We start from the raw sequence: 122,181 nt of genomic DNA on the forward strand, positions 1-122,181 counted from the left end.
TGCATTAATTGCTGAGAGTTATTTTCCTTCCTGTGGCTGACTGGCTGCATCTCTTCTCGTGCTGCAGGAGAGACAGTGAGGGAAAGAGCACAGCACCAACCTGGTGTCCTGTCCCACAAGGAGGATTCTACATGATGTGCCAGTGCAGTCAGGGGCTGCTGCAATGGTGCACAGAACCTCTGGAACAGCTGGATTTAGGATTACTAATGCTTTATAAAGGTGTCCCAGACTCCATCTAGCAATTAGCTGGAGACACCGGCTGCCCTTTGGGGCTTGCTGACTGCTTTCTATTTTCCTCTCATTACTGGTTTCACGCTCATCTGGGTCGACAGCATTTTGAGCTAGGGGAAGGGACTTTCTTGGCCGGGAATTGGAGGGTGCTGCGTGGAAAGTGCAGGTGTGAGCTCTGGAGGGAACTGCAGTCTGACCGGCCATGGCTCAAGCAGCTAAGCAGCTGAAGAAAATCAAAGATATTGAGGCTCAGGCTCTGCAGGAGCAGAAGGAGAAGGAAGAATCTAACCGCAAGCGCAGGAACCGCTCTCGGGACCGCAAGAAAAAGGTCAGTGGCACTGGGGCAAGCAGCCCTATATCCAGATGCCTGTGCTCGTGGCAGTGAGTGCTATTTGTGTTTGGGGAGGGGGGAGATGGCAGAGGGGCAGTCTGGTCCCCGTACAAATCTATGCGCAGTCAGCACGAGAAACAGCCTGCCAAACAGAGGACAACTTTCGGGGCCAGGAATCTGCTGTTTGCCCTGATGGCTTAGGGAGGGGAGGTAAAAAAAAGCCGGGTGAAGGGAGAAAGGAGGCGAGGGGTTTGTCAAGGCAGCTAAAGAGACTCGCTCAGCTGAGTAACAGATTTGATCTCCAAGATAAAATTGCTGGCTTCTAGCTTCATGCAGTTTCCCAGAGTTGCTCCGTGTCTGCAGAGCAAAGGGTCGAGAGACCCCCAGCCCTTTCTCTAGTGAAGGAGCAGTTTTGATGTCCGCTCCGTGCCCTGCTTGATCTCTGCCAGAACACTGCAACCAGGGTACAGCAGGAGCAGACCACTAACCGAGAAAGCGGTTTTGTGCAGGGGACGGTGAGCTCTGCTGCTGCTTAGGGCAGGCTGTATTTGGGAGCGGGACACAGGTCATCCCTCCCACCAAAGGCATGTTACTTGCTGGCAGCAAGTGAGTGGGGGGTCAGAAGCAAGAAGAAGTGTCTTTCCCCTCTGCCGACACCAACATGCTGGAGCCTTGGGTCTGCCAGCTGAGCCAAGCCGTAGCTCCTCTCTGGAAAGTCACTGCCAGTTTTTTTCTTGCCGCCACTCCAGGAGCAGGCATGTTTCTAAGATAGCTTTGCTGCCCCTTGAAGACCTCTTGAACTGAATGTTCTTCTCACAGCAGGGCCTGAGGGTGTATGTGCTATGCACCAATGCAGAGAGGCGGTGAGGAGAGAGGTGAAACCAAGGGTAATCAAGGATATACGTGAGGGGAAGTTGCAATACAGGGAAGTCTTAGGTGGGCTTCTCCTCTGCCTTTAGCAAAAGTCTTGGAGGCTTCTGCGTGCCCCCTCTGAGCAACAGCCTCACAGCAGAGCTCTACTGCTTGGAGCATCCCAATAGCTGCGCCCTGAGAGTCCTGAGAAGAGTCTTGTGAGATGCTGGGGACAGGCACCGCCAACCAGCCCTCGAGCTTTTGTTGTTCCTGCCACGCTGCTGGACAACTGCCGGTTCAGGCTGTCTAGGCTAGTCCTGAACACTGGAATTCCTAGATTTCATTCATCCCTGTTTCTGGTGAAGGCTTACTGCGTGAGTCTTTGAGAAAACCATCCTCTTCCCTTCTGCCCCCCTGCCCTGCCCAAAGCACAGTGTACACGGGTCTTGGGGAGGGCTCGGGAGATCCAAAGATACCTGCAAAGTGTCTGGACTTCCTCACGTGGAAGGTACTAGAGAGGGCACCTTCTCGCCAGCTCCTTGTGAGAGGCCCGAGTTGCACTTGCTGCCAAGACACGCTGTGACGCAGGCGAGGGAGCTGGAGAAGCGCGCTGGAAGGGGTCTGCTTCCCTGGGATGGGATCTGCTTCCCATACAGCGACCAAGGAGCCTTTTGTAGCACACCGTTTGGGGCTGTCACAGCGCGGGGGGCGCTGAGCAAGGGCTCCTTGCAGAAATCGGCAGGGCTCTGGCGTGCTGAGGAGGAGTTCATCTTCAGCTATCCCTTCCCGAGCGGTGAATCCAGAGAAGGCGCTGGCAAGGGAGGCTTGCCTGCCTCTCCGCTCGGTGACTGCGGTCAGGGTGGGCACAGCCCCTGCTCACCCTCCTGTTCCTCTTGGGACGAAAGCTGGGTGTAAGGATATTTGCTTTTCTTAATGCCAGGGCAGCCCAGGAGGGGTCTGCGCCTGCAGAGAGCAGCTAATTAGGGGACGATCGGTGGACACGCTTAGGACAGATGTGAAGTCTGCAGACGGCAGCTAGGAAGTTGGCTGTGGGGTCTTTCGGCTGCCGCACTGCCGTGTCAGATGCTGCCTTCTTCAACGATAACGGCTAACTGTGTGCAGGCCCAAGGCTTTTCCCTGCAGAGCCTCTTTTACTCGAGGCTGACGGAGCAGCTTGTCTCTTAGGTTGCCAGAAGGCTCTAAAGGGGTTCTGGTGTGAAGAACCACCAAACCAAGAGATTTTGCTCTTGGGCGAGCTCTCTCTTCTTATCCCCTGCCCCCAAAGCCTGAGGGTCTCTAGTGGTAGTGGTTTACCGCACAAGTCTCCTTGGGGCCAAGCTGAGGGCTACCAGAATGCGTTGGGAGTTTCTCCTTCTGTTTCGCTGCAGCAGTTGTGGGGGTTTAATCCGTGTTAGCCTGGGTGTCTGTTAGCACGCTGTGTGCATGGGACTCGTGTCATGTCTATGCAAAAGTCCCCTCTTACGAAAGGCTCCTGCACTGGCCACCGAAATGGACTGAACCCACCGTTGTGTCACCGGGTCCTTCTGCTCCTCCACCTGGGCTTGCCTGTTGTCTCTTGCTTCATATACAGATCCAGGCTCTTTCGGGCAGAGGCTGTTTATTTGCTCTGCCTTTGTACCGTGCAGTGGATCAGTGTCTTGATTTATGACTGAGCCCACCATGCACTGCTGCAATGCAAGTTGTTAGTAGAGGGGTAACCTATGATCCAAGGAAGCGCTAGCGTGGCTCGAAGCAGCGGAGATGGCCAGAGGAAGGAGGTGACAGCCCCAGAACAAGTTTCCTCTCATCCCATGCAAGCTGATGTTATGTCTTGGGGCGTGAGAGCTTTGTATCCGTTAGTCTTTCTAGCTGTTTTTGTGTGGTTGTGCGTGTGCCGTGAAATGCACGGTTGAATCCTGTGAAAACTTTGTGTCCTGTGATACCTGGAGGCAGTGAGTTGTGCTAATTAACGCTGTGTTGCCCAAAACCCTTCTCCTTGGACTGTGATTATATTTGTTGTTTTTTAGTTTCCATGACAATTTCTTGGCTTTTGTATTAACTGCATGTAACTAGCACCTGATTGACCTTGTACTGGCTGTTTTTGTGTTGCGTGCCTCTCATTTGTCTCTCAGCACAGGGACAGTCCAGGTGTATAACCTCGTTGCTCCTCCAGTATTTCCTGCTCCCAACCTTTGTAACTCAGCCGATGAGAGCCGATGTTTCGTTTGACAGGGGCTGCATCAAGGATTTAAGGAGTGGGGTCTTGTCACTCTCCCTTGCTCTCCGTGCAGCCTAGCCACACTTGTGTTTTGGGCCGAGCTGTCCATTAAACAGCCAGACGTGTCCTGAAGATTGCTCCTGCTCCGTGGGCTCTGCAGCATGGCTGGAGGTTGCCTCAGTCTGAGGATGACCCCAGGGAGCAAGGTTTCAATAGTCATGCCCGTTCCCACGTTTCGTGTAAGTCCTGAGTTGTGAGGAATTATGAGGTCTAGCATAATGTGTTGGTGACTTTTCAGGGTGCCGTGCAGACAGGCAGGTGTGACAGAGAGCAGCCCTTGAGCAAAGGAGAGTGTGAATTGAATAAGAGAAGTTCACTGCCATTAGAGAATTTGCCAAGCGTCATCTGGGTTGGCTTCCTGCTATTCCTGCCGCAGTATCCTAGCCTCAAATCTCTCATTTTTGCTTAGACGGCCAGTTCACAGGGGACCAGAGCCACTCAGTTACAGCTGCTGGGCTGCATGTGGAGTGTCTGATGTGGCCAGCTGCCCTGACAGGCAAGTGGTGACGGACAGTAGCAATAGCTGTGCTTTGGATGCAGCTATCTGTCTTTTTTTTTTTTTTTTTTTTTTTTTTTGTGTGGTTCTGGGAAGTAATGATAGTCAGGAATGCTTCCTTCCTTTCACTGCAGGTGTGCTGTGGTCAGGCTACCTCGAGAGGCAGAAAGCCCTCCCTTGGAAGTCACGCACTTGAAAGACACATTCCTGCCTTCTGCAGGATTAGTGGGGAGCAGCACAACACATTGTGAGAATGTGACGTTTTGATGCAATCGGTGAGGCAGGTCTGTAACTCGTTATGTGAACACACTGTTATCGAGTCCTTTTAGAGTCGCATGTGGCTTGTTGTTGTGGTTATATATGAAAGGTAGAAAATGGACCAAATCCCTTTCTGGGAATTCTGAAAGCATCAGCAGAGTTCACCAAGCAGGTTGTTAGAAAGGGCCCAAAATGTCTAACCCCCAAACTGGGGCCCAGAATACTTGGCTCGCCCTTTGTTTCAAACACGTATCTACAAGCAACTTGCATCTGTATCAAGTGCCCCCAAGACAGGTTGCTATAGGTGCCTGCAGTGCCTTGCAGCCTGACAAGCTTTGACTGAGACTAATAAATAAAAAGTTAATACTTTTATGAAAATCATCCTTCCTATTGAAGTATACTTATTCTGGTACCAAATATCCTGCCAAACATGAAGAGGGGCAGAGACCTTCATCTGAGGAGTACGAAGAGGCAGATACCAGCTGCGCTCCTCATTTGGCAGGTGGGCATGTGGGATTCATGGAGCAGGAAGCTGGAACTTCTAAAACATCTATGACAAGAGTGCTATGCAGCAAATAAGACCAACAGCACTTCAGTAACAGCAGCAATGCTAATAATGTCCAAAGAACTCCTCAAGTGCACATGTGAGAGCATGTGCAGTCTGTCTGCAGCATAACTGTGGCCACTGGATTAAATAACAATCTAACCAAAAGCTCAGAAGGAAATTCGTATGATAATTGCTGTCAATGTTTAAATGACAAATTATTAGCATGAAAGATGTGATACATCCTCTCAGTAAATTCAGAGTAAGTTTTGCTTGGACATCTAAGGAATAGAGGACAAGGCTGACTGAATTTACCACTTTTTTTTCTTTTTTTTCTTCTTTTTTTTTGGGGAGGGGGGTGGTAATGAGGAACAGACTGCTCTTCTCTTTCTACTCCTGTCTAGTTTCTTTGTCTTGCAAGTGTCCAAGGGTAAGACAGTCTCTTGTTATGGATTTGCAGAGCATCTCACACAGTGCAGTCTTGAATGGTAAAAGAAAATGATTCCTAGTAAGAAACTCTCTGCATAAAACTCCTTGCCTTTTTTCTAGTTGTCCATTTCCTGGAAACAGCACACAGACCAGTTTGAGGGTTCATGACTCTCCCCGGTATAGGCTGGCACCCATGCTTGGTGCAGCATTTCTTCTGCACACTGCAGCAAGAAATATTTTAGTGCTCGCTATTACACACCGAAATACATCCCAGCGGGAGTGTCTGGGAGGGTGCTTCAGAGAAGGGAGACAAGGAATTTTTGAGAAAGGGTTTGAAATAGGTGGGAAAGAGAGAGAGAGAGGTGTTTCTGTTTGGCAGGAACTGTGGCAGAGAAAGCTCTTCCACCAGCTAGAATGAAATGGTGGGAAAGGGCAAAGGGAGCACAGAGGATTGAATGACCCCATTTGTATTCTCAAGCGTGGATAAGGAATAAATGCGAACATAACTGGCTGACATCAACTGTCAGAAGAAACTCCAAGCTGATGTGTGTGAGGTGATTTGGGAGAGGGGCTAGATCCCGGATGGGCAGCTCTGAGAAGATTAAGGCGATGTGGAGGATGCTAATGAGAATGCTTTTGCATGAAAGAAATTGTGCATGCTTAGGAAGCTAGGGAAATGTGGGAAGTAGAACAAGTCAAGTAGGGTTTGGAACAACAGCCACAAGCTCAATCAGACAGAGGAGCAATTAGAGGTGATCCCTTAGTAGGACAATCGAACGGTCACATCAGGTGACCATGCTTCTGCTTGTTGCGTGACAAGCAAAAGTGCTCACTCACCTGCTGTTCACTGGTGAGCTGTATCAGGGTGGAACTGAAGTCCAGGCTTAGGATCCCTGAGATGGAAAATCCAGACGCCTCTGTCAGAATTATGCAATAAGGACGCGAGAAACCGGGGTGAGAAATCACTGGTGGAGTGCTGCCAAGGAGAAGCCACTGGGGCTAAGTGGCTTTCGTCCCTTCCAAGGGCTGTCACTAAGCAGCAGCCTTCAGCTTGCAGTGGGTTTAGAGGGGCTGCGGAGAAGAGAGTGATGGACAGAAGGAGGGCAAAGGATTTCAGCAGACCTGGGCTGCAGGTGGCTCAGAACCTCCCCATGATAACTGGACTTCCGAGCCCTGTTATGTATTCCTCCCATGGATATCTGGCTTGGTACAGTTGCTGGATTGGGCTACCTGGATTCTTGCATTCAGTGGCAGAAGATCTGCCAAAGATGTGACATGGCTGTCAGCCACCCAGGGCTTCGCTGGCTGCTGGGAGCTGTGTTGGTATCTAACCTGCAAGCCGGAGCTCATCAGCAAGAGAAAGGACCATGCCACATGCAGAATCCCAGAGCACAAAGCTGCCTTGCCTCCTTTCTCTGCCTGCTCCTAGAGCAACAGTTCCAGCTGCAGCTTCTGTTGTCTCCCACTGCAAGTTTTGTCGGTTCCACCGGCCAAAACTCCTCCTGCGTCTCCTTGCATTGCGACAGCAATGACTATGTAGGCACCTTCCCTGAGAAGTTAACCAGCTTGTGGTGTGGCACAGCGTTGAAGAAGGCACCCTTAGGACCACGTGAGATCAGCACTAGGTGACACCGTGAGGACACCGGGTGCTCCAGCTATTGGCAGCAGCTCTTTGCAGCCAGGATTGGGTGTCTGGACTCCAGTACTCTGTCTGAGGCACTTTTTCTGCAAAGGAATTGGTATCTGCTGCCTGGAAGGTGATGGCACTGTGCAGTGGCAGCGAGAAGGGGCATGGGATATCAGGACAGCCAAAGCCTTTGAGGCTCAAGGAAGCCCTGGCTTTTACCACTCTGAACGTAACCAGAGGGACAGCGTAGACAAAGAATTAAACTGTGTGATTAGGAATGGGCTCAATCGTTAGCTATCTAGCTATTATGCAGGCTTTCAAAAGGATTTTGCAAATCAAAGGGCCATCCTAAATCTTTCTGTGCATTGTGTGTGTGTTAGATTCAAAGCAGCAGTACGGAGTTGAATCTTTCCTGCTGTAAATGCCCAGTGTGTAAAGCTGGGAAGGTGTTTTGTATACACAGCTGCTGGTAAATTGGGGCAAAGCATGAGCTCCTTTACAGGTGATCCAGTGCACTCAGGAATGGAGCAATTGCAGAGGATTTGCACCCCACCTCTGCCCAGTGTGCCAGCGTGGAACCGCTTTGTGTGACTACAAGGTAACTGTGACCCTCCAAGCTCTGTCAAGGTTGTTGGGGAAGCAAGTCCCATCAGGATTTGGGGAGGATTACGTCAGCTGGCTGCACTGTCAGGAGATTCAGACCTCTGATTCATAGAAGCTTAATAAATATTTAGTTCTTGCTTTAGGCTGGGTTGGGAAGTACAGGGGCTGTGTGTGATGATGACTTCCTCCGATGCTGTTTATCTGACCTGCCACTGGAGTCCTGTACAAATGGAAATGCAGTCAGGATTAAAAAAAAATAAAAATCAGTGCCATGCTATATTGTACTGCTCTGCTGTCTGAGGCCTGTAAGGGGGCATTTTTCTCACAACCCACTAAGGTTTCCATTCCATCTCTCTCTGTGTCTCTCTGGTATGCAGTCAGCAGGAAGAAGAAGCTGTTTCAAACTTACCTTTGACTAAACTCTGTCCAATTTCATTCACCGCTGCTCACAATCACCCTCTAGCATTTTTCTATTAGGTTGCAATGCAGCATGCACTGGTTATAATGGGAGCATCTGTGCTCCCAGCATTTGCATTTTCTTTCCAGTGTTTGCATTAAGTATGGGGGAGGGATGGCAGAGGACAGTGCACGGCGTATCTGTGTGCAGGAAAGAAAATGGCAGCGCAGAAATTACACTGATCTCAACGTTCCTTCGCCGTGGGGAGGTAACAGGAGTTTCTGGACGAGCACGGTTTGTTGCAATGGGCACAGACCAAGAGCTCTCTCAGATGGCCCAATTAGAAAAATCAGAACATTTATATGGTAGCAGTTCCTCTCTGGTGTTTACCTTTTTCTGCTTTCACTGTCTGCCTTGCCCTTTGCAGGATGTGGTGCCAAGAGAGCCGAGTCTCTCCGATGATGTGAGCTAATATATAATGAACCGTGTTTGACTTGGGAAGTCCATCCCTTTCCCGGTAAATAGTTGTCCACAAATACTAAAGTCAGCTGTAAGTGAAGAACAGCGTGTACGGTACTTCGCTAAGCAAGGCATTTTCGAGCCTGTGCCTGTGTCCTTTCCTGACATTTCCAGGCGGGAGGGAAATGCAGCGCCGTGATGGGAGGAGGAGTGGCTGGCGGGTAGAACATGAGCAGAATACAGGCATCTGGATGCGAGGGATGTCAGGTCAGAGCCGACCCCGCTGCTGCAGGGACTCGCTGATGAGGGAAGAGGCACTGAGGGGAAGCTGGTGCCATTCTGCACTGCTGCTCTGCAGGCTTTTCAATTATTTAGCTAATAACGGCATCCATGTGTGTTCGGTAAGCCCACCGGTTATCAAGGTACTGGAATGAGGCGAGCAACGTTTGAAGCCTTGTGGCACTCAGAAATCTGTTTCGGAAGCAAGTTCTCTCAAACCGTGCCCTATCCTCAGCGCCTCGTCCCTCGGCCGAGGTGTCTGCCCAAGCAGGGGACTTGCTGTGTACTGGGAGCGAGCCCTGTTTAGAGCAAGCGCCTTCAGGAGGATAAGAAGCAGAGGACAGTGCCCTGTGTGAAAGTCCCGTGGCTGATAGCCTCTGGGGCTCGGTTTCTTCATGGTAGGAAGGCGCCTGTAGTGTGCCGAAGCTGAGGTGCAGCAAGCTAGATCTGAGCTCAAAGGAAAGCAGCTTTACAGAGTGCTAAAATTAGAAGTTTAGTCTGAATTATGCTAATTTGTTTTAATTGTCTAAGTATGTCAAGGTTCTTCGGAAATGTACCCTCTGCGCTGGTCTGGAAAGGTGCGGCATCACTGGGGGCGTAATGGAAGGATGGGTCAAGGATTGCAGAGATTTCTGGGTCCCCTGCCCTACTTATATCTGTTTAGCAGTCCTCACCTCCAACTCTCAAAATGCCATGAGGGTACGTTCTGAAAATGTTAGCCCTGGATTGGATAGACCAGCCTTGTTGAAATCTTAGATCAGTAGAGAGAAGCCTCCTGGGTGCAGGGAAGTTCCTGACACCTCTCTATAAGGGGACCGCTCAGTACGGCAAAACCATCCGAAAATTCACATTTCCTTTCACAGCTGAACTATGTCATGTTTTGAGCCACAACGCTGCAAACAGCAGCAAAATTCAAGCTCTCTTCCTATTTGCAAACCAAATCTTGCTGACTGGGTGAAACATTAAGCCAGAGCCATACATTTCTGGGTAGGGGCTGCAAATGTAGGGGACTATGTTAAATCTACGGCTTCAAAATGTTGCAGCCTCAGTGAAAAATCTACAGCAGAAACAAAGCAGCAGGTATTCACCGAAGTGTCTTGGGAGGCGGAGGGAGAGAATGCAGCAGCAGGAGAGCATTTAGAAAACAGACGAGGTTTCTATATTTATACAGAGATGAGGAAAGATGGAGAGAGGGTGCGCACGCGCGTGTGTTTGTGTGTGTGTGTGTGTGTGTGCGCGCGCCTATGTGCCCAGGCCACTGAGAAGACTCCTGTTTAAGCAAAAAGGTACTGCAGCAAGACAACAAGCAGAAATGAAGGCTATGGTCCTTCACCGCACTGTGGTGACAGGACTTTTCAGGGCTTGTAGGGTGCATTCATGTGCATATGTTGGACCATTTTAAATGGGAAATGCAGATAAGAGAGCGCTGAAATCCTTTGCAGAGTATAAACTGTGTTAGATTTTTAACCATCTGATGGTCTCTGCAAAGGTAAAATAAATATTTTCATGTTTTTACAGTGTCATTTGTCTAGAAAACTAAGCCTTCCAGATAATCTGCAGGAAACGCATAGTGTACTCAGAGTCCATTTAGTTCTGTCATGATGCCATGCCTGGAATGGGGAGCATTGTGTCTTTCCCAGGACTTGCTGATTACAGCACATAGCAAAGAGTAAGATAAATGCTATGAGAATGTGCTGTTTTGGTGGGTGAGACAGACAGGTGTGGGGTGAGCTAAGGACAGTTTCAGCTTTAACAGTGTATTTCCCGACTTGCCCAGAGCATCTCTGAAGACAGGAAAAATGCTTCCCCTTTCTGTGTATGCCCCCGTGAGCACTGGGCAGATATCCGACTGCTTGTCACAGGCAGCAAAGACCCTGACCTATCAGTGTGATTGCTCCATCTAGATCTCAGTCCAGTTCTACCCCCACGTCATCTGGCACTTTCACGGACCTTGAGGCAGTACAGACAGACGCCTGGCACCCTCATGCACTGGATGGGATGTGCTCTGAGGGTCTGTCATCTATTTTAAGGGACATACTGGCAAAGAGAAGAGGGTAGTGACTGTGCTGTCACCTTCCAGGGACTAAGCTGTCCGCTCAGCTCTCTGATCAACTGAACCAGCCTGTGGTCACACAGGGTCTCAGAGCCTTGCCTTGGGCGAGTGTTGTGGGAAACGCTGTGCTAGGCTTTCCAAGCGTTTGACCCTTCCACCTCCAAACGCGCTGCTGTTAAACTCAGTGTCTTCTCAGATACTTCAGCAGCTTGCTCCCTTTCCTCCGTCCCCAGCTGCAGGCACTGCCTGTCAGACCTGAGACCTGTGTCCTAGCACGCACACGTCGCTGTGCTCGGAGAAACTGTTCTGCTGAGCAGCAGATGCTACTTTCTTCCATAGCCCAGCTGTAAGTTGTCGTTTACAGGTTCGCTGTTGTGAACGGCACTCAGGGACTTTTAAATCTCTTGTGCAAACACGGAGGGTCCTGGGCAATTTCATAAGGCATGTATCATCAACCTGCTAGCTCCTCTCATCTAGCAGCCTTCTGGGTAACGTGCTGGTGAGGTTCTTGGGGTGAGATTGTCGTGCTGTTTCCTGGAGTATGCCCTGGCCATCCTGCTGAAGCTACTGTAGTCTGCTTTGCCGCGTGCCTGGTCTCTCTGACTTAGGAGTTTGCAAAGAAAGAGATTCTTGCGCTGGTGCTTTGGATGGACATTGAACATGACTGGCTTTGCTGTTGGAACTGGAGAGTCCGAAACAAGCCAGTCCCTTTTTCTCCATTGTTCTCTATAATCTTTTAAAACCCAAGTTAAGCTGGTGTTACCAGCATGTGGAAAGATTCGGAAACTACCAGCCTTTTTTAACACCACGTATTAGTTGGCTGGGAGAAGCAAAATCTTAACATGTGACATACCGAAACTGTGAAAATATATTGCAACACAAGGCAAATTCTTACAAGTCAGTTGTCCCTCTTTTCGCAGGTGTCACGCAAGCTGTAGTGATGGAGCAGAGAAATGGCTGCTTTGGGCTGTACCTTGCTTCTACTGGATAGCATCTGTCAGAGCTATAGGCAGAGATGGCAACCAAGCTCTTTCTTCCTTTCATCTGAATGGGGAGGGGAGAGAGTAAAAGGGATCTTCCTTTGGTCTGCCTGGGAATCAGCTGTACTCTGTTGATGACTGAAGTGTGAGCTTTTAGTGTGTGCTGTAATCATATGTGTGTGTAATCAGCACACCTCTTCCTTTTCTAGGTTCTTACTCTGCTATTTGAATCAATGGTGTTCTATAGTAAATTATGGCCATGGATTTGGTTATAGGAGTAAATAGTGTGTTCTTCAATAAGGTGCTAAACTTCAATAATCCAGTGTTCTTGACTTGTGAATCTCTGCATGGAGTCTCTCTTGTTTTGGGGTATTGGGGTTTTTGTCTTTCTTTCCTTCTTTCCCTTTTCCCTTTTCCCTTTTCCCTTTCCCTTTCCCCTTCCCCTTTCCCTTTCTCTTTTCTTTTTTCCCTTTTCCCTTTCCTTTTTCCCTTTTCCCTTTTCCCTTTTCCCTTTCCTTTTTCCCTTTCCCTTTCCCTTTCCCTTCCTTCCCCCTTCCTTCCGCCCCTCCATTTGCCTGGTGGATGAAAGTACTCAAGCTGGCAGTGGACATGGTGAGTGGATTGTGGGGTGGTGGTGTGCTAGAGAGTTCTCGGAAAGGGAAAACTTACCTAATTGGCTTTTACTGCTTTGGGAAGCGTTATGGTTCTACTTCCCACCTTTGATGCTGAAACAGAAATTATATCTGTGGGCCACTGTCTTTGGCATGGGGATATTTCAGCTCTAGGAGATGCCTGCATGGGGTCTGTATTTGGCCTGCAGGCTCTAATTTTCTAAGCTTTTTCATTCTTCAGCTCTTTTCCTGGCAAAATCATCTCAGCCCACAGTGACAGTAGATTCGGTCCAAGCAAGAATTGCTCAGCGGAGCATGGCATGGCAGCTCTCTTTACACGCAGCTTGGACGTGCCACCGCACTGATGCATAGCAATGTGCTCCTGTTAAAGAGCAACACGATGGTCAGCAGGCTGACCCCCTTTCTGTAAGCGCTTGGGAAAACGCTCCCTGTCAAGCCCACTGTCAAATGGCTGCGGAGCTGAGATTGCAGTAAGAGGAGCTGCAGTATCATAGGACAAAAGTGTAAAATATCTGCTGCCCACCAGTACCGTATCAGCAAAACTGCTTCTCAAAACTTGTGAACTCACCCCCACCAACGGTGAGATACGCCTCTCGGACCTGCCAGAGGAGTTCTCTGAGGCCAGCAGCGGCTCAATAAGGCATAGACAAGATCACCCTCTCTCCTTCCAAAATGCCAGGCAGCAGCATTCAGTGTCTCCTGACACCGTTTCAGCAGGGATCAGCAGCACCTCCTCATGGGGCCTCTCAACACCCTACGTGGCACCTCCGTCAGCAGCAGCAGAGGGGTCACGAGAGGGACGTTTATTCTGCCTTTCTTGTACTGCCACAGACACCGTGGGTAAATTGCAGATATTTGGGCAGAGGAGCTGGCATCTTTCACTAATTCACTTTGCTTTAATGTCGTGCTTTAGAGCTAAGAGTACTGTGAGGACACCTGGAGCAAGCTGATCCAGAGGCTCTGCTCACAGCTGCAGTAGAGAAGCAACTCTCCTATGAAGCTTGGAGATAAGGTCCATGCACTGGGAAGGGGCATTGCGTATCGGGAGTTTTAGTCTGAACAGACTTTGTCTCTGCAGAGGTGGTGCGTTTGGTCCATTTTGCTGGAAATAAATGTAGCATTGCACACAGAGGAGCAGAATGGAGGGTGCCCAGTAATAACATATGAACCTGTAGTTTTTTCTTGACAGAAAGAGTCTGTTGTAACATACTGGGAGAAAAAAAAGAGCTCAGCAAAGGAGGAAGCGTCAGAGTTTCCTTTATTGTTCTTGTGAGGTTTCTGGAAAAAAACCAAGCAAAGCAGGTAACGTGCTTTTTATCCTCCTTCTGGAGCTGCAGCCACTGCAGTTGCCTCCCCCCTGCCCCAAGCTGTCTGCTGTTTACTGCCAAGCTTTGCCAGCAGGTTACTGGGATAATGTTAGGCTTGTTTAATGATGAAAAGTGCCTGGAAAATATGCATATATGATTTTTATGTTTAAATTAAAAAAGGTAACTGACATGCCAGTGATTTGATTGGGAGCTGCCAGGAAACAACAGAGTCTCAAGGAATCTCTTTGGGTGCCCAACCATGAAAACAAAGATTTAATTTTGGCTTTGTTTTTGAAGACCAGCATGAACAAACATGCTGTTTGGAGGATGTTGTGCCTCTGAAGAGGCACTAAAGGTTGCAGAGAGGTAGGACAACAGGCTACAATGCTGGAGGCTTCCAGCAGGCCCCCATTCCAAAAACATGGTCAGCAGGTAATGCAGCAAAGCAGCTGTAATGAAACTGGTGTGCTCTCATGTCTCTGCCACAGTGGGCATCCTGGCCAAAACATGCTTCTTAACCTCTGCCTGCTGGCAGGTGGAAATGGGTCGTCTTTTCTTTTGAAAAGATCTTGAGGAAGCCAAAAGAGGAAATAATGAATAGGATTTTCTTTACTGTTTAATTCCATTCACGGGCATGCACAGCCGGAGTATTCACTGTAAAGCGGGAATTTAGACTCCCCCTATACTCCAAGAAGTTAAAAGGAGGAAATCTAAAGGTTTTAGGTAGAACTGCCTTTGTAAGCCTGGCATCCAGCATCCTCTATAATTGCTGTCAAAGATCCTGTGACGCTTTTCCCAAGAAAATGTGTGTGCATGTACACATGTGCACGTGTGTGGACTGACTCCTCTGTTCAGCCAAAATCTTTCTCAGGTAATGGCATTCTGCTTCCTTCAAATCCTTTGTTTCTCCAGCTCCTGGAGTTCTCTGTAGCATTTCTGTGACCTGCTGAAGGCTGCCTCCTCTTACTCTGGGTGTGGGGAACACTAGTTTAGTAAGACAGCGAATGGAACTTTGCAATTGTGGAGTAGGCTGAGTCTTGAAATGGAAGTGGTGAGAATGACAGAGTGCTGGACATAGATGCTCTCTCTGTAGAAGACTACTTCAGGTTTCTGTGCTTCGTATTGTAAAGCAAATTCTCTCCGAAGCCTAGCATAGCCCCCCTCAAAAGTTTCAAATCTTCCTCTGTGCCTTCCCATGTCGGCGCTTCTTGGGTTGTCCTGAACCACCCTAACCTGGTAGCTCAGTCAGGGCACGTAGTACGCAGGGGTCAGCGTCTAGCATTTCCTGGCACTGACAGCGTTGGGTTTTTTGCAATTTCCCCTCAGGGAATCCTAGTGCTAAATGCTACAAGAGTAGTCATCTTTGAAGGTAAGCAATTGTGCAGTCCTTCCGAGCTTGGAGGTGTCCTTGCGATGCAGGGGATCTCTGTGAGCTGCTGGAGAGGGGATCGAACAGCCTGCTCTGCTGTGGTGTGCACAGCCTGTTTGTCATTTGGAATTGCTTCCTCCTCTTCCGCCTGCGACGCAGGGGGAGATGGGGACAGCGTTATGCTGCGTGCTTTCTGTAGCTTGTAATGGCCCTTCCCGATTTCCCCATTAACTGCTCTGTGGCTAGCACTCTTGTGGTACTCGGCTTCCAGCACTCGCTACTGGCACTGATAACCTGGAGTAACAGCATCTTATTTTTGAATCATTGGGGGGGAGGAGGCTTTTTTTGTTAATAACCGCAATTACCCCGTGAAACAGCAGCTTGCCTGATGTTAAATATTAAAACTCCACTAAGTGGGTGAGCCGGAGCACAGAAACAACAGCAGGTTGGTGATGACTCGCTGTGGCAGGAGATGGCAGCGGTGCCTGCCAGTGTGCATTAATCCTTGCTCCTTGGAGAGTCTTCCATCATCAGGGCAGTCAGGTGCTCCTCCAGGCAGCTCCCCAGCTTCCGAATAGCATTTTGCATGCTTTAAACAGATCAGCACATCAAAGGCTGGTGGATCCTCTCTCTGGCGTTGCCATGGCAGCAGCAGCTGAGAGGATTTGGATGTTTCTGGGATGGGATTGTGTCACTGGGTGTGTTGGGGCAGAGCAGGGATGCTCTCCACACACCAGCATCCAGTCTCATCGTGGACCGGAGCATGGCCTGGTGCTGCCAGCGGCATGTGGATCTCCTCCAGTGTAACGGGACAGCCTGCCCCAATTTAGGGGTGCTGCGATGCAGACTTCTGCATCCGAACCGCTCACCTCGGCTCCCTCCAGTCTGGGAGAGAAGGAGGGAGTCCTTCCCATGCTGCACCGCACGTGGAAGTAGGTCAGCTGAATTATACCCTTCGAAATGCTTGTTTCTCTCCCCTGGCTCTCAAGGGAGCCGAGATAGCAAGCCCTGCTTTAAGTGTTGACTCTGTAGGTGCCTAACACTGTTCCACAGTGAGCCTGCCCTGGGGATGTCTGCCTCGGGTGCCTCTTCTGTCCCCTGCAGCTGGATTTCCAGGAGTCAACATAAAGCTGAGCTTTAAACACGGTGAAAATATGACATCGCTCTGGCTGGGCAGCATGCTACAGCAGCGTGATCGAGGGGTCTGCTGCTGGCCCTCACTATCAGTCTGGCAAGCTGTGTTTCCTTGGCAAAATGCCCCATCCTCCTTACTGCGTGCTGTGAAATTGCCCCCAGGAATTCAGTGCTGGTTTTGTGGGGATTTCTCTTTTAGGTGATGCTGGCATCTCCAGCCAATGTCTGCCGCGGGGACAGGCTCACGTGTGACTTATTCGCACACGCACATGGGAAACGTCCTTCGGGTGTGTGGTGGTGGGCACTCGGGAGCAGCTGGGTGGTTTCATGAAGGAAAACAGGTAATTTTGAGCATCCCGTCTGCTCCTTGTGCTGCCACAGCATGGACAACCAACTGTCGGTCTTGTGGCCTCAGCGCTGTTGGCCACTGGAGACTAAAGGAGCTGATGAGGTGGTAGTCATATGCTGTACCATGGTTTGTGGTGAGTGTGGCAAACTGTCAAGTTTCTGTGCAATCACCTGAATTACAAACTCATCTGCAACAAAAGGTGCTTTCTTGTTTTCATTGCCTCCATGTACACAATATTAAATTCTCTGCTTCCCCAAGGCTAGGCTAGACTCCCCAACGGGGCTGGGGAGCCAGTGCTTCTACAGGCAGGGGCATTCCAAGAGAAGTATCTATTTTCTTTGTAATATCTCTGAAATTAGGCTCTTGAAGTGAAAGGTATCCCTGCCCATGGCAGGGGGGTTGGAACTAGATCTTTAAGGTCCGTTCCAACCCAAACCATTCTATGATTCTATGATAAGTTCAAAAGAAGTGCACTTCTCTTCTCCATCTCTGAGAATCAGATAAAGTTCCTGTCTCCAAAGGGCTTCCCTAGCACTAGCTGTGGCCTATAAAACAGGCTTGTCTTAGGGCATAATTGGGCTTTTTCAATAGCAATTTCCTGCAGAAGGTCTCACTGAGGATCTGGGGTATGTCTCGTCGGGGGGGTGGGGGGGGTCCACTCTCCGGAGCTCCTTATTGCAGCATGTCACCGTATTTTCCCAGACTGTATTTACATTGTGGCAGTTCTGACCTGTGCCTGCAGGTGCAAGACAAAGGAGCTGGGGTGCACATCAGAGAAGTAGGACGGCAGGCAAAAGGATGCTGTTGACAGGAGTGGAGCAAAGGCCATGAAAGTCATTATAATAAATTCAATTTCCTCTTTGTGCGTTTACCCTGAAGTAACTCTGAGCTGATTTTGCTGCCAGGCTGCAGGAGACCTGTGGGAGAACGAAACCCGATTTGTTCTGTAGCATGGATTCATTGGGGCACTTTGGGGTTCTCCACTGCTGCCGGGGTGGTGACTTGCCAGTGCCTATTCCCTAAACTCTGCCTGGTCCTGCTCTGCAATGCAGAATTGAATGCTGGACTGAGAGCAAGAACTGTCATCCACTGCTGACATGCACAAGTTTTCCAGAGTTTAGATCAGGGTAAGCTGATCCAGGAACCGCTACTCTCTGGTCCCATTTTTGCTCCCTTTCACTTCTACCTCTGCTTTAGTTGCCTGTCTCTAAAATCATGGAATCATGGAATCACAGACTGGTTTGGGTTGGAAGGAACCTTTAGAGATCATCTAGTCCAACCCCCCTGCCGTGGATAGGGACATCTTTCACTAGATCGGGTCCCTCAAAGCCCTGTCCAACCTGACCTGGAACACTTCCAATGATGGAGCATCCACAACTTCTCTGGGCAAAATGGGGGTAGCTGGGTGAATATGTTCAGTCTGTACTACTCTACCGGCTCAGGAGCAGATTAAAATGTGAGACAGTGTGTGATGTCCTTCCTCGCCACCCTCCGTTGAGGCTTCCTTCATTTACAGGTAGTGCTGGGGTGGTTCTCAGCGAGGGTTTACAAGCTGACGCTGGGCCAGTGGGTTTCAGCCCGTTCTGGAAAGATGGGCAAAGCACAGGGACCAGCTCCTGCCAGCCCTGAGAGCAGCCTGCTCCCCATGGCTGTGCTGGCAACATCTCACAACTGGGAGAGCAGTGAAGGGGAATGAACAGATGTCTTCAGGCTACCTCCTGTGCTGCTGCTGTGTCCTTGCTGCTATCCTGCATCCTCCTGGGTAGGCAAGCCTAAAGCTGGAGCAGTTGGAGGGGCCTCGGCACGGCAGTACTGATACTCCAAGAAGCTGGCTTAGCCTGTGTAGATGCTGAATTAGACTCACTGAACGTCTCAGCTGGAGGAAATTTCAAGCAAGCCTGACTCCGAGAGCCAAACCTGCTGTCCTGAACTCCCCACAGCAAGGGCACTTCAGGACATGTCCTGGTCTGTCTGATGCATGATCTCTCTGCAATAAACTGCAAAAGGTCTGAATCCTGCCTGGGGTAGCAAGGGTGTGGCCAAAGGCAGTGTCCCCAGAAATCTGAAAGCTTGCTTCTGTCTCTGTATGTGTACTTTTATAGGCACGTTAGCCAGCAGGCCAAGCGTGAACATCATGCAGGCTGCCTTCGGAAAGGCCACAGAGGGGCTAGCTTTGCAGGGGCCTGTTTGCCTCCTTGGTTAAGAAGGGTTATGTGAGTTTGTGCGTGGTGCCTAAGTACGCATGTCATTGGGATGACTCCATCTTTTCTCACCGCTGTTGTGCCTTCCTCTGAACTTGGTGCCTGGCCTCTTTTGGAGGTCAGATATGCAGTCCCTGTACCACGAGGTCCTCGCCGTTATCAGGCTCATAGCATCCCTCAGAGAGCCCGTTCCTGGCCATGGTGATCCCTGATCTCTTGCTCTGAAGTAAAACACGGAATTTCTTCTCTGTTTCATGTTGCTGCCTGGGCTGAGCTTCCAAATGGCCCCACTATCCTGCTGGTGAGTTCAAAAGCATTTGCCTGATGTTGCAGGAAAAAGGCTGCTGTTCCAGGAGCCCAGAGCTTGTTTTCCAGCATTGCATGACTTTCAAGAAGAGGAACAGTGAATTAGTTGCTAAGCAAGTTATGGGAAGAGTTTCCCCTATTTTCTTTGGCCTTAGTGCAGTGTCCTAAGTGCTACACGCTGCGGAGCTGCGTTTTTATAGTACGTGTTGGGGCAAGAACGGTGGGGACCGGGTTAGGGAAACAGTGGTAAGAGAAACTGTTTGGGAGCTCTATGACTTCTAAACAAGAGTTGCCTAAGTGAGGCTCATAGGGTGGGTTTGTAGGAGAGATTTTGGAAAAGCCCTCTGTGGCATGGCGGGGTTAGCGCTGGTGTAGGTACCTAAGTGCTGCAGCACAGAGATCCAGCCTTCCTGGCGTAGTGTCCTATGTTATCCTAAGAAGCAGGTAGATGAGCCATTGTGAAGCTGTTGCAAATATACCAGGGCTGGTTCGTGGCTGCTATGTTGCAGAGCGCCCAGTTGATATGTCCAGTGATGGGCCAGTTTTGTCTGCACCTGTGCTGTAGTGATGGTGACTGCTAGAAGCTTTGTCCTGCTGGGAGATTTCAAGTTGCAGGTGTGTGGTGGGCACCTTTAAGAGCAGAGCTGGAGAGAGTATGATTTGTTCAGATCCTATTCTCCGGAGAAAGATTCATCTAGGCTGCGAAGAGGAGCAGTTGCACTGGTGTTTTGCAGGTGGCAAGGGAAGTTCACTTCCAGCAGTAAACACCCCCACATTTCCCGTATGGTAGCTGACAGAGCTTTGAGGGGCAGGATCCAGAGAGGCTTTGTTCCCAGATTTTTACTGCTGAGGCCAGGGAAAAGTGCTGATACTGTGATTCAGTGATTCGGTGATTCAGTGAAAAAGGTCCACCGGGAGAAATAAAATAGTTGATCTCCTTCAATTTTAGAACAATAGTGAGACTCCCATTAGCTCTGCTAGGTCAGTGGAGCTCTATCCTCACTCCTATTCTGCAAAATTGCTCACTTTTCAAAGTAGTGTATGAGTGAGTATTTCTGGGACTGTGCTTTTCTCGTCCAGAGGCATCTTATGTAATTGAATTAGACCTTAGGAAAAGCTACCGTGCAATGAAATCATCCTTAAACGCTGATCAGCGAGAGCAGGGCTGTGGGCATACAACAAATGTGCACATCTTTTCTGAATCGTTCATTAATTACCCTTAAATGGAACTCATGGATTTCAAGATTTCAAGTGGATTTTCTGCAGATCTGCCAAACTATTCTTCAGAGCTTTGCAGTAACTGGAGAAAGGTGCGGGCTGTTGTACTGTGAGCAGGATGCAGCGGTGTGGGCTGTTGTTCTTGCTGTAATGTTCGTATCAGGTTGTCCAGGCATGCCAAGAGTGCTCAAGAAATAAATGAATCAATGGTATCTGGAAGAGCTAATCATGACGAAAAGTTGCGTGTAGTCATCAGAACACGGATGGATATGCACCCAAGAAAGCATTTGGCTCCTTTGCTTGCTCAGCAAGGTGATGAACAAAAGGCACAGGCTTCCAAGCTCTTAGATCTCTGTACAGGATTAGACTCTGGGAAGGCGTAGGAATGTGCAATTGCACCCCAGCCCTCGGGGCATTAATTTTTCAGTTCAGAAGGCTTGGATTAAGCCTTCAGGAAGAGCAAGGACAGCAGGATTGAGAGGCTGGAAACACGTTGCAAAGCTGCTCTCTGCAAACAATTGCATCTTTTGAGCCTGCTAATATTGCAGCATTTGTTGTGCTGGTCAGTGTGCCTTGCTGCCATGTCACGCACAGTCACCCAGGAGCTGGATTACCGCTCTGAGGGAATTTCTGGGTGGAGAGACGATGCTGCTCAGAGTCAGCTGCTCCACCCTTGCAGAAACTACTTTTCTCTGAGCCAAGCACTGCAGGTAGACAAGCCGTATGTGTGCTTTGCCCACTGAGACACAGCTGACACCTACTCCTGCTGCTTGCAAGGTGTGTAATCAGTAGGTGTGTGAGGCTGAGCATGAAAATGTCTCTGACTGCTTCCTTCATTTGCAGCTTCTGTGGTGGTTCAAAACACGGCCTTGAGCTCAGATGGTCACATATGAAGTGCTTCAATTATCGTCTGGGAAACAGTAAAACCCCAATGTTTTTCCACCTTCAGCCCTCTCAAAAGTCTCATTAAATTGGACTTCATTCTGTTCGAGTATTAATTGCCTCTGGGTAAAAACAACCACACATGGCACATGCTTCTGCTAAATAGTAAAGCACCAAAACAGCACTGGAAGGAAGGTAATGGGAAATGGGGACCCTGTCCCCGACTTCTGTCTTGTAGGGCCAAGACAAAATCTGCAACCTTTACTTTCTGTATCTGTGGCTGTGAAGGGCCTCTCCCTGGCACTCTGTCTCTTCCACAAGCAGAAGCAGTTTTCAGCTCTGATTACTGCTCAGGGCCCAATTTCCACTCCATGAAAATCTTCCCTGGCACCACCTCAGCCCAGACAACGGCGGTCTCTCTTGGAAGTCTCTTCTCAGCTGGGTTTAGTTAAGCGGGCCCTTATGCACAGGGGCAGCTCTATACACATTGTAAGCTGGTTACTGGGGCAGGCGATTGCTTATGTAGGGCAGCTCTGTACCAGTATGAGTGTACTAACCTTATCACGATCCCTTTAGATATCACCTCTAGAAGCGAGAGAGGAGTGACCTTGTGAGTGTGGCGTTTGCTTTTGGTGGAACCTGAAGCTCTGAGCTCCTGGGAGAAGAGTTAGTGCTTTATTGTTTTGGTTTGTTTTGGTTTGGTTTGGGTTTTTTTCTTTGGTTGGTTGGTTGGGGTTGTTTTTTTCTGTTTGGGTGTGGGTGTGTGTTTCAGTTTTGGTGGGGTTTTTGCATGGGAGCCAGAAGAGCAGGGACAAGTCCTGCTCTGTGAGCTGCTGTGGTATGAATATTTCATCACAGTCTCAATGACTCTCTCTGAACAATCCCCAGGAGCAAATATCAGTGACAAACAGGTTTTGCTAGCACTTTATAGTTTTCACACATATTCTTTGCAATGCCTCTTATGGACTTTGCTGTTGATGGCGTAATCCCGTTGTTGTTGCTTATCCAGCTCCCAGGACGGGGGAGTCTAAAGACCCAGATCAATTAGAGATATACAGAGAATGGAGACTTCCCATGACTTGTTTTCCTTTGATTGTACCGTGACTCTGTGGCCACAAATTCACAGTAACCTGCAGCACAGCACTGTCACAGATGTTGCCTACAAATGGCTGGGCTGCACTTATAATTCCACCAAGCTTCTTGCTGATCCTCCTCATTTTGTTAATTCTGCCCAGCTTCATGCCGGGTCTGTCCAGAGGAAAAAAAGCTGAACGAGTTGCAGCCAACAGTGGTGTGAACATTGACTGGAATTAGTTTCATTTTTGGTGCAAACCTTCCTGCCTTCTTATTGATACCTGAGCCCTTCATCAGACTCCAGAGAATGTCTGTGTCAAATCACAGGTGTACAGCTAGTTTTGTTTCTTGCTGTGAATATTAAAATAGAGACTTTCTCCTCTCTGTGAGCTCCATGCAGAGCTCTGGGAACCTGGCAGGTCTGCTGGAGAAGCAGGATTGCACACCTCACAGAGTGCCTGGAGGTTGAAGGCTTTTCTTGCTGGTCCAAGCCCAGAAGAAAATATTTTGACAAATCTGAAGAGGAGAGGTTTACAGAAATGGTTTCTAAGTTCTTGTCAAACTGCCTGCACTAACATGACCGAGCAAGAAGATCTCGGTGCAGACCATGGCATCTAGGTACATTGCAGACCTCAGAAACCAGGTGACGACTGAGAATAAAGGTACATTGAAAGTGTGGGGTGAGATCTGAATTCTTGCTTTCCTGCTCAATGCTCAGCAGCAGAGCAGAAGATTTATTTCCAAGAGCAGAGTGCAGCCTGCCGGGTGGGGACTATGCATTCATCTGCTCTCGCAGGAGGTCAGTCTGCACTGCCTCCAGGCATGCACTACAGCCAAGTGCTGGATATTTCTCTGTCTTGAGATTCCCAAATAGGCATAACGTTTAGGCATCTCAGTGGATCTGTAATCTTGCAGTTACAGCAGGACCAGTGGATCCAACAGGATCAATAGCTGGGGTGGGTTAACTGCAGCCCGCTAAGGGTCTTGTTACATCTTTCAGATTGGTACCTGCCTGAGTGAAAGCAGAAATCTGCACCGTAAGCAGTAATTAAGAAGTGATTTGCCCTTGGCCTGTATTGTCGGCATAATGCCAAACTCCGTGTTCCCAGAACTGGGATTTTTCAGATTTGGGCTGAGTTAGGTGATGCTTTTTGCTCTCAGAACTATCTGGTCTCTAACACGGAAAAACAGTGGATGTTAGTCCTGTGGGCAAGATGTCTTCTGGTCCACTGGACGGGAGAGCTGGATGCAGAGGTTGCTGAACACTTTCTATCTGTGCAGAAATCTTCTTTGCAGCCAGGATAGCACAGAACTAAGCCGTAGCATAAAGAATGGGCCATGAATATTCCTTTCCTTTGGGAGCTCTGCAACTCTTTCACGTCTTCATTCTGTGAATCTGACTTCCTGAGGTTTTGTGCCTGAATGAGTTTGAATAAGTTGGTGTGATGAAATTTTCAGTTGCATTGCCTGGCTCATCCAAATGATGAGCAAAAAGAACGCCTAATGACTCATGTCATAAGATGCCAGAGATGCACATGCTATGAAGCTGCCTGTCCGCTCAGTACGCGTGCAGGGAGGGGCAAAGGGCTGCCTAAACATCCTGATTTTGGGCTCAGGCTGCTTCCTCTCCAGGAACTAAACTGTGGTTATGCTGGCACAAGGCAGCTGTCTCTTGCAGTAAGAGAGCAGGCTGCTTCATCTCCAAAATTATGCCTTTGGAGGCAACGGTGCACAGTTCAAGAAACACAACCTGAAGAACACCTGTTCAATTTGTATTTCTGGATTTCTTTGGGGAATCTCACAGCTCAAATAGTTCTGAACTGATGGATGACTGTGAAACGGTTTCTTGGATCAGGGGTATGATGGGGAGAGATTTCTTATGCGTATTAGCTGCTGAACTTTGCAAACCCGGTCCCTTGGATTTTTTGTAAGTTTTCATTTGCCCTGTGTTTCTGGGCGCTGGTTTTTAGACTGCTTTGGGGAAAAGTACTTGTAAATTGGCTTCTGCCCCCCCCAATAAAGGAGATGGAGGGGCAACTAGGGATAGAGCAAGGGCTGGAAAATCTGTGCATAGCAAATCTTTGCCCCCCTCCCACCACATAACGTTGCATAGCTCCTTGTCCGACAGAAAGCTGAAGAGCAGGTGTTAGTGTGAGCCTTTCACATGCTTCCTCCGTTGCTCATGACTGATGATTCCAGCACTTTAGAAACTGAGCGATTAGCCATCCGAGAGGTGAGGCACCGGCAGCTCCTACGGACTTCGTGTGAAATTATGGATCCATGCCAAAAACCACAAAAGGAAAGCAAGCCTCGGCCTTGCTATATGCTCAGAGGACTGCCCGCCCTGAGCAGCAGTGTCTACTTCAGCACTGCAGAGCATTGTTATCTGCTTATTTATGCCTACATCACTGTTGTTCTCTTTTAACAGGAGGAAGCAGCCTGGCAGTGGCACTGTTTTTCATCCCAGCTCCCTCCTTGCATGAATCTGAGTACCTTCCGTTATCCATGGCTGGGCAGCAGTAGCAGAATTGCTAAGGATCTAAATTATTCAGCTTCTGTTGCTGGCTCAGCTTTAAAACTGCATTCACGTTTCCTGAGATAACAGCTTGTTGACCAGAACCGGGGAGCCTGGCTGCTCCTCGGAGCCTCGGCAGGTGACAAGGAGCACGGGGAAGTGTTTTCCTCTGTAAGCAGAAAGGGGACATGCTGGAGTAAGGTGAACCCCAGGGTACTCTTGCCCTTACACCAGGAGGGCACAGCGAGCACTGGGAGAGGAGCAGCTCTCCTCCAGTGACTCCAGCCCCGGACCCGTCCTGGCATCGTTTCTTCGGGGTGAGCAGCAGGAAGGGCTGCACTTCATTCCCTGAGCAAAAGCATACGCAGCTTCCTCAAAATATTGAAGCCCGCCGTTAAAGAAAGTTGTTTACTCTTCTCCAAGGTAATGTGTTAAAGGTTCTCCGCTGTGTGTGCCACACTCCCCGTTCCCTTAAATGAAAGGAAAAGAACAGCTGAGGACAGATTAGCAGCAGCCAGCAAAGTGTCTGGTGCTGGTGCTGGGAGATCACTTCTCTAGTTACATGGAAGATAACAACACAGAGGAAGGAGCCTTGCATTCCTTCACGGCTACATCATAGTGCAGTTGAAGAGTTTCTCCAAAGGTCAGAGGCAGAACTTGCTATCTTGAAAAAACAAAACACTTTGTAGCCGAAGGAGTAGTTTTCTTTAGAGACCTCCTCTTCCTTCTAAATTTCTGACAGAGCTTCTCTCCGCCCCACCAACTCTGTCTGCAGTTGCTGCTGGAATTCTACGTTTTTATCTCAGACGTAAACCTGGAATGCAGCGGTACTCAGGGCTGCTGAGCCTCATCCCAGGAGCCACCTCAGGACAGCAGAGGGAGAAATTATTTTTCCTGTGGGTATCATGGATATTATAGCATCCAGGGAACAGCACTTAAGACATTACTGGAACCCTGGCTCGCAAAAATCCCCTGAAGCCCACGGGGGTGCACACTGGCCTAAGTGGGAGCTGACAGCTGTTATTCGCTGTAACTCTCGACCACTTTTTCTCAACCTGAGTTTGCTCTTTCTTGGAGAGTATTCCTGTTGTGTCCATTGTAAATAATTTCCCTTTGCAGAGCTCCAGTTTAACTCTGTGTTAGCTTTTGTGGGTGCAACATGACACTGACCTGTACAACCTCAGAGGCCTTTAAGGGTATACGTGCTCAGATGTCACTGAGGAGAGGACACAGTATAAAATCTTAGGGAATGAGCAACGCAGCCAGTCTCAGTTCAGGGTCTGGAAACAAGTAGGTGTTAAGGAACTGCCTGAGACCTTAGTCTTTTGAGGTGTTTTCATGGAAGTGGAAAGAGCTCTTGGGATTAAGAGCTATTAATTTATTAGAGCTGTATTTGTTATTTTTCAAGCTGTCCCAGGCTCTGGTTCCTCAGACAGGATTGTGCCCATACTGTTGGTTTCTCCAGAACTGCAAGCTCTGGCAAAGATGTTAGTTAGGTATAACAGGCAAGATAACGGTGACAAACTGCTAGCAAAGCAAATTGCTCTAGGGTATTAGTTTTCAGCACTGATACATGCAACTCGCATCAACTCACCTGCCTGCAGTTAGATAGGGGGAACTTCAGAGATGCCTCAGGTGAGGTGGTAAGGAGTGAATGAGACCTAGTAGAGGGTTCTGTGGGAAGTGTTCAGAAAAATAAGATTAACAAGGGACAGCAATTAATGTAGCAAAGAGAACACGTCCCTTAGAGACAGAGCCTCCACCAGCTCCACAAACAGCCAAGGAAAGAAATGGTTATTAGTGTATTACATACTTTAAGGCCAAGTGCTCTGTGCTCCCCCTTCTCCAGGGAAGGGAGGAAGCAGGCACGTACCTGCCACCTCCCAGGACCCTGTTTGCTCATGCTCCTGCAATCGCCTTCTCTTCTAGAGCTGTAGAAACGTGACTGATAGTAGAGTTAACTCTGTGAGCTCCGTACAGTTGCCTCAAGACAGGTATCTGGTGCCCTGTGATATGACCGTCTGCCTCAGCTGCTGATCCACGGCTCGGCTACAGACCGGTACCTGCCAGCCCATGTGGATGTCGCTGATAGCCTGGGGTACCTCAGTGGCCCGAGCTCTTGCTGCCTCCAAGCACCTCCTCCGAGGTACGAAGAAGTCGCTGGAAGGCTGTTTGCAGGCAAAACTCCAGGTTTCGGTGGGGGAGCAAAGGCTTCGTGGCTTGGTCAGGCTTGCCAGGACCATGCCTGGTAGTAATGTTTCTCTGTCCCTCGGAGGAGCTCTGACCTGCCAACATCCCTGCCAGGGGTTCTTGAATTTAGGTGCTTTTCTTATTTCTTATGGCTGCAGAAAAGCTCTGCCTCAGTGGTGGGCACTTGGGGCAATTCCTTCTTACCACCCACCGTGTGGCCTGTAGCCATGTGCCAAAGCACCCCGCGGTTGCCATTACAGTACCCCACAGGAACCACAGGTATTTTCTGCTCTGCACACAGTCGCAGGGTTTCCCTCCCTCAGCCGTGCTGTGGGTCTGTGATGTGCGTGGGGGAATCCTGGGCTGGAGCCAAAAGGTAAGCACCACGTCCCGTCCTGCACCGTGCAGGGCTCACCTCTCCACCCTCGTGGGGAGGATGCGGCATCACTGGGTAGCTAGAAATCTGTAGGACTGAGCCAGTCTGAGACCCCTCATCCCTTGCAGCTGAAGGGTTTGCCACCCCAGAGATTATCCTATCCCTGATTTTGCCTGTAACGGGTTTGTGAAAGTCGCCGCTGCTGGTGCTCACTGGTGCCAGAGGCTGCAGAAATCAAAGCTAAACCCTAGTCCCTGCCTGAGAGAGCTCTTGCAATAGAAGTGGGGGGGCACCCGTTCAGCAGACAGGTGGGGCAATCTCACAGGCACTTTTAGACTGCTTTTTCCTGAGGTGTGGTAGGAGGTAACCCCTCCAAATGGATTGGAGGGCACAGGTCTTGTTTCTAGGGCTTTGTCAAGTGTGTATGTTGTCCTGGTGGCTGCAGGACCTGGGGAAAGTTTGCATTATTCTGAGGCAGCAACTTTGAAGAGGCTCATAAGCTCTGGCTGCTAAGGTCCTGTCTTCAGGGTGCAGAGGACTCATATTTGCATTCATGACATGCAGTTATGCAGGGAGGGGGGGGAAAAAAAGCAGAATCTGAGACGTTGATGATGTTGCTCTGTAGGTTCAGAGCAGCAACAGTTTTTACAGCAAATGTGTGCCAGCCAGCAGTTGCGGTGCCCATCCTTTTGACAATTAACATTTGGGCTCTACCTGAACTGGAGGTGGAGTCTATTATAGCTCAAATACCAGAGGGATCCCAGCCTTCCAGGGAAGTGCTGAATTGCACTGGACGATGGGAAGGTGTTTTCCTTAGACTGAGGTAAGGACTCCGCTTTGCTCTAATACTTCAATGTGGCCTTTGCTCAGTATAAAAAAAAATATCTCAATTTCTGTGTAATGCAAAGCATTTTTCCACCCTAACAGGTTGTCTTGATCTACTTTTCCTGCCTCTCAGCTGATAGACGCTTTCCCAGTGGCGGGCTGGGCTGTTTCACAGGAATTCCCTAGGGAGATACAGCTGGCAGAACGATTGGTTTTTTCTCTCTGAAGCTGCAACTGTCACAAGCCGTATTTATCTGTATGCTGCCCAGGCCCTTCCAGGTGTGACCACCTCATGGCCTTGCGTTCCCTGGTTTGGCCCCAGTGCCTGGAGGAAGTGCCTTGGCCTTCTCGAACCTGTAATTGGCAAAAAAGGGCCAGGCGAACGGTAGCTAGAAATAGAAACCAAGCCACGCAGCTCCCCTGCAGTCCCCCAGCGCTTTGTCAAGACGGCCCCAGTTTCGCATCTGGATCCAAGATGGGGTTAGCGAAAGGATGCCTCCTGCCAGGCAGGAGAGCCGGGTGAGCATCGCTCTGCGGTGCGTCACCCCGAGCCTGAGCAGGAGGAGCGGGTGGGACGGGAGAGGTCTCCAGGAGGTCTGTTCCTTTTGAACAATTGGTGTGACTCCCTTGCGTGTCTTTCAGAGAGGGCATGCACCAACCACTGTGGACCCCTTGCCTTCTTGCTGCAAGCAAGGATCTCCTGAAGGGATGCTGGAGCAGGAGTCTGCTGTGCAGGTAGAAGGGGGGAAGGGGCGCGTTCATTATATTGCAGAAGGCTCCAGGCCCTGCAAAGGGCCTGGAGCTGCTGTCGCTAGACCTCATTTGCCACGTCAGTTCCATCTCGGTGTCCTTCATTTGGGACTGTGCCCAGCCAAGGTCTGCAGAGACCAGTGAACAATCTGGGGTCTTCTGCTGACTGCCTCTGGCCCAGCCTGCTTTGTGCAGCACAAAACCAAGAGACAGCGTGGTTCTGGCCACAGAGCTCTTTCATTTGGCTTTGTGTTTCTGAAGTTTTGCCTTCCCTCGTACTGTTTGAAGAGCAGGCTTCACGCACGTGGGCTCCTCCCCGTTCACAGTTCACAAATATGTTTACGAAGTGTGCCTCAGGCACAATACTAAATGCATCGTGTCCAGCCTGGTGGCCCTCTCCAAGCCCCTGGGGGGGGTGTGACAGTTTTAATCTCCAGAATCCAGGCAGGACGCTCGCAGTTACGACGACATGCAGGTTGTATGTAGGGTGCAGTCCTGCTGATAAACCTCTTCCAGACCGGCCGCTCACACTTGGTTTGGCTGTAGCCTTCCAGCGTAAGTGGTTGTCCAAGGGTGAGCTGACTTTCTCCTGCAGTGATGACATGCCTGCGTTACTTGAGGGTGAGTATTTGGGCATGGTAAGGGGCTGGCTGGGCAGCACTAGGGAAAGAGGAATCAGGTCAGTTCTCAGGGTGTTTGGTTTGCACGTGGGAGTTAAGGTATATCCTGGCCAGTAACGAGGACTCAAGCGTTGTCTAGAGAAAACAGCCCTTGTCCCCAAAAGGTTGCAGCAAAATGGACCGTGGAATGGCAGGAAGGGTTTGCTGCCTTTCTTAGGTTGCTGGGAACTTGCCTAAGATGGTGCTGGGAGCCAGTGGCAGAGCCTGGCATTGAATCCAGAATGGCTAGGTCCCCCTGGTGCTGTACTCGCTTCGTCCTTCTCGCCACCGCTTTGTTGGCAGAAGGGAGGTTCCCGCAAGTGTTGTTTTTTTCGCGCTATTGTAAAGGTAAAGGTTGATTTCTGTGTTAGCATCTTTCTCATTTTACCCACCCGAAGCTCTGGGACAGGTGCAGAGGATGACGTTTCTTTCTAGGCACAGTGCTGCACTAGCTCTGCTGAGGAGCAGGTGGCTGTGCTGTTACGGCTTTGCTCGCATGTCCTCACCAGGGATCAGCTGGCAGAGATATATTGCCAGGCTTGTGCTTCAAGTGCTTTCCTGTCAATGCTTTCTTCCCTGCATGGCTTCCGGAGGCTGCACCCCGAGCGCTGGCCGGACCAGCCTGGCTGAAGGCTGCTAGCAGTAAATCCATCGCAGCCATGGCGCAGGGACTGTACTGCGGCTCCTCACAGCGTCCAAATCCTAGGAGAAAACCCCCTTCTCGGTGTCCAAATCCTAGGAGAAAGCCCCCTTCTCGGCGCTTTTCGCTCGTGCAGGCAGGCACGTGCAGGCAGGTGCGGACTAGCCCTGCCGAAGCAGAGGTAGAGAACGGGTCAGAGCAGACCGCAGAAATTCGGAGCGGTTTATGAGCATCGCTAGAAAAGAGAAGGAAGTTTCTCCTCAAGGCACTGGGGCAGATCCTGATGGCACGGTCTGGGCTCCAGCACGTGTCCTGAGTGCAAGGGCACTGCCCAGAGCCCGGGGCAGGCTGGAGGCTGGTCTGCAAGTTGTGCTTTAGTCTCTGCCTTGCATCAGGCAGGCTCAGAGCACGTCTCTGCTTTCGCCCTTGCACTGGCAACCTGCTAGAGCCCTCTCAGCTCCCCACCGTTCATTGCGTACGCCTGCCTGAGACATGTCATGGTCCAAGGAAGGAAGTGTATTAGGAAAGGAGGAAATAAAAAGCAGTTACGGGGCTGCTGCATCTCTCTCAGCAGCTGTAAACCCTGTTATGTTGTTAGAAGAGGTGTAGTGCCTGAGCAAAAAGCTCTCGTGTATTGTCTTCAGTCACAGTCTGTGTATTTTCTGGTGAGGTAAAAATAGCTTTTCTTTTTCAGGATATCGCAGAGAGCAGAGGCTCCTGCTAACATCAAAGGAGAGTGACAGCTTTTCCCTGGGTGCGCGTGGCCTCAGCTGGCAGGAGCAGTAGCTGTGTTAATTCTTGCCTTGCTTTGGCTCTGTGTGAAAGGAACAATGTCCTGGTCTCCAGCTCCCTGTTCAGACCTCTGGATCAGCCCCTGTTCCTCTCTCCGCTCACTGCCGCTGGACCCAGCACCGTACTTCACTGGGGAGGTGATGGTTTGCAAATGACAGAACAAGATCTTGATGCTACTACTTAGAAAATCCATTAGTAGCAGGTAGGAACTGACAGAGGCAAGCTTTCATAGGGCTGTAGGCTGTAGCCCAAGGCATCATTATCAGAATGGGCAGCTGTGTAGATGCAACTCCCAAGTTGCATCTGTATTTTTGCTAAATACAGATTAAGCTGCTTCTGATACGCACTATCCTCACCGTCCTGAACCTATTCCAGCTTCAGCAATTAGCAAAGAGGACCTATGAGGGGGGGAAGGAGGGAGCCAAATGGCAACACAGATGCTGTCTGTGTCTGAATATGCTCAGCAGGGACCGAGTTAACCTTGGCCCTGAACTGTACTACCGGTGACAGTCCAGAACTACCTCTCCTGTTAAGAGTGCATAAAAAAGGGCTTTCCAAAAGCTAGTTACTCGTGATTATGTAATGATGGAGGATTGTGCATGATGGAGGGGCCAGACTGGTGCCTGCGCCTGAAAGCTTCCCCCCTCTTCAGTACTTTCAAAATGCTAATTGACAAGTTGCCTCCCTTCCCACAAAACCTGCCAGGGGCCCTCCCCTCTTTTGCTTTGGGATTTCTCCTCTGCCAGTTGTGCTGAGTTCTCTTCTAGCTCTAACAGCTCCTTGCCGCAGGAACGTGAGCAGATCTTTCCTTTCCTGCATGCTCTGATTCGCCTGCTGCAAGATGGTTGGGCTCTCCCTTGCTTTCTGGTCTGGGGATCTCTGCCGGGCATATAAGCCATCGGCCTCTGTGGTACCTGCCTTGGGGAGGCCTGGGGCTATCACAAAATTTCCACTCAGCAGAAAGGAGCATGGACAAAGGGTTTACTCAGGCTGGTTCATGAAATGAGAACAAACTCACTTGGCAGATGCCTCCCAGAGATTACCTCTTGTGCCTTGACTCTTATCAGTCCTATTAAGATCTGCAGACCTGTCCTAAATCATGTGGGCAGAGGTGAGGATGATTAGAGAATAGAACTTGGGCATACAGATTTATCTGTCTTAAATCATGTGGGCAGGGATGAGGATGATGAGAGAATAGAATTTGGGCATACGGACTTATCCTTTTATCTGACTAATTTTCCCGATGCTTTTGCTCTTCTCTTTCATCTGGGCTTGCAGTATGTGCCTGGTAGCCTGTTCTCTGTGCTCTGCTGGCTGCCTGCCTGAGGCTTTGCTACTATGGCCTCTCTGGAGATGCTGTGCTCTGCTGGATGCTGCCTTCTACTCAGAAAGCAGAAACCTGCCAGTAGGTTTTGTTTCCACTGCAGGGCCCACCGAGAGTGTCCCGTTTCTGTCAATGCAGATAGGAGAGAATGTTCCTGTAAGGTGGAGAGTGTGATTTCTGTTTCTGGGCATTTTGAGTTGAATCTCCGATTCAATTTTCCTAATCTTCCCCGACCATCTTAGAGAGACCCTAAGTGCCATCTTTAACTGCTTTTTATCTTAGCAGCTGTTTTAGTGTGTTCCCAGGACTGACATATTCTTCTCATCTGATGAGAAAGGATCCAGGTTGTCACCTACAGACTTGGGCACTTGATGTCTGCAAGGCAGGGAGGTCCAAATGAGCTCTGGCTCCAGAGAAATCCCTAGGTTGGGCAATTGCTGAAAAGTAAACCACTACACTGATGTAAGGTTTTGCTGTCTTTGCTGGAAATAATGCCTCAAAGGCGAGGATCATGCCCGCTACTGGACACAAGCCCACGTGAGCAGAGAAATGTCAAAGCAAACGTCAAGGGCTGTTGCAAGGTTTATTGTGCTACCTCCCCAGCTGGCAGCGCCAACCTAGGTTCCAGCACCCTGTCGCTAGCAACTGGAAATGACTGGATGGCCTCCTAGATGCGAGTTGGACCTTTCCACACCGTCTAGGTAGGGTACCCACAGCGATACATGGCTTTGGTGCCAGGATTCAGGTTTGCACGTCGCTGCCGGTCCTGGGGCTCTTTGGTTGTTGGGGTGACTGTGTGCTGCCCAGCCTGCCGGGTGTTTCCTTGCTGGACCTCCTCTGTTTTCTGCTCCATGAGCCCATGTCAGTCTGGCTCTGTTTCTGCCTGTTCACTGGCAGACTGGCCACATACAGGAGGAATTGTGTCTGCTCGGCAGGGCTGAAAGCCACTGCTGCCTCCCCCAGGTAGGCCAATGGTAAAACTGTGCCTTCCCCTGAGCAGCAGCACACGAATCTCAGAAGGGATTGTGGCCCTCCTGTTGCTGTTTCTCTGCTGTTCACGCGGTTTGCACATCCCAGTTTGCAAGATGCCTCAGCTGACCTTGCTCCTAATGTTTGCCAGAGGAAGGGTGGCACGTTGCTCCTGATAAAGGGTCAGGAGCTGCTAAGCTCCTTGCTGGAAGGAGCACGTGGCTTCCAAAGAATACAAAAGAGATTGAAGATGCGGAGTTATCATTCGTGGCAAAACTCAGGAGACGGCAAGAAACCTGTGTAGTGGTGTACTGGGCGTAACTGCTTTCAAGGTCTTTGCTGTAGAACAGCCATAGGAAGTTTTTCATGCAGCAAAGCCTGCTGCTCCTCACTGGCAATGTTTTCCAGTAGGTAGGCCTGGAAGAAACAAAACTGAACGAGTGCCAGTGCTGGCGGGAGGGTGCCTGCCCCAACGATGCTGTACATGGGCCTGGTCTGCATCCTTCTGCCTCTGGCATGCAGGGACTAAGGGAAAACCGCCACACAGCCAGCTTTCCTCTCTTCCCATGCAGGCATCAGCTGTGTGGCTCAGCAGACCCAAACTTCCCGGCCACCGGGTCTGACTGCCATTTGGCAGAAAGCATTTTGCTCCCCAAGGTATGGGAAGTAACTCGTTACTTGAAAATCTGCATTGCAATTCCTTTCCTCTGGTGTAAGAGCAGCACTGTTCTCCAGTGAGACCAGAGACTCTGAAGATACGTGGCAGAGACCAGGGAAGGGGAAAGGTAGGGGCTGAATGATGTGACTGAGAATTGAGACTCTGGGAATTCCCTGTAGCACTGCACGTTTCAATTGCAGGGCAGCTCTGGCTGTGCGATACCTCTGGGTAGAGCGTGAAGAAAATACAGCCCATTTCAAAAAAGCTCGCAGTGACCGCAAGCTCCCCCACTCTTCCCTCTCTGTAACTAGTCCTTGCAGCTCTTCCAACAGAGCAGGGAATCAGCTGGTTTCAAGCATCAAAGCACTTTGTTTCTGCAGGCAGTGAGAAGGTCTAAGGGATGTTAGCGGCTTCTGACGGGGTGTGCTGCCCCTCGCCTGCCCGTACCGTGGCCCGCTGGTTGTACAGCACGGGCAGGACTGCTCTCCAGGACTGCTGGAGTCAGAGACTTTTAGGAAAGGGCACCCAGACCCTTTCTTTTGGCACCTTTGGCCCTGGCCGTAGCAGGACATGTTCCCAGGCAGTCCCACAGACCTGTGTGAGCATCCTTGCAGTGAAGGGGTCCCACCTCCTCTGGAGCTTCTCAGCAAGAAGCCAGCTAAGCCCTTCCTCATGTCAGGTGCTATATAAATAATAGAAGGACTTGCTCAGGCTGCCTCATCGCTCCAGCAGAAGACCTGCAGATAGAAGAGACAAGTGGGCAGATAGGGTAAAGAGGGCAGAGTAGCAGGATGCATGTGTGCCTTTTGCCTGTCTGGAACAGTGTGGCGACTTGCTTCTTGCCTGTCTTTGTGTCCCAGAAAACACTGTGAGATCAGCACAAGTCCCTGAGCTCATTTGCACTTGGGAATCATCTACTCGCAGCATTTAGCAGCTTGTACAGAGTGGGCTGCTGCTGCCAAATGTGGCCACCTTTCACAGAAGGAGGCAACGGTGAGACCCTCCCTTCCTTATCAGCGATGTGCAGATGGAGCTGGAGAGACCTCCTCCCTGGGTGGGAGTCAGATAAAAGCACTGCCAGAATTGATTAGAGCAGGACTCCTGTCACAGCCAGGAGACAGAGCAGGATTACTGAACCTCTGACTGTAGCCCTTGAAATCCAGCCTGAGCCTCTGGTTTGGCAGAGCTTCCCCTTCGCTTATTGCCTTAGCCACGGTTACAATGCTTGGTCAGGTCCAGGCTTCTCACGTTGGGGTGAAGGGGCTACGACATGCATCCAGCGGCAGTAACGCTTTGTGAGAGCAGAAAGACACCTGTGAATAGGAACAGCAGAAGCCACTAATCAGGCCCAGGAGAGGGAAAGGGAAAGACTTAGATTGTCAGCCGACGAGGGGAGCTTTTTCCTGAAAGAAAGGGAAGGAGAATAGAAGCACACTCCGATGTGCTGTGCTATGTTTTTTTTCCTTTAGAAGGTCTTGGAGCGCTTTGCAAAGTCCAGTTCTGAGGTTTCTCCCTCAGGGAATTGCTGGCAACAGCCTCCTGACACTTCACAGCTTGAACGTCCACAAGTCTGTGGAGCACAACACCTGTATGTAGTATTTAGCAGTAAGAGTGCACGAGGTACACGACGGCAAGCGTGGCAGTTTATTTTCTCCCCCGGAATAGCTCCTTCCTGGAAAATTGCTAGGAAGGCAAAGGAGAAGGGAAACACACGCTACAAACTCCAACGAAAGGAAAACCAGTAGAGGCAGTCTCTGCATCTGGGAGCAGTTGCTGTATATCCTGGGGCACGTGGATAGCAAGTGACTGCATGTGCGTGTGTGTACAAATACCCGGGGGGTGCATGTAGCATGCCCATGCTACGCTTTGTGCTTATTAGTGGATGGTAACTGTGCAAAGTGTGTGTGTGTGTCTGTATTTAGGTACATCGGTGTCGCGCTGACTGGGATGTGTGTGTGTATCTTTTCAATACGCACAGCTCCTTGCATCCGTAGGATCTCTGCATTTCTTGCTGTCACCGCTCCCTTTTGCTGAAATTCAGGAGATGGCAGTGACCCAATCCACACTTCATTTCCCTGGCTAATCTAGCCTTGTCTCGATCACCCCAAAGTAAAGCGAGCTGTTGTGAACGAATGCCCCCTGAGCGATAGGTAGGCAGTCCCAACATGCACGCTGATATCAGAAGGGCGATGTGACTGCAGATCTATTTCCCCTGCTTTTACCGTTTGAGCTGCGCTATCGCTTCTTCTCTGGCTGCATGTTTTTTCTGACTGCTGGCGTCTGATGTCCTGCATCATCTTGGAAAAGTGCATGCTGAGCATGGGGAGCAGAAGGGCAGCGCCTCTGAAGCACTCAAGCCTCAGCACATTCTCCAAGGCCCTGGCCCCAGCATTTAGAGGGTCAGGAGGGAACCGCGACCCCTCTCCTCCGTGGCAGGTGTTACCTGTGAAATGCCAGGCTCCTGGGCATGTCTGTGGGGCTGCTTTTTCTCTGCCGTTCCCGAGGTGGTACCTGCAGCTCTGACCCACTCCCTGCACTTGGCAGCAGTCATCCGCTTTCCGGAGGCGGCTCGGTATTAAATATCCTGTCTGACACAATAATGGAGAGAAAATGAACAAATTCCATTAGCGGCTGGCGATCCCTTCAGGGTCTGTGTTGGAGCGAGGAGGGAGCCTGTATTTTTAGATAGAATGCAATGTAACTTACTGGCGCTCTCAAAGCTGGGGAGTAGATAACCAAGGAGGGAGAGAGGGGACACCAGGCTCAGGTTTCAGCTGAAGTGCTGGACTATGGCAGCGCGAAAGGGCAGGTCCGGTCCAGACGTGGCTGTGAGTATACAACGCACTTCTCCTTCGTGCCCACAGAGACCTCCGCTTTGCTTTTCTGCTTGCTTTCTGCCTGTAGTCTCTGCTGCTGGGCGTGCTGGGGCTTTGGGAGCCCCTTTGCTGCTGGAGCCTGTAGAGTTTTACCATTTTAATCTTCGCAGCTCCATGTGCGTCCCGTGGGTGGGAGAGCCTGGCTGAGCTGTGCTTTGACTTTCCAAGGGGTTCGCTGGCGAAGGTCTGTGCTGTGGCTGGCATGCCGGCAGCATAGCTGAGGTGCTGCCCTGTCATTGATCCTGACCTGAGACGCAGAGGCTTCTAGCAGGGTCTGGAGTTGGAAAAGCCCTTCGCGTTCAACCTGTCGCTTGTAGCCGTCGGTGTTTCCTTGCTAGACCCCAGGCAGCGCGCAGGGGCTCAGAGCACAAGCGTGCACCTCTAAGCACGGCGCTGGTGCTGCCTTCTGCCTCTTACAGTAGATCGTCCTGTACGAGCGGAGCGCGGAGGTGCCACGTCGTGTCTCCTCTCTGCTCACAGCCCTCCGCAAAGCCGACAGCTCTGCTGAGGATCTGGGGGCTCTTTCCAGATGGGCAGGGCTCTCCTCTGCGGTGGTAGCAAGTGGAGCCAAGCTGGCGCAGGAGCTCAGGAGACCGGCACGTGTTTCCCCCCGCACGCGGAGGCTGCGCACCGGTATGGGGCATGGTGCTCCTGCCCTCCGCCACGTGTCCCTCTGACCCCGTGGGCTGCCCCAGAAGGGGGCCATGGCACCCGGCTGCTGCTGCAGGAGCCTGGGCTGAGGTCTGCAGGGTATATGCCTGGCACAGCTGGGGGCCAGGACACCCTCCTGTCTGCGAGCCTTCCTTCTGCAGGGGGTAGCAGGGTGGTGGGCCCAGGGCATGGCTAAGTTTCTCTGGGGTGGAAGGGTCGGGCAGAAAGGATGGGCTGGGGGAGACAGATGGGAGAGAGCAGAAGGCGGCTGAGTTGTGCTGCTCCAAAGTCCGACGGCCGAGGCGGCAAAGAGGAGGGAAGAGAGGAGCCCTGAACCCATGTGGTGCATCATCCTGCCTAGGTCTGCCTCCAGAGCCGTCCTCTGCGGCCATGCTGCTTCCAGCTCCCGTCCAGGAGCTTCCTAATCCTGGGTGCTGCTCCACAGTCCCAGGCCCTACAGGATGGCCTGGGACGGCAGGCTGTAGGCTCTCCTAGCACTGGAGGTCTCTTGGTGGGTCCCAATGTGAGTGGTACAGGAGGGGTTCTGATTTTCTACTGGAGCTGAAGGCAGAGGAGCATGTCCTGCACCCTTGCCATGGATGTCTCACGGCTTTTTGCTGCAGAGACCCCTTTGGGCTGGACCTAGCAGGCAGGCACCAGCTCATAGTCACTGGTCCAAGGTCCCAGCCTCACAGAGCCACACCGCTGCCTTGTTCCACCCTGTTGTTCTCCAGCTTCTGGTGAGCCATCCCATGGTCTTCATTTGCTGCCGCCCAATGCTAAATAGTCTCGCTCGGAGTATTGCTGTGCCTTGCCCGGGGTGGCTGTGATTTAGTGGTTCAGGGAGGCACTGCCTTTGTGCTCAGCCAGGGTCTTTATCCCTGGTGCCGGTCCTCAAACTCACCGCCGCGGCTACCCAGTGGGTTCTGGAGGGCAGCAGGGTGGGCTCACCACCGCCGCAGTTTAGACCTCGTCCACCGCTGCGGTCTCTCAGCCAGGACACGGAGGCGTTTCCCGGGCCAAGGGAAGCCACCATCGTTGCAGGAGTCCCCTTAGAGCTTCCTCCCTGCCCTGCCCACAGTGCTGGGACCTCGCGTGGCTCTCCTGCCCCGTCATCTGGATGCTCTTCACTCTTGAGTCCAAGTCCCAGCCCTGCTTCTCCCTGTCCGGTTTGGGGCACCTCAGGCCGTCCCAGCCGTGGCACCTTGACCTGCCCAGTCTCTGCCTTTCCTGCCTGGTCTCTGCCATCATGTTCTCTGTGACCGAGTGAAGAGCTGGCCCTGTGCTGGTGATAGGGGAGAACAGGGGGACACCGAGTCTCATGCTTTTTCTTTTCTTCCCCTAAGGCCGATGCTGCAACCAGTTTCTTGAGAGCTGCAAGATCCGGGAATCTGGACAAAGCCTTGGATCACCTCAGGAATGGGGTAGATATTAACACCTGTAACCAGGTAGGTGAAACCCACAGGGCTTCTGGTACCATCTGGAGTTCATGTGAAATTGTGCCGCGCGGTGGCTCCCCCAGGCCCAGTGATGGTCACTGCACCCCTTCCTTACGCTGCTCCCGTAGGATGGAGACACGGAGGTTCCCAAAGCCACTCGCTTGCTCTGCTGTGCCTAGCTGATTGGGAGCGCCTGCCCTGATCCCACAGTCCTACCTGCCATGGAACAGGGTCTAAGTGGGCTGGTAATAAGTTGCCTGGCAGAGGAAATTTAAAAACTTTGTGGCAGAGGAAGTTTAAAAACTTTGTGGCAGAGGAAGTTTAAAAACTTTATGGCAGAGGCTGCCTGTCCTGACCAGAATTGAGCTCAGGGGTGAGGCCACGCAGGGCAGGCTGCAGCACGAAAGCGGTCCCTTGCTGGGAAGGCTTCCACAGCTGAGCTGGGTGGAAATGGGTCCTATGCTGGGGAGAAAAATGGGTGACCAGAAGGCAGATCTGGACCGGTTGTCTTTGGGGCAGGGAGGGCAGTAATAGCTATAAAGACCTGGGGAGCCTGGCAGTACTGGCTGGAGAATAGCAAAGGGTGTTAACAGGTAAGCAGAGAGGGAGATCTGAGGCTCCTTTAGGGTGACAAGCAACTGGGACAGCTGGAAGGGGCTCAGCTGCTTATGAGAGGGCAGAGCAGGTAGCTGTGAAGAGTGTAGCACAGTGGCTGGGATGTTGCAGGAATCGCTCTCGAGGATACTCCCCTTGCCTGCAATGCTCGGGCTTTCCGATTCCCAGAAGCTGCAGCTTAACACAAGCAGGGGATGTTTGCAAAATGCCAGTCTCGGGGGCCTGGGAGGTGTTGGGCAGGTGGAGCCCCTCCTAGCACAGAGCAGAGACGGGTCTGCCCCAGGAAAGGAGAGCCGCAGGCACAGAGGAATTGTTTGCACATAATCAATGGAACATTTCATATCTGTGTAGCTGCCAAATGCAAATGGCTTAGCCTGAATTGGGGTAGGTGCTGTAGGGAGAGACTCAGGGGGCTTGGGCTGAGCAGGGGGGACAGAGAGGCTGCGCTGTCGGCTGCTTTCCAGAGCAACAGTGATGCTGGGGAGGCTGACTCAGCAGGTAGCACGAATGTGTATTCACCTGCTTCAGTATCAAGTCCCCAAACCAAGCATCGTTCAGACCTACTGATTTGTGCACTGCAGTGGCCAGTGCAGTTACTGCAGACATGTTCCCCCAGGAAATGTCACCGTCTCCTTTTCTTTTCTGACTGATGGAAGCACGCAGGGATGCTGGGCTTCTGCAGGCCCCTGGGGCACACTGCAGCTTGCGTTCTCCTCTCCGGGACACTAGATGAGGTTTGGGGAAAGCTCAGGAGATGCTTGTTTTGTTTATCACTGTTTTATCTGGATTATTAGTTCATAATCAGCATCTGGATACTCTCAAAGATTTCTATCCTAGGGCTGTGTGGGAACACATGGGATTTAGATCAGAGGGGTCTTGTAGGGAGAAAAGGTAGAAAATATTCAGTTTCAGAGTCCTTTGAAGATGAGCTTTCCATGGGGCCCTGTTGGTGGGTTAGAGGCTCTGACCCCATAACCATTTTGGAGATGTACAGGGTTTGAAAAGAGGAGAGGCCATGTGACACAGTCTTAGCACTGGGCTGCAGGACTTGGCTTGCGCTCAGCACTGAGCAGATCGCGTGCTTGCACCTGGCAGGATATTCCAAGTCGCTGTGCTTAATTTCAGAATTTGGCCCAGTCAATAAACCCAACTGCTGCTCCCTTAGTCTTTCTTGGGGGAGTAGGAGCCCCTGTAATTGAGCCACAGCAGCAGGCCAGTTGCTGGAAGCAGTCACACTGCTCCTGCTTCCAAATGCGTAGTTACAAATGAGCAGAGACTAATGGGTCTCCCTTCCAGACCTCTGGGAAAGCAAGTCACGAGGAGCCGGGAGGTCCTGCTGCTGAAGTCTCTGCCGCTCTCCTCTCCAGAAAGGGCTGGGGACGCTGCCACGTGTGGCACGTTCGTGTATGCCCTGTTCGTGCAGATGCTGGGGCAGAGCCTAGCAGGGAAAATCATCTTACTTTGCCTGTTCACAAGTGGCTTGGAGAATTCCCTCCTGCCAGTTTCTGTGGGTGTCTGGAGGAGAGGGGCAAAAATCAGTGGGGGCTGTGTTGGCCACGCTGGCCCATGCCTTCTGAGATGGGAGACTCCACAAGCGGAACGCGCCACGGATCTTCCCTCATTGCCGATAAGAAGCCTAAAAGCAGAGGGAGGATTTCTACGTCTGCTGCTCCCGTACCGCTCTAGTGCAGAGGAATATGTGGTTCTGGAGAGGGCTCTGCAGAGAATTAAACAGGGAGGGCCAGCCACAAGCTAAAGACAATGGCTTTGAACTTCTTCCTCACCCAGAAAGACGGGTCAGTCACGAGCTGTCTCCACTGACCGGCTGCGAGTCCTGTTTCCAGGCAGATTTCTGGTGCTGGTGAGGGGATTTAACACCTTGATGGGGAGGCACGTGGCTACAACAGTATGAGGCACTTCTTTCTGTGACGTCTTTGCACTGGTTCCTGCCATCTCCCTGAGGTTAGATGGCACTTTGGGGTTTCCTTCTGAGGAATATCAGACCTGTGGGAAAGGTCCAACCTCACATGTCCTGTATAGAATAAAGAGGGATGTATGTGGTCAGACCTATCCCACAGGCCCTGTATTCTTACTCGAGTGCAGAGACCTTGACATGCCATCTGATCGTCATCCCGCCGACCTCATCCCCTTCATTGCCGCCATCTGCATCAGTGTCTTCATCGTCCACCTCTCTCGTGTTTCGAATTCCTGCATGCTCCCATCTCATCCATGAGGAGCTGGAGGCCTGAGGATGAGCGCACCTTGCTGCCAGGACCCTCACCAGCAGGGAAGAGTGCTGTGCTAGCACACGGGTGCCAGGAGATAGTATTTTTTGGGGTGGACAGTCACAGTCCTGATGGCCAGTCCAGGGCAGGGTCCTGCTTTGGTACAGGCTAAGTGCAAAGTCCCACCTCTTGTGTTTTCCTGTAGGGCTGGGTTTGTCGCATCGACAGCCAGCAACTAGGATTTCTGGGAAGCTTTTGCGGCACTTAGTGAGGGGAATACAGCACCTTTCAAATTAAGCACATCCTGTGGCGCTTTTGGGTCAGATGAGCTGTCAAGCCAAAGCAAATATGCAAAACAGCCTGTATTGTTCCTGGAGCAGAAATATCGATGGGCCGCTGGGAAACAATCTTCTGCAAACATTGCACTTATTGCTGTAAGGCCAGATGTCGTGGTTTAACCCCAGCCAGCAACTAAGCACCGCACAGCCGCTCACTCGCTTCCCCCCTACCCCATGGGATGAGGGAGAGAATCGGAAGGAAAAAGGTAAAACTCATGCGTTGAGATAAGAACAGTTTAACAGAACAGAAAGGAAGAAAATAATAATGATAATAACAACAATAATAAAATAAAAATTCTACTAAAAGGATTGGAATATACAAAACAATTGATGCACAATGCAATTGCTCACCACTTGCCAACCAATTAGTAGTTAGTTCCTGAGCAGTGATCACCCCTCCGGCCAACTCCCCCCAGTTTATATACTGGGCATGACATCACATGGTATGGAATACCCCTTTGGCCAGTTTGGGCCAGCTGTCCTGGCTGTGTCCCCTCCCAACTCCTTGTCCCCCTCCAGCCTTCTTGCTGGCTGGGCATGAGGAGCTGAAAAATCCTTGACTTAGTCTGAACACTACTTAGCAACAACTGAAAACATCAGTGTGTTATCAGCATTCTTCTCATACTGAATCCATAACACTATACCAGCTCCTAGAAAGAAAATTTACTCTGTCCCAGCCGAAAACAGGACACCAGAGAATAATGATCCCTCACAGGTTTTCAGCATTCAAAAGTTTATTTATGAATCCCTTGCATAAAAGGGCTTATGTGCTGGGGAGAGCAACCAAGCATCTGTGGTCTTGCACTCCAGGCGTGTGTTGCGTGAGTGTAACGGAGAAAAAGCGTGTGTGTGTGGCCACATATCCAACTTGTGAGCTCGTGAAGGTAAGGGTGTCAGTGACCCTCTGTATGGGGTTGTGTGCGTGTGTCTTACTCAAAGAAGCTGGGCCTGACCCAGGCAATGAGCTCAGTGTAGCCAAGCCGGGGTGGAGAGCGTTTCCTTTTGGTGGCTCTGTTCTGTGGCTGTTGCAGCATTCCCACTTCATTTTCCCTTGGAAGCAGGCCTTTTGTGCTTGAGGCTCCAGGGGACTTTGGAGTTGGTGTGCTGAGGAAGCCTGTGGATTTTTAGGTTTTTGCTCTTTGTGCTGTAATCGGAGTTAAGCAAAAGAATCTGTGGCTCTTTGACTACAATCCTGGATAGCCGGTGCTTTGAGGGAGAGGGGTTGGAAAACCTTTTTCCAGTATGGTAACACTCTTGAAGCTGTTCTAAGTTTAACTGGAGTGTTGAGGGCTGGAACTGGAGCCTCCCTGGGCATTTTCTGTTCCCCTACCTATATTCAGGTGGGGATGAAGCAAATCTGTGAAGTGACCTTCCAGTACTCTACAGAAGCTGGAACAGATGGTTGGGAGGTGGAGTACTTGGGCAGGACTGTGTGCTCCCGGGGAGCTGGTGTCTCTCTGCCATGTGACAGCTTTGCGTAGGGGGGAATAAACATAGTGCGTCCACCTGGGAGAAGTGAGGGACAAGGGAAGATTGCCTTATGGGGAAAAAGTGGCATCTGAAATTGCCTGCAAGTATTTAGCCTCTTTGCCAGCAAATATCACAGCCCGGTCGTTCACATCTGGGAAGTGGAAGAGGGAGTCAGAAATAACGGAGCAGAAGCCGCCCTAGCAGCCTCTAGGGTGCTGACTGGCCTGACACCTCCTTCTGACAGCCCAAGGTTGCTAAAAGGGCACTGGCCAGCCCTTTGCTCCTAGTGCTCAGGTTCCACGTGTAGAAAAAAAGCGAGGTAAACTGGGGAGAAGTCACTTCAGCTGTTTGGGAGCTTCCTGGAACTGGTAGAGCTTGGCAGTGGCACAGCCAACGCTTTCTCCACACCCTTTGCTGCAGCTGAACTCTGAGGGAGAAAAGCCAACCCTCTGCTGAGCACGGGCTGCAGGATGGGGCTGTTGGTAGGCAGTCTGCAAAGCCAGAAAGAAGCCAGCTGCTGGACTGGAAGCTCCTGAACCGTTGTGAATTAAATTTGGCTGCTGCTTGATAAAATCGTTGTCCCAGGAAGACCTTCTCGCTGCACTTCTGTCTGTGTTAAAGTTTAAGGTTTGTACGTGCACTTACACAGCGGCTCTGGTGTATCCTCACTCTGGGCCATACCCAAAGCTCAGCTCAGTGCTATAGGTTGGAAAAGCCTGACTTTGTAGGCAGCAAATCGCAGGGAGGGGCACCCCAGGGAAAGTCACCTGAGCAAAGACAGGAGTTGACATCAGGGATGTGTCACGAGAAGGGAGGATTGAAAGAGCCCCCGTGGCACCGAACGCACACACGCTGCGCTGCGGTGCCACCCATCCGAAGGAAATTGTCTGTGGGTGCTGCGTGTTTTGCTGATGGAGAAACCTCCAGCATTAGTCAGCAACTCAGCATTCGGCTGCGTGTAGTTGCCCTGGCACCGTGGAGGTAACCATGGCTGCCGTGCTGGATGCCACTGCAGGGCTCGAAGGCAAAGCACCGGCTCCTGCTCCCACCAGCCTGGACCTTCTCCAGCACGGGCCAAGTGTCCACAGTCGTGGCTGCACAGGAGCTCAGAGTAGGGGGTTCCCCGGAGGCCCCCAGCCCCAGCAAGTGACTAATGCCCCTCTCCCACCTTTGCTCCCTCCAGAATGGGCTGAACGCCTTGCACCTGGCCTCCAAGGAGGGCCACGTGAAAATGGTGGTGGAGCTGCTGCACAAGGAGATCGTTTTGGAGACAACGACCAAGGTGAGGACAAGGGAGTCTGGTCACATTAGTCATGACTCGGCACCCTGCCATTGCTGCCAGACGCACCAGCAGTAGTTGAGCAGTGAATCATGCTGTTTGCTTTCAGCCCCTGGGAAGGCTGTGCTGGTGACAGTGCTGCTGGGCTGGGGCTTGGGGACCAGGCTCTGATTTCAGCACGGTCAAAGCCATGCTGGGCACCTCCAGGCGGGTGGGATGTTCCTCTCCACCCATGCCTCTCTCCCGTGGGGGCCACGGGGGCCACTGTTGAGCTCAAGAGGGGAGTAAGAGAAGTCACAACATGTGCTAGTGCTGTCTTTGCTCACATCTCCTCCCAGCACTGGCTGCCAGCTCAGGTCAGCCCTCGCTGCCCCAGGGCAGCACCTGCATGCTGCAACACCGCGATGGCCTCGGTACCGTTGTTGCAAGCCTGGAGAGCTCTGGTGCGCCGTAAATAATGTACCGTTCTCTCCTTGCATCATCATGGCGGGGTGTGGTTCTTGCTGGGTGACAAGCCAGAAAACGGCGCAAGCAAGCAGGGCTGACAAATGAGCAGCCTCCAGCACCATCTGAAGGGCTGTGAGAGCAGGAGGGAGCCCGGCTTGCCACCTCCCCGGTGCTCTGGCAGGGCTTGGGGCGCAGAGCGGAGTCTGGCGTTCTGCCACACCACCCAAAGGCACAAGTCGGAAGAGCCTGTGTCTGCATTTTCCAGCCCGCTCATCATCCCTTAGCTCTGCTGGGATGTCTTGGCTACCAGGTTGCACGCTGCAGTTTTGCCTGAAGACTGCCAGCTCAGCTCCCCCGTCCTCCCCCCGCCTCATCTCTCGGTGCTGGAGATACACAGAGCCTGACAATGGATCCAGCTTTTGCTGCCAGTAACTTCATGGGAAAGATGAAATCACTGTCTTCCCTGGCCAGCAAACGTGAAGGGTAGCTGCCTGGTCTACAGCAGGGATGGGGCATGGAGCAAGGGCTGCACGGCCCCACAGGCTTCCCCTGGCCAGCTGCTGTGTTTGCATGTGTGTTAGCACGTGTGAGGCCCATCTTTCCCCAGCATCCCGAGCTACTCCAGCCCCTGAGTGCTGCCCTGTGGTGTCTTTCAGAAAGGAAACACAGCCCTGCACATTGCTGCCCTGGCTGGACAACAGGACGTGGTCCGGGAACTGGTGAACTACGGGGCCAACGTCAATGCGCAGTCACAGGTAGAGGGATCTGGGCTGGGGTGGGAAAAGCACCCAGTATGCATGATGGTGGTATCCTCATGGTGGGAACTGTACCCAGTACGGGCACTTCAGCACCCCTTTATAGTTTCTCTCTAGTCCTCTCAGGGCTAAGGACTGCTCTGCCAGAAAGAAGACGAGTGTGCGAGTGGTGGGGAGGGAGTCTTGAGGGATATGGGGAGACGAGCATGATCTCTCTGCTGAGGGACTCCATGGCAGATGCACAAACACGTCAAACTCATCCTGGGAGGACTCATGCCCAATGCTTCCCTGGCACAGCCATGAGGTCTCCAGCAACCCCTGCAGCTCTGCACACTGTGCTTCCTTCATTCTCTTTTTCTTGGGCCTGGCGGGGCTGCAAGCTCTTCAGCTTTTGCCTGATGGGAGAAAAACATCCCTGAAGCAAGGGAGAGCAGTGGTAGTGAGTGGAAGGCAGTGTCTCCTGGGTTGACTGTTGTGAGGCATCCCCTGGTTCTTTCTGGATGTGGGGAGCCTTGAGCTCCAGCTCTCTATGATTGCCTCACCGTTGCCAGTTTTTTCCTTCTTCCCACCCACACCATTTATGCTTTTGCCCCAGTTCAGTGAGCTGGGGGTGTGGGTGTTGATGAGGTGTAGGTCTGCAAGGAGCTTGAGCAAGAGTTGTGTTGATGCGCATGGCCCTGTGTTTGCAGAAAGGCTTCACACCCCTCTACATGGCAGCACAGGAAAACCACCTGGAAGTTGTCAAGTTCTTGCTGGAAAATGGAGCCAACCAGAATGTAGCCACAGAGGTAAGATCCTTGAGGAGCCCCGCTTGTTGGGGCTGCTGTTGGATGTGCCAGGCGCTGCCACGGCTCCCCGGTTCTCCCCCTCTCACCCACCTCTCCTTGGCAGGACGGCTTCACTCCACTAGCTGTGGCTCTGCAGCAAGGGCATGAGAACGTGGTTGCTCACCTTATCAACTATGGGACAAAGGGTAAGGTCCGCCTGCCCGCCCTGCACATTGCAGCCCGCAACGATGACACTCGCACAGCTGCTGTGCTGCTGCAGAATGACCCCAATGCTGACGTCCTCTCCAAGGTGTGTGGCTTTCCCATCCTGTCTCTGGGAGCTTTCCCACATCCCCAGGGAGAACAGCAGCTTGGTATGCTGTATTTATCCATCCTTTCAGCAGGGAGCATGTGTCTGGCTGGGCTGATCCCTCCTTCTTTCCCCTAGACTGGATTTACCCCCTTGCACATTGCAGCCCACTACGAGAATCTCAGTGTGGCCCAATTACTGCTGAACCGTGGAGCCAGCGTCAACTTCACACCCCAGGTGAGTGCAAAGTGGGAAGACTGCTGGGACTGGGACTGGGACTGGGACTGGGACTGGGACTGGTCCAGCACCAGAGGAGGATGCTGTGCCTCCTTTCCATGTAGGTGCAGCCACAGCTGCCAGGGTACACTGGTGAGGTGGGACCACGCAGAAGGTAGCACACTGGTGCATGTCTGGGGAGTTGCCATTAATAATCAGCGTGGGCCTTTTCTACTGTGTCTCCCCTCTGTCGGATGCGGCCATGCATCCCTGGAAGCTCTTGGGACCTTCTTGTCCAGGCTGCGGGAAAGCTGGTGCTCTCGCTGCAAGGCAGAGCTTATAGCCCCTGCAGTTGGTGTGCCTCTTCCAGTCCCATGGGCGCAGCCAAATCCATGAGCCGGTGCTTTCCTGCAAGATCTGCGTAGCTTGTGTCCACAGCCCTTTAGCTGCAGGCGGGAGCAGGTGCTCACCCTCTCTCCCAGCCCTGTGAAACAAGCCGGTCCCCTGCGCTGTCCGTGGGCAAGGATTTAGCTCTCTCCTGTCCTTCGTTTGCCCCATGCCTCCTTGCAGCCCCACGGGGGAAAAAGAAGGGGTTGCTCCCTCTAACAGACTGCCTTTCCTTCTGTCAGAATGGGATCACTCCCCTGCACATAGCCTCCCGCCGGGGCAACATCATCATGGTACGGCTGCTGCTGGACCGTGGGGCCCAGATAGAGACAAGGACCAAGGTGAGCCCACTTCTGAATCACCAGCAAGTACACGGGCCATCTCCCTCCCCAAGCTCCTTGCATCCAGGGGGCACTGCCACGCTGCACTGCCCAGCGCGTACCCTGTGAACATCTTGCTGGGTGCGTGAGGGAAGGTTTCTGGTGCGCTAAGGGGATGGACCAGGTTTTTTGCGGGTGCATGTAGAGGTGAGAGGAGGCTGCATGGCTACAGTGGATGTGCCCTGGGGGCTGAGGGCAGGCTCGGTTTTGCCTTATTTTGCAAACATGTCCAAAGTCCCTGTTACCTTCCTGCCCTTCCTTGCCCATGCTGAGCCCTTGAACCTTCCTCTCTCCCCAGGATGAGCTGACCCCTCTCCACTGTGCAGCTCGCAATGGACATGTGCGAATCGCAGAGATCCTGCTGGACCATGGGGCTCCCATTCAAGCCAAAACCAAGGTATCCACGGGATTCTGTGGGGTTGTGCTTGGTGTCAGGTCCCAGGGCAGCACAAGGAGGGGTAACAAGCTGTGCACCATTGCTGGATGCCATCCGTGGCTGGGCTGGGGCTGAGTTTTGGCCTGCCAAGGGATGAGGAGCTTCCTGACCTCCTCCTTGGCCCTTGCTTCAGCCCTTTGCCCTTTGCCTGAGGGCTTCAAAGGGACCAGCCCTGAGAAGGGGATGCCCTGGGGACAGCCTGCCCCATGGCAGCAGCTCTTCAGGCCCTGCCCTCTGCTCAGCATTGCTCCCCCATAAGTCTCGGTGAAGGATTTCGGGTCTCCGTTCTGGTAGCACCCTGGGGAACATGCCATCTCTTGTGCCCCGGAGCTGTGGCCAGGGGAGCGAGGCAGGGGCTGGGTGGGATGCCTGGTCCCCCCTCCCAGCCCAACCCTGAGACCTCGCTCCGCGGTCGCAGAACGGCTTGTCGCCGATCCACATGGCAGCGCAGGGCGACCACCTGGACTGCGTGCGCCTGCTCCTGCAGTACAGCGCCGAGATCGACGACATCACCCTGGACCACCTAACCCCGCTGCACGTGGCCGCCCACTGTGGGCACCACCGGGTGGCCAAGCTGCTGGTGGAGAAGGGGGCCAAGCCCAACTCCCGAGCCCTGGTGAGTGAGGAGGGGGCAGGCAGGGCTGGGGCAGGGGAGAGGGAGAGCCTTCTTGCAAACGACCATCCATCTGTCCATCTGCAGAACGGCTTCACGCCCCTCCATATCGCCTGCAAGAAGAACCACATCCGGGTGATGGAGCTGCTGCTGAAGACGGGTGCCTCCATCGATGCCGTCACAGAGGTAGGTGGGATGCAGCCCAGCCAGGCTCTCCTCCTGGTGCCCGTGCAGAGCAGGCAGCGCTGCAGGGGACGATGGCCCTGTTGCCTCTGCTGGTCCTCAGGCACTTTCTTCGTCATGGATCGGAGCTCTTTGCAGCTCGGTTGACCCTGGCAGCATCTCCCCGCAGCCCGCTCCCTACAGGGCAGGGGGCTGCAGGGGAGGTGGTAGCTCTCCGTCTTCCCCTCGGCTCAGCTGCCAGGCTGCTGGGGCCAGGCTGTGGACCCAAAGTTTGCCTCTGTGCTGGAGCGTGCCCCAGGGAGGGGGACGAGGGGGGCAAGGAAGAGATGTTGGCAAGGTCCTCAGCACCCATCTTGGCTCCTGGCCCCTTTCTCTCCGCAGTCCGGCCTGACCCCCCTGCATGTGGCCGCCTTCATGGGGCACCTGCCCATCGTCAAGACCCTGCTGCAGCGTGGAGCCTCTCCGAATGTGTCCAATGTGGTGAGTCCCACCCTGGCCGGGGCTGTGGGAGCTCAGCGTGGTGGGATCCAGGAGGAGGTGGGGGTTCCCCGAGTCCCGGTTGCTCTCCTCTCCTGAGCAAGCCCTGGTGCCCCCCGCTTTGTGCTGTCAGGAGGAACCGGTAGGGGCCCGAAAAGGCTGTGGGCACTGCTCTCCTGTGCTCAGACCAGAGGAATGACTGCAGGAAGGCATACCCTCTCCTGTGGCCTCACCGCTTTATCCTGTCCTTGGTGCAGAAAGTGGAGACCCCCCTACACATGGCAGCCAGAGCTGGGCACACGGATGTGGCAAAGTACCTGCTGCAGAACAAAGCCAAAGCCAACGCCAAGGCCAAGGTAGGTACAGAGAACCTGTCTGATAGTCCAGCTCTGGGAACAGCCGGTCCTGGTTTCTTCCCTCTCGCCTGCCCAGAGCTCGGCCCGCCAGGGGCTGCGCAACAGCAGGACCAGGACCCCTTCGGCAAGACAAGCAAGGGTCTGGTCCGAATCTGCCAAAACAGCTTCTCTGCCTCCCTCGCAGGATGACCAGACTCCTCTGCACTGTGCCGCACGCATCGGCCACACTGGCATGGTCAAACTCCTGCTGGAGAACAACGCCAACCCCAACCTGGCCACGACAGCGGGGCACACGCCCCTGCACATCACTGCCAGAGAGGGGCACGTGGACACGGCCCTGGCCCTGCTGGAGAAAGGGGCCTCGCAGACCTGCATGACCAAGGTAGGCTGCTGCGGCCACCACCACCAAAAGAGTGACCCGGCTGGGCCAAAGGCTGGGCCGGCTGGTGGCACAGTGTCCCTGTCACGGGAGGGACAGCCTCCTCCTGTGGGACAGCACGTGCCAGCGCTCTCCTCCTCCTCACCCCTGTGCACCCTGTGATGGGCTGCCTTTCTCCTCAGAAAGGATTTACCCCTCTCCACGTTGCAGCCAAGTACGGGAAGGTGGATGTGGCAGAGCTGCTGCTGGCACGTGACGCTCACCCCAATGCAGCAGGGAAGGTGAGTGCCGCTCCTGTGGCAGCGGGAGGAGTGGTGTGGTACGGGGAGAGGCTCCGTCTCACCTGTCTGTGCTCTCTCCCCCTCCCCAGAATGGCCTGACCCCGCTGCATGTGGCTGTGCACCACAACAACCTGGAGATCGTCAAGCTGCTGCTTCCTAAGGGGAGCTCCCCGCACAGCTCAGCCTGGGTAAGGTTGGACTGGGTGTCCCTGGGGATGTGGGGATGTGTCCATGTGTCCAGCGCCCGTCAGCCTTGCCCCTCCACCCTGACACTGGGACCAGTCACCACCTGCTGCTCACGCCTGTCCCTCGCACCAGTCCGTGGGGCAGGCAGGGGTGCCGGGCGGTCGTCCTGTTCCAGCAGACAGGCTGTGTCAGGGATAGTCCCTGCTGGCAGCGTTGTGGCTGTTGCTTGGGGACGTGTTTCCATGGCAAGCCCCGTGGAGCAGTGCTGCAGTCTAGCAGTTTGGAAAACCACACATGAATATTTGAGTGCAGCTATGAAGGAGTGAGTCAGAAAACCCACCAGCTCGTGAGACTCACCCCGCTTTGCCTGAGCATGGGGAACATCTCCCCAAAAAGCAGACCAGCAGCCTCGGTTTCCGCAATGTTTGCAGGCGCTGGATCCTCAGAACGGACAAGTGGCCGCCGGTGCCCGGCCCTCCCCATCTGGCATTCCCCTCTCCCCCTGCACGGGCTGCCGGTAGTCTTGCTGGGCAGGCATCGGCAGCAGCTGGTACCGGTGCCAATCCCCCGTCAGTCTGCGTCACTTGACAGCCTGCACGTCACCCCAAGCAGAGGGTGTCTGCCAGCTGCTTTGCTCCTGCAGCGCGGCAGCGAAGGCAGCGCTCAAGGCCCTGCGGTCTCTGCCTGAATACTAATCCTGCATATTGTGAGTTTTGCTCCACACCTCAGGCAGACACATGCTAGGGGGTGTCTGCCTGCCCTGGCCTCTCACAGCTCCGGGTGGCTGAATACTGCTGTAAAAATTCACCTGTGGGGAAACTCCAGGACAGGCGATACCAGTCGAACCTGAAGCAGGTGGTCTTTGAAACCCCTGTGCTGGCTTGGCTGGAAAAGCAGGATTTGGCCTCAGCGTCAGGGCTAGTTGCTGTCAGGGAGATGGTTGGGGTGTGAGCGTGCATCCCTGAGTTTTGGAGGCGACTAGGAAGGGCAGACCTGGCCTGGAGAGGCAAGGTGGCACCTTCTGTCCCTGCTGGTCTGCTTGGCAGGGGCTGAGCACTGCAATGAGCCTCTGTCTCTCTCTGCAGAATGGGTACACCCCCCTGCACATTGCTGCCAAGCAGAACCAGATGGAGGTGGCCAGCAGCTTGCTGCAGTACGGGGCTTCTGCAAACGCGGAGTCTGTGCAGGGAGTCACCCCCCTCCACCTGGCTTCCCAGGAGGGGCATGCGGACATGGTGGCACTGCTTTTCTCCAAACAAGCCAACGGTGACCTAGGAAACAAGGTAAGTTGTCCCGGCGCATCCCACCGGGCTGGAGGCGAACACCCCAGGGGGGAATAGCAGACAGGGTGGTGGTCCTAGGCCCCGGTGCCTCCCTGAATTCAGGCAACAGCACGGTGTCGGTCAATTTGCCAGGTTGGAGACCTGTCTTAGAGTCTCTGCTGGTATTGCTGCAGTGATGGCATCGCCACTGTGCTGAGACCTCCTTTGTTTGCAGAGTGGCCTGACTCCTCTCCATCTTGTGGCCCAAGAGGGGCATGTGCTGGTCGCTGATGTTCTGGTGAAACACAGAGTCACGGTGGATGCAACGACCAGGGTAAAGTAGCGCACTGGCCATGGCTGTGGTGAAAAACGTGTGGGAGAACTACCTCTAGGCCTGCTCCAGGAGCATTGCTTTTCTTTTTCTTTGTGCAAGAGTCTCCCCTCCTGTCTTACCTTCTTGTCTGTGTCTTGGGGACTCTTCCTCCTCTTCCCCCCTCTCCCTGGAGGGATGATTCTTGCCTGTTCCCAAAGCTCACCCCTGTACCCTCAGGCACAATGTGGTGTGGTCTGCAGTGTGCCCTCTGCCCTGGTCCTGGGCTCTCAGACAGCACCCACACATGTGCCCCATCCTTCATCTCTGGGGCTTGTCCCATGGGATGAGCATGCCCAAGCCACAAGGGTAGGAAACACCACGGAGGGCAGTCTGAGACCTGATCTCATCTTTCAGATGGGCTATACCCCGCTGCATGTGGCCAGCCACTATGGGAACATCAAGCTGGTGAAGTTTTTGCTGCAGCACCAGGCTGATGTCAACGCCAAGACTAAGGTACGGAAACGTCCTGTGCTCCAAGGAGCCTTCTGCCCTGGGCGACAGGTTGATGGAGAAAGGCTTAGCCTCCCTCCCTGCTTCCACTGCTTCCCCCCTGCGTTGCTTCAAGCCCTCCTGTCTCCATGGCTGGAAGCTGCTGTAGTCTAGCTACAGCCCTGGGCAAGAGCTGGGTTCTGCAGAGCCCTTTGCTTACCTCGGAAAGGAGGGAGCTGCCCTCATGCCCCAGGCATGAAGCCCAGCATGAGGTGCAAGGGCATTTCTGGGGCAGCAGACTCCCAGAAACTGATGGCAGCACCCTCTGTCCTCCTCTGCAGCTGGGCTACACCCCTCTGCACCAAGCAGCGCAGCAGGGCCACACGGATGTTGTGACACTGCTGCTGAAGCACGGTGCCTCTCCCAACGAGATCAGCACGGTGAGTATGGCGCTGACCCGCACCTCCTCACCCCACGGCAAGTTCGGGCACCCCCCTGGGCTTCCCTGTGGCTGTCACTGACCCCCAGTCCTTCCTCCTTGCCCAGAACGGCACCACTCCCCTGGCCATCGCAAAGCGGCTCGGCTACATTTCCGTCACAGACGTGCTCAAGATCGTCACAGAGGAAACGGACATCCCGGTGAGCCCCTGGGGACTGGGACCAGGACCCTGTGGAGGAGGGCTGGGGCTGGGAGCAGCCATGCAAAGGTCTGCCGAGCTGGGTGGCTAGCCCGGGTGTGGGGATGGGGCCGCAGGTAGCCGCGCAGCGAAGGGCTGGCCTCCACTGACTCTGCTCTACTCCCGCAGTCAGTCAGTGACAAGCACCGCATGAGCTTCCCGGAGACCGTAGACGAGATTCTGGATGTGTCAGAGGATGAAGGTGAGGGACCAGAGCTGGGTCGCTCCATCCCAGATATCCGCTGGCTGGGCCAGCGTGGCAGGCGGCAGCCCTGGGGATGGGCACTGGTGTTCCTGCCGGCCGGGGTGGGGGAGCTGTGTGGCCCCACAGTGGTCTTGCAGAGAGGACGAGGGGAGCCCACCAGACTCCTGGGGTGGCACCTCCTGGCTCGGGTGCTTCCCTGCGCTATGCAGGAGGGATACGCCTGGACCACTCCACGGTCCCACGCCCCAGGGAGAGTGTGCAGAGAGCCCTTGGGCATGCAGAGCCCCCCACCGTGCCCTGCTCCGCGGGGTAGTACCAGCTCCCAGCTCGGCTGTAGCTGGTCTGCTCCTCCTCCCTCCCACCGAGACCTCACCTTTGCCTCTTCTTACTTTGCAGGCACTGCTCATGTCACAGTAATGGGTATGAAATGTGTCCCCCTGCCCCCAGCTCAATGGCCCATTTCACCCCATGGCCACTAACCATCCGCACGCCACATCCATCTGCTGAGCCTTGCTGCTGGGCTGGTGCTATCCAGCATTGGCCCTGCCATCCCGCCCTGCCCATCTGTGTCCGTGCTGCTTGCTGTGGTGTGACTGCATGAATGGGGCTGTCCCCCCCCGCTGCGGGGGATCCCTAACTCCCTGTCGGCCCCAGGTCCTGTCCCCGGTAGGCAGAAGAGCCCGGTTCTGAGACAAACTCTGATGCCCCACCACAACCGCCCCATGCCATCCTGGCCGGGGCAGGGATGAACTTGAGTGCTCGAGGGTCTCTGTGCTGCTGCGGTCCCCTCCCCATCACTAGGGCTCCGTCCCTGCGTTGGGAGATGCTGGACTCGCTCCCACAGGGCACTGGCAAGACCTGAACCCCAAAGAACTCCTTAGCAGGCATTAATCAGGCCAGCAGGCAATGCTGGCTGGGCTTGTGCCTCCAAGGGGTGTGTGCGGATGCTCTTGGCAGCGTTAGGGCATCCTTCCCACGTCCCCAGCCCTGCCTACACTCCTGTTCCCAGCATCCGACGGCAGGGTGTCCCTGGGAGGCTCTGCTCTGTGCTTGGTGCTGGAGGAAAGGGGTCAGCTAACAGCCGAGGCTCCTGACAGCTACCACGGCTCCTGTCCCACCGACCCGCAGCACACGGGGCTTGCCCCTGCCAGCGGACCCCATCTGGCAGAGGGCAAAGCTACCCCGTGGCTGGCTGAGACCCCAGGGGATGAGTGTGTGTGGCCAGCAGTGGGAGAAGAGATGGGCCCTGGCTCCAGCCCTATGGAGGGATGAGGGCAAGGGCTGGATGTCTGTGCTCCCTTGTCCCTCTGCCTCTGCTTGCTGAGCCAGCTCTCGGTTTCAGAGGAGGAGCTGATCGCACCAACGCCCAGGACACCCGATCCCAGGGACCAGGACGGCAAGAGGGAGACGCTGGAGTTTATGACCACGACGACACTGGAGCAAACGTAAGAGGCACTGGATGGTGGGGAGGGAGTGGGTACGGGGCACGGGGCCAGCCCGGTGCTGGGCTGGGATGCCAATGCGGCAGGGACAGCTCTGGGCAAGGAGTGGATCACTGAGCCCCCACGGGCTAGCATAGCAGGCAAAGCTCGTTGGTGTTGTTCCTGCACCAGGACATGAGTCCGCTTCTGAGTTTGCCTTCATCCAGCGGCCCCGGGGACTCCCTGGGGACGGGCAGGGGCTGAGGAGCCCTGGCTTGCCCCTTCAGTGGCTGTCACTGCCCTCTCCTACCAGGGTGGAGTCTCCAGCTGTCCTGCAGGTCCCCTGCGTCCCACCTGAGACTGTGGTGACCAGAGCGGAGGAGACTGAGCAGGTAGGACCTGTGGAGACAGAATCTGAGCAAGTCAGCCTGCTGCATGCACCCTCAGTGTCCCCACAGGAGGTGAGCATGAGACACAGCCCGCCACGGCCCCCCCCAGGCACTCCCTACCGGGGGGTATCCCCCCGTCACCACAGACCCGAAACATGGGATGGGTGGTAGGGATGGGCCCGGCGGTACGGGACTGCCCAGGGAGGGTTGTGAGACTGCGGACGAGTGGGCGAGCTCAGCACCCCGAGATAGGATCCTGTGCCCATGGGGGCTCTTCCCTGCCTTACACAGCCCTCCAAGGAGTTCGATGAGGACTCCCTGATCCCCAGCAGCCCCGCCACCGAGACCTCAGATAACATCAGCCCAGTGGCCAGCCCCGTGCACACAGGGTGAGTGCCCAGCCCATGCGGCACAATGCATGCTCTGCACATGAGCCGGCTGCAAGATGCCCACATGCCCACGCCTCTGCCCGCTCCAGGTTCCTGGTGAGCTTCATGGTGGATGCCCGCGGCGGCTCCATGCGGGGCAGCCGGCACCACGGACTGCGCGTGGTCATCCCGCCCCGCGCCTGCGCCGCGCCGACCCGCATCACCTGCCGCCTGGTGAAGCCCCAAAAGCTGCCTGCACCCCCGACGCTGGCTGAGGAGGAGGGTCTGGCCAGCCGGATCATCGCCCTGGGGCCCGCTGGCGCCCAGTTCCTCAGGTGAGCACGGCTGGGAACAGAGCGGATGGGGCTGCCCACACCGGGGCCATCCCTCAGGACTGGGGACCGATCCAGGCTCCTCTGGAGCCTCTGCCAGCTGGGGCAAGACCTCTGCCTGTCTCTGCTTCTGCGGGTCTGGTGCAGAAGAGATCCCACTTCCAGCCAGGCGCGGCATGTTTCTGGGGTGGGTCATTCCAGCGTAACGGAGCAGTGGCTATGCTGTGGTAGAAAAAGACCTGACCGGCACGGTCCGGCTCGGCGCAGAGCCCCGTTTCCCAGACAGCGGGGTGCGAGCAGTCCTGCCTGCCTCCTCCGGCGGCTGTACAGCATAGGGCAGGTGCTCTGCCCAGGGCCACCTTGCTGCCTGCGCGTCCCAGCGGCGGCACGTGGGTGCAAGCGCCCTTCCTCTGCTTGTCTGCAGCCCCGTCATTGTGGAGATCCCACACTTTGCCTCGTGCGGGCGCGGAGACCGCGAGCTGGTGGTGTTGCGCAACGAGAACGGCTCCGTCTGGAAGGAGCACCGCAACCGCTATGAGGACAGCTACATGGATCAGCTGCTCAACGGCATGGATGAGGGTGAGCATGCCATGCAGGCGGGGGTTCGGCACCGTGCGGCTCCCCGCAGGCAGGGCTGCAGCTGGCCCGGGTGGTGGGATGGGGCTGAGCCCGGCGTGGTTGGTGCAGCTCGCAGGGGGTGGTGGGTGACAGCCGCAGGCTTGGTGGGTCAGCGTTGATGGCTGCGCTGCTTTTGCAGAGCTGGAGAGCCTGGAGGAGCTGGAGAAGAAGAGGGTCTGCCGCATCATCACCACCGACTTCCCTCTCTACTTCGTGGTCATGTCCCGGATTTGCCAGGACTGCGATCTGATCGGCCCTGAGGGAGGGTGTTTGAAAAGCACACTGGTGCCCATGGTACAGGCCACCTTCCCAGACACCGCTGTCACCAAGAAAGTGAGGCTGGCCCTGCAGGTGAGCACCGGAGAGCTCGGCCCGGGCTCCAGCTGGGCTCCTGCGGGCAGGGGTAGGCAGCAGGCTCGGGCTGCGCCCCAATCCGAGGGAAACTGGCGCTGATGCCAGCACTCGTGCTGCCCACAGGCGCAGCCCGTGCCCGATGAGCTGGTGACTAAGCTGCTGGGGAACCAGGCAACCTTCAGCCCCATCGTCACAGTGGAACCGCGCCGGAGAAAGTTCCACCGTCCCATCGGCCTCCGCATCCCACTGCCGCCGTCCTGGAAGGACAATCCCCGTGACAGCGGCGAGGGTGACACCACCAGCCTGCGCCTGCTCTGCAGCGTGATCGGTGAGGCTACCAACCCCTGCCGCGCAGGCGAGTGTGCTCTCCGGTCGGGATGGGCTGGGCTGCCTCGGTGGGATGCGGCTCCTGGGAGCGAAGGACAGGTCACTGCGGTGGAAAGAGCAATTGCCTGGGGGATGCAGACCCCAGGCTTGTGGAAAAGCAGCGTGCTCACCCTTGTTTTCTGCTGCAGGAGGGACAGCCCAAGCCCAGTGGGAAGACATAACAGGCACCACGAAGCTGGTCTATGAGAATGAGTGTGCTAACTTTACCACCAATGTGTCTGCCAGGTGAGTCGTGGGCAAGCATGTGCTCACCTGGGGACGTCTGCTGTTCCTCAGGCCCTCTTGGGGTGCAGCCTGTGCCAGGAGGAGCCTCCCACCCCTGTGCTCCTTGGGGTGCTGCCCCATTCCCACATCTCAAGGCAGCCTTGAGACCCCCACGCTGCCTCGGCGTGCGTCAGGAAACATTCACAACCGGGTGTGCAGAGGGAAGGGACCGTTCTTTGTGCTTGGGTGGGTCCCCTTCACGGATGGGGCTGCTCCTGTACCGGGAGCTCTTGGGGCACCCTCCGCGATGCACTTTGCTGTTGGCGGCGGCGGGGGGGGGGGCAGCTGTCCCGGTGCCGGTGGGCAATTTGCCCGGCAGCGCCCCGACCCAGCCCTCCCACAGGTTCTGGCTGGCCGACTGCCCACGCACGGCTGAGGCCGTGCACTTTGCCACAATGCTGTACAAGGAGCTGACGGCCGTGCCCTACATGGCCAAATTCGTGGTGTTTGCCAAGATGAATGATGCACGGGAAGGCCGGCTGCGCTGCTACTGCATGACTGACGACAAGGTTGACAAGACTTTAGAGCAGCATGAAAACTTCACTGAGGTGGCCCGCAGCAGGGACATTGAGGTTTGTCCCCAGAAATGTGCGTGGGGGGCAGCAGGGAGAGGGCTGCCCGAGTGAGGGGAGACTGATGCCAGTGGAGGGGCCTGGCTCTGGCCCACGGAGGAGAGTTGGGGTTACCTGCCGTGTCCAGGGGCAGGAGAAACGTTTCTGCACAGGGTCTGAGCCCGTTTTCTGCTCCCTGCCAGGTGGTAGAGGGGATGCCTTTGCACGTCGAGCTCTCAGGGAACCTGGTGCCTGTCAAGAAGGCCACTCAGCCCCGCACCTTCCTCTTCCAGTCCTTCCGGGAGAATCGTCTCGCCATCCCCATCAAGGTAACGGCAGGGTGCAGGGCTGGGCTGCAGCTGGGACCCCTGCGCCTGCCTTGTGCCAGACCACCTAACCAGGCTCTCGGTGCTCAGGTTCGGGACAGCAGCCGGGAAGCCAGCGGCTCCCTGTCTTTCTTGCGCAAGGCCATGAAATATGAGGACCTCCAGCATGTGCTCTGCCACCTGAACATCAGCATACCGCCCTGTACCAAGGTCAGTGCTGGGTCTCTGACACCTCTGGAAGGGGGCAGCGGGGGCCCATCCCTCCCCCAGTTGCAGGAGACAGCCCTCGCTGTCAGCTTTTCTTCCTCAGCTGCTCATTGTGGCCGTGCCGTGCTGCTCTGAGGCTGCAGGAGAAGCAGCGGTGCCAGGGCAGAGCTGCTGCCCTCTTTTCAAGCTGGTGACCCCTCGGTTTGTCCCCACTCTCACAGGGAAGCGGCAGCGAGGAGCGGAGGAGGACACTGACGCCGTTGTCTCTGCGGGAGCGATACAGCATCCTAAGCGAGACCAGTTTCGGTACGCAGCCCGCTGGGACTGTCCGAGCCCGCTTACCGCCTGCGCTTGGGGTGCCCAAGCCCGGTGGAAAGGCTGGGCTGACCCTGTCGTACTCACGTTCGTGGCAGCTTCCCCTTCCCTGAGGGTTTCCTTGGTCCTGCCTGCAGGGCAGTGCCGTGCCTAAGGGGCTGCAAGACCCCCCCCAGCCAGCACCCCTTCCCCGTCCCCACCGCAGTGCAGGGCCCTGCGCAGCTGAAACTGTGGGTCCCTCTTCTCCTCCAGGCTCTCTGAGCAGCACGGACAAGGCAGACCAGAAGATGGTTGACATAGCAGAACAGCTGGGCCTCAGCTGGGCTGGTGAGTCCATACCTGATGGCTCTGAGGATGCACAACACTCCTCGGAAAGCTGACGCTTAGGAAGGCTGGAAACATGTTGCAGGATGGAGTGAATGCATGCATTCACATGCACGTGCACAGATACCAGGCTAGGGTTTTTGTTCTGAGCCATACGTATTGCTGCTGTTTGTGGAGGTCCAGCACTGTTGTTGCGGCCGCGCATCCAACGGCAGTATCCGTGCTTCTCCTTAGCATGAGACGCTGCTACGCTGGTCACAGCCGGCCTGGGCAGAGGGGCTTCAACCTCTGCCCCCTCCCATGGTCCTGCATGTTCTGCTGTGCTCAGTTGTATGTGACAAGGGGGAGTCTGTGCTGGGTCTGGCCGAGCCCTTCACAACGTCCCCAGCCTTTTTTTGGTTTGGGAGCTGGTGGTGGACACCGGAGGGTGTGGTGCTGAGATGTTGTGTCTCCCCCAGAGCTGGCCCGTGAGCTGCAGTTTGGGGTCGATGACATCAACAGGATACGTGTGGAGAACCCCAACTCCCTGCTGGAGCAGAGCATAGCCTTGCTCAACCTCTGGGTCAGCCGCGAGGGCAAGAGTGTCAAGAGTGAGTATCTGCGGTGCCCTGTTACGGGTGCGGAGGCGGTGGGGCTGGCTGCGCGGAGCAGCCTGAGCGTGTTCAGGGGTCACCGGCTGGTTTTATTCTCCTGGTTCATGTACACCTGCCCGCCCGGAGGGTGTCTGGGCCATGGCTGTGATCCCAGCGACCAGTTTGCTGACAGCGGCTTCCCCCCGCAGTGGAGAATCTGTACACGGCACTGAGGAACATCGACCGCAGCGAGATTGTCAACACACTGGAGGGCTCTGGCCGGCAGAGCCGTAGCCTGAAGGGCAGCTGGCGCTACACGGACAGAGACTATTCCCTCTCGCCGTCCCAGATGAATGGTGAGTCTCGGCTTCTGGCAGGGACCGCAGGAGGGCCCCGGGGGCAGAGCCTGGGCAGACAGATCGGGGCTGATACCTTGCCTGCCGTACCGCTGTTTTCAAAGCTCTCCAGGTAGGGTGGACAGACATTCCTTATCCCGACACGCCAGCGAGAGGTGCCTCTGGCTGTGCGAGCTGAACGGCGGCCAGGGAGCTCCCGGAGCCCTGGCTGTCCGGTCCCAGGCAGAGGGTGTCCGGGTGCGGGGACAACGCCGGGGTGAGCGGCAGCAGGGACCGGGCTGCGTGCGGCGGCTGCAGGCCGGCGCTGCGGAGCTCTCGGTGCAGCGCTGGCTCGTCGCTCTCTCCCTCTCCGTCTCCCCTTGGTCCGCTCTCTCAAACGTGCCACCTAGCGCCGTCGGGTGCGGGTCACTTCTTGTCACCGCTCTCCTCTGAGCTCATCCTGGCCTCTCCTTCTCTCATCTTCCTCCGCTGCCTGGCTCCACTGTCTCCACCTCAGCTGAGCCCTCCGGGAGCCACATCCTGCTCCAGCAACTGCATGTCACCAGGGACTGCCCCTCTCGTGGCTGTCGTGCTTGCAGGCGGCCAGCCCAGACCTTCTCCTCCTGCACTGCCCTGCGCTCCTTCCCTCGCTGGCCCTGCACTGCTTGCCCCCCGGCCAGGCACTCGCACGGGGGAGAGGTGCTCTTTCTGTGCTGGGGGTCCCAGCTGTCCCCCAAGCCTCGGCTGTGGTTAGCAACCCATGGCTGCCTGGAGAGCAGAATAGGTTCTCTGCTGATCTCCAGGGATGGAAAAGGGGCTAGTGGAGGCTGGAAAAGGCTCAGGCTGGAAAAGGCTGAGCAAAGCCACCTGCGTGGGTGGGAGTGCCTGGCTTGGCTGTAGTCCGTATCGGTGTGCCTGGGCTTTGCACGTGGCCCGGGATGGATGAGGACATGACAACTGCTTGTAGCCCCAGAGACGCCAACAAGGTTGTAGGGCCGTGGCTGCATCCCTCAGGGCTTCGGGGTTGCAAGACACATACCAGGGCCATCCTCCCCTGCTCGTGGTGCTACTTCCAGCCTGCTCCTCTGTGCTGCGGAGAGGGGTTGACTTTGGGAGTCAGTGCCTGCCAGACTTGGCCACCTGAACTCCAGGCTGACCGTCAGCCAGCTGGTGCTGGATGGGGACTGTGGGCAGGGACCAGGGGGCTGAGGGAGCAGGGTAGCGAAGAGGGCACTGTGTCCTGCAGCGTGGATGGTCCCGTGGACCCCAAGCCAGTCCTTGCAGGGAGCGGGCAGCCTCAGGGCCTGCCCAAACCAGCCCCGGGACTCGAAGGGAGGCACGGCGGCACTTTGCAGGGATCATCACGCAAAGGCAGCAGCTGGCTGTGAGCGCAGCCCCGCTCAGCCCCAGCCACTGGGGTCTGTGGCACGACCATGGCTGTCCTCGGGGCAGGCACCCTCCCAGAGGCTGTTTCCCTTCTCGCCCCACCGTGCTTGTGCGTGCGCGAGACGGCTGCTGGAGATGTTGCCTCTGTCTGCCCATATAGGTTACGCTTCGCTGCAGGACGAGCTGCTGTCCCCCGCCTCCCTGCATTACACGCTGCCATCCCCGCTGCGTGCCGACCAGTACTGGAATGAGGTGGCCATCATGGATGCTATCCCCATGGCTGCCACCGAGCAGGATGCCCTGATGGAGATGTCCGACATACAGGTGTGGTCCTCGGGGCTCACCCCCTCGCTGGTGACTGCTGAGGACTCCTCTCTGGAGTGCAGCAAGGCCGAGGACTCGGATGCCACAAGCGAAGGCCGGTTCCCGGGGCAGCTTCTAGCAGACGCGCATGGCCCAGACCACATGGGCTCTATGGACCTGGTTGAGGATGACACAGTGGACTCAGATGCCATGAACGGCCTGATTGACCTTCTAGAGCAGGAGGAGGGGCAGAGGCCAGAGGGGAAGATGCCCGCCGGTGATCGCCAGCCAGGGACCGGGGCGCAGGACCCAGAGAGTGAAGTCTCTTTTGTTTCAGTTCAGCAGAAGGTGCAAGCCAGGATCACGGCATCGCCTACCGTTAGCCACGTGGTGGAGAAGAGCGCGGACAGGTATTGCGGCCTGGGGCACCGGCTTGGCCGCGGGAGGGGAGCAGAACCGCTTCGCCAGCTATTGCCCTGCGCTGGGCCAGCTGCAATAATCTCCCAGCTTTGCTTGCTTCTCCGCTGGTCTCCGGCTCTGGAGCCCGGGCATCCCCGGCAAGACAGAGCAGCGGCTTGGGCCGAGTGCCTCGCACCTCTCTGGAGATGCTCTGGAGGGCTCCTTGCAGAGCACCTGGGAGGGACCCCAGGCAGACAGCCAGGCCCCCCCCCCGCATGTAGGTTGTGCTTACCAGAGCCATCTCAGCCTGCCCTGCGTCCTCCCACGTTGCCGGCGGCGCAGGTCCCGTGAGGTCCCTGGCAGAGCCCCGCCATTCTCCGCAGCGTTGCCTTAGACCCTCGCCGCGGGGTGGGCAGGGAGCGTGGCAGGGAAGAGACCCGTGCCCTTTTGTGCATCTGCGTTTTGCGCTGCTTGTGCCGGGCGCCTGGCAGTTGCCGTGAGCCGGGGAAACCCAGCGCCTGGCGGGGTGCAGGCTGCGCCGGTGTGCCTGCCGGAGGTAGGCTGGTGCTCAGGGTGCAGCACTCCATGGCAAAGCTGACTGCCTCTCTCTCTCTGTCTCTCTCTCCCTGTTCCCTGTCCCTCTCCGGTGCCCAGGCTGAGGGACTGGAATGCAGAAGGCTCCTTTATCTCCTGCCTACAGGACCTGACAGCGGGCTCCTGGCAGGAGGGGGTCACCCGAAGGCTGCTCCTGACGCACACCACGGCCTCCGGGGCACAGGGCCAGGAGCGAGAGCAGGTCCTGGTGCCGGCCGTGGAGCTGATGCGGGTCAGCTCCGCAGAGGACAGCGACTGGCAGCCCCAGCACCCCATGGGCGGCTGGCAGGAGGAGGCAGACAGCGGCTTCTTTGGGCAGGTGAGGGTAAGAGCAGGGGGACCTGGCCCCACAGGAGGTGGAGAACCTGCGGACCACCCTTTGCCGATCCTGCCGCGAGGCCAGCCGAGCAGGCTAGGTGCTGGTGGAGGCACAAGTCTCCTGGCACGCTTTCTGCCCCCTGCCCCCGGGGGTGCCTCTCAGCCCTGTGCCGTGCTTGATACCCGAGCTCTTGCTCTCCATTTATAACCCAGCCGGCCTCCCTGCCTGCTTCCTTACTGAGGATCTGCCCTGGCCGCCAGCCCAACAGCCTGCCGGAGCCAGAAATAGAGCTGGTCTGGGGGCCGGGCTGGGTGGTGGGCATCCCAACCGTGGCCACGTGGAGCCGGCGGGTACAAGGTTGAGGGCAAGCACCTTTCCCTGGTCCGGGCACGCACGGCCACGCTTGGAGGTGGTTGTTGAGCTCTGCCGTGCGTGTCTCCCCAGTCACGTGCGATTCCACTGACACTCCGAAGCCCTGGCTCCTGCCCGGGACTTCATTTGTCCCTGCCCTCCCACCACAGCCGGGGACGACAGGTTGTTGGCAAGCCAACAGCTGACGGAGAAGCGGGGGACAGGGCTGTCCCCGTTAACTGCCTGGCTGGGGACGGGGGGGTGCTGTCACAGTCCTGGCCCCGTGACTTTGACAAACTGTGAGCCCAAAGGACAACCCCACCTGCCCGCTCCCTTCTCGCCGCCCACAGCCAGCTGAGCTGCAGCAGCTAGGGTTACAGCAGTCCTCCTGCAGAGCCAGGGCACCGAGCAGGGCAGGCTGCAGACCCACAGGGTTGCTCCTGCCCCAGGGGGGCTTTGCCCCTTCCAGGCGGATAGCATGGCCTGGCTCTGAGCGGCGGGCTCAGACCCGCCGGGCACGCGTGCAGCCGCGCAGGCTGAGGAAGGATGTGGGCTTTCCTGGCCCAGTTGCTGATCGCGCTGGTGCTGCTGGCCTTCTTTCTGGTCAGCTGCCAGAACGTCATGCACATCGTCAGGGGCTCTGTTCGCTTTCTGCTCAAACACGCCCACCGCGAGCTGGACAAGGAGCTCGGGGAGAGCCAGGGGCTGGCGGATGACGAGGAGGCTCTCTCCACCAGGGTCGTCCGCCGGCGCGTCCTTGTGAAGGTAACGAGCAGGGAGCTGAGAGACCAACCCCCGGGGCAGAGGCAGAGGAGAGCAGCGAGGGGACAGGGCAGGGTGGGAGGCAGAGGCCGTGGGGTGCGTGGTTAGCTGTACTGTTCCGCTTGTGACGGGGCTCCGCTCACCCCGCTGAAATGCCCTGATGTCCCTCCTGTCACCGCAGGGGAACGAAGTCCTTCATCTCCCGGGACAGCAGGTGACTGAGGAGCAGTTCACAGATGATCAAGGCAATATCATCACCAAGAAGGTGAGTGAGCAAAGGCATGCCGCAGCCTTCGTCCTCTCCCCTCCGCCCGGCTGCCCTCCTCCTCCCCGCAGCCCGGGCACCCGCGTCCCGCCGTCTTCGGTTACGGTCACAACGCTTCTCCGGCCAGACCCTGCGCGCGGGAACAGAGGCTGCACGTCGTGTGGGATTCGGGGCCAAACTGGGCGAGGAGGGAGGCGTGGTGCCCCGGGGCTAGCTGTGATGCCCAGCTGCGCGGGTCTCCGCAGGTCATCCGGAAAGTGGTGCATCAGCTGGGTCCCGGTGATGCAGATGACAGGCAGGAGCAGGAGGAGCTGATGCTGGAGGGCTCCCTGCAGGAGCCCCAAGACCTGGAGGCTGAGGACGATCACTTCATGAAATACTCCATCCTGCACCGAGACGGTCTGGGGGCCAAGGTACAGTGTGGCTCAGAGCCCTGCCTTGCAGGCACCCTGCCCAGGGCCAGCACCACCTCCGCGGGACTCGCAGGCTCTGGGGCTCCGCCACCCTCCGTCCTTTCTTCTGCCCTGTTCTCCTCTCCTGTTTCCCCCACTAAGGCTTCCAGGGGCAGCTCTTGCCCACTGCACCAGTCTTCTTGCTCGGTGTCTTCTGCCAACTGACTCTGCCTTTCCCTCTCCTGTCCTTTTCTGTATGTCTGTCTGTTCACCTGGGTGATGTCCTGCTTCCTGCCCCTGCGGCTTCCTCAGGAGGAGGTGCGAGTGCGTGTCCCGAAACCAGAGGTCTCCGGGGGCAGGATGGGGGCTCAGATAGTGAAACGAGCCAGCCTGAAAAGGGGGAAGCAGTGACCCCTCAAATGGCCTCTTTTGAGGTAACCCCACCTTTGCTCTTCCTTCTATCCCAGCTCCCCGTGCTGCTGCCTGCACTGAGCTGCTGGTCATACCCATCCTCCCGGGGAAAAGTGTAACAGGGCTGTGCCCAGCTCTCAGCCTGCAGAGAGGGGTTGCTGCTCTGCCACAAAATGCTGAGGGTGGGCAGCGGCGTGCCCCTGCCGCTAACCCGCTCCCGGGCGCGGGGTGCCCGCTCCGCTGTGGCCACAGTGCCAGGGGCTGCTACTGCAGTCACAGCACCCTGGGTACTCGGGGTAAGGGTCCCCAGTGACAGGGTCACGGGATTGTTATTCCTGGTTATGCTGGGCTACAGCAGAGGGATGAACTTTAACCAAAACCACTCCAGGGAGCGGATAGCGTTTGCGTGGGGTCTGAGCAGAGCTGTCCCCTTCGTGCACTGAGCACTAACCGTGCAGCCTTGTGGTGCCCCTTCCTTCCCTTCCCACGGGGTGCAGCCGGGCACCGGCAGAGCTGTGAGCCAGATGAGGGAGGGGTGTCACAGTTTTCCTGGGCCATGGCCTGCTGCCTCCGCTCACAGCACTGCTGCTGGGAGATGCAAGATGCTGCCACTGCCAGCCACGCATCGTGGCACGAGAGGGCGGCAGTGAGGTCTGCTGAAGCTCCCGTGACCAGGAAAGGGGGTGCAGGCCACGGCAGGATGCTGCTGGTGGACATCAGGGATGCAGGAGTGGCAGGGTGTAGGATCATGATGCTCGTAGGGGTTGAGGGCAGGGGACCCGTCTTTGGCCCAGGACGTTTCTTCCATTGAGCCCCAGCCTGAGCACTGGATCATCCCTTGAGTCTCGCGCATTCCCTGCTTCCCCCCCCCCCCCCCCTCCGCCTTCCCTGTTGAGTGGGATTTAGACCAGGCTCCGGGCAGGGTGCTCAGCACAGCACACTTGGACCCAGCTGCATCGTTGTTTTCTGCACCCTCGCTGCTGAGCTGGCAGCGCAGCACTAGGGGGAAGGGGCTGCACGCAGGCTCCCCCGCTGCCAGGCGCTGCCTGAGCCGGGGAGGAGGCTGCCAAGCAGCGGCGGGCGGTTGGTCCTCTGGCCTCTGCTGTACATGCATGGCTGCGTCTGTCCGTCTCTCCTCCCTCTCCCTCCTCTCTCCGCCGTGTTCGTCGGCTCTCTGCGGGTGCACGGCAGTCAAGAGGCTTGTGCTTGTGGACACGTGTTCATGCAGACCGTGTCCCCGCACCTACCGCCTGCTTCGGTCCCCAGACGGTCCTTGCGTCGGCCTCTCTCTGGGGCAGAGCTCCTACTGCTTTGCTCTTGCTGTTCTCCGGAGCGCGTGAAAGTGTGTGAAAGGGTGCGCGATGGGAATGTACGGGGTCTTCCCCGCTGCTGTGAGAGTGCGGTGCAGTCGGTTACCCCAGCTGGATGGGGGCTCAGGGCTGGCCTTTTCTATCCCAGAGCCTACAGCAGCCCTGCCAGCGCCTTCCCAGTGCCACACTGCCTTTGGTGCAGCTCAGCTTCTGCTTGATGCTGCTCTCTGTGAGCTGGGACAGCACCACTAATACCATCTATGCCTTTGCTGCTGGTTGTAGGCAGGCACTCGTAGATGCTCTGTCAGTGTCTCTCCCCAAAACTCACCTTGCGGTAGCTGGGCAGGATGGGTGCATGTGGGACAAGCACAGGGTGCAGAAGGGGCTGGGACTGCCACGCGCCTGGCTGGCCCCGGCCTTTCTCCCCGCTGTGCCACCATGAATGCCTGGTAACCCCATCTCTGTCTCTCCCTGTGTCTCTCCAGGATCTCACCTCAACACCAAACCACTGAACTCCACACATGTTCTGACACATACCTGAGAAGAGAGGAGAGGAAAGCAGAGACTGGAGGGGAGCAGGGCTGGCTGTACATGTTTCTATAGGCTAATGGCATGATTTCTGTATGAGACATACTTACCGTCCTATCCGCATGACTGACTGACTGCAAGACGCATGAGCTACAGTACTTAAAACTGACGGAGGGGCCTCCGTCCCTGCCCCACTGCTGCCGGGAGCCCAGAGACAGCAGCACGCACCGGGGGCATCCTCTCACCTCCTCTGGGAGGCAAGAGCTGGACTGGCAGAGGGAAGGAGACTCTACCCTCGCACGTTCGTGTGTGTAAACGCATCCCCACGCCCGTCCTCCAGCTGCAAGAGGGAAGTCTGGGGCGGCACGGCGCTGCTCACCAAGGAAGGAGAGGGGCTTGACTCCCCCCCCCACCCCCCCCAACCCATCACCCGTGCTGCCTCTGCTGGACTCGCTTCTCATCCCTCTCAGTGAGTGTTGGGTTATGGGGAGGGCGGCAGTTGCCAGGGGGGTGTGCGAGAGGAGGGTCGCAGGGAGCACATCTGCCCTGGGCAGAGGGGCTGGCGCAGGGCTGCCCTTCCTCTCCCCAGCACGTTGCAACGTCTCCCGCCAGGGCAGGGCTCTGGGCTGAGCACTGAGCTCGTTGCTTGTGTCGAAAGTGTAAACTGTACAGCAATCAGCCTTGTGTATATGAACCAATAAATACTATGCAAACCCCTAGGGACACTCTTAGCAGTATGTACAAAGCACTAACAGCTCTGCTCCCAAATACCTCTTCAGGCTGCAGGACGGGCAAAAACCTTTAGAGTACGTGAGCAGCTCTGGTGAATGGAGCTGGGAGGCTACGGGAGTAAGAGGGCAGCAGACTGCCCCTGCCCTGTGCCCCCCCTCCGGCTGAGCCTGATCCCTGCCTGGCCTGAGGAGGGGGGCCCACAGGTGCAGTCCCATAGGCCTGTCCACGGTGCGAGCCCCAATTTGTGTTGGCTCCAGCCGGCGTGAAGCCGTAAGCCTGCGCTGAGGTGCTTGGGGCCCGGGGAGGCTGGGTAGCGAGACAGAGCACGGGATGCTTTGTGCCACACACGGGGTCGCGCCTAGCTCTACTCAGCACAATATCTGCTCGGGAGATGAGCCAGGAGCTGGCAGGAGCCAGCAGCCCTGCACCGCACGCCCCGTGCAAGGGCTTTGCGGGGTCCCCTGGCCTCCCCGCAAGGGCACAAATGAGGAGAGCTGGGTGACCCCGTGGATGCTGACCCTCGCAGGACCAATCCCGGAGATGTGGAGGGAGGGCTGCTCCCCTGGTGGCAGTGCTTTGGCCAGGTGAAACCCCCTGCTGCAGCAGCCTGCCCCCCCCCCCCCCCCCCCCCCCCCGGGGGCCAGCTGCTCTAGCAGGAGGGCAGAGACGGGCAGAGCTGCCCAGGCAACTCTGAGGCGTGCGGGAGGTTGAATCCGCTACAGCGGTCGACCCCGGGAGGGCAAGACGCAGGTAGTGGCAGCAGGTGCCGTGTCCCCGACTCTGTCCTTTACCTAACCGACACGGGGGGCCTGGCCTTTGTAGCACAGTGGTGTGGGGGACCCCCCTGCTCTTTCCCCTGGAGGTGGCCACGGACCTGTTCCGCGGGGCCCGAGTTTGCTGTTTGCGGCCGCGTGCAGAACGAGCCCACCTCCAGGTTCTGGCCATGGGATGGCGGCCCTGGCGGGGCAGCCCCTGTCTCGCGGCGGGCACGACTGCCGGGAAAGCCCCTGGCTCCCCTGCAGTCGGGAAAAAGCCTAGCTGCAGCAAAGCAAACGACCCAGCTTAGCCTCGGAGAGCAAAGCAACCCCTTCCCCACCCCAAAGTTGAGCCATATAGGCACAGACTCTCCATCCATCCCCCTCGCTGTGTACGATAACCTCCCCAGACCCACCGCGACAGCAGACTCCGTAGCATCACCGTAGAGTTGTGTGTGGGTCCTGTGCTTTGGCCTTGTATACGCCTTAGAGAATGTGCTGTGCTGCAACCGTGCCAGGCACCTGCAGTGACATTGCTTTGCGCTCAGATTGCTCGTAGGGCTGGTAGGGGGAGGCTGCACCCAACATCGAGCCTAGAGAATGCTGCAGTCTGCACACTAGAAGCTTTTTAGAAGTTTTAAAAATTACTTTTATTTCCTTTTTTTAATTGTTATGGAAACAAGCCTTTTGGATCTCCCTGTCTTAGCCCCTGATGTATAGATCATTTCCCTGTACACCAGCTATCGGACTATGAATTAATAAAGAAACCAACACAGACCGCGTCTCGTCTCTGCTTTTCCAAGGGTGCGGGGAAGACTGAGCCTCCGGGGTGCACGGCCGGGGGGGGGGGGTGTGTGTGCATGTGTGTGTGTGGGGGGGTTCCCCCTTGCCAGGAGGACACTCGTGGGGGGGCTGGCAGCAGTTTGTGCTCCACCACTCACGGGGGAAGGCCGTGAAGAACACACGGACCCCCCGAGCAGATCCCGGGACCGATCCGGTGGTGAGCGAACGGCCACCCGGCCGGTGCCACCGGCACCCCGTGCCGCTGCGGGGGGGGGTCCTCCGAGCCCTGGGGGGGTCTCCGAGCCCTGGGGGGGTGGTCTCGGAGCCCCAGGGGGGGGTCTCGGAGCCCCCGTACCCGTCGCTGTCCAGCGCCCGCCGCGTCCCCCCGCCGCCGCCGCCGCCACCGGCTTTCAAAGCGCAATTTGTCTGGGCCGGGCCAATCCCAAACTGGTCCTGCGACGCAGCCAATGGCAGCCGAAGCCTCGGAGAGCCGGCCAATGGGAGAGCCACCTGCAGCCTGCCGGCCAATGGGAGCCCTGTATTCTAATGGCCCTCATCTTTATCAGAGAAATGTTGGCTCTTCCCAAGCCCAAGTTGAGTGTCCGGTGCTGGTGCCACCTCGGCGGGGTCAGCCAGGGCCGCCCCACCAGGCCCTGCCCGTGGCCGTCCTCCCACCCGGGGCCGTGGCCACCCCCCGGCCAGCCTGCCAGGCTCCCCGGGGCCCGGTAGCCCCACTCCGGGGCCGGCGGGTGATGGGTCGGCCGTCGCGGCGCCCGCGGGGAGCCAGGCTCTGAGGGTCACCCAAGCGCCGGGGCCATGGACGCCAACCTGCCGGGCACCTTCCTGCTCAACGGTCCCTCGCTGGGGCCCTTCCCCGAGGCCAAGGCGCCCGTCTGCCAGTACTCGGTGCAGAGCTCCTTCTACAAGCTGGGCCCCCCCGGGCTTGGCGCCCAGCTGGCTGCCGGCACCCCCCACGGCATCTCCGACATCCTCAGCCGGCCCGCGGCGACGCCGAACAGCGGCCTTCTCCCCGGCTATCCCCACGCGGGCGGATTTAACGGACTGAGCTCCCCGGGCGTCTATTACGGGCCCCAGGTGGGGGCCCTCCCCAAGGCCGGCGGCGAGTACCTGCCACGGGGCCGGAGCTGCTGGGCAGAGGCGGCCCCGGACTGGCGGGGCGGCCGGCAGTGCGGCGGCCGTAAGTACAGCGGGGCCGGGGAGAGAGGGTGGGTGAGTGGGTGGGTGGGTGGCGGGTGGGTGCCGCAGGCGGTGGGTGCCCCGCAGCCGCCCAGGCCGCGTCTTCTCCATCGCCCGGCACGAGGCACGGCTGGTCGCCCCGCTGGCTGCCCCGGGACGGTGGGAACGGCCCCGGAGCCAGAGCTGCTGGACCTCAACCTGCCACAGAGATTTCGGCTCAAGAGCAGGGGCAGCTCCAATGGCAGGGATTAACTCTTTGCTTAGCCCCCCCACGCAAGCCACAGCTTATCCCGGCAAGGACAGGCAGCGCCCGCCGTCCCGCGGGTCTCCCCGTCCCTCCGGCAGCTTCTCTGGGGTCAGTGCCCAGCCCGGCTCGGGGCAGAGACAGGCAGGATGGCCGGAGAGCTGGCGGGGGGATCGCAGAGCACATTGCTGCCGTGCCGGAGGGTTGGTGGGGTGGGTGCTCCCGTCGTCCCGTGGGGAGCCGCAGGAGGCTCTGGGCCGGGGGCTGGGTGCAGCTGCTCGGCACCTGCAGCCACGGTCCCCTTCCCACCTCTCCAGGTGATGCCCTTGGAGCAGACGGGTCAGGCAGCTCGGCCATCGGCTTCTGGCACAGCTACGAGCCGACCAGCTCTGCCTGCCTTCCTGTCGTGCATCCTGCAAGGCGTGGGGCACAGGGGCACGGTGTTCCCGGTGCCGCGTGCCTCTGGGGTCATGCGCTGCTGCTGCTAACGACCCTTCCCCTCTCAGCACAACAAATTAGCGCCGTCCCCGAGCGGGAGATGCACGGCGCGGTTCTGGCTCTACGGGGCCCGCACAGAGGGCAGCTCAGCCCTCCTGGGATGGGGCTGAAGCCTTGAAGCCCGAATACGGTTTTAAGTTGGAGGGAAGCCAGCGTGGAGGGACTCTGTGGCTGCTGGCGGGCGCACCGGTGCCGTTTTTGGGAAGGGGAGAGCTGCCCAGAGCCGCACGCTGCAGGGAGCCCAGGTGCTCACCTGCCTCCCTCCTCCTCTCCCGCAGCCCCTGCTCACCTGGCCGACAGCATCCACAAGAAGAAGCACACGCGCCCAACCTTCACGGGGCACCAGATCTTCGCTCTGGAGAAGACTTTTGAGCAGACCAAGTACCTGGCGGGTCCGGAGAGAGCACGGCTGGCCTATTCCCTTGGCATGACTGAGTCCCAGGTGAAGGTGAGTGTTGGTCACCGCGTGGCACGGGGCGCGTGGCGTGGCGGCCGCTAACCGAGCCGGGCCCGTGGGGCGGCAGGTCTGGTTCCAGAACCGACGGACCAAATGGAGGAAGAAGAGCGCCCTGGAGCCCTCCTCGTCCTCGCAGCGGGCGGGGGGCTCTGGCGGAGAGCGGGCGGCCTCCGAGACCGAGGACGACGAGTACAACAAGCCCCTGGACCCAGACTCGGATGACGAGAAGATCCGCCTGCTGCTGAGGAAGCATCGTGCGGCCTTCTCAGTGCTGGGCTTGGGCACGCACAGCGGCTGAGCACCGGCACAGCCCACCCCTCTGGGTCTTGGGGTGCCCGGCCCGGCTGCCTGCTTCCTCCCAGGGGGGTGACACCCCCCCCTGCCCCAGCAGATGCCCGGCTGTGGGGCCGGGGCGGCTGCTGCCCCCCTCCTGGTGGCTCCTGGCCAGGGATCCCGGCTTGCGGGGCTGGGAGCAGCATGCGTGGGCAGCGTCAGGCGCGGCCGTGCTGTCGGCATTGATGAAATAAAGGTCCCGGCCCCAGCCAAGTCCCAGCGCTTGCTTCGTGGGCGCGCGGTCCAGGGTGCCCTCATGAGGCTGGGCCGGAGAAGGGGCTGGGATAGCACGTATGGGGCAGGGTCTGTGTGCCAGGCAGGGGAAGGGGCCGTGGCCGTGGTGCTGCGTGTGGGGCAGAAAGAGCCCACGGGAGCGATGCAGCCTTGGGGACATTTCCCAGGGTTTTCCCAGGTTTGGGCGTGTACCGGCAGCAAGAGGTGCTGGTTCAAAAGTCACTTGTTGGGGCCTCTTGTTGGAACCTCTTAGCAGCAAATAAATATCATTTATCTTAACGGTGTGAGTGAGAGCCCATTCACCTGTCAGGGCTGCAGGATTGATGTGGCGTCAATAGCCCCGGTGTGTTTGCCTGCCAGCCTGGTGGGCCCCTCCGCCCCGTGCAGCAGAAGCTGCGTGTACACACGCGTGTGTGCACATGGGTCTGCGCGACCCCTGCTCTGGCTCCCCGTGGCTCAGCCCTTGCACGCCGATGGTGGGTGCCGCATCGGGCCATGTCTCCCCAGCCGCTCGGGATGCCAAAGGGACTCCTGCTGGCACGGGCACACTGCTGGGGGGGGACCTGGCAAGCTCGGCGGTTGTTCAGCTGAGAGGCAGCTAAGTGCCAGTCAGGTGTGAGCAAACAGCCTGGCTGTTCTTGGGAAGGAAATCGATAGGAGATAAGGTGCTGCCGGCCCATCATATAGTGATTAGGAGCGTGGCACAGGCACCGAGGAGGTGCTGGCGGCTGCAGCCCAAGCTGCCCTCCCCTGAAGCCACAGGCAGCATCAGGACAGGCTGGTGGCCGAGGCCACCCCTGGGGATGGCCAAAGCCCCCAAAACACTGGGGCTTTGCAGCAGCCCCGAGCACCAGCCTTGCGGTGTGGAGCCGTGGTGTGGGGCTGCAGACTGTCACCGTGCCACCCTTCTGCCCTGGCCCCCAAGGCCCACATTTGGCTTCAAGTCCTCTCCAATCTGTCACTTTTCACTGGGGGAACTTTGCAAGGAGCCCTGACCGCTCGGCAGCACTTTCCCAGGGCTTGGGGAAGACTCATCCCCCCCCAAAGCTCTCTGTCCTGCCTTGCAGCGAGCGTGGGGCTCATTACTCTTCCCCCCTCAGCCACGCAACCCCTCTGCTGCCTCGATGGGACAAATGCCAGCGGGTGGCAGAGCTGATGGACCCTTTACAAGGACACGGGAGGCCAGGTCCCACGGGCAGCACGGTGCGCGGGGCTCGGTGGAGGCTGTGTATCCCACGGGTCCCGGCCCTGTGGCAGGGCTGGGAGAGCCACGTCACCGTCCATGGGCAGAGCCAGCGCTCGGCAGGAGCAGGCTCTGCACGGCGGGAGAAGTGAGGGGCTGCTGTTGGGATATTTTTTTGACATTTTCTAAGCTGCCCAGCGTGGCTGACAATTTTTAATGTACTAACTGCCTGGTCCAGTGAGCTGATTAATTGGTGCTGTGGAGATCAATACAAAACAGAAAATTAAAACAATTTTAAAGTGATTAAGTAGTTTAACACCTGTCTGATGCCACGTCAGGGCTGGGAGACAAATAAAGCGGGTGGCAAAGGGCCTGCTGCAGTCGGGGAGAGTGACAAATCGCAGCCGCAGCCTGGCTGCCCCGTGCATTCCCCGCAGCCGGACAGGTCCCCCGAGCAGTGGCCAGGGCCACCCTCCTCTCCTGCCCATCGCTGCTGCCGCGGTCCCCGCTTCCCACGCACACGGCTCCAGCCGCTTGCCGCTGCGGCTCGCTGCAGCAGAGCGGTCCCCAGCCGGCGCTTGGGGTCTCGACAGGGTGCACGGAGCCCGGTCGACGGCGAGCGGTGACGCTGCCCTCCCCAAACCTGCCTTGTGCCCCGTGGCAGGGGTCTGCCTGGGTTTGGGCAGCCCTGGGCCATGCGGGCAGGTCTCCCGTCGAGCGTTGGGCAGAGCTTGGGGCCAGCTGCTCCGGGGGGCGTGTGGGTGCGAGCGCGGGCAGGGCGGCCTGGCAGGCAGATGGATAGCAGCTCCGCTTCAATTCTGCATCCCTTTTCTCCCAGACAAACCCCGTCGGATTTTCATAAATCAAAGCGCCACACTGTTTAATAAAAATTTATTGACTTACAAGTGATTATTTATCAAAAGGCCATTAATAGCGGCTCTGGGAATGATGTGCTACTGGGTGGTGCGTGGAGACTAATAGCAAATCAATGCCAGCATCCGGGCAGAATGCATATGAGGGCCCCTGGCCCCAGCGGGCTGCATGGCTGCTGCAGCCGGAGCCAGCAGCCCCTACCCCGTGGGCCGCCCAGTGCTCCCCCCGGTTATTTATCGCTTACAAATGAAATGATCGATACTTTTAATCTAGAGCTAAATTTATTAACTTTCTCATCGGAGGGAGACATATTGACTGGGGGCATGGGAAGGGGGAGCCGAGGAAAGATGGATGCGTGCCTCCTAACCTGTCCAGCCAGCTCCCTGCCTGCTGCGGAGCATCCCGGCGGCAGCATCAGGGCTTCTGGGGCTGGTCCCCAAGCACGATGTGGTGGTTGGAGGTCCTGCAGGGCTGGGGAAGCGGGGAGGGCTCCTGCACAGCACCACGGCATCTCTGACAAGGGCTGGGGGAGCGAGCTGTGGGCAGAAGACTTGTGGGCACCCACAGCCAGTTCTGAACACCCGGGGATGTGGGGAGGTGCTGCTGCAGGCACTGGAGAACGTGAGGACTGCCCTGGGGAGACCACCACCCACACTCGCAGGGGCTGCGGAGGCATGTTTGCATGGTCCAAAGGTGATGCTGTGCCCCCCCCCCCCGCCCCAGCCCCAAGACGACAGTTCTGGGTGCACAGCCCTGGAGGAGAGGAAGGGTGTGGGTGAGTGCTCGAGAGCATGCTGCTGGCTGGGGAAAGGCGAAGGAGAGCCTGGAGACCCTGCCCAGGCAGCGATGACCACGTCCCCAGCCCAGGGCTGTGTCCCCAGCTGCAGCTCAGCACCTGGGGAAGGGGCACCCACAGCACCCAGCGAGCGTGGCACTGCCTGGGCACCCCACGGCTCTCTGGGTCCGGGTCACCCTCCCCAGAGATGGCCAAACCATGGCACAGTGCGGGGTAGAGTGGTCCTTAGTCCAAATGGTCCCCCGAGCAAGGGAAAAGCTTTGCAAGCCTTGGGGACAGAGCAGCAAAGCTCAGGCAGGCAAACCTGGGGCTGGATCAGGCCATCACCCCTGGCCAGAGGCTGCCACGGAGGTCAGCAGTAGCTTTTTCGGCAAGCAGGTGACTCAAGAAGGAACTGGAGCAAATACAGCTCGCAAAATGTTATGATTAAATGGTATAGGCAAGTACTACAGGGTAACACACACCTGCTTGGTAACTGAAGCTTAACCATGCTACAGGTTAATGCCCGTAACGCACGTGCTATACCCAGCATTTCTTATACAACTAAAAGCTGATGGTCAAGAACTCTGCACAAATGTAACAACTGGCAGGGAGATAAGGGTCGCACTTTTCTTTTCTTTCTTTTTTTTTTTTTTTTTTTTTTTTTTTTAAAGTAGGAAAGCAAGAGCCCCATTGGTTAACAGACACGGATGGAGGATTGATGAACTGGTGTTAGGAGCTGTACGTAGTAAGTTGGGTAGAACAAGTAAACCAAAATGCTGGTGAATACACCCTTAATGCCATTATAAACTCCTAATGAAGGAGGGGTCCTAGCCTCGGTGATGGAGATACCTATTAGTAACAAGCAGTTGTTTTGTCTTCTATCAGTAGCACAGGAGCGTAAGCAATACACTTCAACCCTGTGGATGTTGTTAACTATCTCTTACTTGGCTTCAGCTGCTTTTGTTTTGTTATCATCTTAGGTGAAAGGAAAAGACACTAGGCTTTGCTTCGTTTTCTTCACCCCCCCAGATCAATCGCCACAGCTGAAGTGGGGCAGAAGAGAAGAATATGAAATTGGGGGTAACAGTGAAAAGCATAGGGCCAATAAGGGAGTCTCCATCACCAAACAAGAATAGCCTGGTTTCTCCTGGCGAGGCTGGATGGTAATGGTGATCATGTCTAACAAATCACTGATAATTGAATGCAATGTTTGTGTAGGTAACGTGTCTCTGTGTGTATATTTATAAAGGATCGTATTTTGAGCACTACAAGAAGCAAAGGTAAATCAATTCAGTATAGAAATATTTCCCATAACTGTACCTTAATAGATCATATGCTATTAAGTGTAGCTTTACATCACTGTAAGGAAGACTGTCCCCTCTCAGGTATTGTACTGGAAACACTTTAGTTTATTTGTACGTAAGTTGATGGTCCTGGGGTAGGTAGAAAATAGCACACAGTGGAAAATGGGGCTCCTCAACTACGAGGACAAAATGTGCATACCCTGCTTGCGCATTATCTGTGCACAGATAGAGATGACCTAACTGACCCAAAAAGAAGGGTTTTGAAGCCACTAACAATGCAAAGGAGAGAGGTCGCACAGAACTGAATAAGGTAGGTGAGGATAGGTGCATTATGTCTCCTGGGAAAGGTTAGGGGAGTTTCTGGACTCTCTCTGTTACTTTCTTTTCTGTGTCTCTCTTTCTTGATATAACCATGTTTTACCCACATAAAAACAAGCAGGAGTTAAACTATCATCTTGAATCCATATTGGTAGCTAGTGCAGGGAAATTCAAATCTAAGGACACTTACACAGAATAGCTGTCCTGACCTGGGGGTAGCAGATGCCCTCCCCCAACAAACACCACTCAGGGTACAAAGGAGGCACTTAAGTATTGCCTTCTCTAGTGTTCCAGAAAATGCAAGCAAGCTTCTGCAGGTAGCAACAAAACAGCATTTGCTTATTAAGAGCAGGCAGAGGACCCAATGAAAGTGCTAAAATTTGTAGGAACATAAGGATAATTGGAAAGTTCATGGGATGAATGCTCAAATGCAAGTTGTTTTACTGAATAATATACTTGCAGAGCTGAAAGGGAAAGGGGTACCACCTCTAGCACAAGATTTCACTTTCCTTGCAACGAGCTGAGATTATGTATGTGCATGTTGGTGCACAACAAGATCAGATCCCACCATTTCCCTCACTAGACATTTTAAAGGGGATCTCCTGCCCCGGCCACGGAGTCTCACATTCTCCCACCCGCACTGGATTCCCACCATAGCACGTAGCGATTCCTCAAGAGCCCCGTCTGCCACACGAGTAACAACTGTCTGGCAACTTGCAGCTCCAGGGGATAGCGGGAGGCTTCCAAGGAGGATGATCCTCACCGCTTGAGGAACCCTAGCAAAGAGACTGTTACTCAGATGCTGGAGAAGCAATGGTCTGGGTCAGGCTATGGCAGGACAGGGCAAAAGGAAAAGGAAAGGTTTCTCCTTCCAGAGGCAAAGCTGGAAATGGCCCAAGAGACCACATACTGCTCCTAAGGGGTTTGTGCTGCAGACGTGAGAGGCGCAGGCTCATGAAGACTCCCTTGGTTGTCAAGGCAGCTAATTTCAGTGCAGCTCACCAGTTTCTGTGCCGTGGGAGACTTGTGACTGACACACATGCACATCAACACGCCAGTCTTCCTCCTGGGCCTGTAAACACCATATGGAAGCATATGACACCATAAGTGTTTCATTTAATATTGCCCCTGCAAGGGGCTTCACTGTAACAGTAACAAGAAGGCATCTTTGCCAAGAGCTGCCCAGGGCCTAAAGACTCTAGGCAGTAATAGTGCCTCTGGGAAGGAACAGCCAGAGGATGAAGGAGCAAGTCCAAGCAGCTCTGGAGTAGCCAAAGTCCAAAGATTTGGAGCTGCTTCAGGCAAGACTTGGCTCGTGCTGGAGGCAGAAGGCTCTGGCCAGGCCCAGTAACAGTGCTGGAGGCAGAGGGCTCAGGAGCGACTCCGGTCTTCATGGTTGCCTACAATCATTTTGCTGTAGAGTTTCTGTTGCTCCTCCTTGAATGTGTCTTTCACCTTCTCCCTCTTCAGTCCTCCATCCCTGGGGAGAGAGTTGTACCATCAGAGTGGCTGCAGGGGTGCACTGTCTGAAAGTTCAGTTAGGGCTGCTCAGAGCAGGTCAGAGCTCCCGCAACAGTTGGACAGCTACACTTGCACCTTACATTGCAAGGGTACACACACTGCAGACCAACCCTCCCCAAGGCGAGTTACCTTCACACCTTGCTCTGCCAGGGGCTGCACCCATGGCCCCACACTGCGCTCAACACGGCAGCCCTGTCAGAAGCGTGAGCTGCTCCGACACCACTACAGTAGACTGCCTCGAGAGTCCCTCTGCCTCCCAGGCTCTGAAGATCTCGGTGCCTCAAAAAGGAAGTTCCTAAGCTCAACCCACTTTGCTGAGTGGCATAAAGTCAGAACCAGGGCATCCCAGTGCAAGCTGGAATCACAGAATGAAGCCCTGGTGCCCAACACACACAGCAGAAGCAAAGACTTTGGTCCCTGCTACTGAAGAGCAGTTTTGGAGGTCACAGGCAAAGAAGTATCTCCATTTCTCCATAGGCTACTCTGCCCAACGCAAGACACAAACTTGGGTCTACAGCCCATGAGCACCTACCAGGACCCAGGTCCAAGGAACCCTGGCACCAGGAAGAGAAAAGCCTGCTTGGACTCACCAGAGCAGATCCACGAGGCCCCCCTGCCTGGCAATGGCTGACTTCACACGATTGGCAAACTGGACAGCGTCCTCTTCGGGCTGTGGCAAAATAACACTGTTCAGCAGGAGCAAAGGGCCAAACAGGTAGCAGTTTAGATAGGCCACGTTCACCTTACTTACCTGCCTGGTCATTGGGGGCAAGTACCAGACACTGCAGACGATGGCCCAGCTGGTCATCATCCTAAGGAGGTAGGTTACCATGCCATACTTGCTGCTGTTCCAAAAGGCATCTCCAAACTGTGGGTCATACTAGAGAGGCAGAAGAGCTCATGAAAGTCAGGCAGTGGTTGCACCCTCCCTGAAGCTCCAAATTCCACCCCAACTGCAGCTATAGGCCAGCCCTCCCAGAGCACTACATGTAGTGACCTCAGCTTCCCCAGGCCCTCAGACCAGGCTGTTGACCCAGCAGTGCCAAGACTGGGCTGCCAGGACTAAGCTCACACACAGAGGGCTACTTGTGCTGTAAGAATGTTTGCCTTCTCATACCTTGATGGCTACAGGGTAAACCGTGGCTCCAATTTCAAAGCTCCCCTTTTTGAACATCATCACAGATGTGTTGTTGATGCAGGTTCCTGTAAGAGGCAAGCACAATCTTCTCAGCTTCCCTTTGCAAGTCAGTTCAGAAGCCTAAGATATATACCTAAGGGCTAGGCCACAGACACCCAGCAACTGCCCCCTAAAGCTCCAAACCCTGTTCTCTGTGTGCATAGGATGTGTCACCAGGACATCATATATCTGACTTCCACATTCTGGGTTCAGTCAGCTCTGAAGATGCAAAGTCCCCTTTGCCTCAGTGAAGGGTCTCAAGGCCCTTGGCTGCTTAAGAAGGGAAGCAACAGAGATGTGGTGCTGTCGCAGTGTGCCCTCTCCACCAGGTGCTTGTCTGGCCTTGCTCCACAACTCACCTTCCGGAAAGATAAGAATAGGCAGTTTGCTCTTGTCCTGGACGTGCTCTGTGAGCCTAAACAGAAGAGTGTCACCCATTAGCACAGGGCACAGAAGCTATCACTAGCAATCCCCACAGCATGCAGTCCTTATCCTGCAGTCACTGGGGACTGTCTGGGTGCCAGCAACAGTGACGCAGTCTCCCAGCACCCGTGAGGCAAGGCAGTGTCCTCGCCCAAGGGAAGTGGGCAGCCTCCCCCTTCCCAGCCTCCAGACCTCCCGTTGCAGCTAGCAACTGTCACACCTTTTGGCGACGAGGTGACGATCTTTGACCTCAGAGCGTTCAAACCAGACGTGGGGGCAAGCTTTCACCATGGCTCTCTGTATCACACCCATAAGCCCTCCGTGGATCTGACCCACCTGAACAGGGCAAGAAGACACAAGTTACAAGACCTGGGGACACATTAAGGCCAAGGCAGCTCCTAGCTTCACAACCAAGTTGAGGTTCGTCTTTCTAGCCCTGCCCTGGAAAGGCTGAGAGGAAAAGCCCCAGGCTCTGACTGGAAGGAGAGATGTAGCCAGCCCCAAGTGCTTTCCACATTGCAGGAGGTACAGCTGGGGAAGTGCTTTGCTATTCCATGGATAGCAAAGCCCAGAGCTCTACTTGCAAAGCAGTGCCCAGAGACCCCCGGTGCTCTGAGTCCCAGGCCAAGCTTGCTGGAAAGCCATGCACAACAGGGCATCTGTGCACAGGGTCTGAGAGTGCCCTGCGATGTCATGCAGGGAAAAGTAGTTCTGCATGCTCAAAAGCCTCTTGCTGCCTAATCTTTGTCACATGCAATAGGCTTGCTGCTGCTCCCACCACACATGCGGCCAGGCCCGGCAGGCAGAGCTGGGGCTGGGGTGCAGACCTTACCATCGCGTAGTAGCCATCACTGGCCAGGATGATCACATCAATGGGAGATGTGTGATTGGCCACGCAGATGCCTCCATTTCGGGGTCTGTTTTCTCTGAATGCAAAACAAAGGTACAGATGAGGACAGAGGAACGAAGCGTGAGGCCTGCAAGAGGCATGTCATGGAGCAGCTAGTGGGAAGGGACACCCTGCAGCAGACAGTGCCTCCTTACCTGTCATGGTAGGTGATGATGGCTGTGAGGGCACGCACACAGATCCGGTAACACATCAGGTGGACATGCTTGCTCAGGAACTCCTTACACCTGCAGCCGAGGACAGAAACCATCACCTCCCAGTTCTACAGTCTCCCCTGTAATGATGCCACTCAGCCCAGCTGCCCCAGCCATGAGATCCAACCGAAACTTCACATCTCTCCCATAGAAATGCATCTCGTCCTGGGTTTTGCCATCAGCTTACGACTACTGATTCTTAACTCATAAGAACCAAATGTGGCCTTTGCTCTTTTCTGTTGTTATTCCTTTCAGAGCCCAGGGCTGAGCGCTCTTCCACAGGCTTAGTGCTCACATCTAGGCTCTTTGTTTACAATTACAGGGTGTCTGTTCCTGAGAGGCTACAGATGCCACGACCACCTGCCTTGTCTGCAGCAGGCAGAACAGATAGGCCTTGCAGGAAAACTTCAGGATTATCAGGTCTCAAACTGCACAGGGGCCTCCCATCCCCTCTTCCCTTAAAGACAAACTCACCTTCCATTTGGCAAATATCCCACCACTGTAGTACCAGTCACCAACAAGCTGATGCCAGTAAACGCCAGGGCTATCCTGCAGAAAGAGGGAAGCTACACGCTAGCAAAACCAGGCCACAGGCCCTACTCATCAAGTAGCCTGTCTCTCCTGATCATGTTGAACAGGGTCCGTGGGGCTTGGAGACCAGTTGCACTTGCTGCAGTGGGAACAGGCCATCAGCACCATCTCAGCAGGCAGATTCCCATAGCAGCACTCACCTGAGGGGCAGAAGAAAGCAGTAGCGGATGAGCACACCCAGTCCCCAGAGTACAGTGAGGCGCAGGCTGATATACTGGAAGTTGTAGTTGGTCCTGCTGAGCAGATTCCACGACTCCAGCTCTTCAGCTGAGAACCTCTTGGTCACTTCATCATCCATGATGGTCTCGATGCCTTTGCGGCAGAAATAGAAGACATCCGAGAGCTCAAACTCAGGGGTGTCTAGGGCTTTGCCACTGCCACTCCGGCGGATCTCCTTGATCTCCTCTTCCAGTGACGTTGGCTCCTTTGCAATGATACCTGCAACACACCGCAGGCAGCTCTGAGCAAAGTGCGACTTGCCTGCTCAAAGACAGCTGAGAGCCAGGGCCCTTACTTGCCTGCCCTCCACAGGACCGCCCCCCCCCCCCCCCTTTCTCCAGTCCAGATGGGCATAAACCAGTCCTCCCAACTATCTAGAAATTAAGCACTCCCTGGGTGCTTCCTTCCCCTTCCTCAGGAAATGGACCTCTCCATAGCTCCCCCCAATCCACCTACATGGAAAAGGCTTCCCAGCATACCTCAGCTGCTCAGAGACACCACATTTACCCCATCTCCCAAGAAGAATTTTGAACTTCATATGTACCCATGCAGGGCAGGATCTTACCATTGACATAGGGCTTGTATAATGGATGGTTCTTCTCCTTGGCACCACGCTCTATTCTCAGTGTTGCCCACTGCAAGAGACACACATGACAAGCAAGATTCACAAGGCCTGTAGGTAGCTCTGCATCATACACTACTACCCTTGTTTTACAGTTGACTTCCAGGGAATCCATGGTTAAGGGGAGAAGATGGAGCTAAAGCAGGAGGCTTCCATACAGAACTGAGAGAGCTAGTGAACACAACTGAACTGAGGTGGAAGCAGAGACTGGCCTGGGAGGAACATTTTTACAGCAGAAATCTGCCTGCAGTGGGACAAGAAGACTGATGGGGAGGTGACTAGCACAGGCACAGGACAGCCACGACACACACAAGTTTGTGTGCCATTCTGCCCAGCAGAAACCCAGCAGGGAGTGCCAGAGGGAAGAAGAGTGCTCAGTGGTGAGATGGCACAGCAAGATTTTCTGCAGACTCCACGTCCTGTAGGCTCTGCCGCACCTGGCATGCAGTTGCCACTGCGCAGCTTCTGGGTGGACCGTGCATCCTGCTGGGGTGGTCCGCATCACAACGCAAGCAGCTGATCATGGGACTGGTGCTATTTTTCAACCCTCATTTCTTCCAAGCTCAAAGCAGAGACTGTGTTTTCAGGCTGCCGCTAAAAACATCAGGCTGATGACGGGATGGGATCCCTCCCTCCCTCCCCGATTCAGCCTACAGCTGCTGCTGCTTCTCAGCTTCACCAGTCAGTCCAAAACAGCAGCAGCAAGCACCCTCAGACAGTGCTCTGGCAGCCGGCTGCCAAATCCCACGCCCGGACTACCTGTTATCCACAGAAATCTCTCTCAGCTAATTCTCAAGGGCAACAGCAAAAACTGCAGGCTGGATTTCTGGCCAGTCTTCCTGCCTGCCCTCTAAGTAACCCTCTCAGCCTCAGCTCTTCTGCACTGTACAGGTCTGGGAGAACAAGCTTCTGAAGGTGCAACATGCTTATTGCTCCAGGCTACCTGCTCCATCAGGGATCTGTGAAGAAGCGGAAGCCACTGGGAACTCCTGGCATCCCAGTCTCAGCCCATGCCAGCATCAGATCAGGAGGCAGCGATGTGGGAACGCTAATTGCATATAGAGTGTCCGGCTCATCTAGCAGCCTCCTCTGCCAGCAGAAGGAACTGCAGGATTGCAGAAGATTGTCTAGACACTGCCATCCCAGGAGAAGTCAGAAGAGGAGCTCTGACCCAGCAGGAGCTGGGCAGCCCACAGAGAAGGCGTTCCTCGCAAGACCAGCCCGTCTCTATCCTGACTGCAGTAGCAGAAAACCCAGACTCCCACCTGGGAAGCACCAGGCAGGTGTCCCTCACCACCAATGGGGATGCGCAGCCGCCATCCCAGGGCCCACAGCTCTGGCTGTGTCCCACAAGCTGCCAGACCCGAGTGCTGCCCCTCCGGGCAAGGTTCACAACACTGGCCTCTAGAGATGGGAAAATCTTTTGGGTAAGTAACGCTCCCCAAAAATACAATTCTGCATGATCAAACCTAGTGAGTGAATTTTCCACCAAATCTGTGAGCTGTTGTGCCAGAGTGCTCCTCTCCCCCACCACAAACGTTTTTTGATAAAAGCTGAAATAGACTTCAAAGTCTTTTCAGAAAAAGTTTCAAGATTAAACACCAAAATAGGTGTTGATATTAAATGTTCCTGAACGGAAGAAAGAAAAAATGAAAACAAGGTGAAAAGTTCCATTTCAGATAAACCAAATTATTTTTTTTCTCCCAGTTCAGTCACTAAATTTGAAGTCAGGTCTTCAGACATCTGTGTTAACGAAGCACCTCACAAAGCCCAGGGTCTTCCCATTCACACCTCAGGCTTTGGGGAGGACTCGGAGTTTAAAGAGCTGAACGTTGCAAGCTGCAGGGCTGCCTTTCCAAGCCAGCCAGTACAGAGATACTCCTGAGGAAGACAGCCTTGTTCAGGCAGCAGTAGCTGTACCATAAATCCTTTAGCACCTTGAACTGCACGTTTTAGAGCCTAAAACCTCCCTTTCAAGCAGTGAACGCCCCTTTTCCTTTTGCTTATCTGCCAGGGTAAGGTGGCGTAGGCTGTATCTACTAGGGAGTTTGGCAAAAATTCTGGTCTCACCAGGGGCTTGCTTCAAGGAGAGGCGTTGGCTGTGAGACAGCCCATAAAATTAGTCTGCCAAAGGCAGGCAAGGGAACAGCATGACCCCAAGCTGGAAAATTCCACTTGGCCTCTCTGTGCCAAGAGGGTCAGCAAGGGCTGCTGGTCGTCCTCAGAGGCTGCAGGTCCAGACATGGCTGCTGGGCTCAGCAGATAAGCAGGCGGCACTCTGGGACAGAAAGGTGTTGAGAGCTCTGGGTTCTGGCCACAGACTGCTCAGGGCTTGCAGTACAGGAAGTCCTTCCTGCCTTACCTCCTGCTTTTGCTTCATCCAAACATGTCCTGGAGAGGAGCAGGCTGCTGATTGCAGCCTTGTCGCTCCCCATCACACTCTACACCCCTTTTGGCTTCTTTCCACATCGAACTGTAACAGCACTCTGCCTTGCCTGGGACGTTAACCCATCCAAGCACACGCCTCCTCTCAGCACATCTACAGATCCTACTGTACTATTGCATACTTATGGGCCACACTATCCTACTACTTTACTTCAATATTTACTGGATTAATTACAGGGAAAAAACAGCCTAGGAACAGAGATCTAGTAAACTGCATTCAGCTGAGATGACCCAAACGGGTCACCTGGCACCCGCACACGTCACCAACAAACCAACCTTCCACCCCAGTCATCTGCAATGCTCTGCTGAGGGGCAAAAGCCTCTCTTCCTGGCATGACCACACTCGACAAGATCCCTGTAAACACACAGAAAATTCTGAAAACACAACTTACCTGAAAAACCTTTAATAAAGTTTTCATGTAAACCTTGCGGATGCCAAAGGAGACTCCAAAAATTGCTGGCACAATGATGAAAACCAGAAGCAGAGTGAAGAGGACAGTTATGGAAATCCCCAAGAGATTAACAACCAGGCTGTCAAAGGGGAGCAGGAGGAACATGGTGAAGGGCCCAGGCAAGGCTGGTGCCCTGCAGCCAGACAGAAGGGCTGCCCGCAGAGATTAACCAGTCCTCCTGTTATTCAGCAACAGTCTCGCACATGCACCAAGTCCGCAGCCTGCTCACAGACCCCATTCCAAAGTTCACATCCTTTTTGGGCTCTGTGAGAGAGGGAACGCAACAGGATCAGGGAGAGCAGTTGGGAAAGCAAGCAAACAGTCTGCCAGGAGCCCAAGTGAATTCAGACAGCGTGGGCTGAGGAGCTCAAAGAAGACGGAACACGCACACAGGTTCCTCCATGGGCGTGCAGTGGGCACTGCAGTGACACAACTGCATGAACGGATATCCTCCCAAGGCGCCGCTAAGCAAGTCCTGCTGTGGGGCAGCTTGTGAAGAAGCTGGGAGCAGAATCCCCTTCTGGCTGCTGAGAGCATGCAGAGTCTCTTCACAGGGACAAGGTGGAGTCCATCCCTGAGCCTGCATTGGAGGAGATCGAGGGAGTTGGCACTTGCCGGAGCCTACCGTATGTGGAGCTATTATTGTTCCTTCCGTGAGGACACAGGCACTAGCACAGATCTTTGCATGACGCCTGGAACAAGTTTAACTCCGGAGGCCCCTGGCATCCATCCACGCTGAAGGGTCGTTACAGACACGAATGAAGCTTGTGTCCCTGGAAAGCTCTTCAAACAGCGAGTTGGCTTCTTGGCAGATGAGGCACTCACATGCCACCAGCACTAGTGGAGGAAAGAGAAACCGAAGTCAGGGAAGTCAGGCAGCTCGGAGAGACGTCAACTCAGAGGGTGGCAGGAGGCCAGGGACAGTGGGCTCTGAAACCTGGAAGGCTGAGGTCACATCACTCAGAGCAGCTCCTGAGACACAGCAGACTTGGACTGGCACTCCAGCTACCGCCTGGCACTGTCACAGACTTGGGAATCACCCCCTGCTGCCACTTGTCCTGTATTTTCATACCATCCACACCTCAGATTGAGCAGACTCATCCAGAACCACGCCTAAGCACAGGATACTGCAATCAGGTCCCAAGTACCAGAAAGGAGCCAATGGAGTGACAGAAAACCCTTCCTCATGACAAAGATGTTATCGCCTCTCTCATTTCAGAGGCATCTGAGAGCACTGAGCTAGCCAGGTACCCAGATTCCTGGGAAGGCATCACTTCCTCTACTACTATACACACATCTCGCCTCCCTGTCGCACAGGGCAGCTTTGCAAACAGTTCAGGACAGGAAGTTAGCCCAAGGGGTGAATTCCTGCTGATGATTAGCCAAAGTGGAACTTGTTGGGGCACGGGGACCAGTCAAAGGTCAAACACCCGCCATTACAGCCCTTTCGGGGAAGGATGCCCTCCGCAGCACAGGTATGTGCAAAGCCAGCTGAGGCTACTAAAAAGAGACCAGTCTGCTCCGGGGAGACTTCCCTCGGGATACCACCTTCACCTGGCTACGGAGTGTCAACCCGAGGATGGGATTTAACAGGTACCCAACAAGCACACAGGAGCAGAGAAGAGGGTCTGGGAAGATCCTGTTAGTCCCCTGTACAGCCTGTTCCAGCTGCTGGCTTAGCCCTGCTACACCTGTAACGCCAAGAACATTTTTAGCGCTTCAAAGGAAGACGCGTGCCTGCCTAAACCACGTCCTGGGAGAGGCAGCTCTGCAGCCAGGCGTGTGACTGCCCATTACGCCAGAGCCGTCACCCATCAGAACCAGGTCTCGTGCCGGCAAACTGGTCTGACCGGCCACCTGAGCTGGCAGCCCCTGCCCTAAGAGGGGCTCAGTTATTGCATTCCTTCACCCTGTCACCCGGCTGTGGCCCGTCAGGGCAGGCCACGCACCGGGCAGCACACGCGTGGCCGGCACCCACGTGCGATGACCGCTGGGCGACCGTCGGCAGCCCCGCCTGCTGGCTACAACCTCCGGGGCTCACGCCAGGACGATGCTGCCGACGCCCCAGGGCCGAAGAAACCGAAGCCGCGGCCCCGGCGGGCACGACGATCGCATCCCCCTCCGGCTGCCTCTTGGGCCGCAGCTTCGCGTTCCCGCCCGGCGGCCGCGGGCGAAGCCTTCCCCGCCCCAAACCGCAGCTTCGCCCCGCAGCGCACCCAGGGCGGGGACGGCTGCGGCGAGGCCGGGGGCGGCAGCGGCGGCGAGCGCCGTTCCCAGCTTTGTGCACCGGGAGCGCGGCGGGACACGGCCCACGACCGCAGCGAATCGCGGCGGGGCCCGGGGCTCGGCCCGGCGACCTTCGGTCCTCGGCGGGGGCTCGCCAAGGCAGCGGCGGGCGGGGATGCTCCCGCCGGAGGGCCGGCTCCGCTCCTCCGACCCGGGCCGAGCGGCCGGCCCGGATCACACCCGGCACGGGGCGGCGCTGCGGCGCGGCCCGCACCGCGGCGGGGAGGCCGCGCTCCCCGGTTAACGGTCCGCGGCCGGGACCGGGCCCTGCCCAGCCGCCCCGACCCCCCGCCGGGCGTACCGGGAGAGGGAAGCGGACAAGGGCCCGAGGACCAGGCGGGGAAACGGAACACGCCGGACCGAGCCGAGCCGAGCCGGGCCGGTCACGCACTCACCTGCCGCCACTGACCGCCGGGCCCCGGCTCCGCCCCCGCCACGTGCCGTGCGCGCCTCCGCCCCGCGCTGCGTGCGCTGACGCCAGCGCGCCGTCCGCGGGGCCGCGCCCGCAGGAGCGCACCGCCGGCAGAGGGCGCACAGCCCCACCCTCCCCGCCCACTCCCCCGCCCACCCGACCCCCGCCCCGGCGGCGGCGGCAGCAGAGCCAGGACTCGCGAAGCGCCGTCACTTTATTAACTCCCCGTTACAGCAACAACGACCGGAGGCCGCCCCGCCCGGTGGCCTGCGCGCTCGGTCACCCCCGCGGCGAGCCCTCCTCGGGACCGCCCCCAAGGCAACAGGCCCCGCTGGCGGCTGCTGCCGCAGCCCAGGAGCGGCAGCTCTGCCGAGACCCCACCGAAGGCACTTGGGCGGCACCGGGACCCCCGCGGCTCACAGAGCTGGCTCCCAGCCGAAGTGGCCGATGGACACGGCCGCGGGCCGCAGCCGGCCCTTCGTCACTCCCCTACTCTCGCAATAGCGTTGCCTCGAGAACCTACGGGCAGGAGTTACGCCAAGCAGAGGCTTCCAGCCTGTACGGCAGGAGCCAGCAGCAAAGAAGCTTCCGTGGAGAGCGGGAGCTGCTTGTACAGCAGCAGGCCAGACACACGGAAGAGCTAACGAAACGATGAGCAGCATCTTCTGCGGCTGACCCCTCCCCAAAGACCCTTGTACCATAGTCAGGACATGGGACCTACACCTCTCTGCAGACTGCCTTCCTACCAATAAGGAGCCTGGGTCTCTGAGCGCCGCCAGGTCTGCAGGTGAGAAAGGACCAGGGCGGCAGCCCGAGAGGTGCCAAGATGCTCCCAGGCCCCAGTGGCACCCTTCACGGCATGGGAGGGAGGGTGGATCATGCCCACATGGCAGATCTTGTAGTTTCTCCCATGGTTGTTGTCCCAGTGGGTCTTCTGTCCGCACTGGAAGGAGATACAGAACTCTGTGGGCCTGCGGGAGACGGATGGCTTGGGCAGGGCAAGCTCAAAAGAGAAGATGTCTGTGTCGGCTGAGCCGTACGTGCTATGCATGTACTGGCAGGAGATGTCCCGGAAGCTCTTCCAGCCATCGAAGCTGATGCGGACCATCACTTTCTTCTCGTACTCGATGTTTCTGACCTTCACTGTCCCTGACAGGGCACGGTCCTGGATCAGGCAGTTCTCCAGGCAGACAAGGTTGCTGTGTAGGCGGCTGCGGAAAGTCACGTAGTCCGCAGAGGGCTGTGGGAAGTCCAGCACATACCTGCACGCTTCTGGGCGTGAGTCCCACAGCCTAGGTCGGAAGCAGGCGAGGTCAGACAGGGCATGCTGCAAGTCACAGAGGTCCTCCTCGATCTTCGAGAAGAAGCGGACGGCCGTCAGCGAGAGCCCCTTCGTGTCGGCAAACACGACTCTCTTCTTCTTCTGGCCCTTGGAGCTCTTCGTGCTATCTCGCCGCTCAGGCTCGGGTTCTGCGCTCGGCTTCTGGTTGAGACAGGATCGGAGGGGTTTGCGCCCCCGGTTGCCCCGCAGCTCCTCGTAGGAGTTCAGCAGCTTGCGGATGGGGGGCGAGTGGCTCAGGCAGAGCCGCATGGCCAGGTCCACGGGCATGGCCGGGGGGGCGATGGCCCTCGTGCTATACACCTGGAAAAGCCTAGAAGCAAAGAGGGGGTCAGGCGGCGTTGCCCCCGGCTGCCGGACCTCCAGCCACGGCGAGTGCCCTCCCCCGCGCCCCCTCCCTCCCTCCACCCGCCCCCACCCCGCTCTCACTCGCCGCAGCTCATCGCGTCCCGCCCGCTCCGGTCCCGCTGCCGGCGGCTCCGCTCGATCAATGGAGCCGTGGGAGCGCCGGCGGCCGGGACACCCCGCGGCCGCGGCGACAGCCAATCAGCGCCGGAGACACGCCCCCGAGCGGCCAATAGGGGCTCGGGGCTGCCCCGCCCCGACGGGCTGAGAACGCGCCCCCGGGTCTCCCCCGGCCCCGCCGAGCGCGACCACCCGCCGGCCCGGTTGCGACCACCGTGGCCGGGCTCTGCCCCCCACGCTGTGCCGCAAAGGAGCCCTCTCGGGCGAGGCCGATTAACGAGCACAGAGCCCGAGCCGGCCCCGCGGCCCGGGTACCGGCAACCATCCTCTCCCTGCCGGGCGACGCTCCTGGCTGCGGCCTTCTCCTCGGGAGCTCAGCTGCGAAGCGGGCCGACGGGAGGAGCAGCACAGAAAAAGCTCCGAATGCCAGAAAAAGGCGAGTGCTTTTTACAAGACCGGCGTTCACTGAACCGTCAACACCCAGTGGGAGCTACAGGAAGAAGAGGAGCATGTTCCTCTCACAGTCTTTAATGGTGGGAGGCTTGAACTCTTTTTATACATCCCTTTTCAGGTCCAAAACCAGCTACCTCCAAGGTGCCTAAGCACAAAGAAAATTCCAGACTCCAGGCTCATCCTCTACCAAAGTGAATCTAACTCAGAAGTTTCTGACCCCAGTTCCTTGCCCTGAGAAAGAGATTCACTTGCACCTGAGCAGGCAAGAGACACTGTGGTGTCCCTGACACCTATATTCAACATCACCTTCTGTTCAGCTCACATGTGACTCCTTGACAGAAAAGACCGTCACCTAAATCAGATCACCCCTGCCCTGTACTACCTCCTAATCTCTCCAGAGCTGTCTAGCCATTTATGTTAAGCAGCCCTGATGGCTCCTGCTGACAGTACAGATTTTCATCAGCTCATGACACAACCTACCTATCAAGTATTTATAAACAGCTTTCCCTCGCCCCTGTGTCTGAACGTCTCCAGCACAACGCAAGACACCTCTCACAGGACGGCCAGGAGAAGTGAACTTGAACCCAGTACTTGGCTGGCAAAAAACCTGCAGTTCAGCCCCGGCCTCGGTCAGCAAAAACAGCAGAAAAAGAAGCGAGAGTCAAAGCAGCACCATCCCCTAGAAGGATGTGTGGCACTCGTGTCTCTGCTGGCCAGACACTCCTGCCTGGGGAGGAGCAGGACAGAGAACTTTGTGGGTGACCAGGGGCCAGACGCACTTGCCTGGCTGGGCCTGCAGGAGCTGGAGGTGTCTGCTGGTGGCCAGTGCGGCTGGGTACCCGCAGCATCGGAGCAGATCCATCTGCTGGACCTAGACCAGACGTCCCGCTGTCAGCACGCAGTCGGCACGCTGCAGCCGAAGCCCTGGCTGGTGACCACGCTCAGGCCCGAGCTGGAAGCAGCGCTCCCTGTTTCTGAGGCCAGCCTCGGAGACAGGCAGCACCACATCCTTCTGCAGAGGTCAGCTGGAGGATCAGCTACCCTGCAAGGTTTAACTGTGGCTGCAACTGCCCAAGTTACAAACCCAAGCAACATCTCCTGAGGTCATGACAGCAAACTGCTGCCCCCCCCCCCCCCCCCTTTGAACTAAGGACTCTTGCTCAAGGTCTCGCAAGTGGTCTGCTTTTGAACCTTTGAATACTTGAAACTTTTCCCCGCAGAACTTCCAGTTGTTTCCCCACCGTGTAGGAAAGTTTGTATAGGTAGTTGTTGCTACTAAGGAATCATCCTCCTCACTGGATCACATGTAATTTATTTGAGATCATTTTCCTGTAGATACCCAGGAGAAAATAAATAGAACCACCTTTGGATTACTTTTCCTAGACAGGACTTTCAGAGGAACAACTCCCTCGATACCAGCTCTAACACAGATATTTCTTGATTCTGGGAAAGCTACTGTCACCCAGAAGCACAGCAGCCTGCAGCCAGGGTTAACCAGGGCAGTGGAAGAGAAAGCCTGCAGAAAAATCCCTCAACAGGTTTTCCACATTTCACACATGATTGGGGTCTAATGGAAGACAGTCCCCCTGTGCACTGTTGTGATGGGTGGCATACTAGATGTATGCTTACAAGGACAGATGCCCTCCAGCACATACAATGCCGGCTATGAGTCCATTTTCAGCAGTTGCTTTCAGAGAACCATCCTTTCATCACATCCTCTCGTGCTGACAGTGGGTTCCCCCCGCCCCGCCTTCAGTGACTTAGGCAACTGACACAGACATGAAAGTCTTCCTAGCAATGAAACCACTTGCCCCACCTTTCTCCTGCACTCAGGAGAGCAGATCCGGCTCAGGCTGGGAAATCACAGCTCACCATCAGTGCCCTCCTTGCGACCTCTTTCACCATCCACCTACTTTGCATTTAGAGCTAATCACGCAGTAAACCCAAGCTATCTCCACCTTGAAGGGAGCAGAGAACAGGGCACGTATTTGAACCCAAGTTTTACAGCAGACCCCATGGAAGCTGGAAAAACTCTTCCCACTCTGCATATTCTATTCCAGAGGCACAGATTAAGGTGGATGGACTGCTGGGTCTTCTCCATCTATAAGTACAAGCCAAAGGCGTCACTTCCTTGACAAAGCTGCAGACACTTCCCCTTCTCCCAACAGAGACAGAACAGAGGCACGGTGTTAGCAGAAAGGCTGCACTCAGTCCCAAAAGTGTCCCGGTATTTAGTCACGGAAGGACACAAAAAGCAGAGAGCAGCATTTTCAGGTATGCCAAAACTGAATCTCACTATGAGCCTGACTGATTTCAGCCTACTAGCCATCTTCAAAAATCCTGCACAGCCTGTGATGAACATTGCCTTGTGCCAGCTGTCAGACTCCAGAGAGGAGCTGTACTGAAGGCAGTCTGGAAACAATCAGATCCAGTTAAGATTCAGCTGTTGGAAGAGGACAGCTGCCCCTTATACCCACATTGCTGCAGCTACGTGAGATGCAGCGGTAAGGCAAGTACTAGCTGTCTGGACAATTCTTCAGTCAAACTTAATAGGGCCAAGGAGAAAGTCTTCCAGACATGCCACCTAGACATTCTCCAAGCAGCCCTTCTATAGCACGTTTCTGCGGCAGCGGATTAACAATGACTTTGGCTGGGAGCTTCAGTCACCTCTGTGAAGCAGCCTGGGCTGTAGATAAAGGCAGGGCACAATCCACAGCCCTTCCTGGGGGGCTGTGCAGAGGTATGTGCTACTGATTCCAAAGGATTAAACTCAGCCTCCTCTTAACATCTATACTTAAAAGAATCTTCTTTATCTAAACGGATTCATTACGAACACTATAAACCACACATGCAAAGCCACTCACACTACAAGATGCACTGTGTGACCCTCTGCCTGGCAGAGGAAGGGGAGCGTCAGAGGAGCACCGGGCTGCTCCTCACACAGACTGCCGTGCAGGGAAGACCCTGTCCTGAAGGAACACGAGCCACTGTCTGTCCACGAGCCACTGTCAGTCCACGCACCTGACAGGCACTGAGCTGAGGTAGCACGGGACACCCTGGCTTCTCCACCAACTAGAAGACGCATGCACGGGTCACCAGGGCCAGAGAAGCTTTTCCTTTGCGTGACCAGCACAAAGGAAACTATTCAAAGGCAGCCTTGAGCTTGAGGATTAGCTGTAATAGTGGTGCAATGTCCCTGAAGTCAGCCAGTCCAAAGCAGCAGGTTGGAAAAGGCCGGAAAAGCAGCAAGGCCTCTCACCCCCCTCGCTGGACTTGATCTACATGCAGAATTCCAAGAGATGAAATAGCAGCACTTAAACCCTCTGTGCAGGACCTGCTCTGGTGTTGGCTTTACGCAAAGTCTGCATATGTAGCAGAACTGCAGGTTGAAGCACAAATTTTACATGGGCAGTATAAAGACCCCATGGCTGTGGCACAAACACCCTGAGCATGAACCAGTTGCTCTGGTTAAGAGGAGGTTTGTGACAAACCTGCAAATGCTGTCTGACATTTCCAAAGCTTTGATCGTGATTGCAGCATTCACAATCTGATCAGAGAAAACACAGCTGCCCATGGCTCCTGGAAGCACTCACTCCTTGGCCCAGGGCAAGAAATGCCATTATCAGCACAAGGTCCAGGTAGCAATTCCAAATCCAGGCCTAGTCTGCAGGCAAACCTCAGACACCTGTAATGGGAAGGGTGGGTATTTTACAAGGGTAGGGCTATTATTGCCAAAATGCCAGGAAGAAGCAGCATAGCTCCTCTCTGGCCATATTAGAAAGGGCTGTACTGACACAACTGTATCCACACCGGGACACAGGCTGTGTAGGCAGAACAAAGCTTGTGCAGCCTGCCTTCCCCAAAGGCAGGGCCTTTCCAAGGAAGCGCAGACTTGCTGTTTTTGGTCTGCACAACAATGCTTCAAGGGAGAAAGTCCAGGCTAGTAGAAACCCTGAATTCCTAAGCTCATGGCTGTCTCCCAGCTGATAGTCAGAAAGACAAAGGGAACAAACTTCATAAACTCCACCCTCCCTTCCCACTGCAGGTGAGGAGCTGGTGCTAAGCACCACACACAGGACCCTATGGCTCTCCCCTGCTTGCTCATGACATTTCCTTTGCTCTGAACTGCATTTTCCATCCTTAATGTGTTCCAAACCCCTCCTGGTCTTTCTGTAAGAACTAAGATTTGCACTGCCATCAAATATCTTTATGTGTGGTGGTTTTTTGCTCAATGGACCATATGCCGAATATGGTGCAGAAGTATCCCCCTGATTCACCTCAGAGCAACAGGCCACTTGCGTAACATCCAGGGTTGCACAGACCCTGTGATGAGATCAAAGCTGACAGGGGAAGGTGGAGTTCACATAGCTGGTTGCCACTGACTGTCAGTCAGTTTCCACCCAACAGCCTAATTTAAAGAATAGTGCCAAACTGGAACAGGAACGAACACAAAAGTGCAGGTTTAAAAGAGAGCACCCTACTATTTGCAAAGGCTGTATTCGCCTTAAAGGATAGATGCACTCCGTGACACAGACTGCCCTCGCTCAGGAGCACCAGAGAAAGGAGTCTGGCCATATTCCAGGCATGTCATAACCAATTAGGGGTTTGATGAGCTGTAGGGGCAACAAGCCCCTCGGCATCAGCAGAGGGAAAGACGTCCTGCTGGTTTATTTGCATGCTTTCAAGGGTACTCCTTCCGACACTGCTGCTGCTACTGCTGCCCTGCCCAGCCACGCCACGGCTGAAGGGGACACGGCCCGGCCCCCCCCACGGCCCGCTCCGCCCCGGCGCCATCTGCCGGCCACGGGAGGGCGGGGGGTCCGCAGCAGCTGCAGCAGCCACCCCCTGGCATCACGGCTGTCCCGGCCCTGCACTTACCGCTCACCCCTCAGATGAGCTGCACAGCTCCCGAGGCCACCAGTGGGGCAATGGTCTTGTACCGGATCAGATGCTGCGAGCCCTCCTCCAGGTCGATGGTGTACTCTCTGCCAGAGATGGATGTCAAGTTAAACAACCTCCCCTGCTTTGTCGTAACCCACGATGCTTTTGTGGAACAAGCTTATTTTTGTGCACCACACAGGGAAGCGCCCGCCTACCTCTGCTCATCCGTCTCTGGCTCGACCAGGATATTCTCCTGCCGCTCCAACACCCTCAGGAATACAAAGGAGTCCAGGTTGGGCTTTGGAACTGCAAACAACAGATTTGGAGCACAAGCTCAGCTCTTGCTTATGTTCCTCTGCAGGACACCAAGCTAACAGAGGGGTGGGAGGGACAGCAAACTCATGGCCAGTAAAGGGAATGCTAGACGCTTCTGATCAGATGTAGCGTGCGCTGCCTCAATGTAAGACAAGACTCGATGGCAGGGGCGAGCACGATCCTCTGACAGCAGCACCAAGGGACAGCAGCATCAAGGCACACACGACACAGCAGAGCAGCGTTATGACACTGTTATCATGTCATCTTTGCTTCTGCTGAACGCCAGCTGGAGGACTAGCCCATAACATTTCATGCTCCTCAGAGCTTTCCCCACATCCCTCCTGCTGCAATCTTCAGATTGCCCTGGAGTCTGGATGTACTCACCTGATTTTAGGAGAGACACTTTCTGCAGGTTGGGCGGCATGTGTTTTAGGGCCACGTTTCTCAGATAAGTCTCTGTGTTTGCCATGTACCTGAAACAAATCATTGGAGCATTTACTGGTTTAATCAAATACAAATTTGTGGGGAGAGTACTGACTCAAAACGCCAGCAAGTGACACCTCCTGGTTCCAGAGGCATGGCCAGAGACAAGCCCAATGGCTTGCCCTGGTAACTGCCTCAGAGTTACCAGAGTTATTTTATTTCAGCTCTTGTCCATAAGGAAACCTCCTGGTAAAACCTGAGTTCTATAACCTATAAAAAGGGAGGGAGATGCATCCAAAACATACTCACTCTTTAGCAAAAGCAAACTCCTCTGGCGACAGAATGGAAGGGTCCCCTTCGGCTCGAGACTTCTCCTTCTCCAGGACATGGGGGAAAAACTTCTCTATCTGATATTGGAACACAATGCTAAAGACTGAAACAGACTTTTCCCAGTAGTTCAGTGCCGACTACCCACACTCCCCAGACGCTTCCCCTGCAAGCAGCAGTCTACTGCTGTATGGGTGTACACAGCAGCCACAGGCCTGCCCAAATACCTGCTCCTGAATTAACAGCAATATGGCCAACTGGGGTCTCCAAGCTGCACAACCATATGTGTACATGGCAGGACCCAGGCAGAACATGCAAGCACTCAATTGTGCCATCCTGGGCTTAGATGAGGTAAGAAAACACTCATAGCAATGCTGTGATCCTCCTTCAAAACAGCAGAAAAGTGTGTCCAAGGTATGAATTCCTTTGGGTTGGACTTCAGAGGACACAGAGCATGGGCTTTAACTAAGTGCCTTGCTGAAGCAGGAGGCCTTGTATGAGTAAAAATCACTCCTGAAGCCACCCTTTTTCACCCCCTGGGCAGCAGAAGCAAGTATTACCTTTACAAGCCTACACCGCAAGTAGCTGCTGAGCACGTAACGGATCCTTTCAATCTCCATGCGGTGAATGCTGACCTTCAAGTCTCCTCTCTTTGCCCGTTTCAGGTTTGCCTCCTGCAAGGAAAGGCAATGAGAAATTAAATGATTGACATATCAGAAAGGAAGACAGGTTTTGTACATAGGGCCCACAAAAACAGACTGCGACTGCTTTTGGCGACACCAAGCACGCTATTTCCTTGTATCTCCCAGTCCTCCCTACAAGACAAGCTCAAAAAAGGTACTCAGAACAGCCTTATCTCAGGGACAGAGGAGCAGATAATCCTGGCAATCCCAGAGAAACCCATGCATGTATCTGCCAGGCCAGGCAACCAGGGCCTGCCTTTACCACCACCTTAGCCCAGCAAAACCTACCATATGGTCCAGCTGCTCCACAACACATTCGATGATCTCAGGTTTGCTCTCTAGCAGCTCTGGAGCAAACTTCTCATTCAGCCAGGCCTGAAAGAAGACACCACTGTAAGCAGAAGCGAGGAGTGCACCTCCTATACGCCCCAGTCCCCAGAAAGGCCAGAAACTCAGCCCTCTCCACCTCCTCCGGCGAGCCTAGGGACCCGGCCCCCAACCACCCCCCATCTGTCCTACAGAGCCCAGCGTTCAGTCACCCACCCGCCGCCCCCATATCTCCCCAGGGAGCCCCGGGGCCCGGCCCTCAGCCGCTCTCCCCAGCCCACACTACCTGCTCCAGGCTGCGGATGAGCTGCGCCGGGGTGAGCACCAGTTCCTCGCTGCCGCCATCCGAGTCCCCCTCCGTCCCCTCACCGCTCGCCGCCGCCATCCCGCCACAGCCTCCCGCCAACAGCTACGGCCCTCTGCGCATGCGCGACCCGCCCCACCGCGCAGGCGCTTCTCCCTGCCCAGGCGAGCCCCACTGCGCAGGCGCCCGGCACCGCCTAGCTTCTTCCCTGCACTGCGCAGGCGCCCCACCTCAAGAAAATGGCGGCGGCGCTGAGGTGGAGAGAAACAGCACAGCTGCGTGCGGTCAGGAGCCGTGGAAAACTGCTAAAAACCAAAGCTATATTAGCAGCGGACAAAACGGTTGCGGCTTAGGAACTGATCTTGAAGCGGCTTAGAAACTGATCTTGAAGCGATGCTGGCTCTGCTTGTTCACAACCGAGACCCCGCTACCGTAGGAGGAGGAAAAAAAATAAATCTCACCGCTAGTGCTACTGTATGCAAAGCAGGGCTATCAAGTATGACACAGACACAGTTTAAGAAAAAATTTACTAATCCATTAGTACTTCTGCCAATATTGCAACAGATGTGAAAGGCAAACACTGTTACAGTTTAGAAAAAAACAAGTTTTATACAATTCAAATATTAAACAAATCTCAAAAAAAATAATCAGTGGCTGAGTAATAAGCCTGGAATTTCAGATCCAGTATTAGCACCTACAGTACCACCAAAAACCAAAACAATCGATCTGTTCTGCGTAAGTCTCCTCCTTTTCTAAATTCTTGGAATTCCTTCTACAGTTGGACAATGACGCTCAGAACCTAAGCCAGGACATCCTTGCTTTGATAAGGGAAAAGGATGTAAGAGAAAAATATTAAGCCAGCTTGGTTTGTAGGAACTTTACTTTTGCAGGTATTGCCGAGGAATGTTGATGCATGGGGGATACTAAATAATGCACAGTTCTACTTTTCAATAGGTGTGCCAGCAGACAGAATTAAGAAACCATCTTACACAACATCTAACAGTTTGTCAAATCAATGTCTTCCTATAAATTATATATAATAAATCCATAAAGAAACAGTTTTACACTTCACATATTAATCAGAGTAGGGTAGGAATTGTTAAGTTTATTGGTTCAGCATCCATTTCATTGTACTTACTGTTTTATGAATGAATAGACCCCCTCTTCTGGTGAGCATTGACAGATGCAGTAACAGCACAGATACAGCAGTAGAAAAAACACCAGTATTAAAGTCTGGCTATTCCTCCCCCTTCTAGGAACAACCAAAACATTAAAACAAGTAACACTTTGCCTTCTGGTTTTCCACGAGAATCAGCACAGGAAACACAAAACGCTTGTTGCCTTGAGTCACTTCTTGCCAGGCAGAGGCACTGTGTATCCCCTCACTCCAGTACTGAACTGGAGGGAAGGCCTTGTTTCTGGAAAATTCCCCACTCTGACTTGCAGCTTTCCAAAGCCCGATTGATGTACAGAAGGTTTAAGAACTAGGGAGGAACAGCACTGCACTTACGTGACTAAAACTAGACTTCCGTTGCGCTAAGTGCCCCGTTTCTTTCAGAAGTGTATGTAGCTCTACCACTTCTGCTTTTTCTTGAAAAAAACTAAAAAGTGATCTCATTGCTTTAAAGTTTGCCACAAAATGGATGCTGACCAGCTAGGTCACCCCATGTGGAGCAGTTTTAGGAAGTTAGTCCTTGTAGTAGATGGCACTGTGGATCTGGCAGCAGAGAAAGGAATGATGCTCTAAAGTAGGAGGTAGGGGATACAGCAAGTCCACTGTTGAGCTATCTGCTGGAAAAGAAATTTCATATCATTAGAAACTATTACTAGATAAGACCAACAAAAGCCTACACAAACCTTTACATAGTTGTATTTTGTTATCTTAGGAGGTATGTAGCAGGAAAGGTAGGGTTACCACGTGCTGTGGAGAGAGCAGCAGGAACAGAAACCAACACTATGGATTTCATTTGTTTAACAGGAAATAAAGACCTTTAGTTCTTTGTTTCTTTCTGCGTAACAGGCATAAATATTTCCAATCTCTTTTCTGTACACATTGCCAACAACCTAGACTTAGACTACCATCCCAGGATCTGCAGAGTACCTAAGACAAAGGAGCCAGTCCAAATTTGATCTTTGCAAAAGCAAAGATTCATGAAAGTTCAATAGATATTTTGGAAACCTAGGGATAGTAATATTGCAGTTCTATACTGCATGCTATTAGCATGATCCTTTATTTTAGCCTCTCTCTTTCAAGTACCCTGAACACTCTTTTGACTTTGTGACTCTGCCACACAGTATCACAAAAACTAAGTGCGTTTCAGCAACTTTTTCAAGTTAAAGCTACCAAAAAGCTAGAGGTTGCTGGCCACTGTTAACTGAAAACATCATGAGTAAAGATACCAGAGTGAAAGCTGGAACAGCATCCAGCTGAAAAACTGCAATAAAAAGTTTTTGTATGCTAGAATACACTTGGAGACAGTCATGCAAAGATTTTTCCCCTTAAAACTACTGGGTAGGATAAGGTCTCAAATACAGTAGCAGATCTTAGAGTTCCTCTGAATTTACACAGATGTTGCCGATACCATTAGAAGTCCTAAGATATGCCACCTATTCCTAGCCAGAGTCATACCCTCTACCACAATACAGTCCACGTTTTGTAGAGCCCACATAGGCTGTGTTCATGAACAGATCATCCAGGACAGTCTGCAGGCTCCAAATGACTAGGAGCCAAATACCTGATAAAAGCTTTAGTTCCAGATCAGGCTTACTTGGGTAACTCATACTGCTTTCAAAACAGATGTTTACTGACCACAAATACTTGCAATTCATCAAACTATCCAGAACTTCATGACACAAGTCTTTCTTCATTTTAGAAATTTCAGTTGTTTGAACACTGACAGAACTAGCTTTTATGTAATTGCTCAAAACCCACATCACCTAGGAAAACATCCTGCAAGAACTGCTGTGAAATGAGTCATGACAAATGGCTTGTGCCAAATATATGCAGCTGCAGTTGGTAAAACACAAACTTATTCCAACAGCAGAACACAAGCTCCATGCAATACAACAGATTCCCAAGTGCTAATAACTAGATAAAGAATGATATTTTGAGACAGAATTGGCATCTACAAGTGATGCCAAGTTACAAGCCAGAGTTGTTTAGAAAGAGGTATGCATCAGCAAGAATCTTCACTGGTTTGCTTTACCAGAACTTCTTGTCATGGTTTGCTCCAGCTTGTAGTAGATTAATCTGATTTATATGCACTGTAAATATGGGTCAATCATAAACAGACTACCAAAAGAGAAATCCTAGAGACAGGTAGCAAAGGCAGGTTAGAAAAAGCACTGAAAGAATTTAGTAATACTACCAAGTATAGTAACTTGCATTTTCCCTTTAGGCTGTGTAAGGTTTGACTCTTAGAATATGTAAGATACAGGACAGCAGATAAGATATTCTATATTTATACAGTATCTTATCAAGTGTTTCTGAGCAGAAGAGGTTTGGAAGAATCCCACCACTTGGCACATGAAACCAAAATGTCACCCCAGGAAACAGTCGTTCACTGTTCAGTCCCTTCTGGAACAGAAAAGCCGCCATTCAACAGTATATAGAAGTGAGTCTTCTAAATACTTAGAACCAAGAAGGTAAAATCAATTAACTTTGATTTGTTTAGGATTCTGGGGCTAATAATATTGACTTCTAGGCAAAATACAAGGGGATCCTTAACATGCTGTTGTTATGACCTTGATCTCACATGTGCTCAAAACAGAGGCTTTTAAAATAGACCCTGGTTTGAGGTACCACAGAAAACATTAGAAAGGAAAAGCTGTATCACTCACAGCAGTATAGGAAGAGTAGGTGCTAGTATAGCACCATCAACGATATTTCTTGAATATTTCTCTCATGCTATTAGTATGAAAATTGGAAATCCAAAATAAGCATTTAAATAGTGACCTATTTTGAAGCCTAGATTTAAGGGTTAGTCTTAAGTTTGTCTGCTTGGAACCTTATGACAGAAAGAGTTCACAAGAATAAAAAAAGATTCTTTTATCTACAGAATAGAGAACAATTTTGGACATAATAGAGCACAAGTAGGTTTATGTATATTTACACAATCAAGACCTGAATCTCTCTAAAGGTAAATCTGGTATCACCTGATCTGTATTAACACTCAGTAGCATAATGCCAAATATTGATATTGCTCCTTATTCAGAAAAGCTAGCCCACACAAGATTTATGTGAACAGCCTTTAATTACATACAGTGATGGGATAAATATTCTGTCTCAGTATGACAGAATCTACCCCTCTGAGCATAAAAAACAGGTTGGGATTGATCTAGGATAAGATTAACATGTACCTGAGACTCCACAGTTTTATCTTCCACTGGTCATACCTCTGTCTTCATAAATGGTAATTTCAATCTGCACAGAAAAGCTGTTAGGGAAACATACTATAAAAAGATTATAAAAACATAACAAAAAAAGGTGGAAAAATGTTAAGATATTAGAACCTTTGATCCTTCTGCTTCATACCTGCTCTTTCAAGGCCAGTTTCAGAGCTACAAAGCAAATGGAACAGTACACATAAGATATGCCCCATCAGGTCAGATCAGTGGTCTACCCAGCCCAGGACTGTTCTGACAACAAGACCACAAGATGCTGTATATGACAGGTTTGTGAGCCTTGCCACCTTCTGTTAAATTTCAGGAAAGGTTATGTACTAGACAAAAGTTAACACTTCCACAGTTCAGCTACTAAGTCACTAACGAAACTGAAAATGCTTTTACTCAAGTTGAGTGGTTTATTTCGAGCAGGAGTATGCACAGAAAAATGCCGAAAACATATGGAGAACAATGAAGTCATGTAGGTGACAGCTATAAGCTATTTAGACAAATAGACAGATAACCCAACTGCAAGGAATCAGCCTTAGCATGCATTTAATTGGCATTCTGTGTTTCAGGTTGCTCCGGTTTCAATATTCTCAAGAAATTATATGTGTTGCTCATTCTGCCCCTAGATTGGCGACACAAGGTCTTTACAACTACTAAGGTAATAATTAGATAAAATGCCTGCAGTGTGGTTCAAGAGTTGAAGAAGGAAGGTTGAAATAAGCCACGCTAGAACCAAGAGCAAGTCCTAGGCTGGTATCAACTTACAGTGATGTCATATGACAAAATCTTCATCAGAACCTGAGTTGAGGGTTGCAAATTAAACAACAGCCATCTCTTGCTTTCACTTTATCAACTTCTATCCTACCAAGCTGGTCACTTTTTTTCCAATCAGACAAACTGCATTTTTAGAGGTCACTGAAATAGAAGAAGCATCTAAGTATTTGGAGTACTCTCTTTATGCATACTGCATTTTCAAGGAATTCTCAAAGGATGGACTCTAATACTGCATTTTCATTGTCTTTCAATGCGACAAATCTGAACGTACTAAAATCTGACAAGAGAACAGTACACAATGAAGAGTAACAAAACTTATCACATATTCTGCTGTATCACAGATCAAGCATGACCAGAGGGTGCCACACAGAGATAAATAGGTAGCACGTCATAGGTGGACAAACCAGGAGACAAATGTAAGAAACCACGAAGGATACAACTCTTAGTCCTCTTTCAATGGGGTCTGTCAGAAGGAGGCCCTGAGGAGCATAGATCTTCTCGTTCTGTTCCTGAATGAACTTGGCAATTTTCTTTAGAACCTGGTAACAGAACAGCACAGAAGCCACAGTTCCTTCGTCAGGTTTCCCAACATTAGAGTCAGAGCCCCAGCAATATCACAGATATAGCAACATTAGGAGAACCTAGCATGCACCCAGAGACAGAATTTCCATGATTCCTATGAAGTACAAGCAACCATTACATTACTCAAATTGACTAATACAGACAAGTCTGTCTGATGTATATGTGAAATCACTCTGCAGTAAGATTCAGAGTCTATATGGAATTTGCACGACAACAGCGCAAGCCGTAGAAAACCTACCAAAAAATAAGTCTTTGACTGAAGTCTGTAAGACATACAGCCTTCCAAGTAACAAGGTAAACAAAAGAAGTGCACCTTTTCATAATGTGTTTCCATGCACAAGAAGATGGTATAGGCAGTCAGACAGGCGAGACACCCTTCAAGGTAAGATTGGCCCCCAAGTTTTTCAGCTTCTGCATAGAGGTTATTCAGTGTTCGGACAGTCTCTTCAAACTGCTGCCTATCAATCTGCAAGAGAAGTCAAGTTTAGCTGTCATGCCCTGCACATTTCAGAACTCACTGATATCTTCAGAAATCTACCTGCACTTATTGCTTATTTGCACTTCGACACTTTGCAGCCACTGTGTTTAGAGCCAAAGTCTGAAGGGCACTTTGAGTTACAGACCGGTAGTTCTTCATTAAATATCTGCCAAGTGATTAGACCAAGTCTGAATTCCAACGCAATGTGAACACAAACCAATTAAGAGCAACATAACTAAACCAACAATGCAATTCAACTGGGGGGAGTGGGGAGAGGGGCGGGGGGGGGGGGTATGGGGGAAGCTTAATTCACACCCAAAGAGATCTGCTAGATTAAAAAGAGCAGTTAGGGAGTGGATTGACAGAGCTAACTCTTAATATCAATAATGCCTTGCTGCTGCTGCAGTGCTGGTCAAACAACATCTCAACAAAACAATACAAAACAACAACAAAAAAAACCAACAAAAAAAGAGGAGTGCAGTGAGAAAAAGAAAAGGCTTTAGCAGGGAGTGTTTGTTTTGCTATCAGTTGAAGATATTACATCTGACAGCATTAAACAAAATGAAAGTACTTGAGACAGTACTTGTGAGGCTATTGAACAGGCTCAGCAGAACTGGCTGGACTCCACAAGAGAGGACAGCATTAATGCACGACAGTACAACAACGCCCGCTTTATTCTCACAGACATAATGAACACATTCTATTTTACTGCTACAAAAGACAGCTGCCTTTCTCAGGATTAAAGAAAGCACAGAACACCAGCAATTTCATAAACACTCAAGAGAAGCGTTTTGAACTATTTTTCATGTGGCTTTTCACTGCAAATTAAAAGTATTTGCTTACCACAATTGATCAAAAATGCCATCTGGACAACAAACAATGCTTTTATGCCAAAAAATAAGCAATACCCAAAGCAGGATATGCCTTTAAACTTTGAAATCAAGCCTGTCTCACACTATGCATAGGGCTGTAACAGAAAGAGAGGATTAGAAAGCACTAGCTGCCTTAAACTTAAAGAGACTTTAGTATAGCACCTTTGGGGTGCACTGGAGGGAGAACTGTTCCCCGGACAGGGACACGGGGGAAGAAACCCACCTCCCTCCCACACCCGAGAGGACGGCCCGAGGTAAAGAAGCGGAGGTTTGTGCAAGAGACCTCCCACGTACTCCAGAAAGACGCGGAACGGGCCTACGGCCACGCCACTCCGTCAGGTCACTCCTGAACGCCAGCCGGGCGCCAGCCGGTCCGCGCCCGCCCGCCCTTACACCCAGCGGCCCGGCGGGCGTACACGGGGTCCAGCCCTTCCCACCGCCCCGCCGCCGAGCGGGCTCGAAGACGCCGTTCCCGCCGCGCACAGGGAGAGCTGCGAGCGCCAGCGGCCGCGGCAAGACAAGGCAAGGCGAGGCGAGCGGCGGGGACCGGGGTCCCGGAGGGCTCGGAGCGGGCCCGCCCCCACCTTACCCTGTTCTCCAGCTCGGGCGGGAACTTGCTCTGGAACTGACACCGCGTCCCGCCGCTGTAGTCGCGCTGGATGAACACCTTGCCCGACACGGGCGCCTGCTGCGGCCTCATCGCGCCGCCGCCGCTGCTGCCGCCGCCGCCACTACGCGGCCGCCGCCGCCGCCTCCCGCTCCGCTCACGGTCCGGTCCGCTCCGCCGGCCACCGCCGCTCACTTACGGCTGTCGCAAAAGCGTCGGAGACGACTCCGGGCTGAGGAAAGGGCGGAAGTGCCGTCTGGCGCACGCGCCGCCGCCTCACCCACCCTCGGCGAGCGGCAGTGCGCAGGCGCAGCTCCGCGAGGCGGGGCCCGCGCATGTGCGCGCACCTCCTGCGTCCCATTGGCTGCGTGGCGAATCCCCCCCCTCTCCCCTCTCATCGTGGGCGTGGTTACCCCACGTGCACACCGCGTGGTACAGCCCGGACCCCCTTAGACAGACGGTACCATCGTGGCCCCCCCTTCGGTCGTCGTCCCCCCCCGCACGCAGACATGGCACCGGCCCGGCCCGGCCCGGCTCGCCGGGCCCTGTGAGAGAACAGCCGCTCCCTCGGCCTTTACTGGCCCCGGTGTTAATTTCACGATGTTTTCGTACGAATTGGAACCGGCGGCACCGGAGCAGCCTTCGCACCAGCTTGATTCCGCCCTGGTTGTGCTGATAAAGACCGGATCTCGTTTCCAGGCCCATTAACCGTTGACCTCGGGTAGTCCTGCTTCTGCGAGGCGTAAGCCAGCTCGAAGATCGTTCAGTTTAAGGAAAACCTGAACGCCATTCTTAGAAAAAACACGGCGATTATGCACAAACTCAAGCCAGAATTTTGTGCCTTCTCTCTTCTCCCCAGTTTGAGGTCCGTCGTCGTCGTGAGATGGGGCTGGGGGGGGCAGCCGGTTGGGGAAACGGCCCCATTGCTGCCCCCTGCACCCCGCCGCCCCGAGCCCCTGCTGTCCCTGGCCCTGCCGGCACCGGGCCCTGCTGGGCTGCCCTTGGCCGGGGGTTGGGGAGGAGGCTGAGGGGCTGTACGGGCGCTGGCACGTTAACCTGGGCCTCCAGGCCAAACACTGTACTGGGGTGATGACCTGCCCCTTGGTCAGCACGGAGTTTTGCTGCCTCCTCCTGTTTGTCTCCACATAACGATCTGTGAAGCTGCTTTGTCCTCCCACCTGGGGACTACATGGGACAGGGCTGGACTTGTGGATCTGAGGCGTTGAGCAGCAAGACGAGGGCTGCGTGGGCAGCACCCCTCTGCTGAGGTCTTTTACCTTTGCGTGTAGAGCATTGCATTGCTGAGCAGCTTCAGAACTGCGGTGATGGGCTTGAAAGAGCACAGTACGTTTTCCAGAGCCTTTGGGAGCCCAGCGGAGTGTGTTGCGGGCAACAGGACATGAGATTTGCAAAGAGACAGTTCAGTTTGAAAATTCTTTAGACAGTGGGAAAATTCATGTGCTGCAGCTAAATGGCCTCTGGATCTAATGACATTATCTAAAAACATTTTAAATGAACAAAAACATAAGGTGAAGGTGAACCTCCTTGGGAGGTGGAATGTTTCTGTTCAGTATAACAAGTGCCGTGGCCTCCACAAAACCCCTGAAAAATGACAGTACCCTTTCAGCTAATTCGGAGAGCAGGGGAACTAATTGAAGATTTCTGACGTCTCTAAGGCAAGCTGTGCCCACAGGATTAAAAAAAAAAAAAAAAAAAAAAAGCAGACACTAATTATGGGCACAATTACTGAGCCTGGGCTTCAGCACAGGTCTCAGCGAGTATTTTCTGAGGTCACAAATGAGAGATACTAGGAGCAAGCCTTTCTGCAAAAGCTGTCAGTGAGTTGTTTAGTGTATGTCTGCGTTAATTAATGAAGTACTTCCACAGAATTACTGCAGGACCTTGATGTCCAGTGGCAGCAAAGTCTTACAGACACACCATCGGCCAGAATTGGGAAACATGTCTTGGTTGGATCCTCCTTGTGTAATCCTTGTTCCTAATTCTGTGACTTGTGCATATGAAGCTGATTTCTTGCCTTCAGCATTCCTGAGAGTTTTTGTCTCATCTGGAAGTTGTGAAATCATAGATGATCAGAAGATACTGTTCCAAGGTTCAGAAGTTAGCTAATCAGTGACATGTTTATTTAAAGAATTATTGGAAACCATCACTTGGTGAACAAAAATTAAAGGGAAGCAAGGCATTTGGGACATTCAGTTTCATTATATTTGCTTACTGCAGCTGCTCCTTCTCAGTCTGCTGAAGCTTCCACTTAGAAGATGATATACAGGACAAGAGTTCCCAGGCATCCCAAGGAGGAATGAACTCAAGTGCAGACACGCTGGCCTGCGCGATGCTCCATCTCTACTGGGTCAGTGTCAGAGCAGATTGGAGGGCCTGACCTGCTTCCCACAAACCCGGGCACTGAGGCTGCTGTACCAGATGAGGAGGCGTCCCCAGAGCTCAGCAAGGCTCACAGAGGGAGGACACGCTGCCAGGCCATGTGCCACGGCTGTGCGGGACTTGCCGGGAAGCCTTGCAGGCAGGGAGGGGGTTTCCTGGGCTTGCTGCCTGCAGGACAGGGCATGTGGGGCCAAGCCAGGCTGTGGAGCATCCCCAGCCGGCTGCTCAGACACTGCTCTGCTGGCATTTGTCCGCCTGTCCATGGATGCAAATTCCCTGGCTGCCTTGGCAGGCATTACCTGAAAACTGTCTCACTTCAACTCATAATGGGACTCACAGAGTGCTAGTGGGCATGAGAGTCCTGCCTTTCTGGAGCCAAAGCTGTAGGGGAAGAAAGGAATGTGCATGAGTGTCTTCCTTTGCCCAAGCACCAAAAAGAAACCAATGCCCATGTTGTCCCTCACTGAGCAGCACAGCTTTCACCCATCACACTGTGGTGAAGTCTGTGGGTCACAGGCTCACCTGTGCCCTTCATGCCCTTGCTGTGGTTTGTACAGACTACTTCTTCTCCCAAAACCTCTTTCCTCTTCCAAGGGGATGACAGAGTTCCCAGCCCTGGAACACTAACCTTGAGAGAAGCGATAAAGTTGTGAACCCTGGGGATCTCTCAGCTCACAGGATCTCTCAGTCCCCGCATGGCTTTGCCCCAGTGCTCCCAGTGTCCAGCTGCCTTGGGGCTGGCACATAAGGAAGAGGAGAGCCAAGGTCTCTCTGAGGGCTAGGGCTCTCATAAGCCACAGCACTGCTCTACCTGCTCCTTCTCACAGCAGTACTACCAGCTGTTGAGCAAGACACAGATGTGCCTGTGCCTGGTAAGGGACAGGGCACATCTCCAGAGAGCAAAGATTTTGGGTTAAGCAGGAGACTACGGGCTGGGAGAAAAGACATCATTTTACTGGGTAAGTCAGTCTTCCATTTTACCTCCAAAACTCTTGCTGTCTCAGTTGATGGGAGCTCTGTTAATAACTTTCAGCGTGGGTCTGAAATTATTACGACTCAGGAAATAAATAAAAAATGTCCAATGTTTCAAAACTTGCTTGTGAGTCCCTCTTCAGCCTGTGTATGTGAGAGATGCATTTGGAGGCAACTCAGCCTGTACTGGTCCTGCAGTGGAGCAGGCGTGGAGCGCATTCTGCTGTTCCGAACTGATGTGAGCCGAGATTTTATTAGGAATTGTTGGTGCACTTGTTGGCACATCTGCAAATGTACATGGAGCTGAGTGCCACAAATGCAAAAATGAGTTGACCCACCTCTCTTGAGGAAATGCTCCGTCTTCGTTAGTTCTTGGCATCATCCTGTTTAAAACACTTCCTTTTTTTTTTCTGAATCCTTTTCATTCTTGCTGAGAAAAGGATTATGAAATTTTACAGTGCAGTAATAAACTATTATTATTTATTAAATAAGAAGGCCCTGTAAAAAATAGAAGGAGAATTCAATCCAGATGCTATCTATTGCAGGGGCATTTGAAATTCCAGATGTTGATAGTAAAATGTGGTCTCTAATTCATGCTCTTAGAGACAGAAAATGCTCCCGGCTGGGTAACCTGGCCCTGCTTAGTGTGGCTGTGTGTTGTTCCACAGGCCGGCCCGTGTTCAGAAGCAGCTGCAGTATCTAACTGTAGGGTTCAACTTTATTCCTTTGCTGAGCATACTTTCTGCATTTTTATGGCTAAGAGTGAGATTATAAGCACATCAGATCAATGTTGTACTTGTTTTATGAAGGTAATAAACCAACGGCTTGCAGAATTGGGCAGCCCTGTATGCAGCAGAGCAAAGGGCTCTGGAGCCCTTGGGTGCAGGCACTTGCACAGATCTCAGTGGCCAGTGTCGGAAGAAGAATAACGGCAGCATATTCAGGGCTCTTCTATCCCCTGCTATTCACTGCTTGTTTCCTTTGTGCGCTTCAAAAAAGCCTTTTACTCGAGGTGCCATTTCATGTTTGGTACTATCACTAGTGCTCTGGGAGCCTGCAGGGATGCTGATGCCTTTTCAGTCCCAGACCAGCTAAAACGTCTCTCCCCCCATGGTGTGAGGTGGCCTTTCCTGGCTCAGGGCTGCAGACCTCAACACTGCTGCGAGAGGAAAATCATTTGATCATATTTACCTTCAGTGTTGATGGCCTCTCAACTCTGCAACTGTTTGGAGAAATTTGACCTAGCCCAGATTTTTGTCTGTGGCTTTATCTCTAGCTGTAGGTACAGCTGATTTAAATCATCCCAGGAGTAAGGGCTGAACATCCCCAGAAAGCACAGACTTGCTAAAGACAGGGGAAGGCAGGTACTGTGGTGCAGGTGGCTGTTGTAGGTGGCTGGCTGATGAGAAAAGATTAGTGTGGAGCATCGGCAGTGCCAGATCGACAGGTCAGAGGCATTTTGATGATGAAGGGAAACAACAGATAATAGGTCTCTCTGGGTATGGAGGCTACGGAGATCCCAGACATCAGACTCGGACTAACCAGGACTAAGTTTATTTCCTGTCAACACAGATGGTTTATGTCCTTACTGCGTGTCCCCTAGTGCCACCCCTGGATAGAGACCGCAGGCATTCCCTGATGTGCAGGGAACTGACAGCTTCCCTGGACATCTTCTGGTTTTTTGTACCTGCCAAAACCCACTTTGTCTTCCCACAGGATTTATGTAAACTGGTTACAAATTTGGACACAGGTAGTAATGGTAAATCTCAGGTTACGGGAGTTGAGCTTTTGCCTGCAGGACCATGGCACCTCGGCCTGTACTCATTGTTCAAAAATACAACACAGCAGCGGCAGAAAATGTGTTGCAATGCAAGGTGAGTATGTGCCAGGCTTTTGTACATTCAATGGAGGCAGTGCTGTAAATGGCCTTGAGCTATCGTCCTTATCCCTTCTAGATGGATAAACCTCTGAACACCCCTAGCCAGGGAAGGAAGGAGCAGGAGGGGACTGTGCTTTGGCCACGTGCTGGGAGCTGGGTTTGCAATGCTGGGGTTTGGAGAGAGGAGCAGACAGTTCGGACTTTCTGTGGACATCCCCATGGGAGCTTCATTTCCTTTAAACTCCCAAAAATGCAGACGCTGTTTCTAAACTTTGTGCTGGAACTATCAGGGGAGCTGGATGCCTGAGCGCTTGCGCATTAGATGCATAATAGCTGTACAATTAGCAAGGTCCAGACCAGCCCTCCCAAGGTCCATGGGAGTTTTTCTGGGAGGTCTTGGGACTCTGAGACCCCCCACCAGGTCACTCCAAGGGAGACATACTAAGCCTAGACCTGGTGGTGGACGGATCCAGTCGCAGCGTGTCTCCCTTCCTTCTGGCAGCTCTTCGGGTATGGGCCAGCCGCGGTTTGATTTCAGGGCAGAGTTCCTACCGAGGCGGACTTCTCCTCACAGTAATTGGAAAATGCTAATGCCTAATGCCCACCCTCCAGGGAATCCCTCTTCAAAGCCCTCGTGGGGCTGCAGCACTGACTCCTCTGGGGAAGCTGCAGCTCCACAGGGGAATCGCCCTCCTAAAGATCACACAGAGTGTCTTTTAAGTGGAAATGACTGTTTTTTCACAATTAGGTGGAGCAGAAATAATTAAGCAGGGCCACAGCCATTGTTATCTTATACCTGATTGCCAGAGTTCAGTCTGGTAGGGGTTACTTCATTGTGCTCTTCTGCTAGTTTTTAATTTTCTCTTGCTAAAAAGCTGATAATGTTTGCTCCTCCCATCACAAGGAATACAGAAATCTGTTTTCAGAGGAGCCGCTCTTGCACCCCAGGTTGGGCTGTGGAGTTTCTGGGCAAATAAATCCCAGGACTGGCTGCTAGGCTAAACAGAGAATATACAGAGGGGTGGCAGACTGGGCTCGTGGGTGTCTCCGTGTGTGTGGAAAGGAAGCAGCACAACACCATTTTAAAGATACCTTCTTCTGTTTGCATTTAACCTTTGTCTTTTTGCTCTTGAAGTGGAAACTGTGCTAATTCATCTGGGAGGCTGGGAAGGCTACTGGGAGGGGATGCATCTAGCAGGGGTGGATATCACCATCCGTCTCTGGTCATATGCTGAGCACGGCTTGAGAGAGCTGGGGGGCCCAGCCTGGGAGTTTCTAAGACTTCCATGAACCCTACGTTTTTAGCATTTGCAATTTCCCTTGCACATTGGCCGAGCCGGGCTGCTTCATTCACATCACACCAGAGTCTGGTGCAGCATTGTCCTTCCTCTGCAAGAGGACTTTTGATGGCCAAGATGAATTCAATGCCAGTGGAGCAGCAAGAAACATTAACCCTTAATCCTCGGCTAGAGGGGCCACCAAGGAGTAAGAGGACCCTGGTCGGGGTGGCAGGACTCCCTGTTGCCAGGGAGGGGTCTACAGCTCCCCCTTGGCTGTCCCTGTGTAAAGACTGGCACAGCCCAAGGTGCGTGGTCCCAGGCTCAGGGACACATTTTCCAGATCTGCTGCCCCACCAGTGTCCAGCACCAGCCACCTCAGAGAGATGCAAGGTGCAGCCGGTGATGGACTACCCCCTACTGTAAGCAAGGAAGAAGAACTCAGGCTGGTCTTTCTAGCAAAGCAATTCTGGGTTTGGATTTCTCTCCACTGTTGGAAGTTGATTTCAGCCTTCCCTGGGGAGGAGGCATCGATTCTGTTATGCCTGGCTAAGAGTTGGCACGAGGGCTTGCAGGTGTCAGGACAGCATAGCTGATTTAGATTTGTGAGGCTGCAAGTTACCCCTCTCCCGCAGTCTGTAAGTATTTACAGAAGGAGCAGGTTTCTGATAAAAACATGTATATATACTGAGGTCAGCTGGAAGCAGAAGCTAGATGAACTCAGGCTGTAATGGAAGGGTGATTAACCGTCAAAACAGCTTGCTGGTGGCCAGCGAGCATTCTCCATCACGCTTTGTCTCCCTCTTTCCAGGCTGAGAGGCTGTAAGTGGTGGGTTGGTGCAGGAGCCCTGTGTGAGCTCTGATCTGCAAGGGTTCAACATCCTTAAATCCCTGTCCAGTGCTGAGATTGATGAATCATTTGTTGTCCTCTGCCAACCGCACCACAATTCAACAGGGGAGAAATAAACACAAGAATGATTTGTTTAGTTCAGTTTTTACAGAATATAATAAGCAATCTCCATGTCATGCTCTGGACAAAAGCAGCAATTTTGCAACAATATAATAAGATAAACAGTGCTGTCACTGTCCCCAAACACACGCTCCAGGGACACATCTGCGCCGTCTGGCTCCCTGGAAGGTCTCCCAGGCCTGTGCCCAGGCTGGCAGAGGCCAGGCTTCACCACAAGCTGGGGAAGGGACACCTCTGAAGGATGCCCTGGTTGCTCAGGCGTCACCTCCAGGAGAGCTACTTGCCAGTCTCAAAGTTGGCTGGCCCCGGCCATCACCAGCTGCGCCCCGCAAGGCTTTTGGCAGCCGGATCCAGGCTCAAGCCTGCAGCCTAGATGTGGACCCCCGCAGCCCTCGATGCCTGCCTGCCTACGGACCACCCCAGTGGGGGATGGAGCTGGGCTGCCTCCCCATCCCCTACCCCCGGCTTTGCAAAGGAGCTGGGCACCCCTGCATCCTCTTGCCCAGGCACTCTTTCTTGTGCTAAGCAGTTTGCAGATATGATAATGACACTCCTAATTTGCTTAGGGAAGGGATAAAAGGGGGAGGGGGGGGGGGGGGAAGAAACCAGGCTAAGTGGTGGGCTGCCCTAGGAACCTGGATATTTGGCTGCTGCTGATCGTGCTTCACCCTCCTGCCCCCCACCCCCTCCCACAGGAACAGCCTGAACTAATTAACCCTCTAGCACTCCATAATGAAGGCTAATAAACACCTAATGGGTTTGCCTGAACAAACAACCTCCGCACAGGCCATAGGAAACCCCCGTCCGGCAGTGTAGGGGAAGACCTGGGAGCTCGGGGTTGGGGCTGCCCCTGGCTCTCCCCTCCTGCGCACCCGAGCCTGAGATCCCCCAGCCCCGTCCCACTGTGCCCAGGCTGCTCTGCAGTCCGGCTCCCTGCTCTGGCCGGGCTTCTGCTCCGAAGGGGGTTCTTGCTTAGCAAAACATCAGTCGAGGCTGCTGCCAACCCTGCAGACCCGTGCTTACTCCTCTCGCCAGTTGTGCCTGGTCGGGGTTTCCCTTGCTTACCTCCCCAGCGCCTTTCCTGGTGGCGGGGGGACCTCCGCTTTGCAGGGCGATGCCAGCCAGCCGGCTGGGTGGCAGCCAGCTCTTCTCCGAAAGCCGCCCGGCTTTGTTGGCAGGGCACCGTGCTTTTCAGCAGGACTTTGCTCCCAGCACGAGCGGGGTTCTGTGCTGTGCAGACCTTCCCCGCGCTGCCCTGACCCGCGGCTGGTGGGGACACGCTGTGGGGCTGCGTATTCCGTCGAGGACGGTGTAGTGCAAGCTGCAGAAACCCCGTGATGTTGTCAGGTGTTGTCCCTTCTTTGGGGACCCAGGTCGTAAGTGCGGTGAAGACAAATTGGGCTCGTTCCTCCCGTGAACGCTGTGATCGGCATTTTGGCCTGTGCGTCACAATACATCCTCGGTCTGTTGTAGCTGGGTTCGTACAGTATTATGAACCCAAGCTCTGAAGGAAACGCACTCAGAAATATTCTGCTTAAAATACTGTACCAGATGGACTGCGTTTTCCTAACCTTTAGCTGGTTCCAATGTGCAAACAGTTAAGATCATAATGTTAACATTTTCTCAGATGTTTTATGTGCATGTAAAATATTCTCAAAGAATGTGCTTTTGAATGCATGGTTTTATCCAATTACAATTTTACTGGAGTTTATAAAAACATAAAAATATGTTTTCAGGATGTCTGAGATACTGCTGGCCTTCGTAGTAAACTCTGAAGCCCTTGCAGTGGAATGTAATTGCTACTACACGGGAGATGTCTCTGGAATTTTTATGATTAGGTAAATGTGCTAATTCTTCAGTCCCGTATCTGGTCACCTCTGGAAACGGTTAACATAGGGACAGTTAATAATAAGTATGTTCCATTTCTGCACTGAACCCTTCTTTTCCTTTCTGTTGGGGGCTAAAGGCTTGGATTCTGCAGACATGAATGGATTTGAATCAGATACTAAAAATACAACTTAAGAGCTCAGGGCAACTCTTCAATGGACTAAGTTGCTTAGCTTATCTCCCAGCAAGTGTAAGAATAGATCTCTCCTGTCCTGCATGGCGACTTCAGCCTCTTGTAGGCAGGCTTCCAGAGATGTTAAGTGAGAATGTATTTCCTCCCTGGCTTAACTGAAAACATGAATCAAGAAAGGAGATAAATGAAATTTAATGGATGTTCATTTAAAGATATCTAGTGTTGTGCTTTTGGAATAGAAAAGACGGCAAACGCTGTAATCACTGGGAATCTTTTAGGTTTGCCATGTGAATGTGAAGGCTAAGCATGGAAATGTTGATCATGTAATCTGTCCATTTCTGAAAGATCCGTGTATTGCCTTACAGCTTTTTATGATTCTATGCATAAATAGTTCATAATTTTAACAGGCTTATTCCTATTCAAAGATGCTGAATTAGAATAAGCCTGTTAAAATTATATAGCAAGTGTACATGAAATAATAAAGAAAGGTAGTAAATTACTCTGTTAAAGAGAGAGAACCAGGCTCTGTCTCCAAGCTGCACACTGTCAGCCGACCCAAAGTGGCTCAGCCCCTTCCCACAAAACCACTGTGCTGTCGAGGGCTGCACCTTTGGGAATCCATCCTTGCCCGCACTGCAGCTGCAATCAGAGGGAAGGGAAACCCTGTCTTGTGCTTGTACCGAAGTCAGGAGTTTCGCCCAGACACCCTGTGAAGGTCACGCAGCAGTCTACTTGCAAGTTGGGAAACTTAAACAGTCACGTTAGCTCACACACCTCCAGGGAAAACAGTGATGCATAAAGCCAGGGGGACTGGAAAGCCTACCTGCCCATACATCTGTCTTGTGGTAGTGGTCTTCAGGGACTGCCCACCCTCAGCCCCCCAGTGTCGCGGTGATTGCTTCAAGGCCACCAAAACAGGGCGGCAGCTTATTCCCTGCGCTGGGGAGAGGTCAGGGAGCCACCAGAGGCAAAGTGCCTCCAGGGAGCGCGCAGAGGTCCGTGAAGCAAACTCACGCAGCCCCCAGCCCCGCTCGGGTCCTGAGAGCCACGGGGGCATCCCCAGTCCCGCTGGCAGGAGCCCCTGGCCCCGCTCTGGGAGATTTCCCACGGGATGGGCAGTGCGGACAGCAAGGCTCCCCCCCGGTACTGCCTGGGGAAGGCAATTTGAACCTGTGCTGGTGGATATCTATCTCCCTCAGTGTTTGCAAAGAAAAAACAAGCGCAAAGAACAGGATTGTATTTGTTATTTGTAAGTCAAACCAGCTGTGATCCGAAGGCTGCCGATCCTGCCACTGAGAAACGTCACTGCTGCCTGCGGACGCTTTTCTCCTCACGTCACTGCAGGCTGGGCTTCCCTCGCTCTAACCCCCAGGTGCTCATTTGCTGGGTATTGCCAGACCCCGGTGGGACCGCTGCCACGGGGAGCCCCATGTGTCGCAGAGCTGCCAGAGAAAGGGGATGCTGCCAGGGCCTGTTTGCAGATGAGCTGGGACCCCGAAAGCCTGAGGCTCAGAAAAGCCCGGCTGACCCAGGCGCTGACCATAACCCTGCTCTGGCAGGGATCTCTCTTCCCCTGGGAAAAGTCAGGGGTATGTGCTCCGATGCGTGGGATGCTCGTGGCGAAGGTCCTGCGTGCCATGGGGCTGCACGGTCCCGCTCCTCTCCTGCCGAGACCTGCGGGTGAAGCCAAGATGCTGGAGGGCCACCGAGTCCTTGCTGTTATCGAGCATGGAATTTTCCAGCCTGATGTGACCAAATACCGCAACTTGGGGCTCGTGGAGGAGACAGAAGGACTTTGAAACAAAGAGGCTTTCAGGCCACCTAATGCAGTATAGATACAAGAGGACAAATCGAATTTACAGGCATAGCTTAGATTGGGAGATATGCTTGCAAAGCCAATTTGTTTCATTTTATAGGCCTGAAAGATTCTAAGTTAGGGCTCCCTGTATGGTTTGAATTAGGTTTGGATAGCGGTATTCTGGAAAGCTAGATCTGGAGAGGTTTTCACTCTGGGCGTTTGTAATCGAGTAGGGGCCATCTAGCATTTCTGCAATGCTTTCAAATAAAATATTCCATGTCTGCCCAAAAACCAAGCTTCCGCATAGTTAAGAAAATGATGAATACCTGAAAATGGAGGTATCTATCTATCTCATATTAAATATTTAGGAATAAGATTCCACACGTGTATCAACAAAGTGGGAATCTCAATGGGTGCTGCTTTAAAAAGAAAAAAAAAAGGAAGCTCTAATGAAGTTTTTTTTCTCTACCAGTTTGTGCTATTAACAAGGTTATCAGCTTTATTGTCTGTGACTTCACAAAACATAAAAGCTGTAGGGAGCTGCTGTGTGAAACATCAGCAATAGAAAAAAGCTTTATCGGGCAGACTGCAGGGTCCACAAGGCGAGACGGTCCCCCGCGCTGTATGAAGAGCGCAGCCACTTTATTCTAGGACTATGATTTGGCTGCTCCTGTCTCTATGCAATGCAGCCACTGTCGGAGAACCAGACCCTCTGCCAGTTTGTACGGCAAAAATATGGCGTGCCAGTGCAACGCACCACGAGTTTTTCAGTTTTGGCTCTCCTCCCTTACATTCCTCGTGCATCGGGGTGACTCTCCCAGCTCCGCTGCCGTCATGGTTCTGGCACTTCACAGCTCCCAGGGAACGGGGCCGCTGCTCTGCCTGTGCTGTCTGTGGATCCCCAGCGTGCTCTGTCCCGCGGGACCCGCTGCATCCAACGCGTTGGCACGAGCCCTCTGCAGACCTGGTGGTGGCTCGTCGTCGTTCGGTTTCCACCATCTCCCCAGCGTCCCTCTGAGCTGCAGCAACATTCCTTCCTCCCTGTGTGGAAGGATGGCCCTGGAGCATTCATGAGGGGCCACGGTGTTTTGGTGGTGGTCTGAACAGGGGCTTGACCGCAGGGTTTGGGGCCAGCTGGTCCATGTCCTGACAGTGTCAGTCCTAGCTCGGGCAAACTCACTGAGATGCTCCCAGCGCCCTTCCCCGAGCCAGGACTGCCTGCGCGCTCCATCTTGTGCTGCTCGGCCACGCGACTCGAGCGACCGGCATCTTCCTCCTGGGCCGGTGGGAATCCATCTCACCCTTTCTCCAACATGAGGAGCCACCATGGCTTCCAAGCCCAGGAGCTCTGGGATGCATTTTGTGCCCTGCAAGCCAAAAGCAGCAAGAAGAGCGTTTCAGCAGAGGGATAAGCCCCTGGCTCCCACTGCTGAGCTCAGCTGCCAGAAAAGTTCCCCGGGAAGTAGCACAATCTTTGTTTGGTCATTAAAGCAGAAAAGGAGAGAGGGAATCTTAGGAAATGCTTGAAACGATTAGGTGATCTTAACTCTAAGGAGCTAAACAAATGCAAAGCAATTCCTCCCCCCCCCGCCCCCCCCAGCCCCTCGTGCTGGTGTAGAATGTAATCTCATTTCTAAACACACAATTACAGAAAATAAAAAGAAAAGAAAAGAATAATTAATTTCTGCTTCCTCATGCAAATCCTCTGACCAATCATTTAGGGATCAGGGGCAATTCAGCTTCTTGTGCAAATTCCAAACTGAAGGCCTGAAAAAAGCAAGTGAATGGATTTACTTTTCTAAGAACCAGAATTAACAAAGGTTCCATTTTCCATGGTTATGTGCCTGGCCAGACAGCCCTTGCTGACAAGCTCTCAAAAAACATGTGTTGGCCTGTTGAAAAGGCCCCAGTGTTGACTGACAGACAATTGAAGTGACAAATTGTTTCATTGTACTTGGCAGGGAGAGCGCTGTATTAGATAATTATGGCGAGGAGGGAAGCGACAGGTCACAGGTCAGAAGACACGTCTGACCCTGTTTTCTGAAAGCCCTGAAAGGAGCCTGCGCCCGGGAGAGCAGCGTGACGCTGCTGGCAGTTTCTCTTTCCGTTGTGATGATTAAGAGCTAACGAAGATGGAGCAGGGACGGTCTTGCTCCCTGCTCGCCCCAGTCCTGGCTCCTGGGAAGCGGGTGCCGGGGTTCGGCGGCGGCGTGGTGCCACGGGCTGGCACGCCGCACGGTGAGGGCGAGCTCTCCCCGTGGCGCCCGCTGCCCCTTGCCAGCTCCGGCAGTGCCGGTTGCATCGGCCGGACCGTGCGCGGCTGCGGCGGCGCGGCCCTGGTGACGGCTCCGTCCCACCGCGGTGAAGGCGGGCGGTGGTCCCCGGCACAGCACTGCGTGTGCTTTGGGGTCGGCACGGGTGAAAAAGTGAGGATCCCACGGGAAAACGGAAAGCCGAGTGTAAAAACAGCTGAAACCAGGCTGAGGAACATGGTCCTCAGCTAATGCGGTCTCACCGCTGCACCTCGGCCCTGTCGCTTTGGAGAGGTGGTTTTAGCAGTTCGAGGTGCAGCATCTCCCGAGGCAGGCATCGCTGCGGTCGGCAAAGGCTGCGGCTGAAATGCCGTTTAACATCGCTTTAAACGGGGGCTGGTGGCTGCCTCGGTCAGCCCTGCGCAGGGCAGATCTACCCCCGGTGCTCCCGAGCTCTGCCTGGTGCCAGCCTGGCCAGCGGCATCACCCACTGCCTGGGCAAACACAGCGGCTGCCCAAGCGCCTTTTAGGCAGCACCAGACCCATTCGCACTGGACAACCTGTGAGCATCTCAGCAGGTCTGTGTTTTGAATTGGCAGCAAAATGCACAATGTCCAGCCCCGAATCCCATCCCGGGCAAGTCTTGCTTGGGCACGGGCACCTTCCTTCTCCAGACCGTAGAGCTCAGCCTGCAAATACCAGCAGGACTAACCAGTGCTCACTGGGGCCTGTTTTTTTGCTGGCTGCAACAGAGTACAACTAATAATTATTGAAGCCTCTCTCCCACCATAGAAATAAAATATGGCATGGAATCACAGCACAGCTACTCCATTGAGAGCACTGCTCAACTGAGTAATACCAATAATTCAAAACAGATGAGCCAAAGGCTCGAACACTATAGACTTAGTATCCCGATCTGCCCTGACCCCTGGAACCCGCTGAAAGTTACCTTGAGACTCACCAGAGCTCTTTGTAACTTCTGTGAGGGTTATTTATTGCAAAGTCATAAATATTTGTTATGGATTTTCTCCATCAATCTACAAAATGAATTAGGTTAGAAAAAATTTATGTACTTGGAATTTGGGCATGTGTTTCTCAGGCAGCAGAGAAAAAGTAGGATCTCCATTGTGCAGAGGACGGGCTGCTGCAAAGCTTTGGGCTCTGCTGCCTGTGTTAATTAATTCCCTTCCGCAAACGGTTTAAAATGCACAGTACAGTTGAGAAGGGGGGGAGGGAGGGAAGAGGTTCTTCTTTAAATCTCTCTTAAAATCTTCCATAAAATTATTTATGGGGGAAGGAAAAGTCTATTTCCCTCTCCTCCCTCCCGGATGCCCTGCCAGCCCATTAAAAACCTGAAGTTCAGGGGCTGTTGTGCCCCAGGAAACCAACCTCAAGCCAACGTCTCCCAGTATCCCTCAGAAGCCGGCACCGGCACCAGCTGGGTGCAGTAGGGATGGAGGGAGAGTGCCCAGCCTCTTCCCTTCCCACCCCAAGGCACAGCTGCCTTCCCTTTCCCACCCTTTCAAGAGGGGATGCAGGAGCAGGGCTGTTCCTGCCCTGCAGGCACTTTTTGGGCGAATTGAAAAATTTTTATTCAGGAAAGCGCTTAAGCAAGACCTTAACTTCAAGGATGCTCCGAAGTCCCCTGGTGCGGCAGGATTTAGGCACTGGTGGACGTTGCATGCAGGTGGCTGAGTGGGGTCAGGTGGGAAGCGGGGCAGATCCCGTGGCTTTTCCCAGGGGAAGCTCCGGTCAGCAGGGTGGAAGGAGAGCGTGGGCACAGAGTGGGTGAGCCAGGAGGTCCTTCGTCCTCCTGCTCCCACCCGGCTGCCAAGAGCAGCTGGAAGCATTGCACCCTCCTGGGGCTGCTCCTCCACTTCCAGGGCCTGGCGCAGTCACGGGCGCCGCAGGATCCTCCTCACCAGCTGAGAACGGCACAAAGGATCTGTCCTGTTTTGCGATGTCTGGTGTTTCTGCACTGCCAACCCTGCAGCCCTTGAGAATCCTGGGTGTGCAACAACATGGCAGCCTACCATGTACCAGAGCCACTTTTTCATGTGCTAATGTGAAGTGAAATACATTTTTTCCTCTTCAGGACTCAGGGGCTGTGTTTCTTCTTTGCATTAGTTTTACAGGAACCCCAGAAAATCCCAGAAGACCCCACAGGATCCCACAAATCATGCCGACACTTTTAAGCTGTTTGCACTCGGGCTAATGAGCTGCTATTTTAAGAGGTTATTGCTAACAATTAAATCTGACTGCATTTTTTTGTTGTTGGTTTAAAATTGTTTGTAGCAGCTGTGCTTGTCCCATATGTAACTTCAACAAGCCCAGGAGCAAATCTGCCTCAGTTCTCTGCACTGACTTTTCCCGGTCCCCATGTTGCCCAGTGTCCATGAGCACAGACTAGGATGGGGAATGGGGACTTTGCCTGCAGGAGTGATCCGGGTAGGGTGGAAGCTGGCTAAACGCTTCTCCAGGCTACGTTCCCCTGGGTCATTGCTCGCAGTGGGATGACGGCAGGGAACTCTCCCCTGCTTGCCTTCTGGGTCATCTTTTCCAAGCTGCCCTCATGGACTCTCCTTCCCTCCTTCTGCCTCCTCTCTGTGGCGATTCCCTCTTCCCTCCTGCGGTTTCCACCGGCTGCAGATGCCCTGCCAGTCCTGCAAAC

General features: G+C 54.2%; 6 protein-coding genes across 22 annotated transcripts; 2 read left to right on the plus strand and 4 right to left on the minus strand.

The window, feature by feature from the left end:
- Positions 1-269: 269 nt before the first annotated feature.
- ANK1 (ankyrin 1) lies at positions 270-70,046 on the plus strand. 14 transcript variants are annotated; one of them, XM_049830578.1, is made up of 45 exons: positions 273-559; positions 28,838-28,930; positions 38,861-38,962; positions 44,785-44,883; positions 45,984-46,082; positions 46,772-46,870; positions 46,974-47,159; positions 47,298-47,396; positions 48,005-48,103; positions 48,441-48,539; positions 48,997-49,194; positions 49,279-49,377; positions 49,756-49,854; positions 50,109-50,207; positions 50,392-50,589; positions 50,769-50,867; positions 50,957-51,055; positions 52,139-52,336; positions 52,551-52,649; positions 53,043-53,141; positions 53,459-53,557; positions 53,664-53,756; positions 53,924-53,996; positions 54,396-54,419; positions 55,342-55,444; positions 55,734-55,812; positions 56,101-56,198; positions 56,288-56,512; positions 56,934-57,088; positions 57,267-57,478; positions 57,605-57,809; positions 57,997-58,093; positions 58,476-58,704; positions 58,887-59,012; positions 59,100-59,219; positions 59,438-59,522; positions 59,784-59,858; positions 60,314-60,445; positions 60,637-60,783; positions 62,309-62,861; positions 63,505-63,763; positions 65,058-65,141; positions 65,387-65,554; positions 65,846-65,967; positions 67,740-70,046. In XM_049830578.1, exons 1-44 carry the CDS (start codon positions 434-436, stop codon positions 65,942-65,944), a joined length of 5,928 nt encoding a protein of 1,975 aa, XP_049686535.1. In that variant the 5' UTR covers positions 273-433; the 3' UTR covers positions 65,945-65,967; positions 67,740-70,046. The 14 variants fall into 14 exon arrangements, with proteins under 14 accessions (XP_049686538.1, XP_049686535.1, XP_049686534.1 ...); XM_049830576.1 differs by having other exon boundaries at positions 288-559; positions 55,734-55,881; XM_049830583.1 differs by lacking the exons at positions 273-559; positions 28,838-28,930 and adding exons at positions 29,314-29,566; positions 30,939-31,173 and having other exon boundaries at positions 55,734-55,881.
- Positions 70,047-70,825: 779 nt separating this feature from the next.
- Positions 70,826-72,746, plus strand: NKX6-3 (NK6 homeobox 3). The gene is made up of 3 exons (XM_049831005.1): positions 70,826-71,250; positions 72,270-72,439; positions 72,516-72,746. Exons 1-3 carry the CDS (start codon positions 70,869-70,871, stop codon positions 72,744-72,746), a joined length of 783 nt encoding a protein of 260 aa, XP_049686962.1. The 5' UTR covers positions 70,826-70,868.
- Positions 72,747-78,567: 5,821 nt separating this feature from the next.
- Positions 78,568-86,127, minus strand: GPAT4 (glycerol-3-phosphate acyltransferase 4). 2 transcript variants are annotated; one of them, XM_049830736.1, is made up of 12 exons: positions 85,963-86,127; positions 83,069-83,138; positions 82,425-82,722; positions 82,168-82,242; positions 81,637-81,726; positions 81,425-81,518; positions 80,813-80,928; positions 80,529-80,584; positions 80,110-80,195; positions 79,744-79,872; positions 79,583-79,662; positions 78,568-78,951 (listed from the first exon to the last, which is right to left on the minus strand). In XM_049830736.1, the coding sequence occupies exons 1-12, from the start codon at positions 86,125-86,127 to the stop codon at positions 78,843-78,845; spliced, it is 1,368 nt and encodes a 455-aa protein (XP_049686693.1). In that variant the 3' UTR covers positions 78,568-78,842. The 2 variants fall into 2 exon arrangements, with proteins under 2 accessions (XP_049686693.1, XP_049686692.1); XM_049830735.1 differs by having other exon boundaries at positions 83,048-83,138.
- Positions 86,128-88,916: 2,789 nt separating this feature from the next.
- LOC126051477 (protein phosphatase 1 regulatory subunit 3C-B-like) lies at positions 88,917-94,624 on the minus strand. Of its 2 annotated transcripts, none has more exons than XM_049830737.1 (2): positions 94,469-94,624; positions 88,917-90,372 (listed from the first exon to the last, which is right to left on the minus strand). In XM_049830737.1, exons 1-2 carry the CDS (start codon positions 94,549-94,551, stop codon positions 89,463-89,465), a joined length of 993 nt encoding a protein of 330 aa, XP_049686694.1. In that variant the 5' UTR covers positions 94,552-94,624; the 3' UTR covers positions 88,917-89,462. The 2 variants fall into 2 exon arrangements, with proteins under 2 accessions (XP_049686694.1, XP_049686695.1); XM_049830738.1 differs by lacking the exon at positions 94,469-94,624 and adding an exon at positions 90,489-90,582.
- A 1,231-nt stretch (positions 94,625-95,855) lies between these two features.
- GINS4 (GINS complex subunit 4) lies at positions 95,856-98,654 on the minus strand. The gene is made up of 7 exons (XM_049830739.1): positions 98,220-98,654; positions 97,895-97,981; positions 97,484-97,597; positions 96,906-97,003; positions 96,558-96,646; positions 96,074-96,164; positions 95,856-95,962 (listed from the first exon to the last, which is right to left on the minus strand). Exons 1-7 carry the CDS (start codon positions 98,316-98,318, stop codon positions 95,866-95,868), a joined length of 675 nt encoding a protein of 224 aa, XP_049686696.1. The 5' UTR covers positions 98,319-98,654; the 3' UTR covers positions 95,856-95,865.
- A 177-nt stretch (positions 98,655-98,831) lies between these two features.
- GOLGA7 (golgin A7) lies at positions 98,832-106,103 on the minus strand. 2 transcript variants are annotated; one of them, XM_049830741.1, is made up of 5 exons: positions 105,925-106,103; positions 104,299-104,451; positions 103,841-103,942; positions 102,597-102,660; positions 98,832-100,025 (listed from the first exon to the last, which is right to left on the minus strand). In XM_049830741.1, exons 1-4 carry the CDS (start codon positions 106,033-106,035, stop codon positions 102,613-102,615), a joined length of 414 nt encoding a protein of 137 aa, XP_049686698.1. In that variant the 5' UTR covers positions 106,036-106,103; the 3' UTR covers positions 98,832-100,025; positions 102,597-102,612. The 2 variants fall into 2 exon arrangements, with proteins under 2 accessions (XP_049686698.1, XP_049686697.1); XM_049830740.1 differs by having other exon boundaries at positions 98,832-100,028.
- Positions 106,104-122,181: the final 16,078 nt, after the last annotated feature.

Source organism: Accipiter gentilis, chromosome 28, assembly GCF_929443795.1.
Source record: "Accipiter gentilis chromosome 28, bAccGen1.1, whole genome shotgun sequence".
NCBI classification, from domain to species: Eukaryota; Metazoa; Chordata; class Aves; order Accipitriformes; family Accipitridae; genus Astur; species Astur gentilis.

Coding starts and splice junctions, on each gene's coding strand:
- GOLGA7 (XM_049830741.1), bottom strand. CDS start 106,035: ATGAGGCCGCAGCAGGCGCCCGTGTCGGGCAAGGTGTTCATCCAGCGC. Junction 103,943..104,298: donor TGGAAACACATTATGAAAAG/GTGCACTTCTTT, acceptor TTCTGTTACCAG/GTTCTAAAGAAAATTGCCAA. Junction 102,661..103,840: donor TTGAAAGAGGACTAAGAGTT/GTATCCTTCGTG, acceptor TTTTCTGTGCAG/ATTGAAATTACCATTTATGA.
- ANK1 (XM_049830576.1), top strand. CDS start 434: ATGGCTCAAGCAGCTAAGCAGCTGAAGAAAATCAAAGATATTGAGGCT. Junction 49,195..49,278: donor AGCCCAACTCCCGAGCCCTG/GTGAGTGAGGAG, acceptor GTCCATCTGCAG/AACGGCTTCACGCCCCTCCA. Junction 52,650..53,042: donor CGGTGGATGCAACGACCAGG/GTAAAGTAGCGC, acceptor CTCATCTTTCAG/ATGGGCTATACCCCGCTGCA.
- GPAT4 (XM_049830735.1), bottom strand. CDS start 86,127: ATGTTCCTCCTGCTCCCCTTTGACAGCCTGGTTGTTAATCTCTTGGGG. Junction 81,727..82,167: donor GGATATTTGCCAAATGGAAG/GTGAGTTTGTCT, acceptor CCTCGGCTGCAG/GTGTAAGGAGTTCCTGAGCA. Junction 78,952..79,582: donor GGCCTCGTGGATCTGCTCTG/GTGAGTCCAAGC, acceptor CTCTCTCCCCAG/GGATGGAGGACTGAAGAGGG.
- GINS4 (XM_049830739.1), bottom strand. CDS start 98,318: ATGGCGGCGGCGAGCGGTGAGGGGACGGAGGGGGACTCGGATGGCGGC. Junction 97,598..97,894: donor TGGAGCAGCTGGACCATATG/GTAGGTTTTGCT, acceptor CTTTCCTTGCAG/GAGGCAAACCTGAAACGGGC. Junction 95,963..96,073: donor CCAGAGACGGATGAGCAGAG/GTAGGCGGGCGC, acceptor CATCTCTGGCAG/AGAGTACACCATCGACCTGG.
- NKX6-3 (XM_049831005.1), top strand. CDS start 70,869: ATGGACGCCAACCTGCCGGGCACCTTCCTGCTCAACGGTCCCTCGCTG. Junction 71,251..72,269: donor CGGCCGGCAGTGCGGCGGCC/GTAAGTACAGCG, acceptor CCTCTCCCGCAG/CCCCTGCTCACCTGGCCGAC. Junction 72,440..72,515: donor TGACTGAGTCCCAGGTGAAG/GTGAGTGTTGGT, acceptor GTGGGGCGGCAG/GTCTGGTTCCAGAACCGACG.
- LOC126051477 (XM_049830737.1), bottom strand. CDS start 94,551: ATGGGCAGCTGTGTTTTCTCTGATCAGATTGTGAATGCTGCAATCACG. Junction 90,373..94,468: donor ATGTCAGACAGCATTTGCAG/GTTTGTCACAAA, acceptor CTTTGCTTCTAG/GCTTTTCCAGGTGTATAGCA.